This window comes from Atractosteus spatula, chromosome 16, assembly GCF_055471065.1.
Source record: "Atractosteus spatula isolate fAtrSpa1 chromosome 16, fAtrSpa1.hap1, whole genome shotgun sequence".
Classification (NCBI taxonomy): Eukaryota; Metazoa; Chordata; class Actinopteri; order Semionotiformes; family Lepisosteidae; genus Atractosteus; species Atractosteus spatula.
This window is the reverse complement of record NC_142721.1, coordinates 17,261,916-17,394,529: the sequence shown is the minus strand read 5'-3', so window position 1 is coordinate 17,394,529 and position 132,614 is coordinate 17,261,916. Positions and strand designations below refer to the sequence as shown.

The following is a 132,614-nucleotide window of genomic DNA, read 5'->3' as shown; positions in this document are numbered from 1 at the left end:
TTTTAGGTGTAGCCAATACTTTAATACTCTTTTCTGTATGTTTATCAATAGTAGGTACTGACCTAATTCGGCCCTGCACCCGTTGTTAGGTGTTTTTCTCTGCACACGGAGGATGTTTCTACAGATCTCCATGTGCAGAGTTTCTGTGGGGTGTTTGTCCCATTGAGTGTAATCCTGGTCTGAGAGGGGACCCCACACTTCACTGCCGTATAGGGCAATGGGTTGGATTACACTTTCAGATATTTGGAGCCAGATTCTTGTTGGTGGGTTGATGTTGAAGAGCCTCCTTCTTATTGCGTAGAAAGCCCTGAGTGCCTTCTCCCTCAGCGCCTTCACTGCCAGGTCAAAACTCCCAGATGAGCTGATGGTGAGACCGAGATATGTGTAGCTGGATGTGTGCTCCAATGTGTTGTTGTTGATTGTGAATTTGTACCTGTTTCCCTGAGGTCTGGCTTTCTTCTGGAAAACCATAACTCTGGTCTTGTCCAGATTGACTGTCAGCGCCCAGGTCTGACAGTACTGCTCCAGCAGTGCCAGGCTCTGCTGCAGCCCCTGTTCTGGGTCCAGATGGGCTGGCAGTCCCCAGGTCTGACAGTACTGCTCCAGCAGTGCCAGGCTCTGCTGCAGCCCCTGTTCTGGGTCCAGATGGGCTGGCAGTGCCCAGGTCTGACAGTGCTGCTCCAGCAGTGCCAGGCTCTGCTGCAGCCCCTGTTCTGTGGGAGACAGCAGGACCAGGTCATCTGCAGAGAGCAGGAGCTTGATTTCTGTGTCGTGTAGTGTGAGACCAGGAGCTGGAGACTGTTCCAACATTCCTGCTAATTCATTGATATAGATATTAAACAGTGTTGAGCTCAGGCTGCAGCCCTGTCTCACCCCATGGCCTTGGGTGAAGAACTCCTTTTGTTTGCAATTTTCACACCACAAGTGTACAAAGATTTAATTATGTCATACAGTTTACGCCCTGTGCCACTTTGGAGAAATTTAAAAAACAGTTCTTAATGCCAAACCGAGTCAAGTACTTTATTGAAATCAGTAAAGGAGGCAATTTTTTTTCCTTTTTCCAGTGTGTGACATATGTACCTCAGAATTTACAGCTCATATTAAACTACAAGGAAAGGATATTGTGAGTTGTGGATGTAATAACCAATTTTTGAGATCCCTGTTAAAAAATGATAATTTACTTGCGACTACAATATATTGGAATTCCGCATTTGGAATGCACATTGATTGGAGAAAAATTTGGATGATGCCCAATAAATATTGTATAACCAATAAAATTAAGGAGGTTTCATACAAAATAATTCATCGAATTTACCCAGTTAAAACTCTTGTTACCCAACGATTTAAAATTAATATAGATGACAAATGTGTTTTTTGTGACAATAGCCCTGAAACTATTCAGCATTTGTTTTGGTTATGTCCCAGGGTAAAAATGTTCTGGACTAAGTTGCAGAATTATATAAAAGAAGAGACGAATATTGATATTTGTTTTGTTGAAAAAGATATTATGTTAAGTTTCAGCCCCAGTGAAAACAATATAAAAATGTCTTTTGTAATAAATTTAATTATTATATTGGCACGTTATCACATACATAAAACGAAGTGGTCTGGGAGGTACCCTATGTTTGAGCATTTTGAAATGGAAGTAAAGGGGTATTTGCAGACTATTTCGAAATGCAAAAATATGAAAGTGGTGCGGACATTATTTTTATTTAATTTGTTTAATCTTTTTTCATAACTTGAATTGATGTAGTGGTATGTACCCCTGACGATATTTTTGTTTGGAATTGTTATATGTACTCTTGTTTGTATTGTAATGTTTGTTCTTTTGTTAAGCATAAATAAAAATTAAAAAAAAAAACAAACCGCAAAAAAAAACCTATGTACCTCAGAAAAACCTATCCAACATGGCGACCGTTGATCGAGCTTTGAACCGGATGTGGGTGGTGGAAGTTCTCCGGGAGGAAGTGCCCGAGTCTGTCTGCCGGAAGCGGAAGTACTTGGTGAGGAGTTCTTCCGCCTGTAAGAGCGAGGTTGCTTGGAGGCGCTGTGTCACCCGGAGGGACAGAGACGCGGGCGTGGAGAGATGTTTTCGGCAGTGACAGCAAGCAGGGTAGGAGTGGTGTAAATCACAAGCTGTGTCAACCTTTTTGTTGGTCTCCTTAAGCTTATCTGTCACTTTATACCGTACCCTGTGCCCACCGTACTTTCCGTAATCTCATTCCTCGCGCAGTTTGTTGCCTGCTGTTTAATCAGCTTGATTCCTATCCCGCTGCCTGGAGGTGTGTTGATTCCGGTACCTGCTATCGGTTCTTCCCCCAGAAGGGGGCGCTGTGTCTTGTTATGAAACTGACCTTCCTCAGTTACATCACTGTCAGTTTGAGAGTGGCTGAGTGGTTTTCTGTGAGTGTCTCTCTCTGCCTGGAGAGTCTCAGACTGCTCTGTCAGTGTCAGTGTGAGTCTGATTATAATCCCAGTTCATAACTAATCCAGCTCACAGTCCAGTCAGTCGAGCCTGGAGAGTCTGAGACTGCTCTGTCAGTGTCAGTGGAGTCTGATTATAATCCCAGTTCATAACTAATCCAGCTCACAGTCCAGTCAGTCCAGCCTGGAGAGTCTCAGACTGCTCTGTCAGTGTCAGTGTGAGTCTGATTATAATCCCAGTTAATAACTAATCCAGCTCACAGTCCAGTCAGTCCAGTCCAGCCTGGAGAGTCTCAGACTGCTCTGTCAGTGTGAGTCTGATTATAATCCCAGTTAATAACTAATCCAGCTCACAGTCCAGTCAGTCCAGTCCAGCCTGGAGAGTCTCAGACTGCTCTGTCAGTGTGAGTCTGATTATAATCCCAGTTAATAACTAATCCAGCTCACAGTCCAGTCAGTCCAGTCCAGCCTGGAGAGTCTCAGACTGCTCTGTCAGTGTGAGTCTGATTATAATCTCAGTTAATAATTAATCCAGCTCACAGTCCAGTCAGTCCAGCCTGGAGAGTCTCAGACTGCTCTGTCAGTGTGAGTCTGATTATAATCCCAGTTAATAACTAATCCAGCTCACAGTCCAGTCAGTCCAGTGCAGGTCTGATGATGTTGCCATTGCTGTGAGTGCAGGTGGTCTCCCTGCTCTCTCAGACATCATGGCGACCAGCTGGAGTGGCTTTACTGAGGGGTTACCGCGGCGATGCACCAGAGGACTCTGCCCGTGACATAATCGAGATGCCCCTCCCACCCTGGAGTTCTCGGCCCAATGAGCCCATCAGCACAAAACGCCGACGCCTTCTGTACGAGAGCCGGAAGAGAGGCATGCTGGAGAACTGCATCCTGCTGAGGTCAGTGTCACCTGTCACCCTGCTGCACTGCCGCTGATACACACCTGTCACCCTGCTGCACTGCTGCTGATACACACCTGTCACCCTGCTGCACTGCTGCTGATACACACCTGTCACCCTGCTGCACTGCCGCTGATACACACCTGTCACCCTGCTGCACTGCTGCTGATACACACCTGTCACCCTGCTGCACTGCAGCTGATACACACCTGTCACCCTGCTGCACTGCAGCTGATACACACCTGTCACCCTGCTGCACTGCCGCTGATACACACCTGTCACCCTGCTGCACTGCCGCTGATACACACCTGTCACCCTGCTGCACTGCCGCTGATACACACCTGTCACCCTGCTGCACTGCTGCTGATACACACCTGTCACCCTGCTGCACTGCTGCTGATACACACCTGTCACCCTGCTGCACTGCCGCTGATACACACCTGTCACCCTGCTGCACTGCTGCACTGCTGCACTGCTGCTGATACACACCTGTCACCCTGCTGCACTGCTGCTGATACACACCTGTCACCCTGCTGCACTGCCGCTGATACACACCTGTCACCCTGCTGCACTGCCGCTGATACACACCTGTCACCCTGCTGCACTGCCGCTGATACACACCTGTCACCCTGCTGCACTGCCGCTGATACACACCTGTCACCCTGCTGCACTGCAGCTGATACACACCTGTCACCCTGCTGCACTGCAGCTGATACACACCTGTCACCCTGCTGCACTGCCGCTGATACACACCTGTCACCCTGCTGCACTGCTGCTGATACACACCTGTCACCCTGCTGCACTGCTGCACTGCTGCTGATACACACCTGTCACCCTGCTGCACTGCCGCTGATACACACCTGTCACCCTGCTGCACTGCCGCTGATACACACCTGTCACCCTGCTGCACTGCCGCTGATACACACCTGTCACCCTGCTGCACTGCCGCTGATACACACCTGTCACCCTGCTGCACTGCAGCTGATACACACCTGTCACCCTGCTGCACTGCCGCTGATACACACCTGTCACCCTGCTGCACTGCCGCTGATACACACCTGTCACCCTGCTGCACTGCAGCTGATACACACCTGTCACCCTGCTGCACTGCAGCTGATACACACCTGTCACCCTGCTGCACTGCCGCTGATACACACCTGTCACCCTGCTGCTCTGCCGCTGATACACACCTGTCACCCTGCTGCACTGCAGCTGATACACACCTGTCACCCTGCTGCACTGCTGCTGATACACACCTGTCACCCTGCTGCACTGCTGCAGATACACACCTGTCACCCTGCTGCACTGCAGCTGATACACACCTGTCACCCTGCTGCTCTGCCGCTGATACACACCTGTCACCCTGCTGCACTGCAGCTGATACACACCTGTCACCCTGCTGCACTGCCGCTGATACACACCTGTCACCCTGCTGCACTGCCGCTGATACACACCTGTCACCCTGCTGCTCTGCCGCTGATACACACCTGTCACCCTGCTTCACTGCCGCTGATACACACCTGTCACCCTGCTTCACTGCCGCTGATACACACCTGTCACCCTGCTGCACTGCCGCTGATACACACCTGTCACCCTGCTGCACTGCCGCTGATACACACCTGTCACCCTGCTGCACTTCCGCTGATACACACCTGTCACACTGCTGCACTGCAGCTGATACACACCTGTCACCCTGCTGCACTGCCGCTGATACACACCTGTCACCCTGCTGCACTGCCGCTGATACACACCTGTCACCCTGCTGCACTGCCGCTGATACACACCTGTCACCCTGCTGCACTGCTGCTGATACACACCTGTCACCCTGCTGCACTGCTGCTGATACACACCTGTCACCCTGCTGCACTGCCGCTGATACACACCTGTCACCCTGCTGCACTGCTGCACTGCTGCACTGCTGCTGATACACACCTGTCACCCTGCTGCACTGCTGCTGATACACACCTGTCACCCTGCTGCACTGCCGCTGATACACACCTGTCACCCTGCTGCACTGCCGCTGATACACACCTGTCACCCTGCTGCACTGCCGCTGGTACACACCTGTCACCCTGCTGCACTGCAGCTGATACACACCTGTCACCCTGCTGCACTGCAGCTGATACACACCTGTCACCCTGCTGCACTGCCGCTGATACACACCTGTCACCCTGCTGCACTGCTGCTGATACACACCTGTCACCCTGCTGCACTGCTGCACTGCTGCTGATACACACCTGTCACCCTGCTGCACTGCCGCTGATACACACCTGTCACCCTGCTGCACTGCTGCTGATACACACCTGTCACCCTGCTGCACTGCCGCTGATACACACCTGTCACCCTGCTGCACTGCCGCTGATACACACCTGTCACCCTGCTGCACTGCAGCTGATACACACCTGTCACCCTGCTGCACTGCCGCTGATACACACCTGTCACCCTGCTGCACTGCCGCTGATACACACCTGTCACCCTGCTGCACTGCAGCTGATACACACCTGTCACCCTGCTGCACTGCAGCTGATACACACCTGTCACCCTGCTGCACTGCCGCTGATACACACCTGTCACCCTGCTGCTCTGCCGCTGATACACACCTGTCACCCTGCTGCACTGCAGCTGATACACACCTGTCACCCTGCTGCACTGCTGCTGATACACACCTGTCACCCTGCTGCACTGCTGCAGATACACACCTGTCACCCTGCTGCACTGCAGCTGATACACACCTGTCACCCTGCTGCTCTGCCGCTGATACACACCTGTCACCCTGCTGCACTGCAGCTGATACACACCTGTCACCCTGCTGCACTGCTGCTGATACACACCTGTCACCCTGCTGCACTGCCGCTGATACACACCTGTCACCCTGCTGCTCTGCCACTGATACACACCTGTCACCCTGCTTCACTGCTGCTGATACACACCTGTCACCCTGCTGCACTGCCGCTGATACACACCTGTCACCCTGCTGCACTGCCGCTGATATACACCTGTCACCCTGCTGCACTTCCGCTGATACACACCTGTCACACTGCTGCACTGCAGCTGATACACACCTGTCACCCTGCTGCACTGCCACTGATACACACCTGTCACCCTGCTGCACTGCTGCTGATACACACCTGTCACCCTGCTGCACTGCTGCTGATACACACCTGTCACCCTGCTGCACTGCCGCTGATACACACCTGTCACCCTGCTGCACTGCTGCTGATACACACCTGTCACCCTGCTGCACTGCTGCTGATACACACCTGTCACCCTGCTGCACTGCTGCACTGCTGCACTGCTGCTGATACACACCTGTCACCCTGCTGCACTGCCGCTGATACACACCTGTCACCCTGCTGCTCTGCCGCTGATACACACCTGTCACCCTGCTGCACTGCTGCTGATACACACCTGTCACCCTGCTGCACTGCTGCTGATACACACCTGTCACCCTGCTGCACTGCCGCTGATACACACCTGTCACCCTGCTGCTCTGCCGCTGATACACACCTGTCACCCTGCTGCTCTGCCGCTGATACACACCTGTCACCCTGCTGCACTGCCGCTGATACACACCTGTCACCCTGCTGCTCTGCCGCTGATACACACCTGTCACCCTGCTGCACTGCCGCTGATACACACCTGTCACCCTGCTGCTCTGCCGCTGATACACACCTGTCACCCTGCTGCACTGCTGCTGATACACATGTGTCACCCTGCTGCTCTGCTGCTGATACACACCTGTCACCCTGCTGCTCTGCCGCTGATACACACCTGTCACCCTGCTGCACTGCTGCTCTGCCGCTGATACACACCTGTCACCCTGCTGCACTGCCGCTGATACACACCTGTCACCCTGCTGCACTGCCGCTGATACACACCTGTCACCCTGCTGCACTGCCGCTGATATACACCTGTCACCCTGCTGCACTGCCGCTGATACACACCTGTCACCCTGCTGCACTGCTACACTGCTGCTGATACACACCTGACACCCTGCTGCACTGCTGCTGATACACACCTGTCACCCTGCTGCACTGCTGCAGATACACACCTGTCACCCTGCTGCACTGCTGCTGATACACACCTGTCACCCTGCTGCACTGCTGCTGATACACACCTGCCACCCTGCTGCACTGCCGCTGATACACACCTGTCACCCTGCTGCACTGCTGCTGATACACACCTGTCACCCTGCTGCACTGCCGCTGATACACACCTGTCACCCTGCTGCACTGCCGCTGATACACACCTGTCACCCTGCTGCACTGCCGCTGATACACACCTGTCACCCTGCTGCACTGCCGCTGATAGACACCTGTCACCCTGCTGCACTGCAGCTGATACACACCTGTCACCCTGCTGCACTGCCGCTGATACACACCTGTCACCCTGCTGCACTGCTGCTGATACACACCTGTCACCCTGCTGCACTGCTGCTGATACACACCTGTCACCCTGCTGCACTGCAGCTGATACACACCTGTCACCCTGCTGCACTGCTGCTCTGCCGCTGATACACACCTGTCACCCTGCTGCACTTCTGATGCTAATGTGCTCATGCTGTCTCTCTCTGTCTCTCTCTGTCTCTCTCTGTCTCTCGCTGTCTGTGCTGTCTGTGCTGTCTGTGCTGTCTGTGTGTCTGTGCTCTCTGTGCTCTCTGTGCTCTCTGTGCTCTGTGTGTCTGTGTGTCTGTGTGTCTGTGTGTCTGTGTCTCTGTCTCTGTGTCTCTGTGTCTCTGTGTCTCTGTGTGTCTGTGTCTCTGTGTCTCTGTGTCTCTGTGTCTCTGTGTGTCTCTGGTGCTCTTGCTGTCTGTGTCTCTGTGTCTCTGTGTCTCTGGTGCTCCTGCTGTCTGTGTCTCTGTGTCTCTGTGTCTCTGTGTCTCTGTGTCTCTGTGTCTCTGTGTCTCTGGTGCTCATGCTGTCTGTGTGTCTCTGGTGCTCATGCTGTCTGTGTGTCTCTGTGTCCCTGGTGCTCATGCTGTCTGTGTCTCTGTGTCTCTGTCCCTCAGCCTGTTTGCCAAGCAGTACCTGGAGTCCATGACAGACGTCCAGCTGCAGCAGTACGACCAGCTCATCAATGAGCCCAGCAATGACTGGGACATCTACAACTGGGCCACAGGTGAGCTGTGCCTCTCGTCTGCTTGACCACTGGTCTCTCGTCTGCTTGACCTCCCGGATGTGACTCTGGCCCGCTCTCCCTCCTCAGAGGCCCAGCCGACCCCCCCGGAGTACCAGAGCGAGGTGATGGAACTGCTGCAGGAATTCGCCAAGAACCGGAACATGGAGCCGAGACTCCAGCAGCCTGACCTGGAGTACCTGGACACTGAGGGACACTGACACACACACTGACCTAGAGTACCTGGACACTGAGGGACACTGACACACACACTGACCTGGAGTACCTGGACACTGACAGACACTGACACACACACTGACCTGGAGTACCTGGACACTGAGGGACACTGACACACACACTAACCGGGACACTGATACACACACTGACCTGGAGTACCTGGACACTGATACACACTGACCTGGACACTGATACACACACTGACCTGGAGTACCTGGACACTGATACACACTGACCTGGACACTGATACACACCGACACACACACTGACCTGGAGTACCTGGACACTGAGGGACACTGACACACACACTAACAGGGACACTGATACACACACTGACCTGGAGTACCTGGACACTGAGGGACACTGACACACACACTGAACTGGACACTGAGGGACACTGACACACACACTGACCTGGAGTACCTGGACACTGAGGGACACTGACACACACACTAACAGGGACACTGATACACACACTGACCTGGAGTACCTGGACACTGAGGGACACTGACACACACACTAACAGGGACACTGATACACACACTGACCTGGAGTACCTGGACACTGAGGGACACTGACACACACACTAACCGGGACACTGATACACACACTGACCTGGAGTACCTGGACACTGATACACTGATACACACACTGACCTGGACACTGAGGGACACTGACACACACACTGACCTGGAGTACCTGGACACTGATACACTGATACACACTGACACACACACTGACCTGGAGTACCTGGACACTGATACACTGATGCACACACTGACCTGGAGTACCTGGACACTGATACACACTGACACACACTGACACACACTGACACACAGCTGAACAGGTGTCTGATGGTGCTGATCGGCTGAGATGCACTCTGGGGGGAAGTGAGAGCAGAAGAGCTTTATTGTGCTTTCTGTCCTCCAACACAGCTGTGGGCAGGAGGGCAGGAGGGAGGGGGGCTGTTTCTCCCTGACGGAGAGTCTGTCTGTACTGGCTCAATAAAAGCTGGATGCCGAATGCCTGGTCTCACAGAGTCTTGGGCTCTGTGTGGTGAAGGGGGTCTGTTTATGGGGCTCGTGTGTGATGAGTCTGTTAAATAGAAGAATCGGGTGACATTTATGAGATGCACAGTTCAAGCCCTGCAGTCGCACAGCAGCACTGCGAGCCTCAAGCAGAGGTGATGGAGGACGAGGAGCGCTTGTCCTTGAAGTGTGAATTTTTTCTTGCAGTGTCCCAGGTACACCACTGGAGGGCGGCGCCGTGCTGCAGAGAGGTGAAGGAGTTGTGAGTGTGAGTGTGCTCAGGGCCCAGGTGATTCAGCAGAGGAACTGGACTCCAGTGTCCACCACCTCCCCCATCAGACCCATACGTCTGACTCGATGGCTGTAGCAGATGGGGAGAGCAGCTCTATCGCCCTGCAGCTCCCAGCTCACGGCCCACTGGAGCCCAGCAGGTGTGAGTCTGGCCAGTACCTGGATGGGAGACTCCTGGGAAAGCTGAGGCTGCTGCTGGAAGAGGTGTTAGTGGGGCCAGCAGGGGGCGCTCACCCAGCGGTCTGTGTGGGTCCTAATTCCCCAATACAGGACACTATCCTGTATCTCGTCCTTTGGTTGAGATGTAAAACCGAGGTCCTGACACTCTGTGGTCATTAAAAATCCCAGGGCGTCTCTCGTGAAGAGTAGGGGTGTAACGCTGGTATCCTGGTCACATTTCCCCCTGGCCTTTACCAGTCATGGCCTCCTAATAACCCCCATCTCTGAACTGGCTTCATCACTCTGCTCTCCTCCCCACTGAGAGCTGGTGTGTGTGAGAGGACTGGAGCATCATCCAGGGGGGGCTGCACACTGGTGGGGGTGGAGGGGATCCCCATTACCTGTGAAGAGCTCTGAGTGGAGTGTCCAGAAAGGCGCTATATAAGTGTAAGGAGTGATTATTACTTTGACAGCCGGGGAAGGAGAGACAGACAGCAGGACAGTGAGATCAGGCAGGCGGCTCTCGGCACAGAGCAGATGGCCCCAGTGTGGGTCCCAGCGTCACACAGCGATGTTTCTGGGCCCCACTCCCACTCCTGTCAGCCCTCCAGCCTCTCGTTAATGAATTAATTTATTAATTTTGTTTCCTCCCGCTCGCCTCAGGCACGGCGAACAGCGTGACGGCCAGCGCGCCCAGAAGCAGCTCGCGCCAGACCCACAGCTCTCCGCGCCGGGGCTATTATTAGACTCAGGGCAGTTCTTCTGTCACAACTTCAGAGCAGGAATTTTCCATCCTGTCCTGCATTCAAGGTCGGCAGTGGGGCCGAGGGCCAGAGCTGAGAGAGAGAGGGAGGGAGGCAGTGGGGCCGAGGGTCAGAGCTGAGAGAGAGGGAGGGAGGCAGTGGGGCCGAGGGTCAGAGCTGAGGGAGAGAGGGAGAGAGGGAGGCAGTGGGGCCGAGGGGCAGAGCTGAGAGAGAGAGGGAGCGAGGCAGTGGGGCTGAGGGGCAGAGCTGAGAGAGAGAGAGGGAGGCAGTGGGGCCGAGGGGCAGAGCTGAGAGAGAGAGGGAGGCAGTGGGGCCGAGGGACAGAGCTGAGAGAGAGAGGGAGCGAGGCAGTGGGGCCGAGGGGCAGAGCTGAGAGAGAGAGGGAGGGAGGCAGTGGGGCCGAGGGGCAGAGCTGAGAGAGAGAGGGAGGGAGGCAGTGGGGCCGAGGGGCAGAGCTGAGAGAGAGGGAGGGAGGCAGTGGGGCCGAGGGTCAGAGCTGAGAGAGAGAGGGAGGGAGGGAGGCAGTGGGGCCGAGGGTCAGAGCTGAGAGAGAGAGGGAGGGAGGGAGGCAGTGGGGCCGAGGGTCAGAGCTGAGAGAGAGAGGGAGAGAGGGAGGCAGTGGGGCCGAGGGGCAGAGCTGAGAGAGAGAGGGAGCGAGGCAGTGGGGCCGAGGGGGAGAGCTGAGAGAGAGAGGGAGGGAGGCAGTGGGGCCGAGGGTCAGAGCTGAGAGAGAGGGAGGGAGGGAAGGAGGCAGTGGGGCCGAGGGTCAGAGCTGAGAGAGAGGGAGGGAGGCAGTGTGGCCGAGGGTCAGAGCTGAGAGAGAGGGAGGGAGGCAGTGGGGCCGAGGGGCAGAGCTGAGAGAGAGAGAGGGAGGGAGGCAGTGTGGCCGAGGGTCAGAGCTGAGAGAGAGGGAGGGAGGCAGTGGGGCCGAGGGTCAGAGCTGAGGGAGAGAGGGAGAGAGGGAGGCAGTGGGGCCGAGGGGCAGAGCTGAGAGAGGGAGGGAGGGAGGCAGTGGGGCCGAGGGGCAGAGCTCAGAGAGAGAGGGAGGGAGGCAGTGTGGCCGAGGGTCAGAGCTGAGAGAGAGGGAGGGAGGCAGTGGGGCCGAGGGTCAGAGCTGAGAGAGAGAGGGAGGGAGGGAGGCAGTGGGGCCGAGGGGCAGAGCTGAGAGAGAGAGGGAGGGAGGCAGTGGGGCCGAGGGTCAGAGCTGAGGGAGAGAGGGAGAGAGGGAGGCAGTGGGGCCGAGGGGCAGAGCTGAGAGAGAGAGGGAGCGAGGCAGTGGGGCCGAGGGGGAGAGCTGAGAGAAAGAGGGAGGGATGCAGTGGGGCCGAGGGTCAGAGCTGAGAGAGAGAGGGAGGGAGGCAGTGTGGCCGAGGGTCAGAGCTGAGAGAGAGGGAGGGAGGCAGTGGGGCCGAGGGGCAGAGCTGAGAGAGAGAGAGAGGGAGGCAGTGGGGCCGAGGGGCAGAGCTGAGAGAGAGGGAGGGAGGCAGTGGGGCCGAGGGGCAGAGCTGAGAGAGAGGGAGGGAGGCAGTGGGGCCGAGGGGCAGAGCTGAGAGAGAGGGAGGGAGGCAGTGGGGCCGAGGGGCAGAGCTGAGAGAGAGAGGGAGGGAGGCAGTGGGGCCGAGGGGCAGAGCTGAGGGAGAGAGGGAGAGAGGGAGGCAGTGGGGCCGAGGGGCAGAGCTGAGAGAGAGAGGGAGGCAGTGTGGCCGAGGGTCAGAGCTGAGAGAGGGAGGCAGTGGGGCCGAGGGGCAGAGCTGAGAGAGAGAGAGGGAGGCAGTGGGGCCGAGGGGCAGAGCTAAGAGAGAGAGAGGGAGGCAGTGGGGCCGAGGGGCAGAGCTGAGAGAGAGAGGGAGCGAGGCAGTGGGGCCGAGGGGCAGAGCTGAGAGAGAGAGAGGGAGGCAGTGTGGCCGAGGGTCAGAGCTGAGAGAGAGGGAGGGAGGCAGTGGGGCCGAGGGTCAGAGCTGAGAGAGAGAGGGAGGGAGGGAGGCAGTGGGGCCGAGGGGCAGAGCTGAGAGAGAGAGGGAGGGAGGCAGTGGGGCCGAGGGTCAGAGCTGAGGGAGAGAGGGAGAGAGGGAGAGAGGGAGGCAGTGGGGCCGAGGGGCAGAGCTGAGAGAGAGAGGGAGCGAGGCAGTGGGGCCGAGGGTCAGAGCTGAGGGAGAGAGGGAGAGAGGGAGGGAGGCAGTGGGGCCGAGGGGCAGAGCTGAGAGAGAGAGGGAGCGAGGCAGTGGGGCCGAGGGGGAGAGCTGAGAGAGAGAGGGAGGGAGGCAGTGGGGCCGAGGGTCAGAGCTGAGAGAGAGGGAGGGAGGCAGTGGGGCCGAGGGTCAGAGCTGAGAGAGAGGGAGGGAGGCAGTGGGGCCGAGGGGCAGAGCTGAGGGAGAGAGGGAGGCAGTGGGGCCGAGGGGCAGAGCTGAGAGAGAGAGGGAGCGAGGCAGTGGGGCCGAGGGTCAGAGCTGAGGGAGAGAGGGAGAGAGGGAGCGAGGCAGTGGGGCCGAGGGTCAGAGCTGAGGGAGAGAGGGAGAGAGGGAGGGAGGCAGTGGGGCCGAGGGGCAGAGCTGAGAGAGAGAGGGAGCGAGGCAGTGGGGCCGAGGGGCAGAGCTGAGAGAGAGGGAGGCAGTGGGGCCGAGGGGCAGAGCTGAGAGAGAGGGAGGGAGGCAGTGTGGCCGAGGGTCAGAGCTGAGAGAGAGGGAGGCAGTGGGGCCGAGGGGCAGAGCTGAGAGAGAGAGGGAGCGAGGCAGTGGGGCCGAGGGTCAGAGCTGAGGGAGAGAGGGAGAGAGGGAGGGAGGCAGTGGGGCCGAGGGTCAGAGCTGAGGGAGAGAGGGAGAGAGGGAGGGAGGCAGTGGGGCCGAGGGGCAGAGCTGAGAGAGAGAGGGAGCGAGGCAGTGGGGCCGAGGGGCAGAGCTGAGAGAGAGGGAGGCAGTGGGGCCGAGGGGCAGAGCTGAGAGAGAGGGAGGGAGGCAGTGTGGCCGAGGGTCAGAGCTGAGAGAGAGGGAGGCAGTGGGGCCGAGGGGCAGAGCTGAGAGAGAGAGGGAGCGAGGCAGTGGGGCCGAGGGTCAGAGCTGAGGGAGAGAGGGAGAGAGGGAGGGAGGCAGTGGGGCCGAGGGGCAGAGCTGAGAGAGAGAGGGAGCGAGGCAGTGGGGCCGAGGGGGAAAGCTGAGAGAGAGAGGGAGGGAGGCAGAGGGGCCGAGGGTCAGAGCTGAGAGAGAGGGAGGGAGGCAGTGGGGCCGAGGGGCAGAGCTGAGAGAGAGAGAGGGAGGCAGTGGGGCCGAGGGGCAGAGCTGAGAGAGAGGGAGGGAGGCAGTGGGGCCGAGGGGGAGAGCTGAGAGAGAGAGGGAGGGAGGCAGTGGGGCCGAGGGGCAGAGCTGAGGGAGAGAGGGAGGCAGTGGGGCCGAGGGTCAGAGCTGAGAGAGAGGGAGGGAGGCAGTGGGGCCGAGGGGCAGAGCTGAGAGAGAGGGAGGCAGTGGGGCCGAGGGACAGAGCTGAGAGAGAGAGGGAGGGAGGCAGTGGGGCCGAGGGGCAGAGCTGAGGGAGAGAGGGAGGCAGTGGGGCCGAGGGTCAGAGCTGAGAGAGAGGGAGGGAGGCAGTGGGGCCGAGGGGCAGAGCTGAGAGGGAGAGAGGGAGGCAGTGGGGCCGAGGGGCAGAGCTGAGAGAGAGGGAGGGAGGCAGTGTGGCCGAGGGGCAGAGCTGAGAGAGAGGGAGGCAGTGGGGCCGAGGGGCAGAGCTGAGAGAGAGGGAGGGAGGCAGTGGGGCCGAGGGGCAGAGCTGAGAGAGAGAGAGGGAGGCAGTGGGGCCGAGGGGCAGAGCTGAGAGAGAGAGAGGGAGGCAGTGGGGCCGAGGGACAGAGCTGAGAGAGAGAGGGAGCGAGGCAGTGGGGCCGAGGGGCAGAGCTGAGAGAGAGAGAGGGAGGCAGTGTGGCCGAGGGTCAGAGCTGAGAGAGGGAGGGAGGGAGGCAGTGGGGCCGAGGGGCAGAGGGGCAGAGCTCAGAGAGGGAGGGATGATGTGGAGGACAGTGGTCAGAGCTCAGACTGTGCAGCACTATCACTCGTTAGACAGCTCTCGTTACTAAAAACAGTTTTTAATGTGGAACAAAATCAGAGCTCAGCTCTACAACCTCCAGCCTGGTGGGAACAACCAGTAAGATCACAGTCTGCTCAGCCCGAAATCAGGAGAGGCAGGAACCTGGAGCTCAGAGTCACCCCAGGCAGAGGGTCTGTGACCTCCTCTGACGCCCCACATCAGGAGAGAGCAGGGGCGCCCCTCTGACACCCCACACTGGATCAGCCTGTGGGGATCTCTCTCCGCCTGTTCTGACTGAAGCCTCAGTCTGATCTGGAGTCTCCCCTCCACCTGGGTACTGTCTGCACCCCCCCGAACCCCACTTCTCCTCACTCATGCTCTCTGTACATGGAATGTCTCAAGATTCAAAATAAATAAACCCTCGTCGGCCATCTCTCTGGAGGTCTGGGGGATCCCCTGCTGCCTGTGGTGTACCCCGAGCTCGAGATAGACACAGCGCTCGCACCCACACGCTCCGCACAGCACGCCAGCTGGGTTCCAGAGCACAGGCTGGCACTGTGGCCGAATGTGATCAGAACAACCTGGGAATGATTCTGGGCTCTAGACCACAGCTGACCGATTCTGGACTCTAGACCACAGCTGACCGATTCCAGAGCACACACAGCTGACCGATTCTGGACTCTAGACCACAGCTGACCGATTCCAGAGCACACACAGCTGACCGATTCTGGACTCTAGACCACAGCTGACCGATTCTGGAATGGACCTGGATGGTTCTAGAACACAGCTGGCAGTTCCGGACTGCTATGAACAGCTCAACACTTCAGCTGGACAGATTTCTGGGATGTTGCCGAATGATTCTAGATAAGAGCTGGCCAGATTTCTGGAATGTGGCCAAATGATTCTAGATAAGAGCTGGCCAGATTTCTGGAATGTTGCCGAATGGTTCTGGGTCAGAGCTGGACAGATTTCTGGGATGTTGCCGAATGTTTCTGGAACACAGCTGGCGTGGTTGAACGATTCTGACACACAGACGACAGGTTCTAGAATATGGCTGAATGTTTCTAGAACACAGCTGACACGTTCTAGAATGTAGCTTTAACACAGGTAATTTTTTTTGCATAACCAGACTATGCTTTTTTTTTTACAGTACAGTAGAATACAACACAAACGTGTACAGTGCTCGTAGTCGAGACGGTGGTGGGGGGGGTGTAGCAGGGGCGAGAGGGCAGTGCCTTCCTGCCTGCAAGGGGCGCTCTCGTCCTCACTCCAGCAACACTGAGACCATCCCCCCACCTTCTCTCTCACACACACACACACACAGGACAGACACACTGCGCGTGTGGAGACTGAGTCACTCCTCAGAGGGGAAGCTCTCCCATTCGGACAGAAAGACGGAGCTCCCATTGGCTGTACAGGCCCTGCCTTGACAGAAACAGACACAGCTCTTGAGCTCTGTGCTGTGTACAGAGAGCTGTACTGTGTTGTGAACAGAGAGCTGTACAGTGTTGTGTCTGTGCTGTGAACAGAGAGCTGTACTGTGTTGTGAACAGAGAGCTGTACTGTGTTGTGTCTGTGCTGTGAACAGAGAGCTGTACTGTGTTGTGAACAGAGAGCTGTACTGTGTTGTGTCTGTGCTGTGAACAGAGAGCTGTACTGTGTTGTGTCTGTGCTGTGAACAGAGAGCTGTACTGTGTTGTGTCTGTGCTGTGAACAGAGAGCTGTACTGTGTTGTCTCTGTGCTGTGAACAGAGATCTGCACTCTTTGTTGTACCTGTGTTGTAAACAGTGTTGTGTGCTGTTCTCTGTGAACAGAGTGCTATACTCTGTGCTGTACCTGCTCTGTGAACTGTGTTGTACTCTCTGCTATAGCAGAGTGGTCTACTCTTTGCTGTACGTGCCCTGTGAATATAGTTGTTCTCTGTGCTGTTGCAGAGTGCTATACTCTGCACTCTACCTGAGCTGTCAAAAGTACTCTTTGCTGTATCTGCTCTGTGACCAGTGCTGTGAGTGCTGTACTCTGTGACCAGTGATGCGCTCTGTGCTGAAGCAGAGTAACGTTCTCTGTGCAGTACCTGTTCTATGAACAGAGAGCAGTACTCTGTGCTGTACCTTATCTGTGAACAGCGTTGTGCTCTGTTCTGTAGTAGAGTGTTGTACTGTATGCTGTACCTGCTCTGTGACCACTGCCGTGCTCTGTGCTGTACCTGCTCTGTGCTGTACCTGAACAGCGTTACGATCTGTGCTGTAGTAGAGTGCTGTACCTGTTCCAGAGGGAGGGCCAGAGGGACAGAGGGACAGGATTCCCGCTGATCCAGAGGGATGGACAGAGGGACAGAGGGACAGGATTCCTGCTGTTCCAGAGGGATGGACAGAGGGACAGAGGGACAGGATTCCCGCTGTTCCAGAGGGAGGGACAGAGGGACAGGATTCCCGCTGATCCAGAGGGACAGAGGGACAGGATTCCCGCTGATCCAGAGGGAGGGACAGAGGGACAGAGGGACAGGATTCCGCTGATCCAGAGGGAGGGACAGAGGGACAGAGGGACAGGATTCCCGCTGATCCAGAGGGACAGAGGGACAGAGGGACAGGATTCCCGCTGATCCAGAGGGACAGAGGGACAGAGGGACAGGATTCCTGCTGTTCCAGAGGGACAGGATTCCCGCTGATCCAGAGGGAGGGACAGAGGGACAAGATTCCCGCTGATCCAGAGGAAGGGACAGAGGGACAAGATTTCCCCTGATCCAGAGGAAGGGACAGAGGGACAGAGGGACTGAGGGACAGAGGGACAGGATTCCCGCTGATCCAGAGGGAGGGAGTGCCTCAGTCTTCACGGACACTGCAGCACAGTTAACCGCACACATCCTCACGCAGCGGCGCGTTCCTGCCTGCGGGTCCAGCTGCCCGAGCGCCTGCAGCTCTCCCGCGCTCTCCTGCCCACACCCGGAGGGACAGTCCGGAGCCCGCGAGCTCTGCGCTAGATACCGACACGACACACACGCTGTACAGGGAGGGCATGGAACGTCCGTCCCAGCTGCGCCGGGGGCTGGGCAGGGGTCAGAGGTCACTGCCCGCGGGAGGAGCCCGCCGTCCGACACTGGAGGAGCGCAAGCGAGCGGGACAAGACGTCCCGCCGGCAGCCAGAGTTCGGATCCATGTGCCGGGAGGGCTGGTGTCTCAGCTCCCCACAGCGCCCCCTGTCTGCGGGGCTAGTCCTGAGGTCTGGGGGGCAGCTTGGCTCCTCCACGCAGTCTTTCGCCTGGTCCTGGAGAGATTTCTGGACTCATTCCTGGCTTCACTGGTCTGAACTCCCACTGCCTCCAGGCTTGCAGCAGAATTCCCAGAATTCCCAGTGCAAAGGGAATCAGTTGGGCCTCCACCCAGAGAGGAAGTGGGATGGAACTACAAGTCCCAGCTTGCCTTGCGCCAGGGCCCAGCAGTGTTCCGGCCTGTCCGCACATCTGCCTGCCTGCTTGCTCCCGGCCCCCTGCAGGAACAGCTCGGATATCAAGGCCCTTATTCAAGAAGGACAGTCGTCATCATCATCGTCATCATTATTGTTATTGTTTTCTTCATCATTGAAAGTGACAAATGAAAACTGCTGTGTACAACAAATATTTAAACAATCTGTACAGAAAGTCTTAAAAACTAAATCGCCCGTCTGCACTTTCGCTGTAGACCAGGCAGGGAAAAATAACGCCAAGCACACACACAGACCAACAGTTAAATGTAAACATAAAATTATTATTACTCTTATTGTTATTATTATTAATATTATTATTATTCAGAATAATGCTTTCTTGAACCCTGATAGGGAGGAGTCACATCGGGTTTTACCCCAGATGCTTAAAACAATTAAAGGGTTGAGCTGTGAGACTGAGGTGGAGTCTGGAATGACAGCCTGAAACACTTCCCCAGTGCTGTCCTGTGTCATTAGACTGATGCCCTCAGTGCTGTCTTGTGTCACTGGAATGATGCCCTTAGTGTTGTCCTGTATCATTAGACTGATGCCCTCAGTGTTGTCCTGTGTCACTGGACTGATGCCCTCAGTGCTGTCCCGTGTCACTGCAATGATGCCCTAAGTGTTGTCCTCTGTCACTGTACTGTTGCCCTCAGTGCTGTCCTGTGTCACTGGACTGATGCCCTCAGTGCTGTCCTGTGTCACTGGACTGATGCCCTCAGTGTTGTTCCGTGTCACTGGACTGATGCCCTCAGTGCTGTCCCGTGTCACTGCAATGATGCCCTAAGTGTTGTCCTCTGTCACTGTACTGTTGCCCTCAGTGCTGTCCTGTGTCACTGGACTGATGCCCTCAGTGTTGTTCCGTGTCACTGGACTGATGCCTTCAGTGCTGTCCTATGTCACTGGAATGATGCCCTAAGTGTTGTCCTGTATCACTGGACTGATGCCCTCAGTGCTGTCCTGTGTCACTGGACTGATGCCCTCAGTGTTGTTCCGTGTCACTGGACTGATGCCCTCAGTGCTGTCCCGTGTCACTGCAATGATGCCCTAAGTGTTGTCCTGTGTCACTGGACTGATGCCCTCAGTGTTGTTCCGTGTCACTGGACTGATGCCCTCAGTGCTGTCCCGTGTCACTGGAATGATGCCCTAAGTGTTGTCCTGTGTCACTGGACTGATGCCCTCAGTGTTGTTCCGTGTCACTGGACTGATGCCCTCAGTGCTGTCCCGTGTCACTGGACTGATGCCCTAAGTGTTGTCCTGTGTCACTAGACTGATGCCCTCAGTGCTGTCCCGTGTCACTGGACTGATGCCCTAAGTGTTGTCCTGTGTCACTGGACTGATGCCCTCAGTGCTGTCCTGTGTCACTGGACTGATGCCCTCAGTGCTGTCTTGTGTCACTAAACTGATGCCCTCAGTGCTGTCCCGTGTCACTAAACTGATGCCCTCGGTACCCCGTGTCACTGGACTGATGTCCTCAGTGCTGTCCTGGAGCTTCAGTCTGACTACCATGATGCTCTTGGCTCTGAGTGGCATCAGTCCTGTTGTGTTTCGAAGTCACAGTCTCCCCCTCCTCCCATGCTCAAAAGTGAGGGTCCCCAACACCCCCAGACCCCCATCCCCAGGCCCCAGCCAGACTCCACCCCCTCCGCTGCTGCTCACCCTTTCACACTCCCCCCTGAAATAGGACACCGTTGCATTTCGGTTAAAAAGTGCAGATACCCCCCGCGGGGCGGGAGGTGGGAGAGGGACAGCGGGGGGCCACAGGGGCAAGGGAACGGGGTGAGACCCCGAGAGTCCTGTTTCAGCGTCCCTGCCCCCCAGGTTCGTCCCCGGACAGGCCCGGGAGGGAGGCGGGCGCCAGCGTCCAACGAGGAAATCTGGCTTTTTGCTTCTCGTTTTAAAAAAAAGTTTGGAAGAGCTCTTGGATTGATGTCTTCAGTTCTTCTGTACAAGGAAAGAGGGAACCACAGAGCAGCCCATTCCTCCTCCTCCTCTCTCTGCTCCGGTCAGTGTCTTGGGTCAGCTTCCTGGGGCTGTGTCCAGGGGCTGTGTCCTGGGTCAGCGTCCTGGGGATGTGTCCTGGGTCTGGGTCAATGTCCTGGGGCTGTGTCCTGGGTCAGCGTCTTGGGTCAGCGTCCTGGGTCAGTGTCCTGGGGCTGTGTCCTGGGGCTGTGTCCTGGGTCAGCGTGCTGGGGCTGTGTCCTGGGGTTGTGTCCTGGGTCAGTGTCCTGGGTCAGTGTCCTTGGGCTGTGTCCTGGGTCAGCATCCTGGGGATGTGTCCTGGGTCTGGGTCAATGTCCTGGGGCTGTGTCCTGGGTCAGCGTCTTGGGTCAGCGTCCTGGGTCAGTGTCCAGGGGCTGTGTCCTGGGTCATCATCCTGGGGCTGTGTCCTGGGTCAGCGTGGTGGGTCAGTGTCCTTGGGCTGTGTCCTGGGTCATCATCCTGGGTCATCATCCTGGGGCTGTGTCCTGGGTCAGCGTCCTGGGTCAGCGTCTTGGGGCTGTGTCCTGGGTCAGCGTCCTGGGTCAGCGTCCTGGGGCTGTGTCCTGGGTCAGCGTCCTGGGGCTGTGTCCTGGGTCAGCGTCTTGGGGCTGTGTCCTGGGTCAGCGTCCTGGGGCTGTGTCCTGGGTCAGCGTCCTGGGGCTGTGTCCTGGGTCAGCGTCTTGGGGCTGTGTCCTGGGTCAGCGTCCTGGGTCAGCGTCCTGGGGCTGTGTCCTGGGTCAGCGTCCTGGGTCAGGCTTTGAAAACTCCCGTCTGATGGGTTTAAAGTCCCTGTCCGTGGGTCGGTCTTACTTGGTGACGGAACAGCACACACAGGACAAGGCGGCAGTCTGGTCGGGTTCGGGCGGGTCACACGGCGGGTGTGCACACAGACAGAGGTTTCGGTCCGGTCTGGTCCAGTCTCGTTGGGTTTGGGAAAGAGAGGGAGAAATGGCGTGGACACTGACAGAGCAGCAGACTGACACCAGGACGTCCCCCTTCCAAGAGAGAGGAGCAGGAGAGAGAGGAGAGGGACAGACAGCACAGGAGAGACAGGAGAGAGACACACAGGGCAGGAGAGAGAGGAGAGAGACAGACGGCGCAGGAGAGAGAAGAGAGAGACAGACAGGGCAGGAGACAGAGAAGAGAGACAGACAGCACAAGAGAGAGAAGAGAGAGAGACAGCACAGGAGAGAGGAGAGAGATACACAGGGAGGAGAGAGAGGAGAGAGACAGACAGGGGACAGAGTGACAGACAGGGCGGGGGAGAGGAGAGACAGGTCGAGACAGACAGATTGGCAGAGCAGCAGGCAGAGAAAGCAGAGAGACAGTGGGACGGAGATAGAGTCTCGTCAATGGCTACTTGTACCCGTGTCTCGCAGCCTGGCAGCGAGTCAGTCTTGTGCATAAGGAGTGGAGGGGCTGGGGGGCAGGACCGCTGGGGCAGCCGGCTCAGGCCTTGAGCTGGTGCCACTGGGCCACAGCCTGCCGGGGGCGCGCGATCATGTCCTTCCAGTGCTTGACCTCGGCCGGGCCACTCTTCCAGGACAGGTAGATCTGCAGGGAGAGAGAGCGGGAGGCAGCAGGACAGGACAGGCCGGGTCAGTCAGGCAGTCGGTCTGTCTGTCAGTGTGTCAGTGTGTCAGTCAGCGTGTTAGTCAGTGTGTCAGTCAGTGTGTCAGTGTGTCAGTGTGTCAGTCGGTCAGCCTGCCGGTCAGTGAGTGTGTCAGTCAGCGTGTCAGTCAGTGTGTCAGTGTGTCAGTGTGTCAGTCAGCGTGTTAGTCAGTGTGTCAGTCAGTGTGTCAGTGTGTCAGTCGGTCAGCCTGCCGGTCAGTGAGTGTGTCAGTCGGTCAGCGTGTCAGTGTGTCAGTCAGCGTGTCAGTCAGTGTGTCAGTGTGTCAGTGTGTCAGTCAGCGTGTTAGTCAGTGTGTCAGTCAGTGTGTCAGTGTGTCAGTGTGTCAGTCGGTCAGCCTGCCGGTCAGTGAGTGTGTCAGTCAGCGTGTCAGTCAGTGTGTCAGTGTGTCAGTGTGTCAGTCAGCGTGTTAGTCAGTGTGTCAGTCAGTGTGTCAGTGTGTCAGTCGGTCAGCCTGCCGGTCAGTGAGTGTGTCAGTCGGTCAGCGTGTCAGTCGGTCAGCTGCTCACCTTGCCGATGACGTCGTTGCGGCTGAGGCGGTCCTTGTCCATGACGGTGATGATGATGGTGGTCTCCCGCAGGCGCTCGGTTGGCACATCGAAGGGGAAGGACTCGTTGAAGATGGGATTGAGACAGCGCTTCATCACCACTGTCTTCTTCTTCTCCACGCGCTTGTCCTTGTGCATCAGCCACACCTTCACATAGGGGTCTGAGAGAGAGGACTTTCATTTTTACTTTTTGTTTTGTTTCATGTTAATTTTATTATTTTATTTGCTTTGGCAACACTGATTGTACCCAGCGGTCATGCTAATAAAGCACCTTAAATTGAACTGAATTGAATTGGATAGATAGGAGATAGGAGATAGGAGAAAGGGAGAGAGGGAGAGAGGGGAGGGGAGAGAGGAGAGAGGAGAGAGGTGAGAGAGGAGAGAGGAGAGAGGAGAGAGGGAGCGGGAGAGAGGAGAGAGGAGAGAGGGAGAGAGGAGAGAGGAGAGAGGGAGAGATTGAATTGAATTGAGAGAGGAGAGGGAGAGAGGAGAGGGAGAGAGGAGAGAGGAGAGAGGGAGAGGAGAGAGAGACACAGGGCAGGAGAGAGGAGAGAGGGAGGTGAGAGAGAAGAGAGGGAGAGGGGAGAGAGGGAGGGAGAGACGAGAGAGGAAAGAAGGGGAGAGAGGAGGGAGAGGGAGAGGAGAGAGGAGAGAGGAGAGAAGGAGAGAGGGAGAGAGGGAGAGAGGAGAGAGGGAGAGATTGAATTGAATTGAGATTGAATTGAATTGAGAGAGGAGAGGGAGAGAGGAGAGAGGAGAGAGGAGAGAGGGAGAGGAGAGAGAGACACAGGGCAGGAGAGAGGAGAGAGACACAGGGCAGGAGAGAGGAGAGAGAGAGGTGAGAGAGAAGAGAGGGAGAGGGGAGAGAGGGAGGGAGAGACGAGAGAGGGAAGAAGGGGAGAGAGGAGGGAGAGGGAGAGGAGAGGTGAGAGTGGGAGAGGGAGAGGAGAGGAGAGAGGGGTGAAGAGAGAGGAGAGAGGGGAGAGGGGAGAGGGGAGAGGGGTGAAGGGAGAGGAGAGAGGAGAGAGGGAGAGAGAGCAGGAGAGAGGGGAGAGGAGAGAGTGGAGAGGGAGGTGAGAGTGGGAGAGAGAGAGGAGAGAAGAGAGAGGGGTGAAGGGAGAGGAGAGAGGGGTGAAGGGAGAGGAGAGAGGAGAGAGGGAGATAGAGCAGGAGAGAGGGGAGAGGAGAGAGTGGAGAGGGAGGTGAGAGTGGGAGAGAGAGAGGAGAGAAGAGAGAGGGGTGAAGGGAGAGGAGAGAGGGGTGAAGGGAGAGGAGAGAGGAGAGAGGGAGAGAGAGCAGGAGAGAGGGGAGGGGGAGCAGGAGAGGACAAGCAGAGAGAAAGAGACGAGGGTTCAGAATTACTGAGTCATTAGAACAATTAAACATTAAAGACAAAGGAGAAAAATCATTTCCAAAAGAGCCGAACAATTTAAAGAGGTTTCAATACAGCAATACTCTTCCCTGAGCCACGGCCACGTGAAGGAAGACTAATTACCACTGCAATTACGCCTACTAATGAGTTTAATTACTGTATATATAAATAAACTACACTGATTAATGACGGAGAGCTATAACAGCACACCGCTGCAGTATGAGCTGCAGAGTGAGCAGGAGTGTGCAAGAGAGTGAGCCAATATCTCACACACTGGGACACACACACATAAACACAACATAAACTGGAATGCTACAGAACCCTAAACACACAATACACACTAGCCAAATATTTGACCAAGATAAGAAACAACAAAAAGAAACAGACCCTGACAAGTACAGGCTCAGTGACCACAGCCTGGCCAGAGAAACTGGACACAGGCAGACCTGGCTGCTCAGAGAGGACAGGCTGTGCTCCCACTGCCAGCGGGGAGAAATAGAGACAGAGGTGCACTTCCTACTGCACTGTGACAGACACTCTGGGATTAGAGAAACATTCTTCCCTAAATTCAGAAATCTAATCCCAGAGTTCCCACACCTGCCAGAATCACAACGGGTCCCAATCCTACTGGGAGAGGGAGGAGGGAACTCAGTTGAACTGGCAGCCCAGTATGTGATCTCCTGTCACAGCCTGAGGAACAGTGAGTCTGTCTCCCAATAATGCTCCAGCCGCCTCCAGTATATGTCAATATTTTATAATATGTCTTTGTTGTAAATGTCTGTAATATGTCTGTAGATTTTATTTTACTTTTTGTTTTGTTTAATGTAAATATCATTACTTTCATTTGCTTTGGCAACACTGATTGTACCCATCGGTCATGCTAATAAAGCACCTTGAATTGAATTGAATTGAATTGACAGACAGGGCAGGAGAGAGGAGAGAGACACAGGGCAGGAGAGAGGAGAGAGACAGACAGGGCAGGAGAGAGGAGAGAGACAGCCAGGGCAGGAGAGAGGAGAGAGAGACAGACAGGGCAGGAGAGAGAGGAGAGAGACACAGGGCAGGAGAGAGGAGAGAGAGACAGACAGGGCAGGAGAGAGAGGAGAGAGACACAGGGCAGGAGAGAGGAGAGAGAGACAGACAGGGCAGGAGAGAGACAGACAGGGCAGGAGAGAGAGAAGAGAGACACATGGCAGGAGAGAGACACACAGGGCAGGAGAGAGGAGAGAGACACACAGGGCAGGAGAGAGAGGAGAGAGACACACAGGGAGGGGAGAGGAGAGAGAGACACACGGGGCAGGAGAGAGAGGAGAGAGACACACAGGGAGGGGAGAGGAGAGAGAGACACACAGGGGCAGGAGAGAGAGGAGAGAGACAGACGGGGCAGGAGAGAGAGGAGAGAGACACAGGGCAGGAGAGAGGAGAGAGAGAGACAGACGGGGCAGGAGAGAGGAGAGAGACACACAGGGTAGGAGAGAGAGGAGAGAGACAGACGGGGCAGGAGAGAGGAGAAAGACACACAGGGAGGGGAGAGGAGAGAGAGACACACAGGGCAGGAGAGAGGAGAGAGACACACAGGGAGGGGAGAGGAGAGAGAGACACACAGGGCAGGAGAGAGAGGAGAGAGACACACAGGGCAGGAGAGAGAGGAGAGAGACGCACAGGGCAGGAGAGAGGAGAGACACACAGGGCAGGAGAGAGAGGAGGGAGACACACAGGGCAAGAGATAGAAGAGAGAGACACACAGGGCAGGAGAGAGAGGAGACACACAGGGCAGGAGAGAGGAGAGTGGGAGATGGGGCAGGAGAGAGGAGAGAGACACACAGGGCAGGAGAGAGAGGAGAGAGACAGACGGGGCAGGAGAGAGGAGAGAGACACACAGGGAGGGGAGAGGAAAGAGAGACACAGGGCAGGAGAGAGGAGAGACACATGGGGCAGGAGATCGGGGACAGTGTAAGGCAGAGTGAGTCTGTGCTGTAGACGGTACCTGAAGTCCCCCCGATGTCCATGGCTTTAAGATTGCGTGCTTTGATGATGTTCACAGTGATGGTGTTGGCTGTGGGGTTGTAGCACAGGGACAAGAGGAGTTCCCCACGGCTACCCTGAAAGGGAGAGATGCTGTGGTCACTCTCCCAGTCTCTTCGGCACTCAGTCTCCCTTCTAGTGTAATATCCCTCTTTCTTTCAGTCTCAGTCCATTTACCTTTCCCTCCCTCTCTCACAGTCACCTCCCTCCTCCTCTCTCACAGTCACCTCCCTCCTCCTCTCTCACAGTCACACCTCCCTCCTCCTCTCTCACAGTCTCCTCCCCCCTCCTGCTCTCACAGTCACCTCCCTCCTCTCTCACAGTCACACCTCCCTCCCTCTCTCACAGTCACACCTCCCTCCCTCTCTCACAGTCATCTCCCTCCTTTCTCACAGTCTCCTCCCTCCTCTTTCACAGTCACCTCCCTCCTCTTTCACAGTCACCTCCCTCCTCTCTCACAGTCACACCTCCCTCCTCTCTCACAGTCACACCTCCCTCCTCCTCTCTCACAGTCACACCTCCCTCCTCTTTCACAGTCACCTCCCTCCTCTCTCACAGTCACCTCCCTCCTCCTCTCTCACAGTCACCTCCCTCCTCCTCTCTCACAGTCACACCTCCCTCCTCCTCTCTCACAGTCTCCTCCCCCCTCCTGCTCTCACAGTCACCTCCCTCCTCTCTCACAGTCACACCTCCCTCCTCCTCTCTCACAGTCACACCTCCTTCCCTCTCTCACAGTCACCTCCCTCCTTTCTCACAGTCTCCTCCCTCCTCTTTCACAGTCACCTCCCTCCTTTCTCACAGTCACCTCCCTCCTCTTTCACAGTCACCTCCCTCCTCTCTCACAGTCACACCTCCCTCCTCTTTCACAGTCACCTCCCTCCTCCTCCTCTCACAGTCACCTCCCTCCTCCTCTCTCACAGTTACCTCCCTCCTCCTCTCTCACAGTCACACCTCCCTCCTCCTCTCTCACAGTCACACCTCCCTCCTCCTCCTCTGACAGTCACCTCCCTCCTCCTCCTCTCACAGTCACCTCCCTCCCCCTCTTTCAATATCCTCCTCCTCTCTCCCAGTGTCTCCCAGTATCTCCCAGTTCAGTTCAGTGTCCTACACTTCCATCGCTGCAAGGCTTCAGCTCCTTCCAGAAGGTCTGCATGTGGGCCAGGTCCACCTTGTTTAGCGGGATGGACACCTCACCAATTGGGTCATTCCGGCTGAACCGGTCATAGTCTAGAACCTGCAGGTACAGAGTCCGCTGGACCACCTTCTCGTAGGGGAATCCTGAGGGGAAGAGGACAGAGCGAGAGAGCCCAGGGTCAGGAGGGTCTAATGGAGCAGGAGGAGAGATGGACAGTGGGATGGACAGCGAGAGAGGAGATGGACAGTGGGATGGACAGTGAGAGGAGAGATGGACAGTGAGAAGAGAGATGGACAGTGGCTGATGGACAGCGAGAGGAGAGATGGACAGTGAGAGAGGAGATGGACAGTGGCTGATGGACAGTGAGAGGAGAGATGGACAGCGAGAGAGGAGATGGACAGTGAGAGAGGGACAGAGAGAGAGGAGATGGACAGTGAGAGAGGAGATGGACAGTGGCTGATGGACAGCGAGAGGAGAGATGGACAGTGAGAGAGGAGAGTGGCTGATGGACAGTGAGAGAGGAGATGGACAGTGGCTAATGGACAGTGAGAGAGGAGATGGACAGCGAGAGAGGAGATGGACAGTGAGAGAGGGACAGAGAGAGAGGAGATGGACAGTGGCTGATGGACAGTGAGAGAGGAGATGGACAGCGAGAGAGGAGATGGACAGTGAGAGAGGGACAGAGAGAGAGGAGATGGACAGTGGCTGATGAACAGTGAGAGGAGATGGACAGTGAGAGAGGAGATGGACAGTGGCTGATGGACAGCGAGAGGAGAGATGGACAGTGGCTGATGGACAGCGAGAGGAGATGGACAGTGAGAGAGGACAGAGACACACTCACCCTCAAACAGGAAGGTCTCGTTCCAGTGGGGGTTGAGGTTCTTCCTCTTGACCTTGGTCTCCAGCTTGTGCTTCTTGTCGGGCAGCAGGTAGATCTTCACGAAGGGGTCAGACGTGCCGCTGAAGTCCTTGGCCGGCAGCTCCTGGGCCTTCAGGATCTTCACCGTCAGGGTGGACTCCTGGAAGTTGTAGCCCACGCTGAACTGGATCCGCCCCAGCTTCTCCTGACCGGTTCCCTCATGGCCATCGTCATCCTCCGAGCCCGGGGACAGCTGGAGCAAAGCATCACACACACAGTGTCACACACACTGATGCACACACACTGATACACATACTAAATATACACACACACAGTGTCACACACACTGATACATATACTGAATATACACACACACAGTGTCACACACGCTGATACATATACTGAATATACACACACACAGTGTCACACACACTGATGCACATCCTGAATATACACACACACAGTGTCACACACACTGATGCACATCCTGAATATACACACACAGTGTCACACACACAGATACACACACACTGATACACATACTAAATATACACACACACAGTGTCACACACACACTGATACATATACTGAATATACACACACACAGTGTCACACACACTGATACACACACACACACAGTGTCACACACACTGATACACATACTAAATATACACACACACAGTGTCACACACACACTGATACATATACTGAATACACACACACACAGTGTCACACATACTGATACACACACTGATACACATCCTGAATATACACACACACAGTGTCACACACACTGATACACATACTGAATATACACACACACAGTGTCACACACACTGATACACATACTGAATATACACACACACAGTGTCACAAACACTGATACACATCCTGAATATACACACACAGTGTCACACACACACAGTGTCACACATACTGATACATACACACTGATACACATCCTGAATATACACACACACAGTGTCACACACACTGATACACATACTGAATATACACACACACTGATACACATCCTGAATATACACACACACAGTGTCACACACACTGATACACATACTGAATATACACACACACTGATACACATTCTGAATATACACACACACAGTGTCACACACACACACACTGATACCCATACTGAATATACACACACAGTGTCACACACACAGATACACATCCTGAATATACACACACACAGTGACACACACACAGTCATACACACACTGATACCCATACTGAATATACACACACACAGTGTCACACACACTGATACACATCCTGAATATATACACACACAGTGTCATACACACACACTGATACACATACTGAATATATACACACAGTGTCACAGACACTGATACACATACTGAATATACACACACAATGTCACACACACTGATACACATATTGAATGTACACACACAGTGTCATACACACACACTAATACACATACTGAATATACACACACACAGTGTCATACACACACACTGATACACATACTGAATATACACACATGATGTCATACACACACTGATACCCATACTGAATATACACACACACAGTGTCACACACACACACTGATACCCATACTGAATATACACACACAGTGTCACACACACAGTGACACACACACACAGTCATACACACACTGATACCCATACTGAATATACACACACAGTGTCACACACACTGATACACATCCTGAATATACACACACACAGTGTCACACACACACACTGATACCCATACTGAATATACACACACAGTGTCACACACACAGTGACACACACACACAGTCATACACACACTGATACCCATACTGAATATACACACACAGTGTCACACACACTGATACACATCCTGAATATTCACACACACAGTGTAACACACTCTGATACACATCCTGAATATACACACACACAATGTCACACACACTGATACCCATACTGAATATACACACACAGTGTCATACACACAAACTGATACACATACTGAATATACACACACACAGTGTCACACACACAGTGTCACACACACTGATACACATACTGAATATACACACACACAGTGTCACACACACTGATACACATCCTGAATATTCACACACACAGTGTAACACACTCTGATACACATCCTGAGTATACACACACACAGTGTAACGCACTCTGATACACATCCTGAATATACACACACACAGTGTCACACACACTGATACCCATACTGAGTATACACACACACACAGTGTCATATACACACACTGATACACACACTGAATATACACACACACAGTGTCACACACACTGATACCCATACTGAATATACACACACAGTGTCATACACACAAACTGATACACATACTGAATATACACACACACAGTGTCACACACACAGTGTCATATACACACTGATACACATACTGAATATACACACATGATGTCATACACACACTGATACTGATGCACATGCTGAATATACATACACACAGTCATACACACTGATAAACATACTGAATATACACACAGTGTCCTACACACACCGATACACATACTGAATATATACACTCATACAGTCTCATACACACACAGTGTCATACATACAGTACACACACACTGATACACACAGTGTCGTACACACACACTGATACAGACACACACAGTGTCACACACACTGATACTGATACACACACTGAATATACACATAGACAGTCATACACACACTGATACACAAACTGAATATACACAGTGTCATACATACACAAACACTAATACACACAGTGTCATACACACACAGATACACACACACACACAGTGTCAAATACACACACTGATACACACACTGAATGTACACACAGTGTTGCATACACAGTCTCACACTCTGATACACACTGATATACACATACAGTGTCACACACACACTGTCACACTCCGATACACACTGATACACACTCAAACTCTGATACACACATTGTCCGGCACTGGGGCAGGAGGTACAACGATCTGCTCCCCCATCATCACTCTGCTGCTGGGGCAGGGGGTACAGTGATCTGCTGCCCCAGTATCACTCTGCTGCTGGGGCAGGGGTACAGTGATCTGCTGCCCTCAGTACCACTCTGCTGTGGGGCAGGGGGTACAGTGATCTGCTGCCCCAGTATCACTCTGCTGTGGGGCAGGGGGTACAATGATCTGCTGCCCCAATATCACTCTGCTGTGGGGCAGGGGGTACAGTGATTTGCTGCCCCAGTCCTCTCCCCATCTCTGCAGTATCTCTTCCTGTTTGGGAAGCACTAAGCTGACTGGTGGCAGCTAAGTGTGCCCTGTGTGACCGGACACTGCTGGGACAGTATCTGACAGAGGGGGCGCCGGCTGTCCTACCATGATCATCTCGCTGGTGAGGGAGTTGGCGAGGTCCGAGACGGAGGAGTGCGCGTCTGTGCGGCGGTCCTCGTCCTGGGGCAGCTGGCCCTGCACTGGGGTGGTGTTGGACACCTTGTTCCCACTGGGCTGCCTGTGGACACACAGCACAGGGTCAGCTGGCCATCGAAGCACCTGGGCACTGCCACACACCTGAGAAGTGCCATGCACCTGGGCACTGTGCCTGAACAGTACTACACACCTGGGCACTGTGCCTGGGCAGTACCACACACCTGGGCAGTACCACACACCTAGGCACTGTGCCTGAACAGTACCACACACCTGGGCACTGTGCCTGAACAGTACCACACACCTGGGCACTATGCCTGGGCAGTACCACACACCTGGGGACTGTGCCTGAACAGTACCACACACCTGGGCACTGTGCCTGGGCAGTACCACACACCTGGGGACTGTGCCTGGGCAGTACCACACACCTGGGCACTGTGCCTGGGCAGTACCACACACCTGGGGACTGTGCCTGGGCAGTACCACACACCTGGGCACTGTGCCTGAACAGTACCACACACCTGGGCACTGTGCCTGGGCAGTACCACACACCTGGGGACTGTGCCTGGGCAGTACCACACACCTGGGCACTGTGCCTGGGCAGTACCACACACCTGGGGACTGTGCCTGGGCAGTACCACACACCTGGGCACTGTGCCTGGGCAGTACCACACACCTGGGCAGTACCACACACCTGGGCACTGTGCCTGGGCAGTACCACACACCTTGACCTGCCTACCCCCCCTCCTGTGACATGGCCCTGGCACACTGGCACAGAGCCCTCGCCCGGCAGCTACAGGAGCCACAGTGGTCTCCTGCTGGGCTGAGGTCCGTCCGGCCCAGCCTGGGGCTCGGCTCTGATGGCCTCAGGCGGACAGCAGCGCAGCAGGAGTGAGCCCGGAGAGTCGGGGAGCGAGCCAGCTGCGAGGCCGGGCTGAGGGCACAAACCTGCCCACACAGACCTGGCAGAGAGGGGGAGGGATCGGACCGGGAGCCAGACTCCCCCTTTGGCCTACTGCACCTCGTCAGAGAGAGAGGAGGGGGAGGAGAGAGGGAAGGAAACGTGAGAGAAAGAGAGAGAGAGAGAGAGAGAGAGAGGGAGGCTCTCCGGCTGACGTCAGAAGATGGGCGACTCTGTTACAGGAGACACAGCAGACTGGTAAAGGCACATCGAGAGGCAAGACAGCGATGAGAGGTTAGGCGCTGGGGGGAGGAGGAGGAGGAGGAGGAAGGCTGCACACACACGGAGTGATGGAGGCACGACGCAGAGTTAAGAGAAGGAGCTGTGGAGAGACTGAGCGAGCGTGAGGAGGTCAACAGACACCAGCACTGAGCTGGAGGAGGCTGGAAACACAAGAAGGCTGGTCAGTTCGAAGAGAGAGAGAGCACTGTAACACACACACACTGGGACACAAACACACACACACGCACACTGTGAGAGGAGGAGGCAGCTGTAAAAACAGTGATGCTGGAGAGACAGTGCAGTTGTGGGGGAGAGCGAGGAGGAAGAGGCTGGTTAGTCTCCAGGGCAGGACAGAGAGCAGGAGGAGGATGAGGAGGAAGAGGGACACGAGAGGGACGCAGAGCCTGCGGCCGCAGGGACCTGAAACACACAGCCCCCCCCCAAAAAAACAGAAGTCAAAGGTTTATCCCAGAATCGGCCCATATGGCTACAGCTACACCCCCGGCACCGGACCGGACCGGACCAGACCGGACCAGGAAGGTCCAGTGGGCTCAGAGAGGACAAACTTGGCACAAGTGAGATTCACCAGCAAGGACTCACAGGGCAGCACTCAGCACCCAGAGAGCCTGCAGAGCACAGGGGACAGGAGAGCAGGAGGACAGGAGGACAGGAGGACAGGAGGACAGGAGAGCAGGGGACAGGAGCACAGGGGACAGGAGGACAGGAGCACAGGGGACAGGAGAGCAGGAGGACAGGAGAGCAGGAGGACAGGAGAGCAGGAGACAGGAGCACAGGGGACAGGAGGACAGGAGCACAGGGGACAGGAGGACAGGGGGACAGGAGAGCAGGGAGACAGGAGAGCAGGAGGTAAGGGGGACAGGGGAAAAGGAGGACAGGAGAACAGGGGGACAGGAGGACAGGGGAACAGGGGGACGGGGGGACAGGGCCCAGGGTCTCTGACCACCTGGACATACAGTCCCACCAGCGCACTGCAGGCAGACAGGGTTCAGAAGAGGAGTGGGGTACAGGGGTCACCGAAACAGTACAGAGCTGCTCTGTCCAGAGGCTCAGGCTGTTGGGAAAGTGGAGATACATTCTGCTGCTGAATAGCACACTTGTCAGAACAAGAAAGACAGACGAGAGAGGGAGACAGACAGACGCAGCAGCAGGCAGAGACAGACAGACAGGCCAACAGGCAGGCAGACAGACAGACAGGCAGAGACAGACAGACAGACAGACAGACAGACAGACAGGCAAGCAGGCAGACAGGCAAGCGCGAATCATGAGGAGGAGGGTGATGTCCGAGACGATCTCTCTTTGACAAAACGTATCCCTTCCACAGGGACGACAAGACCCCTCGGAAGACTCAGCTGCTGTTTTATCAACCCCTTCACCAGAGGGCGCTCCAGAGCTCGAAGCTATCAAACAGCCATGACATACACCCCTTCCTCCTCACCCTGATCCGCAGACAGATCAGGAACGCGTCCCCCGAGAAGAAGGAGGTCAGGCTGTACCGTTCTGCAGGGCTGGGGTTTGTGTGGAGGAACAGCACGTGGTCTATTTCTCTTAAAGAGTTTCTGTGTTTCCTCCGTGAGGAGTGTGTGTAGAACTCAAGACCTCATTAGCAGACCTGCACACAGCACAGCCAGCTAGTGGGAGCCAGTGGTCGCCGTGCAGCCTGCACTGCCTTGCTGCAGACAGCAGGGGGCAGACTGAGGCAGTGCCAAGGCGCACAGCTCCCAGGGCCACAGTGAAACTGGGCTGCTGTCATGGTAACCGCTGTGGAAACGGAGAGCCCAGTGTGCCGAAGGGAAGCAGGGAGGAAGCAGACAAGTGGGGGAGCAAATAGCTACTGTACTTCAGACACTGCGAGACACGCAGACATGCAGAGCAGACAGGACAGATGACAGCACAGGTGAGACACAGAGCAGACAGGGCAGATGAGACACAGAGCAGACAGGACAGATGACAGTACAGGTGAGACACAGAGCAGACAGGGCAGATGACAGTAGAGCTGAAACACAGAGCAGACAGGATAGATGAGACACAGAGCAGACAGGGCAGATGACAGTACAGCTGAGACACAGAGCAGATGGGGCAGATGACAGTACAGGTGAGACACAGAGCAGACAGGGCAGATGACAGTACAGCTGAGACACAGAGCAGACAGGACAGATGAGACACAGAGCAGACAGGACAGATGACAGTACAGGTGAGACACAGAGCAGACAGGACAAATGACAGTACAGCTGAGACACAGAGCAGACAGGACAGATGACAGTACAGGTGAGAGACAGGGCAGATGACAGTACAGTTGAGACAGAGCAGACAGGGCAGATGACAGTACAGGTGAGACACAGAGCAGACAGGGCAGATGACACTACAGGTGAGAGACAGGGCAGATGACAGTACAGTTGAGACACAGAGCAGACAGGGCAGATGACAGTACAGCTGAGACACAGAGCAGACAGGATAGATGACAGTACAGCTAAGACACAGAGCAGACAGCACAGTTGAGACACAGAGCAGACAGGGCAGATGACAGTACAGGTGAGACACAGAGCAGACAGGGCAGATGACACTACAGGTGAGAGACAGGGTAGATGACAGTACAGTTGAGACACAGAGCAGACAGGGCAGATGAAAGTACAGCTGAGACACAGAGCAGACAGGATAGATGACACTACAGGTGAGAGACAGAGCAGACAGCACAGATGAGACACAGAGCAGACAGGACAGATGACAGTACAGCTGAGACAGAGCAGACAGGACAGATGAGACACAGAGCAGACAGGACAGATGACAGTACAGCTGAGACACAGAGCAGACAGGACAGATGACAGTTCAGCTGAGACACAGAGCAGACAGGGCAGATGACAGTACAGGTGAGAGACAGGGCAGATGACAGTACAGTTGAGACAGAGCAGACAGGGCAGATGACAGTACAGGTGAGACACAGAGCAGACAGGGCAGATGACACTACAGGTGAGAGACAGGGCAGATGACAGTACAGTTGAGACACAGAGCAGACAGGGCAGATGACAGTACAGCTGAGACAGAGCAGACAGGATAGATGACAGTACAGCTAAGACACAGAGCAGACAGCACAGTTGAGACACAGAGCAGACAGGGCAGATGACAGTACAGGTGAGACACAGAGCAGACAGGGCAGATGACACTACAGGTGAGAGACAGGGCAGATGACAGTACAGTTGAGACACAGAGCAGACAGGATAGATGACACTACAGGTGAGAGACAGAGCAGACAGCACAGATGAGACACAGAGCAGACAGGACAGATGACAGTACAGCTGAGACAGAGCAGACAGGACAGATGAGACACAGAGCAGACAGGACAGATGACAGTACAGCTGAGACAGAGCAGACAGGGCAGATGACAGTACAGCTGAGACACGGAGCAGACAGGATAGATGACAGTACAGGTGAGACAGCGCAGAGCAGACAGGATAGATGACAGGTACAGGTGAGATAGCGCAGAGCAGACAGGATAGATGACAGGTACAGGTGAGAGCCTCGTAGAGACACAGACGCGCAGGGCAGCAGGCAAGAGGCAGGGGCGCAGTTTCACCTTGACCTGTGATACTATCCTCATTACCTGACCACAGAGCTGCCGGCGAGCCAGGGTCCACTTCCGGGCTGGAGAGAAACTCGAGAGAGACACCCCCCCACAGACACCTCTCACTCCGAGCAGCCCAATACCCGCTACACCCCAACACCCCAGCACCTGCAGTCTGCTGGAACCCCCCTAACAGGCTCAGGGGTCCCCAAGTCCTCAGACATGCTCTGTTGAATGCTGATGGGGTAGGACCCCCACTCTGATCATGGGCAGAGACCGCTCACACGAAGTGTGAAATGACTCCTAAACACCAGCTCTCCGACAGCGGTGGGACACCCCCAGACTCTACAGTGACCCCAAAACGCAGTGTGTCACTGACCCTCTCTAACACCACAGCACGGACACCCCCAGACTCTACAGTGACCCTGAAACGCATTGTGTCACTGACCCTTTCTAACCCTACAGCACGGACACCCCCAGACTCTACAGTGACCCCGAAATGCAGTGTGTCACTGACCCTCTCTAACCCTACAGCATGGACACCCCCACTCTACAGTGACCCCAAAACGAAGTGTGTTACTGACTCTCTCTCCCCTGCAGCATGGACACCCCCAAACTCTACAGTGACCCCAAAACGCAGTGTGTCACTGACCCTCTCTAACCCTACAGCACGGACACCCCCAGACTCTACAGTGACCCCGAAATGCAGTGTGTCACTGACCCTCTCTGAGCCTACAGCGTGGACACCCCTAGACCCTACAGTGACCCCAAAATGCAGTATGTCACTGACCCTCTCTAAGCCTACAGCGCAGACACCCCCAGACTCCACAGTGACCCTGAAACGCTGTGTGTTAGTGACCCTCTCTAAGCCTACAGCGCGGACACCCCTAGACTCTACAGTGACCCCGAAACGCAGTGTGTTACTGACCCTCTCTAACCCTACAGCATGGACACCCCCACTCTACAGTGACCCCAAAACGAAGTGTGTTACTGACTCTCTCTCCCCTGCAGCACGGACACCCCCAGACTCTACAGTGACCCCAAAACGCAGTGTGTCACTGACCCTCTCTAAGCCTACAGCACGGACACCCCCAGACTCACCTCAGACAGTGACCCCTGACCTGTCTGCACTACTGAGGCCCCAGTTCCCCTGACCATCCCTGCAGACCCCCCCACTTCCACAACACAACACAACAACACGACACAACCTGGCAGAACTAACACAACCCCTGACAACACAAACATCAGAAATTAACACAACCCCTCACAACACAACCCAGCAGAACTAACACAACCCCTCACAACACAAATAAGCAGAACTAACACAACCCCTCACAACACAACCCACAGGAATTAACACGACACCTCACAACACAACCCACAGGAACTAACACAACCCCTCACAACACAACCTCCCAGAATTAGCAGAACCCCTTACAACACAACCTGGCAGAATTAACACAACCCCTCACAAGACATGTCTTACTCCCTGAACCCTTTCTGGACAGAGTTAAATTTCCACCCAGTTTTTCCAGGATTATTACAAACTGTCCAATCTTATCGGCAACTCCCAACTCAACCGTCCAATCGCATCGCCAGCTCCTAACTCAACCGTCCAATCGCATCGCCACCTCCTAACTCAACCGTCCAATCCCGTTCAGCCAATGCAGGCTCATCTCTGGACAAGAATGACACCCCAGCCGCACATGAACAACCACAACCACAACTCTCCTTTTGCCTCTGCTCCACCCAGTCTGTCTCTCTCTCTCTGCCCCACCCAGTCTGTCGCTCTGCCTCACCCAGTCTGTCTCTCTCTCTCTGCCCTGCCCAGTCTGTCGCTCTGCCTCACCCAGTCTGTCTCTCTCTCTCTGCCCTGCCCAGTCTGTCGCTCTGCCCCACCCAGTCTGTCTGTCTCTCTCTGGCCCGCCCAGTCTGTTTCTCTCTCTCTGCTCAGTCTGTCTCTCTCTTTGCTCCACCCAGTCTGTCTGTCTTTTTCTCTGCCCCACCCAGTCTGTCTCTCTCTCTCTGCCCCACTCAGTCTGTCTCTCCCTCTCTGCTCCACCCAGTCTGTCTCTCTCTCTGCTCCACCCAGTCTATCTCTCTCTCTCTGCCCCACCCAGTCTGTCTGTCTCTCTCTGCTCCACCCAGTCTGTCTCTCCCTCTCTGCCCCACCCAGTCTGTCTGTCGCTCTGCCCCACCCAGTCTGTCTGTCTCTCTGCCCAGTCTGTCTCTCCCTCTCTGCCCCACTCAGTCTGTCTGTGTCTCTCTCTGCCCCACCCAGTCTGTCTGTCTCTCTGCCCAGTCTGTCTCTCCCTCTCTGCCCCACTCTGTCTGTCTGTCTCTCTCTCTGCCCCACCCAGTCTGGTACCTCTTCTCAGGGGGGGTGTCGTGGCTTGTTGGCGCCCCCTGCAGGTCAGGGATGTTGGCGAAGTCATCCTGCTCAGAGAGACCCAGAACCAGAGAGAGAACCACCATTCTCCCTTCACTGAGAGAGAGGAGAGAGGAGAGGACAGGGGAAGAGAGAGGAGAGAGGAGAGGGAGTGGGGGAGACAGGGAGGAGAGGAGGAGAGAAAGGAGGTGAGAGGGGGAAAGACAGGAGAAAGGGTGAGGATTGCCGGAGCAGAGCAGGAGCCCCACGAAGCAGTGCTGTCATCTCAGCCCCGTCTGGCTCTCGGCTGCCTCTCAGCATTAACATTTCATTAAGCTCCATTAACGAGATCTGGACTAATTGTTTCTATTTGAGTCTCATTACATTTCTGTCTCGAGGTGATCACTCTTCCAGCTTTCTGGGTCAGCTCTCTCATCCATCACTGATCTCTCTCTCGTTCTCTCACTCTCTCATCCATCACTGATCTCTCTCTCATTCTCTCACTCTCTCATCCATTACTGATCACTCATCCTCTCATCCATCACTGATCTCTCTCTCATTCTCTCACTCTCTCATCCATTACTGATCACTCATCCTCTCATCCATTACTGATCTCTCTCTCATTCTCTCTCACTCTCTCATCCATCACTGATCTCTCTCTCCTTCTCTCACTCTCTCATCCATTACTGATCTCTCTCTCATTCTCTCACTCTCTCATCCATTACTGATCACTCATCCTCTCATCCATCACTGATCTCTCTCTCATTCTCTCACTCTCTCATCCATTACTGATTACTCTCTCTCATCCTCTCATCCATTACTGATCACTCTCTCTCACTCTCTCATCCATCACTGATCTCTCTCTCCTTCTCTCACTCTCTCATCCATTACTGATCTCTCTCTCATTCTCTCACTCTCTCATCCATTACTGATCACTCTCTCTCATCCTCTCATCTATTACTGATCACTCTCTCATCCTCTCATCCATTACTGATCTCTCTCTCATTCTCTCACTCTCTCATGCAGGACTGATCACTCTCTCTCCTCCTCTCATCCATTACTGATCACTCTCTCCTTCTCTCACTCTCTCATCCATTACTGATCACTCTCTCATTCTCTCACTCTCTCATCCATTACTGATCACTCATCCTCTCATCCATCACTGATCTCTCTCTCATTCTCTCACTCTCTCATCCATTACTGATCTCCCTCTCATTCTCTCACTCTCTCATGCAGGACTGATCACTCTCTCATCCTCTCATCCATTACTGATCTCCCTCTCATTCTCTCACTCTCTCATCCAGGACTGATCACTCTCTCAATTTCAATTTAATTCAAGGTGCTTTATTAGCATAACCGATGGGTACAGTCAGTGTTGCCAAAGCAAATAAAAATAATAAAATTAACACGAAACAAAACAAAAAATAAAAGTAAAATAAAATCTACAGACATATTACAGACATTTACAACAAAGACATATTATAAAATATTGACATATACTGTAGGCGGCTGGAGCATTATTGGGAGACAGACTCACTGTTCCTCAGGCTGGGACAGGAGATCACATACTGGGCTGCCAGTTCAACTGAGTTCCCTCCTCCCTCTCCCAGTAGGATTGGGACCCATTGTGATTCTGGCAGGTGTGGGAACTCTGGGATTAGATTTCTGAATTTAGGGAAGAATGTTTCTCTAATCCCAGAGTATCTGTCACAGTGCAGTAGGAAGTGCACCTCTGTCTCTATTTCTCCCTGCTGGCAGTGGGAGCACAGCCTGTCCTCTCTGGGCAGCCAGGTCTGCCTGTGTCCAGTTTCTCTGGCCAGGGTGTGGTCACTGAGCCTGTACTTGTCAGGGTCTGTTTCTTTTTGCTGTTTCTTATCTTGGTCAAATATTCGGCTAGTGTGTATTGTGTGTTTAGGGTTCTGTAGCATTCCAGTTTATGTTGTGTTTGTGTGTGTGTCCCAGTGTGTGAGATACTGCTGTTTGATCTGTGCTGTGATGCGGTTGAGTCTGAGTTGTGGTGCTCTAGCAGTGCTGTCCTGATGCTGGTTAGTGTCGGTGTGGCTCAGGTCAGTGAGCCTCAGGACCAGCTGGCTCAGGGGGCTCTGTTTTGGGCTCAGCTCTTGGCTCAGCAGGGCTTTGTGGTGGTAGGAATTTTGGTCGCTGTTTTTTAGGTGTAGCCAATACTTTAATACTCTTTTCTATATGTTTATCAATAGTGGGTACTGGCCTAATTTGGCCCTGCACCCGTTGTTAGGTGTTTTTCTCTGCACACGGAGGATGTTTCTACAGATCTCCATGTGCAGAGTTTCTGTGGGGTGTTTGTCCCATTGAGTGTACTCCTGGTCTGTGAGGGGACCCCACACTTCACTGCCGTATAGGGCAATGGGTTGGATTACACTTTCAAATATTTGGAGCCAGATTCTTGTTGGTGGGTTGATGTTGAAGAGCCTCCTTCTTATTGTGTAGAAAGCCCTGAGTGCCTTCACTGCCAGGTCAAAACTCCCAGATGAGCTGATGGTGAGACCGAGATATGTGTAGCTGGATGTGTCCTCCAATGTGTTGTTGTTCAGTGTGAATTTGTACCTGTTTCCCTGAGGTCTGGCTTTCTTCTGGAAAACCATAACTCTGGTCTTGTCCAGATGGGCTGGCAGTGCCCAGGTCTGACAGTGCTGCTCCAGCAGTGCCAGGTTCTGCTGCAGCCCCTGTTCTGTGGGCGACAGCAGGACCAGGTCATCTGCGTAGACCAGGAACTTGATTTCTGTGTTGTGTAGTGTGAGACCAGGAGCTGCAGACTGTTCCAACATTCCTGCTAATTTGTTGATATAGATATTGAACAGTGTTGGGCTCAGGCTGCAGCCCTGTCTCACCCCACGGCCTTGGGTGAAGAATTTGGTCCTTTTGTTTCCAATTTTCACTGCACATTTGCTCTCTGAATACATTGATTTAATTATGTTGTACACTTTGCACCCTATGCCACTTTGGAGTAGTTTATAAAACAATCTTTCATGCCAAATCGAGTCAAATGCTTTTTTGATATTGACAAAGCAGGGATTAATTTTGGTGTTTTTGGTGGACGTGTTTGTCTATCAGTGTGTGTAGGGTGTAAATGTGATCAGACATGCAGTCATCTGGTAAGAAGCCAATCTGACTCTTGCTCAGGACATTGTGTTCAGTAAGGAAGGCCAGTATTCGTGTGTTCAGGATACTGCAGAATACCTTCCCCAGGTTACTGTTCACACAGATGCCTGGTAGTTGTTGGGATCGAGTCTGTCTCCACTCTTATAGATGGGTGTGATCAGTCCTTGGTTCCAGGCCTTGGGGAAACATCCGGGAAACATCTCTCACTCTCTCATTCATTACTGATCACTCTCATTCTCTCACTCTCTCATCCAGGACTGATCACTCTCTCATTCTCTCACTCTCTCATCCAGGACTGATCACTCTCTCATTCTCTCACCTCTCTCTCATCCCTCCATCACTGGTCTCCACTCTCTCTGTGCTGTAATTTGCGATCTCTCCATCCTGTTTCTTATCTCTATCTCCTTTGCTCTCCCTCAGTCTGTCTATTTATCCTCAGATCAATGATGCTGTGGACAGACAATCAATGCAGTGTGGAGAGGAGGGAGCTGCTTAATGTCCTTCTCCTCAAAGAGCACTTCACACTGACACATACTCACACAGCACTCACACTGACACACACTCACACAGCACTCACACTGACACACACAGCACTCACACTGACACACACAGCACTCACACTGACACGCACTCACACAGCACTCACACTGACACACACAGCACTCACACTGACACGCACTCACACTGACACACACAGCACTCACACTGACACACACTCACACTGACACACACACTCACACACACAGCACTCACAGACACACACACTCACACACAGCACTCACAGACACACACACTCACACACACAGCACTCACACTGACACACTGCACTCATACTGACACACACACTAACACACACAGCACTCACACTGACACACACTCACACAGCACTCACACTGACACACACAGCACTCACACTGACACACACTCACACAGCACTCACACTGACACACAGCACTCACACTGACACACACTCACACAGCACTCACACTGACACACAGCACTCACACTGACACACTCACACAGCACTCACACTGACACACAGCACTTACACTGACACACACTCACACAGCACTCATACTGACACACAGCACTCACACTGACACACTCACACAGCACTCACACTGACACATAGCACTCACACTGACACACACAGCACTCACACTGACACACACTCACACAGCACTCACACTGACACACAGCACTCACACACACAGCACTCACAGACACACAGCACTCACACTGACACACACACTTACACTGACACACACAACACTCACACTGACACAAACACTGACACACAGCACTCACACTGACACACACAGCACTCACACTGACACACAGCACTCACACTGACACACACAGCACTCACACTGACACACACACTGACACACAGCACTCACCGACACACTGCACTCACACTGACACACACACTCACACTGACACACACAGCACTCACACACACAGCACTCACAGACACACTGCACTCACACTGACACACACAGCACTCACAGACACACACACACAGCACTCACACTGACACATTGCACTCATACTGACACACACAGCACGCACACTGACACACACAGCACTCACAATGACACACTGCACTCACACTGACACTCACACTGCACTCACACTGACACTCACAGCACTCACACTGACATGCACTCACACTGACACACACAGCACTCACACTGACACACACAGCACTCACACTGACACGCACTCACACAGCACTCACACTGACACACACAGCACTCACACTGACACGCACTCACACAGCACTCACACTGACACGCACTCACACTGACACGCACAGCACTCACACTGACACACACAGCACTCACACTGACATGCACTCACACTGACACACACAGCACTCACACTGACACGCACTCACACAGCACTCACACTGACACACACAGCACTCACACTGACACGCACTCACACTGACACACACAGCACTCACACTGACACACACTCACACTGACACACACACTCACACACACAGCACTCACAGACACACACACTCACACACAGCACTCACAGACACACACACTCACACACACAGCACTCACACTGACACACTGCACTCATACTGACACACACACTAACACACACAGCACTCACACTGACACACACTCACACAGCACTCACACTGACACACACAGCACTCACACTGACACACACTCACACAGCACTCACACTGACACACAGCACTCACACTGACACACTCACACAGCACTCACACTGACACACAGCACTCACACTGACACACTCACACAGCACTCACACTGACACACAGGACTTACACTGACACACACTCACACAGCACTCATACTGACACACAGCACTCACACTGACACACTCACACAGCACTCACACTGACACATAGCACTCACACTGACACACACAGCACTCACACTGACACGCACTCACACTGACACACACAGCACTCACACTGACACACACTCACACTGACACACACACTCACACACACAGCACTCACAGACACACACACTCACACACAGCACTCACAGACACACACACTCACACACACAGCACTCACACTGACACACTGCACTCATACTGACACACACACTAACACACACAGCACTCACACTGACACACACTCACACAGCACTCACACTGACACACACAGCACTCACACTGACACACACTCACACAGCACTCACACTGACACACAGCACTCACACTGACACACACTCACACAGCACTCACACTGACACACAGCACTCACACTGACACACTCACACAGCACTCACACTGACACACAGCACTTACACTGACACACACTCACACAGCACTCATACTGACACACAGCACTCACACTGACACACTCACACAGCACTCACACTGACACATAGCACTCACACTGACACACACAGCACTCACACTGACACACACTCACACAGCACTCACACTGACACACAGCACTCACACACACAGCACTCACAGACACACAGCACTCACACTGACACACACACTTACACTGACACACACAACACTCACACTGACACAAACACTGACACACAGCACTCACACTGACACACACAGCACTCACACTGACACACAGCACTCACACTGACACACACAGCACTCACACTGACACACACACTGACACACAGCACTCACCGACACACTGCACTCACACTGACACACACACTCACACTGACACACACAGCACTCACACACACAGCACTCACAGACACACTGCACTCACACTGACACACACAGCACTCACAGACACACACACACAGCACTCACACTGACACATTGCACTCATACTGACACACACAGCACGCACACTGACACACACAGCACTCACACTGACACACTGCACTCACACTGACACTCACACTGCACTCACACTGACACTCACAGCACTCACACTGACATGCACTCACACTGACACACACAGCACTCACACTGACACACACAGCACTCACACTGACACGCACTCACACAGCACTCACACTGACACACACAGCACTCACACTGACACGCACTCACACAGCACTCACACTGACACGCACTCACACTGACACGCACAGCACTCACACTGACACACACAGCACTCACACTGACATGCACTCACACTGACACACACAGCACTCACACTGACACACACAGCACTCACACTGACACGCACTCACACAGCACTCACACTGACACACACAGCACTCACACTGACACGCACTCACACTGACACACACAGCACTCACACTGACACACACTCACACTGACACACACACTCACACACACAGCACTCACAGACACACACACTCACACACAGCACTCACAGACACACACACTCACACACACAGCACTCACACTGACACACTGCACTCATACTGACACACACACTAACACACACAGCACTCACACTGACACACACTCACACAGCACTCACACTGACACACACAGCACTCACACTGACACACACTCACACAGCACTCACACTGACACACAGCACTCACACTGACACACTCACACAGCACTCACACTGACACACAGCACTCACACTGACACACTCACACAGCACTCACACTGACACACAGGACTTACACTGACACACACTCACACAGCACTCATACTGACACACAGCACTCACACTGACACACTCACACAGCACTCACACTGACACATAGCACTCACACTGACACACACAGCACTCACACTGACACACACTCACACAGCACTCACACTGACACACACTCACACAGCACTCACACTGACACACAGCACTCACACACACAGCACTCACAGACACACAGCACTCACACTGACACACACACTTACACTGACACACAGCACTCACACTGACACACACACTGACACACAGCACTCACCGACACACTGCACTCACACTGACACACACACTCACACACACAGCACTCACACTGACACACACACTCACACTGACACACACAGCACTCACACACACAGCACTCACAGACACACTGCACTCACACTGACACACACAGCACTCACAGACACACACACACACAGCACTCACACTGACACACTGCACTCATACTGACACACACAGCACGCACACTGACACACACAGCACTCACACTGACACACTGCACTCACACTGACACTCACACTGCACTCACACTGACACTCACACTGACACTCACACTGCACTCACACTGCACTCACACTGACACTCACACTGCACTCACACTGCACTCACACTGACACACTGCACTCACACTGACACTCACACTGCACTCACACTGCACTCACACTGCACTCACACTGACACACTGCACTCACACTGACACACTGCACTCACACTGCACTCACACTGACACACTGCACTCACACTGACACTCACACTAAATTCAGCATCAGCAGACAGGTGCAAAGAAAAAAGACTGAGGGGAACAGAGGCAGAGAGCGAGAAGAGTGACTGCACCATGTTCCAAAATCATTTCCCTTCTCACAGTACAGACATGGAGTATACAGACGCTATAGAGACAGGAGAGCTACAGTACAGAGACAGAACCACACAGACAGGAGAGCTACAGTATAGAGACAGTACCACACAGACAGGAGAGCTGCAGTACAGAGACAGAACCACACAGACAGAAGAGCAGCAGTATAGAGACAGAACCACACAGACAGGAGAGCTGCAGTATAGAGACAGAACCACACAGACAGGAGAGCTACAGTATAGAGACAGAACCACACAGACAGGAGAGCTGCAGTATAGAGACAGAACCACACAGACAGGAGAGCTGCAGTATAGAGACAGAACCACACAGACAGGAGAGCTACAGTATAGAGACAGTACCACACAGACAGGAGAGCTACAGTATAGAGACAGAACCACACAGACAGGAGAGCTGCAGTATAGAGACAGAACCACACAGATAGGAGAGCTACAGTATAGAGACAGTACCACACAGACAGGAGAGCTACAGTATAGAGACAGTACCACACAGACAGGAGAGCTACAGTATAGAGACAGTACCACACAGACAGGAGAGCTACAGTATAGAGACAGAACCACACAGACAGGAGAGCTACAGTATAGAGACAGAACCACACAGACAGGAGAGCTACAGTACAGAGACAGAACCACACAGACAGGAGAGCTACAGTATAGAGACAGAACCACACAGACAGGAGAGCTACAGTATAGAGACAGTACCACACAGACAGGAGAGCTACAGTATAGAGACAGTACCACACAGACAGGAGAGCTACAGTATAGAGACAGTACCACACAGACAGGAGAGCTACAGTATAGAGACAGAACCACACAGACAGGAGAGCTACAGTATAGAGACAGTACCACACAGACAGGAGAGCTACAGTATAGAGACAGAACCACACAGACAGGAGAGCTCCAGTACAGAGACAGTACCACACAGACAGGAGAGCTACAGTATAGAGACAGAACCACACAGACAGGAGAGCTACAGTATAGAGACAGTACCACACAGACAGGAGAGCTACAGTATAGAGACAGAACCACACAGACAGGAGAGCTACAGTATAGAGACAGTACCACACAGACAGGAGAGCTACAGTATAGAGACAGTACCACACAGACAGGAGAGGTGGGGTACAGGACAGAGACAGGTCAGATACAGGACAGAGACAGGTGGGGTACAGGACAGAGACAGGTGGGGTACAGGACAGGGACAGGTGGGGTACAGGACAGGGACAGTACTACAGGAGAGACGAGGACGAGCCCATAGCCCCAAGCACAAGCAGAAGAGAAAGTCAGAAACTCACAGGAACGACTTGACGTCCAGACCCCTGCTCCTGATCTGCCCCATCATGTGGTCCCAGCTGCCCGGGTTCGAGCGCGAGCGCCCCCCCCCTGCGCCCCGGTACCGTGAGGCTCCCCCGGGCCCCCCCCCGGCGCCCCGCACGCCCCGCGCCCCCCGCGGCCCGGCTCCGGGGTGCGGGTGCAGCTGGCCCAGGCTCTGGGAGGTGGGGGGCAGCTCGTTGAGCCCCGAGGACGAGGGCTGTGTGAGAGGCTGCTGCAGGCTCTGCTGTCTCACCAGCGTGCGCGGCCGGGGGCAGCCAGCGGGGGGCGCCGCTGCCGACGGGATGTGGTCCAGCGTGGAGGCCGTGGAGAGGGAGGGGTCCCCGAAACTGGCCAGGGGGGGGGAGGAGGAGGAGGCAGGACGGGGAGGGGGGGAGAGAAGGGGGGCGCAGAGCAGGAAGGAGGGGAGGGAGGGGGGCAGGGGGAGGCGGCGGGAGCGGAGCGGCGGGGGGCAGAGGAGGAAGGGGGGCGGGGCGGGGGGCGAGGTGGGGAGGAGGAGGAGGAGGAGGAGGAGGAGGAGAGAGAGAGAGAGCAGAGTCAGCCCCAGCAGGCAGCCCCGGTGGGCGGGCGGCTGCTGCGGGGGGCGCGGGGTGCTCGGCCGGCGCTGCCCGCGCGCCTGTGGGTGCAGGGGGGCGCCCGGCTCGCTGTGCGCCCTGTCCCGGACGTGTCTGAGCCCCATCGCGGTGCTGCCGGCGCCGGCTGTGTGTCTGAGCGAGTGTGGCCCCCCTCCTCTCCGGCTCTAAACCGGCTCCGCTCCCCCGGGGCCCGACTGCAGCCGGCTCCTCCCCCAGCCCCCCCGCTGCCCGCCTGCCTCTGGCACAGCTCTGCACAACTCGACACAGCTCTGCACAATACAACACTGCACAGCTCTGCACAGCTCGACACAGCTCTGCACAATACAACACTGCACAGCTCCGCACAGCTCTGCACAATACAACACTGCACAGCTCTGCACAGCTCTGCACAACTCGACACAGCTCTGCACAATACAACACTACACAGCTCTGCACAATACAACACTGCACAGCTCTGCACAGCTCGACACAGCTCTGCACAATACAACACTGCACAGCTCTGCACAATACAACACTGCACAGCTCCGCACAGCTCTGCACAATACAACACTGCACAGCTTTGCACAGCTCTGCACAATACAACACTGCACAGCTCCGCACAGCTCTGCACAATACAACACTGCACAGCTTTGCACAGCTCTGCACAACTCGACACAGCTCTGCACAATACAACACTGCACAGCTCTGCACAGCTCTGCACAACTCGACACAGCTCTGCACAATACAACACTGCACAGCTCTGCACAACTCGACACAGCTCTGCACAATACAACACCACACAGCTCTGCACAATACAACACTGCACAGCTCCGCACAGCTCTGCACAACTCGACACAGCTCTGCACAATACAACACTACACAGCTCTGCACAACTCGACACAGCTCTGCACAATACAACACTGCACAGCTCTGCACAATACAACACTGCACAGCTCCGCACAGCTCTGCACAACTCGACACAGCTCTGCACAATACAACACTACACAGCTCTGCACAGCTCTGCACAACTCGACACAGCTCTGCACAATACAACACTGCACAGCTCTGCACAATACAACACTGCACAGCTCTGCACAGCTCTGCACAACTCGACACAGCTCTGCACAATACAACACTACACAGCTCCGCACAGCTCTGCACAACTCGACACAGCTCTGCACAATACAACACTACACAGCTCTGCACAGCTCTGCACAACTTGACACAGCTCTGCACAATACAACACTGCACAGCTCTGCACAATACAACACTACACAGCTCTGCACAATACAACACTGCACAGCTCTGCACAGCTCTGCACAACTCGACACAGCTCTGCACAATACAACACTACACAGCTCCGCACAACTCGACACAGCTCTGCACAATACAACACTGCACAGCTCTGCACAATACAACACTGCACAGCTCTGCACAGCTCTGCACAACTCGACACAGCTCTGCACAACACTACACTATACAGCTCTGCACAACTCGACACAGACCTGCACAACACTACACAGCTCTGCACAACTCGACACAGCTCTGCTCAACACTACACAGCTGTGCACAATACAACACTACACAGCTCAGCACAACACTACACTATACAGCTCTGCACAACACTACACAGCTCTGCACAACTCGACAGCTCTGCTCAACACTATACAGCTCTGCACGACTCTACACAGCTCTGCACAATACAACACTACACAGCTCTGCACAGCTCTACACAAAAGTACACAGCTCTACACAACAGTACACAACTCTACACAGCTCTGTACAATACAACACTACACAGCTCTACACAACTCTACACAATAGTACACAACTCTGTACAGCTCTGCACAACTGTACACAGCTCTACACAATACAACTCTACACAACTCTAAACATACCCCTCTCCGTCTCCCTCTGTCCACTCCTCTCCCTCTCTCTCCCCTCCCTTTCTCTCCTCCTCTTCCTCTCTCCACTCCTCTCCCTTTCTCTCCTCCTCTTCCTCTCTCCACTCCTCTCCCTCTCTCTCCCCTCCTCTTCCTCTGCCTGTCTCGCAAACTGCTCTGCCCACTGGCACTGCTCTGCCCACTGGCACTGTCATGGGGATGGAGGGAGGGCAGGTGCCCCTCACATCACAGATATTTCAGTTTCATTTGGCAAGAGGAGGAGCAGGAGAGAGGAAGGAGACTATGCTCTCGCTGAAGATCTAAAATTACACCCAGCCCTGGAGAGCAGGGGGACCGGGAGAGGACAGGAGGAAGGACAGGGGCAGAAATGGGTCCTGAGAGAGCAAAATCACTTGATTAATCTGCTCCATTAACTCTGTCCTAATTACTAACTAATCACCCCGTAATAACGGCACAATTACTGCTCAATTACAGACTGGCTGTGACACAATTAGTGTGGCAACACTGCAGTATGTCAGTCTGAGAGTGTGGCTCTGTCACAGGTCTGAGAGAGGCGCTGAAGTGTGTCTGCATCCTGCTACAACACACTGACACACAACACACTGACACACACACCTCGTGTGTTTCCGAAACACTGACACACACACCTTGTGTGTTACCGAAACACTGACACACAACACACTGACACACCTCGTGTGTTACTGAAAAACTGACACACAACACACTGACACACACACCTCGTGTGTTGCTGACCACTGACAAACAGCACACTGAAGCACACCTCGTGAAAAACTGACACACAACACATTGACACACACACCTTGTGTGTTACTGACACACAAGACACTGACACACACCTCTTGTGTTACTGACAAACAAGACACTGACACACATACCTCGTGTGTTACTGACACACTGACACACACACCTTGCGTGTTATTGACACACTGACACACACACACCTCGTGTGTTACTGACACACTGATAGACAACACACTGACACACACACCATGTGTTACTGACACACTGACACAGAACACACTGACAGACACACACCTTGTGTGTTTTTGACACACTGACACACAGCACACTGAGGCACACACCTAGTGGTTACTGACACATTGACACACAACACACTGACACACAAATCTCGTGTGTTACTGACACACTGACACACAACACACCTCGTGTGTTACTGACACACTGATAGACAACACACTGACACACACACCATGTGTTACTAACACACTGACACAGAACACACACCTTGTGTGTTACTAACACACTGACATACAACACACTGACACACTTATCTATTGTGTTACTGACTCACAACACACTGACACACACACCTTGTGTGTTACTGGCACATTGACACACAGCACACAGACACACACCTCGTGTGTTACTGACTTACAACACACTGACACACACACCTTGTGTGTTACTGACACACTGACTCACAACACACTGACACACTCACACCATGTGTTACTGACACACTGACACACACACCTCGTGTGTTACTGACACACAACACACTGACACACACGCCTTGTGTGTTACTGACACACAACACACTGACACACACACCTCATGTGCTACTGACACAGTGACACACAACACACTGACACACTCACACCATGTGTTACTGACACACACCACACTGACACACACACCTCATGTGTTACTGACACACAACACACTGACACACACCTCATGTGTTACTGACACACACTGATACACAAATCTCATGTGTTACTGACACACTGACACACGAACACATACACCTCGTGTGTTACTGACATACTGACACACACACCTCGTGTGTTACTGACACACTGATAGACAACACACTGACACACACACCATGTGTTACTGACACACTGACACAGAACACACACACCTCATGTGTTACTGACACACTGACACACAACACACTACACACTACACACTACACACTACACACTGACACACATCTTATGTGTTACTGACACACTGACACACACACCTGGTGTGTTACTGACACACCACACACTGACACACACTTCTCGTGTGTTACCTGACACACTGACACACACACACACCTCGTGTGTTACTGACACACAATACACTGACACACACATCTTGTGTGTTACTGACACACTGACACACAACACACTGACACACACACCTCGTGTGTTACTGACACACAACACACTGACACACACACCTCATGTGTTACTGACACACTGAGACACAACACATTGACACACACATCTTGTGTGTTACTGACACACTGACACACAACACACTGACACACACACCTCGTGTGTTACTGGCACACTGACAAGCACCTTGAGTGTTACTGATACACTGACACACCAACACACACACCTTGTGTGTTACTGACACACTGACACACAAGACACTGAGACACACACCTCGTGTGTTACTGACACACTGACACACACACCTCATGTGTTACTGACACACAAGACACTGACACACAACACACTTACACACACACCTCATGTATTACTGACACACTGACACACAACAAACTGACACACACACCTTGTGTGTTACTGACACAACACACTGACACACACCTTGTGTGTTACTTACACACTGACACACAACACACTGACACACACACCTTGTGTGTTACTGACACACAACACACTGACACACACCTTGTGTGTTACTTACACACTGACACACAACACACTGACACACTCACACCATGTGTTACTGACACACTGACACACACATCTCGTGTGTTACTGACACACTGACACACACACATCTCGTGTGTACTGACACACTGACACACTGACACACACACCTCGTGTGTTACTGAGACACTGACACACTGACACACACACCTCATGTGTACTGACACACTGACACACACACCTCGTGTGTTACTGACACACTGACACACACACCTCGTGTGTACTGACACACTGACACACACACCTCGTGTGTTACTGACACACTGACACAGACCCCCTCTCACTCTGTGTGTCACTCACTTGCTGGGCCTCAGGGTGCCGGAGTGCAGGTGGCTCTGCACAGTCTGCCATCTCCCCATCTTCCCTCCGCCCGACGTCACGCTCTTCGAGCTGTCGCTGCGCCGCGGCCCCCCCTCCCCGGGGCGACCCCCCTCCCTGTCCCCCCCCAGCGCCCCCCGCTGCCCCCCCGGCACCGACCCACTGAGAGGGGGAGAGAGGGAGGGGGGCAGGGGGCAGCGAGAGAGAGAGAGAAGGAGGTCAGCAGTTTCCAGAGTCGGACAGTCAGAGCACAGACAGCACAGCACGGGGGGCAGAGCATGCTGGGAGAACAAGCCGACCAGAGGCATTCCCATGATGCTCCGAACAGCAGCAGGAAGAGGAACCGTGTCGCTGTGTAGCTGTAACGCTGGGGGTGAGAGTCGGCAGCCGGCCTGCGTGCTGGTCTTGTGTTGTGGTCTTGTTGAGGTTGTGTAGCTGGTATGTTGGTCTTGTGTTGGTTGTGTTGTGGTCATGTTGAGGTTGTGCTGGTCTTGTGTTGGTCATGTTGAGGTTGTGTTGGTCTTGTGTTGCTGTCTAGGTGAGGTTGTGTTAGTCTTGTGTTGGTTATGATGAAGGTGTGTAGTTGTGCTGGTCTTGTTTTGGTCATGTTGAGGTTGTAGAGATTGTGTGGGTCATGTTGAGGTTGTGTAGAGATTGTGTTGGTCTTGTTGAGGTTGTGTAGTTGGTGTGCTGGTCTTGTGCTTTTCATGTTGAGGTTGTGTAGTGTTGTGTTGGTCATGTTGAGGTTGTGTAGAGGTTGTGTTGGTCTTGTTGACATTGTGTAGTTGTTAAGCCAGTCTTGGTTGGTTGTGTTGAGGTTGTGTAGTTGTTGTGGTGGTCTTGTGTTGTGGTCATGTTGAGATCATGTTGGCTTCCAAAACAAATTCATATCCAAACACAAAATTTAGAGACACTACATCACCGAAACAGCCAGGTGGCCCTGAGGATAGCACACAGACTCCACACTGAGGGTAATGCAGGCTAGAATGTCTGTCTATCAGGCAGCAGTGCTAACTACCAAGCCACCATTGTACCAAATGTTGTATTGAGAAAGTTCACCCACTCATACTCAACATCCTTTCTGAGTTTCATCAGAACAGTGTGGAGAGATGCCTTGAGCCTAGTAAACTTGAAGCAGATCAGACTGCTATGCACTGGGAGTCTGACAGCACTGTCACACCTGGAGCAGATCAGACTGCTGAGCACTGGGAATCTGATTGACAGCACTGTTACACTTGGAGCGGATCGGACTGCTGTCCATTTGGAGTCTGACTGCACTGTCACACCTGGAGCAGATCAGACTGTTGTGCACTGGGAGTCTGACTGACTGCACTGTCACACCTGGAGTGGATCAGACTGCTTCACACTGGGAGTCTGACAGCACTGTCACACTTGAAGTGGATCAGACTGCTGTACAGTGGGAGTCTGACAGCACGTCACACCTGGAGTGGATCAGACTGCTGCATGCTGGGAGTCTGACAGCACAGTCACACCTGGAGTGGATCAGACTGCTGTGTGCTGGGAGTCTGACTGACTGCACTATCAGACCTGGAGTGGATCAGACTGCTGTGCACTGGGAGTCTGACTGGCTGCACTATCAGACCTGGAGTGGATCAGACTGCTGTGCACTGGGAGTCTGACTGGTTGCACTGTCACACCTGGAGTGGATCAGACTGCTGTGTGCTGGGAGTCTGACAGGACTGTCACACCTGGAGTGGATCAGACTGCTGTACAGAGGGAGTCTGACTGACTGCACTGTCACACCTGGAGTGGATCAGACTTGTACAGAGGGAGTCTGACTGACTGCACTGTCACACCTGAAGCGGATCAGACTGCTGTACAGAGGGAGTCTGACTGACTGCACTGTCACACCTGAAGTGGATCAGACTGCTGTACAGAGGGAGTATGACTGATTGCACTGTCACACCTGGAGCAGATCAGACTGCTGTACAGAGGGAGTCTGACTGCACTGTCACACCTGGAGCAGATCAGACTGCTGTACAGAGGGAGTCTGACTGCACTGTCACACCTGGAGCAGATCAGACTGCTGTACAGAGGGAGTCTGACTGCACTGTCACACCTGGAGCAGATCAGACTGCTGTACAGAGGGAGTCTGACTGCACTGTCACACCTGGAGCAGATCAGACTGCTGTACAGAGGGAGTCTGACTGCACTGTCACACCTGGAGCAGATCAGACTGCTGTACAGAGGGAGTCTGACTGACTGCACTGTCACACCTGAAGTGGATCAGACTGCTGTACAGAGGGAGTATGACTGATTGCACTGTCACACCTGGAGCAGATCAGACTGCTGTACAGAGGGAGTCTGACTGCACTGTCACACCTGGAGCAGATCAGACTGCTGTACAGAGGGAGTCTGACTGCACTGTCACACCTGAAGTGGATCAGACTGCTGTACAGAGGGAGTATGACTGATTGCACTGTCACACCTGGAGCAGATCAGACTGCTGTACAGAGGGAGTCTGACTGCACTGTCACACCTGGAGCAGATCAGACTGCTGTACAGAGGGAGTCTGACTGCACTGTCACACCTGGAGCAGATCAGACTGCTGTACAGAGGGAGTGTGCTCTGCCGGTTTCCTGCCTGCTGCCTGGCGTGTGCAAAACTACTCCTCCACCCACAGCGTTACACCAGAACCACGACATTTTCACAACAACAGGGACAACAACAGCAAGAACAGCAACAGAGAGAAATCAAACAGGAGAGGCGTCATTTTCAGGCTGGAGCACTGCCAGACCGAGAGTGAAGCGGAGCTCAGCGAGACCGACACAGTGCCACACAGCAGACCGCGCCTTGCCCACTCACAACGGGCAACCCTCTGTGGCGCACTGAGGGGGGGCGAGCGGGCGCTAATTGCTTAACGAGGGAGTTAATTGAGGGGTGACTGGTTAGTTTAGTGGCGGTGATGCAGGGTCGTGCGGGGGTGGTGTGCGTGCCGGGGAAGGGGGGGGGGGATGTGGGGGGAGGAGGGTTAACGAGGGTTGTCCGTCTCCATGGTTTTGCACCCCATGGGCTGGAGGGGAAAGGTCAGAGTTCGGGGGGGGATGGGGTCAGTGAGAAAGTGGGGTTGTGGGGACAGTGAGAGCTAGGCAGGGCTGTAGGGAAGATGGGGCAAAGTGGGGGTGCTTGGGGGTGTTTGGGGGTGTTGGGTCACAGAGGCTGTGTCCTGGTATACAGGCCCGGGTGAGGGTGTTGTGTCAGCTGTACTCTTCTGGTGTGAAGGAACTGGGGTCGTACACAGTGTCAGCAGCAGCTCGGACACAGATGGACACTGTCCACAGCGCATCTGAGTCAGAACAGCACCTGCCAGACAGACAGTAGTGCTGGAGCTGCTGGTCCTCACTGGACTGACTGGACACACTGCTGTCTCTCAGTGTACTGACTGGACACACTGCTGGGTCTCACTGGACTGACGGGACACACTGCTGTCTCTCAGTATACTGACTGGACACACTGCTGGCCCTCACTGTCCTGACTGGACACACTGCTGTGTCTCAGTGTACTGACTGGACACACTGCTGTCTCTCCATGTACTGACTGGACACACTGCTGTCTCTCAGTATACTGACTGGACACACTGCTGGCCCTCACTGTCTTGACTGGACACACTGCTGGCCCTCCCTATCCTGACTGGACACACTGCTGTCCCTCCCTGTCCTGACTGGACACACTGCTGTCCTTCCCTGTCCTGACTGGACACACTGCTGTCCCTCCCTGTCCAGACTGGACACACTGCTGTCTCTCCCTGTCCAGAGTGGACACACTGCTGTCCTTCCCTGTCCAGACTGGACATGCTGCTGGCCCTCCCTGTCCTGACTGGACACACTGCTGGCCCTCCCTGTCCTGACTGGACACGCTGCTGTCCATCACTGTCTTGACTGAACACACTGCTGTCCCTCCCTGTCCCGGCTGTGTCCTGCGGCTCCCTCAGAAGCTTCGGCGGTGCCGAGCTGCGTGTCCGTGTGGGGCTCGGTGTCTGTATGGCAGGCCAGCCTGTGCGCCACACCGGGGTCTGGGGGTGAGGGACAGCGCGGTGCCCCCCCTTCGGTACAGCCCTGCGCAGCGAGACGTCTCTTACCAGCACACCACCCAGACTCACTTGAGCGTGAGGCGCGGATCTCCGTATGGGGCATAGGGAGACATGTTAAGAACAAACTCCTTGGGGGGGTAGGAGCTCCATTTCTGCTGCACTGTGCTGTCATTGTTATTCCAAAAGTCTCTGTCTAGATCACTGCGCCAGAGAGAGAGACACGTCAGAGCAACACACCAATCACAGCGGCCCGGGGGCGGGGCCGGCCCCGCGCAGGGAGGGGCTTCAGCCAGCCGGGGGGGGTCGGCCACGGAGGTTATACAGAAAGGGGTGTGGCTTTGGGGGGTGGGCGTGGAAGGGAAGGGGGCGGGGTTGTCTAATGAGGGGCAGGAGCTTTCTTGGCCCAATACAGGGCGGAGTCTATGGGCTGGGGGAGTGGCAGGTCTGGAAAGTATGGGATTGTCCTGTGGCCGATGGGAGGGGCTTGAGCCAGGGGAGGGGCTTGCTCCAGAAGAGGGAGTGGCTGTGTCGAGGCGGGGGCGGGGTCAATGAAGCAGCCCCTCCCAGTCAGGTGGGGTGGTGACCCCCGTTTTCACAACAGGGACCAGAGAGAGAAAGAAGCAGCAGAGATAGACTGAGGAGGGGCAGAATCCCACCCCCTTGTAGCAGATCTGTGTGTCTATCTTGTGCTGGGGGTAAAAAACAATTAGAGGGGGTGTGCAGGGGTGGGGCAGCTTCTGAAGAACAGAAGAGTAAATCCCAGACACACACACAGAGCAGATCACAGCAGCGCCTGTTGAGGAAGGAGAAAGGATGGAGTGACAACACAGCAGACAGGAAACGGCCACACCAGAGGAGGAAAAGCAGTTAAACAACATGTAAACACCAGGAGAGCACCAGGCGGTTAACAGGCTGCAGCACAGAGACACCGTGACGACCAGGAGCGAGAGACAGCGAGAGAGAGAGAGAGAGGGGGAGAGAGGAAGGACAGGGCAGTGAACCGGAGGTCCAGCAGAATCCCGGGCTGAGGCAGGCCGGAGCGGGCCAGACGCGGCGCTGTGTTCGGGAGGGAAGGAGAATGAACAGATTAGAGAGGGAGGGAGGGAGAGAGGGAGAGAGGGAGAGGACGAGAGAGCCCACAGGACATCCATCCACGACACGAGAAACCAGAACCAGAACCGGGACCATGCCAACAGCACACTTGGCGCTCTGCCCTGGTTACTTCATCACCCTGGGGTGGGGTCTGAGCTGCAGCTTGTGCAACATCACAGGGTCCCTGCTGCAGCCCAGAGAGGCCAGACAGGCACCCTGCTGGTCTATAGTGACACCCTGCTGGTCATAGAGGCACCCTGCTGGTTCATAATGACACCCTGCTGGTCATAATGACACCCTGCTGGTCTATAGTGACACCCTGCTGGTCATAGATGCACCCTGATGGTTCATAATGACACCCTGCTGGTCATAATGGCACACTGCTGGTTCATAATGACACCCTGCTGGTCATAATGGCACACTGCTGGTTCATAATGGCACACTGCTGGTTCATAATGACACCCTGCTGGTGTATAATGACACACTACTGGTTCATAATGACACACTGATGGTGTATAATGACACACTACTGGTTCATAATGACACACTGATGGTGTATAATGACACACTACTCATTCATAATGACACACTGCAGGTGTATAATGACACACTGCTGGTTCATAATGACACCCTGCTGGTCATAACGACACTCTGGTGGTGTATAATGTCATCCTGCTGGTGTATAATGACACCCTGCTGGTCATAATGACACGCTGCTGGTTTATAATGACACACTACTGGTTCATAATGACACACTGATGGTGTATAATGACACACTACTCATTCATAATGACACACTGCTGGTGTATAATGACACACTGCGGGTGTATAATGACACACTGCTGGTTTATAATGACACATTGCGGGTGTATAATGACACACTGCTGGTTTATAATGACACACTGCGGGTGTATAATGACACACTGCTGGTTTATAATGACACACTACTGGTTCATAATGACACACTGCTGGTGTATAATGACACACTGCTGGTTCATAAGGACACACTGCTGGTGTATAATGACACACTGCGGGTGTATAATGACACACTACTGGTTCATAATGACACACTACTCATTCATAATGACACACTGCTGGTGTATAATGACACACTGCTGGTTCAAAATGACACACTGCTGGTCTATAATGACACACTGCTGGTTCATAATGACACACTACTCATTCATAATGACACACTGCTGGTGTATAAGGATACCCTGCTTGTTCATAATAACACACTGCTGGTCATAATGACACCCTACTGGTTTATAATGACACCCTGCTGGTGTGCTGTTGTGTACCAGTACTGCTGGTTTGTATCAGCTTACTGGTGCTGTTCAGACTGAGACTCTGACTCTGGTGCTGACTGGCCACTGGCCTGCAGGCTGGACAGGAAGGACAGGTCCTTGGCCAGTGCAGTCACTACTGATCTTCTGATGGAGATAATGGGGCACACTATTCTCCTATCACTTATGGTCTTATGAAAAGACTTCGGGGTACCATTCTTGTTTGCTCTGTGAAGTTTGGAGCAGTTGTGATAAGCTGGAGGTGCAATCTCACGTTAATGAGGTCAAGTGTCCCCAGACTTGGTGGGGGGGTCTCTCTCATTTGCCTGTATGTTTTGGGGCACCCACACCCCGTCCCCCTCTACAGCACCTACTTGATGGCTTTCTTCTCCCCACGGCCACGAGTGGAGTCTGGGGTCCCTGCTGTCTCCAAGCTGGGCTTATACCTCTTCCCCTGAGAGAGAGGAGAGAGACGAGACAGAGAGAGGGAGGAGAGAGAGAAGGAGGGGAGAGAAAGAGAGAGGAGAGAGAGGAGAGAGACGAGAGAGAGAGAGGGAGGAGAGAGAGAAGGAGGAGAGAGAGAGGAGAGAGAGGAGAGAGACGAGAGAGAGAGAGGGAGGAGAGAGAGAGAGGAGAGAGAGGAGAGAGAGGAGAGAGATGAGAGATAGAGGGAGGAGAGAGAGAAGGAGGGGAGAGAAAGAGAGAGGAGAGAGAGGAGAGAGACGAGAGAGAGAGGGAGGAGAGAGAGAAGGAGGAGAGAGAGAGGAGAGAGAGGAGAGAGACGAGAGAGAGAGGGAGGAGAGAGAGAAGGAGGAGAGAGAGAGGAGAGAGAGGAGAGAGACGAGAGAGAGAGAGGGAGGAGAGAGAGAGAGGGGAGAGAGATGAGAGATAGAGGGAGGAGAGAGAGAGAGGGAGGAGAGAGAGAAGGAGGGGAGAGAGAGAGGAGAGAGAGGAGAGAGATGAGAGAGAGAGAGGGAGAAGAGAGAGAAGGAGGGGAGAGAGAGAGGAGAGAGAGGAGAGAGACGAGAGAGAGAGAGGGAGGAGAGAGAGAAGGAGGGGAGAGAGAGGAGAGAGAGGAGAGAGACGAGAGAGAGAGAGGAGAGAGAGAAGGAGGGGAGAGGAGAGAGAGGAGAGAGAGTGGGAAGAGAGAGAGGGAGGAGAGAGAGAAGGAGGGGAGAGGAGAGAGAGGAGAGAGAGAGGGAGGAGAGAGAGGAGAGAGAGAAGAAGGGGAGGAGAGAAGTAATAAATTGAGTATTAAAGTATTGGCTACAACTAGTAACCAGATACATTCCTGGGCTCAAAGAACTGTACTACAGTGACACACTGAAGGATCTGAATCTCTTTAGTCATGAACATAAAAGATAAAAGATGAAACTGACACAAATATTCAAAATCCTAAGACACCAACAAAGTCAGGTTAGTGGACTCAGACTCAACAGTGAAACAAGAATCAAAGGACACTGGTTGAACCTACATGGCATTTAAAACTGAGAAAAAGAGTCACTTCTTTACACAAAGGCTGTGGGAGTGTGGAACAAGACTCTATGAGACAAATACATACTGACTCAAATTCAAATTCAATTAGCTTTAGTGACATGACTTATGAATTATAGTGTTCCTGAAGCAGATACAATTAACACAATTAAAGACATTTATATTGCAAACATCATCAGGTATTTACATACTGTATAACACATAGGCTTTCTTCTGGAAAACCATAACTCTGGTCTTGTCCAGATTGACTGTCAGCGCCCAGGTCTGACAGTACTGCTCCAGCAGTGCCAGGTTCTGCTGCAGCCCCTGTTCTGGGTCCAGATGGGCTGGCAGTGCCCAGGTCTGACAGTACTGCTCCAGCAGTGCCAGGCTCTGCTGCAGCCCCTGTTCTGTGGGCGACAGCAGGACCAGGTCATCTGCAGAGAGCAGGAACTTGATTTCTGTGTTGTGTAGTGTGATACCAGGAGCTGCAGACTGTTCCAACATTCCTGCTAATTCCTGCATAATAATACAGTGAGCCTGTCTCTCAATAATAATAATACAGTGTGAATTACATTACATATTATATAATGCTCCATATGTTTGTATGTAAATGTATTATGATGTGTCTGTATTGTAAATGTCTGTAGATTTTATGCTAAATGTATATGCTTATTCATTGGTCATGCCAATAAAGAATCTTGAATTGAATTGAGAAGGGAGGAGGAAGGAGAGAGAGTTGTTAAGGGAAAGGAAAAGGTTATGGCTGAGTTAGTTTAAAACACACGCGGACACACTCAGACTGACACACTGACGTCACATGCATACTGAGACAGACACAAACTCGCTGAGATACACACAAACCCACTGAGCCACACACTGACACACAAACCCACTGAGATACACACAAACCCACTGAGCCACACAGAAACTCACAGACACGCACACAAACCCACTGAGACACACATAAACCCACTGAGACACACACATAAACCCACTGACACACACACAAACTCACTGAGAAACACATGCATACTGAAAGATATTTATAGACACACTGAAGGACAATTCACACACACACTGAAAGATATTCACACATACACTTAAAAATATTCATTGACACACTGAAAGATATCCACACACACACTAACACTGAAAGATATCCACAGACACACTGAAAGATATCCACACACACATTGACACACTGAAAGATATCCACACACACACTGACACGCACTGAAAGATATCCACACACACAGACACAGTGAAAGATATCCACACACACAGACACACTGAAAGATATCCACAGACACACTGAAAGATATCCACACACACTGACACACTGAAAGATATCCACACACACTGACACGCTGAAAGATATCCACAGACACACTGACACACACTGAAAGATATCTACACACACAGACACACTAAAGGATATCCACAGACACACTGAAAGATATCCACACACACAGACACACTGACACACACTGAAAGATATCCACACACACACAGACACACTGAAAGATATCCACACACACACTGACAGACTGAAAGATATCTACAAACACACTGACACACACTGAAAGATATCCACACACACACACTGACACACACTGAAAGATATCCACACACACACTGACACACTGAAAGATATCCACACACACACTGACACGCACTGAAAGATATCCACACACACACTAACACTGAAAGATATCCACAGACACACAGACACACTGAAAGATATCCACACACACTGACACACTGAAAGATATCCACAGACACACTGACACACACTGAAAGATATCTACACACACAGACACACTAAAGGATATCCACAGACACACTGAAAGATATCCACACACACACTGACACACTGAAAGATATCCACACACAGACACACTGAAAGATATCCACACACACAGACACACTGACACACACTGAAAGATATCCACACACACACAGACACACTGAAAGATATCCACACACAGACACACTGAAAGATATCCACACACACACTGACACACTGAAAGATATCCACAGACACACTGACACACACTGAAAGATATCCACACACACATAGACACACTGAAAGATATCCACACACACACTGACACACTGAAAGATATCCACACACACACACACACTGACACACACAGAGACGCAGCAGTCAGAGAATCAGTGAGTAAAGATTTCTCAAGTGCTGTTTCTGACAGGCAGGAACAGGCATTCAGGAACAGCTCATCTATAATTTAAAACATCATAAAATCTTTAGGAACAGAGAAGGAGAGGAGGGAGAGAGAGGGAGGAGAGGAGAGTCAAACAGAGCCAGACTGTCCATTCACTGAGGACAGAGCCAGGAAACACTGTCCATTCACTGAGGACAGAGCCAGGACACACTGTCCATTCACTGGGGACAGAGCCAGGACACACTGTCCATTCAATGGGGACAGAGCCAGGAAACACTGCCCATTCACTGTGGACAGAGCCAGGACACACTGTCCATTCACTGCAGACAGAGCCAGGAAACACTGTCCATTCACTGGGGACAGAGCCAGGACACACTGTCCATTCACTGCAGACAGAGCCAGGACACACTGTCCATTCACTGGGAACAGAGCCAGGACACACCGTCCATTCACTGGAGACACAGCAGACAGAGCACTGTCCAGAGGTGCTCCTGGAGCTGTCTAGGGTGCTGATGACCGAGCCCAGCAGGTCCCCCTCTCCAGCTTCTGTCTAACTCACTGAACTTCTCAGCAGGGCTCAGCTCAGACAGTCTCGGGCTCCGCAGGGAGCTGGCAGGAGGCGAACAGCCCTGAGCCCCGACCCTTTTCTGTCACAACAGCTGTGTTTGTTTGTTCTGAATTACAGACTCTCAAGCCTCTCATCCTCTTTTCAGATTATGGAGATCTTTGGTTAATTAGCTAAGTGAGCTTAATTGGGATTGCTGAGCGACATCAGTGTGCATCGATGGCAGTGTGCGAGTGTATTTCTCTCCTTCTGCGTCAGTGTGTGTGTCTCAGTGTCTCTGTATGTATGTCAGTGTGTGTCTCAGTGTATCATTATGTATGTCAGTGTGTGTGTCTCAGTGTCTCTGTGTGTCAGTATATCAATATATGTCTCTGTGTCAGTGTGTGTCTCAGCGTGTGTGTCTCAGTGTGTCAGTGTGTGTATGTGTCAGTATATCAATATATGTCTCAGTGTCAGTGTGTGTGTCTCAGTGTCTCTGTGTGCGTCTCAGTGTCTCTGTGTTAGTCTCAGTGTGTGTATGTGTCAGTGTATCAATATATGTCTGTGTCTGTGTGTGTCACTGTGTGTATCAGTATGTCAGTGTGTGTGTCAGTGTATCAGTGTGTGTGTCTCAGTGTATCAATATGTCTCAGTGTGTCAGTGTGCGTCACTGTGCGTATCAGTACGTCAGTGTGTGTCAGTGCATCAGTAGGTGTCAGTGTGTGTATCAGTGTATCAGTGTGTGTGTCAGTGTATCAGTGTATCAATGCGTGTGTCAGTATGTGTATCAGCGTGTGTGTAAGTGAGTGTGTCTGTGTGTATCGGAGTGTGTGTCAGTGTGTTGCTGGTGATTAAGTTGTCCTCTAACGATGTGTGCAGAGAGAGGAGTGTGTTGCTTCTGCTTGACAGGTGTGTGTGATCCAGCTGACTCACACCCTAGCGACACAGCCTCTCTCTTCATCCTCTCTTACTGTCTGCAATCCATTTCTTTCTGTCTTCATCCTCCTTCCTCATCTCTTCTCATCTCATCTCATCTCTCCATCGTCTGTAAAAGTGTCTGATTGATTTTATCTCCCTCATTAATACATTTAGTTCATCAGACTCATCTCTCTCCTTTCAATTATAATTAATAATTAATAACATTCCTCACATTTATATAGCACTTTTCTGGACACTCCACTCAGAGCTCTTCACAGGTAATGGGGATCCCCTCCACCCCCACCAGTGTGCAGTCCCACCTGGATGATGCTCCAGTCCCCTCACACACACCAGCTCTCAGTGGGGAGGAGAGCAGAGTGATGAAGCCAGTTCAGAGAGGGGGGTTATTAGGAGGCCATGACTGGTAAAGGTCAGGGGGAAATTTGGCCAGGACGCCGGGGTAACACCCCTTCTCTCTCGAGAGACGCCCTGGGACTTTTAATGACCACAGAGAGTCAGGACCTCAGCTTTATGTCTCATCTGAAGGACGGCGCCTTTTTACAGTATAGTGTCCCTGTCACTATACTGGGGCATTAGGACCCACACAGACCTCAGGGTGAGCGCCTCCTACTGGCCCCACTAACACCTCTTCCAGCAGCAGCCTCAGCTTTCCCAGGAGTCTCCCATCCAGGTACTGACCAGGCTCACACCTGCTGGGCTTCAGGGTGATAGAGCTGCTGGCACAGTTCAACAGACTCCCCTCTCCCTCCTCCTCTCTCTCTCCTTCCAGTTCAACAGACTCCTCTCTCCCTCCTCTCTCTCCTTCCAGTTCAACAGACTCCTCTCTCCCTCCTCTCTCTCCCTCCTTCCAGTTCAACAGACTCCTCTCTCCCTCCTCTCTCTCCATCCTTCCAGTTCAACAGACTCCTCTCTCCCTCCTCTCTATCTCTCCTTCCAGTTCATCAGACTCCTGTCTCCCTCTCGGACAGAGTCCGACTATCTTGAGATAACATTACTTAATTGCAGTCCAATCCTTTATCAAATCGTTGGATCAAAAGATTAAAAGTTAAACAGTCCGTAGCAAACAGTACCTTCAAAGATATTTACCATGCGTATACTATGTATTTACTGTGGTTTACCTCATTCTTCACCATGCTTTACCAACCATCTTATTATAGTGATTTCACCATGCTTTTACCATGCTGAACCAAGTGTCTGACGTGTCCTACTATCATTGTGCTGTGTCACAGTCACTGTATCATACTTTTTCACGCTGTCATTGTGTTGTTACACTGTTTCTGTGTTCCTGTGTACAGTGTCTGTGTATCAGTGTACAGTACAGTCTGTGTGCCAGTGTGCAGTACAGTATCTGTGTATCAGTGTACAGTACAGTCTGTGTGCCAGTGTTCAGTACAGTGTGTGTGTGTACAGTACAGTTTCTGTGTGCCGGTGTGAAGTATAGTATTTGTGTATCAGTGTACAGTACAGTCTGTGTGCCAGTGTGCAGTACAGTGTCTGTGTATCAGTGTACAGTACAGTCTGTGTGCCAGTGTGCAGTTTCTGTGTGCCAGTGTGAAGTACAGTATTTATGTATCAGTGTACAGTACAGTCTGTGTGCAAATGTAGTTTCTGTGTGCCAGTGTGTAGTACAGTGTCTGTGTATCAGTGTATACTATAGTCTGTGTGCCAGTGTGCAGTACAGTGTGTGTGTGTACAAGTGTACAGTTTCTGTGTGCCAGTGTGAAGTATAGTATCTGTGTAACAGTGTACAGTACAGTCTGTGTGCCAGTGTGCAGTACAGTGTCTGTGTATCAGTGTATACTATAGTCTGTGTGCCAGTGTGCAGTACAGTATTTGTGTATCAGTGTACAGTACAGTCTGTGTGCCAGTGTGTAGTACAGTGTCTGTGTATCAGTGTATACTATAGTCTGTGTGCCAGTGTGCAGTACAGTATCTGTGTATCAGTGTACAGTACAGTCTGTGTGCCAGTGTGTAGTACAGTGTCTGTGTATCAGTGTACAGTACAGTCTGTGTGCCAGTGTGTAGTACAGTGTCTGTATCAGTGTATACTATAGTCTGTGTGCCAGTGTACAGTACAGTTTCTGTGTGCCGGTGTGAAGTATAGTATTTGTATATCAGTTTACAGTACAGTCTGTGTGCCAGTGTGCAGTACAGTGTCCGTGTATCAGTGTATACTATACAGTAGTCTGTGTGCCAGTGTACAGTACAGTGTATGTGCAAGTGTAGTTTCTGTGTGCCAGTGTGTAGTACATTGTCTATGTGCCTGTGTACAGTACAGTGTGTGTGCAAGTGTAGTTTCTGTGTGCCAGTGTGTAGTACATTGTCTATGTGCCTGTGTACAGTACAGTGTGTGTGCAAGTGTAGTTTCTGTGTGCCAGTGTGTAGTACAGTGTCTGTGTGCCAGTGTGCAGGACAGTATCGCCGTGCCAGTGTGTAGTACAGTGTCGGTGTGCAAGTGTGCAGTACAGTATCGGTGTGGCAGTGTACACTACAGTGTCTCTGTGCCAGTGTGCAGTACAGTGTCGGTGTGCCAGTGTACAGTGTTTATGTGCCAGTGTGCAGTACAATGTCTGTGTGCAGTACAGTGTCTGTGTGCCAGTGTACAGTGTTTATGTGCCAGTGTGCAGTACATTGTCTGTGTGCCTGTGTACAGTGCAGTGTTGGTGTGCCCATGTACAGTGTCGGTGTGCCAGTGTGCAGTATAGTACCAGTGTGCCAGTGTGCAGGACATTGTCGGTGTGCCAGTGTGCAGGACAGTATCGCTGTGCCAGTGTGCAGTACAGTATCGGTGTCTGTGTGCCAGTGTTCAGTGTTTATGTGCCAGTGTGCAGTACATTGTCTGTGTGCCTGTGTACAGTGCAGTGTTGGTGTGCCCATGTACAGTGTTGGTGTGCCAGTGTACAGTACAGTGTCGGTGTTCCAGTGTGCAGGACAGTATCGCTGTGCCAGTGTGCAGTACAGTGTCGGTGTGCCAGTGTGCAGTACAGTGTCGGTGTTCCAGTGTGCAGGACAGTATCGCTGTGCCAGTGTGCAGTACAGTATCAGTAGGACAGTGTCAGTGTGCCAGTGTACAGTAAAGTATCGGTGTGCCAGTGTGCAGTACAGTATCGGTGTGCTAGTGTAGGACAGTGTCAGTGTGCCAGTGTACAGTAAAGTATCGGTGTGCCAGTGTACAGTACAGTATCGGTGTGCCAGTGTAGGACAGTGTTGGTGTGCTAGTGTAGGACAGTGTCAGTGTGCCAGTGTACAGTACAGTATCGGTGTGCCAATGTAGGACAGTGTCAGTGTGCCAGTGTACAGTAAAGTATCGGTGTGCCAGTGTACAGTACAGTATCGGTGTGCCAGCGTAGGACAGTGTCGGTGTGCCAGTGTACAGTACAGTATCGCTGTGCCAGTGTGCAGTACAGTATCAGTAGGACAGTGTCAGTGTACCAATGTGCAGGACAGTGTTGGTGTGCCAGTGTACAGTACAGTATCGGTGTGCCAGTGTACAGTACAGTGTCGGTGTGCCCAGGCCTCAGTGTTCAGTCACAGGGTTGAGTGCCCATGCTGGCTGTGGTCATGCTTTCTCTTTCCCATGCATCTCCCAGGGACCGGCCTGGATTCCCATGCTGGCACAGTGCACTGCCATGCTGATCTCTACTGATACCGTGGTAAAACATGGTGAACCTTTAAAAGGGATTTACGGTCTTGCTGTCCCTCTGAGGGTCCCGACGACTCCTGAAACAGTCCACAAACACGGTCACAGTCCCAGAGTCCCCCAGGCGCTGATAATTACTCGGGAGAGGAGAGAGCAGGGCTCCTGTCCACAGGCAGGCAGGACCCCTGTGGAAGAGGCTCCAGTCTCTGCTGGTATGACTATTACAGCTGGTGCTGTGTTCACCCTACTGCTCCCGTTACTCTCCCGTTACTCTCCTGTTAGTCTCCCTCCTAGGAGTTTTAGAGCTCCCATTACTGCTCCCCTTACTGTCAGAGCTCCCATTACTGCGAGCTCCTATTACTGCTCCCCTTACTGTCAGAGCTCCCATTACTATGAGCTCCTATTACTGCTCCCATTACTGTGAGCTCCTATTACTGCTCCCATTACTGTGAGCTCCTATTATTGTGAGCTCCTATTACTACTCCCATTACTGTGAGCTCCTATTACTGCTCCCATTACTGTGAGCTCCTATTACTGTGAGCTCCCATTACTGTGGGCTCCTATTACTGCTCCCATTACTTTGAGCTCCTATTACTGTGAGCTCCTATTACTGCTCCCCTTACTGTCAGAGCTCCTATTACTGCTCCCATTACTGTGAGCTCCTATTACTGTTAGCTCCTATTACTGCTCCCATTACTGTGAGCTCCTATTACTGCCCCCCTTACTGTGAGCTCCTATTACTGTGAGCTCCTATTACTGCTCCCATTACTGTGAGCTCCTATTACAGCTCCCATTACTGTGAGCTCCTATTACTGTGAGCTCCTATTACAGCTCCTATTACTGCTCCCATTACTGTGAGCTCCTATTACTGCTCCCATTACTGTGAGCTCCTATTACTGTTAGCTCCTATTACTGCTCCCATTACTGTGAGCTCCTATTACTGCTCCTATTACTGTGAGCTCCTATTACTGCTCCCATTACTGTGAGCTCCTATTACTGCTCCCCTTACTGTGAGCTCCTATTACTGTGAGCTCCTATTACTGCTCCCATTACTGTGAGCTCCTATTACTGCTCCCCTTACTGTGAGCTCCTATTACTGTGAGCTCCTATTACTGCTCCCATTACTGTGAGCTCCTATTACAGCTCCCATTACTGTGAGCTCCTATTACTGTGAGCTCCTATTACAGCTCCTATTACTGCTCCCATTACTGTGAGCTCCTATTACTGCTCCCATTACTGTCAGAGCTCCTATTACCGTGAGCTCCTATTACTGTGAGCTCCTATTACTGCGAGCTCCTATTACTGCTCCCATTACTGTCAGAGCTCCTATTACTGTGAGCTCCTATTACTGTCAGAGCTCCTATTACCGTGAGCTCCTATTACTGTGAGCTCCTATTACTGTTAGAGCTCCTATTACCGTGAGCTCCTATTACAGCTCCCACTACTGTGTGAGCGCCTATTATTACAATTATAAAATCTTATCAATGATAATAATTCCTTACACTTATATAGCACTTTTCTGGACACTCCACTCAGAGCTCTTCACAGGTAATGGGGATCCCCTCCACCCCCACCAGTGTGCAGCCCCCCCTGGATGATGCTCCAGTCCCCTCACACACACCAGCTCTCAGTGGGGAGGAGAGCAGAGTGATGGAGCCAGTTCAGAGAGGGGGGTTATTAGGAGGCCATGACTGGTAAAGGCCAGGGGGAAATTAGGCCAGGACACCGGGGTAACACCCCTACTCTCTCGAGAGACGCCCTGGGATTATTAATGACCACAGAGAGTCAGGACCTCAGTTTTACGTCTCATCTGAAGGACTGAAGTGTCCCCGTCACTATACTGGGGCATTAGGACCACCCCTGCTGGCCCCACTCACACCTCTTCCAGCAGCAGCCTCAGCTTTCCCAGAAGTCTCCCATCCAGGTACTGACCAGGCTCACACTGCTGGGCTGCGGTGGACTGCCAGCTGGGAGCTGCAGGGTGATAGAGCTGCTGGATAAATAGCTAAAAGCTATTACTGCTCCCATTACTGTCCTCCTCCTCCTCCCAGTGTTCCCAGAGCTCCTGTGCTGCACAGAGCTGGGGCTGTGGAGGCTTTGTGAAGGTGTGGCGCTGCTCCTCTCACTCACCAGCTTGCGTTGGCACCAGCTGCAGATCCCACACAGGGCTACCAGCCAAACAGCGCACACTGTGACCGCTAGGGAGACCAGGAGCACACTGAGAGACACGGAGCCTGGAGACAGAGGTACAGAAACAGTGTTAGAGCACAGAAACACCGTTAGAGCACAGACACGCCGTTAGAGCACAGACACGCCGTTAGAGTAGAGACACGCCGTTAGAGCACTGACACGTCGTTAGAACACTGACACGCCGTTAGAACACAGACACGCCGTTAGAGCACTGACACGACGTTAGAGCACAGACACGCCGTTAGAACACAGACACGACGTTAGGGCACAGACACGCCGTTAGAGCACAGACACGCCGTTAGAGCACAGACACGCCGTTAGAGCACTGACACGCCGTTAGAGCAGAGACACGCCGTTAGAGCACAGACACGCCGTTAGAACACTGACAAGCCGTTAGAACACAGACACTCGTTAGAGCAGAGACACGCCGTTAGAACACAGACATGCCGTTAGAGCACAGACACGCCGTTAGAGCACTGACACGCCGTTAGAGCAGAGACACGCCGTTAGAGCACAGACACGCCGTTAGAGCACTGACACGCCGTTAGAACACAGACACGACGTTAGAGCACTGACACGCCGTTAGAGTAGAGACACGCCGTTAGAGCAGAGACACGTCGTTAGAGCACAGACACGCCGTTAGAGTAGAGACACGACGTTAGAACACTGACACGCCGTTAGAACACAGACACGACGTTAGAACACTGACACGCCGTTAGAGCACAGACACGCCGTTAGAGCACAGACACGCCGTTAGAGCACAGACACTCGTTAGAGCAGAGACACGTCGTTAGAGCACACACACGCCGTTAGAGTAGAGACACGCCGCTAGAGCAGAGACACTCGTTAGAGCAGAGACACTCGTTAGAGCACTGACACGCCGTTAGAGCACAGACACGCCGTTAGAGCACAGACACGCCGTTAGAGTAGAGACACGCCGCTAGAGCACAGACACTCGTTAGAGCAGAGACACGCCGTTAGAGCACAGACACGCCGTTAGAGCACAGACACGCCGTTAGAACACTGACACGCCGTTAGAGCACAGACACGCCGTTAGAGCACAGACACGCCGTTAGAGCACAGACACGCCGTTAGAGCACAGACACGCCGTTAGAGCAGAGACACGCCGTTAGAGCACAGACACGTCGTTAGAGCACTGACACGTCGTTAGAACACAGACACGCCGTTAGAGCAGAGACACGCCGTTAGAGCAGAGACACGTCGTTAGAACACAGACACGCCGTTAGAGTAGAGACACGCCGTTAGAGCACTGACACGCCGTTAGAGCACGGACACACCGTTAGAACACTGACACGCCGTTAGAGCACAGACACACCGTTAGAGCACAGACACGCCGTTAGAGTAGAGACACGCCGTTAGAACACAGACACGCCGTTAGAGTAGAGACACGCCGTTAGAGCACAGACACGCCGTTAGAACACAGACACGCCGTTAGAGCACAGACACGCCGTTAGAACACTGACACGCCGTTAGAGCACAGACACGCCGTTAGAACACAGACACGCCGTTAGAACACTGACACGCCGTTAGAGCACAGACACGCCGTTAGAACACTGACACGCCGTTAGAGCAGAGACACGCCGTTAGAACACAGACACGGCGTTAGAGCACAGACACGCCGTTAGAACACTGACACGTTGTAGAGCACTGACACGCCGTTAGAGCACAGACACGCCGTTAGAGCACTGACACGCCGTTAGAGCACAGACACGCCGTTAGAGCACTGACACGCCGTTAGAGCACTGACACGCCGTTAGAGCACAGACACGCCGTTAGAGCACAGACACGCCGTTAGAGTAGAGACACGCCGTTAGAACACAGACACGCCGTTAGAGTAGAGACACGCCGTTAGAGCACAGACACGCCGTTAGAACACAGACACGCCGTTAGAGCACAGACACGCCGTTAGAACACTGACACGCCGTTAGAGCACAGACACGCCGTTAGAACAAAGACAGGCCGTTAGAACACTGACACGCCGTTAGAGCACTGACACGCCGTTAGAGCAGAGACACGCCGTTAGAACACAGACACGCCGTTAGAACACTGACACGCCGTTAGAGCACTGACACGCCGTTAGAGCACAGACACGCCGTTAGAGCACTGACACGCCGTTAGAGCACTGACACGCCGTTAGAGCACAGACACGCCGTTAGAACACAGACACGCCGTTAGAGCACTGACACGCCGTTAGAGCACAGACACGCCGTTAGAGCACAGACACGCCGTTAGAGCACAGACACGCCGTTAGAGCACAGACACGCCGTTAGAGCACAGACACGCCGTTAGAGTAGAGACACGCCGTTAGAACACAGACACGCCGTTAGAGCAGAGACACGCCGTTAGAGCACAGACACGCCGTTAGAGTAGAGACACGCCGTTAGAACACAGACACGCCGTTAGAGCAGAGACACGCCGTTAGAGCACAGACACGCCGTTAGAGCACAGACACGCCGTTAGAGCACAGACACTCGTTAGAGCAGAGACACGTCGTTAGAACACTGACACGCCGTTAGAGCACAGACACGCCGTTAGAACACTGACACGACGTTAGAGTAGAGACACGCCGTTAGAGCACAGACACGCCGTTAGAGCACAGACACGCCGTTAGAACACAGACACGCCGTTAGAGCAGAGACACGTCGTTAGAGCACAGACACGCCGTTAGAGTAGAGACACGCCGTTAGAACACAGACATGCCGTTAGAGCACAGACACGCCGTTAGAGTAGAGACACGCCGTTAGAACACTGACACGCCGTTAGAGCACAGACACGCCGTTAGAGCACAGACACGCCGTTAGAGCAGAGACACGCCGTTAGAACACTGACACGCCGTTAGAGCACAGACACGCCGTTAGAACACTGACACGCCGTTAGAGTAGAGACACGCCGTTAGAGCAGAGACACGCCGTTAGAACACTGACACGCCGTTAGAGCAGAGACACGCCGTTAGAACACTGACACGCCGTTAGAGCAGAGACACGTCGTTAGAGCACAGACACGCCGTTAGAGCACTGACACGCCGTTAGAGCAGAGACACGTCGTTAGAGCAGAGACACGCCGTTAGAACACTGACACGCCGTTAGAGCACAGACACGTCGTTAGAGCACAGACACGCCGTTAGAACACTGACACGCCGTTAGAACACTGACACGCCGTTAGAGCACAGACACGTCGTTAGAGCACAGACACGCCGTTAGAGCACACACACGCCGTTAGAGCACAGACACGCCGTTAGAACACTGACACGACGTTAGAACACTGACACGCCGTTAGAGCACAGACACGTCGTTAGAGCACAGACACGCCGTTAGAGCACAGACACGCCATTAGAGCACAGACACGCCGTTAGAGCACAGACACGTCGTTAGAGCACAGACACGCCGTTAGAGCACAGACACGCCGTTAGAGTAGAGACACGCCGTTAGAGCACAGACACTCGTTAGAGCACAGACACGCCGTTAGAACACTGACACGACGTTAGAACACAGACACGCCGTTAGAGCACAGACACGCCGTTAGAGTAGAGACACGCCATTAGAGCACACACACGCCGTTAGAGCACTGACACGCCGTTAGAGCAGAGACACGTCGTTAGAGCACAGACACGCCGTTAGAACACAGACACGCCGTTAGAACACACACATGCCGTTAGAGCAGAGACACGTCGTTAGAGCACAGACACGCCGTTAGAGTAGAGACACGCCGTTAGAACACAGACACGCCGTTAGAGCACTGACACGCCGTTAGAGTAGAGACACGACGTTAGAGTAGAGACACGCCGTTAGAACACAGACACGACGTTAGAACACAGACACGCCGTTAGAGCACAGACACGCCGCTAGAGCACAGACACGCCGTTAGAGTAGAGACACGCCGTTAGAGCACAGACACGCCGTTAGAACACAGACACGCCGTTAGAGTAGAGACACGCCGCTAGAGCACAGACACTCGTTAGAGCAGAGACACGCCGCTAGAGCACAGACACGCCGTTAGAACACAGACACGCCGTTAGAGCACAGACACGCCGTTAGAGCACAGACACGCCGTTAGAGTAGAGACACGCCGCTAGAGCACAGACACTCGTTAGAGCAGAGACACGCCGTTAGAGCACAGACACGCCGTTAGAGCAGAGACACGCCATTAGAACACAGACACGCCGTTAGAGCAGAGACACGCCGTTAGAGCACAGACACGTCGTTAGAGCAGAGACACTCGTTAGAGCACAGACACGCCGTTAGAGTAGAGACACGCCGTTAGAGTAGAGACACGCCGCTAGAGCACAGACACTCGTTAGAGCAGAGACACTCGTTAGAGCACAGACACTCGTTAGAGCACAGACACGCCGTTAGAGTAGAGACACGCCGTTAGAGTAGAGACACGCCGTTAGAGCAGAGACACGCCGTTAGAGCACTGACACGTCGTTAGAGCACAGACACGCCGTTAGAGCACAGACACGCCGTTAGAGCACAGACACGTCGTTAGAGCACTGACACGCCGTTAGAGCACTGACACGCCGTTAGAGTAGAGACACGCCGTTAGAGTAGAGACACGCCGTTAGAGCAGAGACACGTCGTTAGAGCACAGACACGCCGCTAGAGCACAGACACGCCGTTAGAGTAGAGACACGCCGTTAGAGCACAGACACGCCTTAGAGCACAGACACGCCGTTAGAGCACTGACACGCCGTTAGAGTAGAGACACGCCGTTAGAGCACAGACACGCCGTTAGAGTAGAGACACGCCGTTAGAGCACAGACACGCCTTAGAGCACAGACACGCCGTTAGAGCACTGACACGTCGTTAGAGCACTGACACGCCGTTAGAGTAGAGACACGCCGTTAGAGCACAGACACGCCTTAGAGCACAGACACGCCGTTAGAGCACTGACACGTCGTTAGAGCACAGACACGCCGTTAGAGCACTGACACGCCGTTAGAGCAGAGACACGTCGTTAGAGCACAGACACGCCGTTAGAGTAGAGACACGCCGTTAGAGCACAGACACGCCGTTAGAACACTGACACGCCGTTAGAGCACAGACACGCCGTTAGAGCACAGACACGCCGTTAGAGTAGAGACACGCCGTTAGAGCACAGACACGCCTTAGAGCACAGACACGCCGTTAGAGCACTGACACGCCGTTAGAACACAGACACGCCGTTAGAACACAGACACGCCGTTAGAGCAGAGACACGTCGTTAGAGCACAGACACGCCGTTAGAGTAGAGACACGCCGTTAGAGTAGAGACACGTCGTTAGAGCACAGACACGCCGTTAGAACACAGACACGCCGTTAGAACACAGACACGCCGTTAGAGCACAGACACGCCGTTAGAGCACTGACACGCCGTTAGAGTAGAGACACGCCGTTAGAGCAGAGACATGTCGTTAGAGCACAGACACGCCGTTAGAGTAGAGACACGACGTTAGAACACTGACACGCCGTTAGAACACAGACACGCCGTTAGAGCACTGACACGCCGTTAGAGCAGAGACACGCCGTTAGAACACAGACACGCCGTTAGAGCACTGACACGCCGTCAGAGCAGAGACACGCCGTTAGAACACAGACACGCCGTTAGAGCACTGACACGCCGTTAGAGCACTGACACGCCGTTAGAGCACAGACACGCCGTTAGAGCACTGACACGCCGTTAGAGCACAGACACGCCGTTAGAGCACAGACACGCCGGTAGAGCACAGACACGCCGTTAGAGTAGAGACACGCCGTTAGAACACAGACACGCCGTTAGAGCACAGACACGCCGTTAGAGCACAGACACGCCGTTAGAGCACAGACACGCCGTTAGAGTAGAGACACGCCGTTAGAGCACAGACACGCCGTTAGAGCACAGACACTCGTTAGAGCACAGACACGCCGTTAGAGCACTGACACGCCGTTAGAGCAGAGACACGTCATTAGAACACTGACACGCCGTTAGAGCACAGACACGCCGTTAGAACACTGACACGACGTTAGAGTAGAGACACGCCGTTAGAGCACAGACACGCCTTTAGAGCAGAGACACGTCGTTAGAGCACAGACACGCCGTTAGAGTAGAGACACGCCGTTAGAACACAGACACGCCGTTAGAGTAGAGACACGCCGTTAGAACACTGACACGCCGTTAGAGCACTGACACGCCGTTAGAGCACAGACACGCCGTTAGAGCACAGACACGCCGTTAGAACACTGACACGCCATTAGAGCACAGACACGCCGTTAGAACACTGACACGCCGTTAGAGTAGAGACACGCCGTTAGAGCAGAGACACGCCGTTAGAACACTGACACGCCGTTAGAGCAGAGACACGCCGTTAGAACACTGACACGCCGTTAGAGCAGAGACACGTCGTTAGAGCACAGACACGCCGTTAGAGCAGAGACACGTCGTTAGAGCAGAGACACGCCGTTAGAACACTGACACGCCGTTAGAGCACAGACACGTCGTTAGAGCACAGACACGCCGTTAGAGTAGAGACACGCCGTTAGAACACTGACACGCCGTTAGAGCACTGACACGCCGTTAGAGCACAGACACGCCGTTAGAGCACAGACACGCCGTTAGAGCACACACACGCCGTTAGAACACTGACACGACGTTAGAACACTGACACGCCGTTAGAGCACAGACACGTCGTTAGAGCACAGACACGCCGTTAGAGCACAGACACGCCGTTAGAGCACAGACACGCCGTTAGAGCACAGACACGCCGTTAGAGTAGAGACACGCCGTTAGAGCACAGACACTCGTTAGAGCACAGACACGCCGTTAGAACACTGACACGCCGTTAGAACACAGACACGCCGTTAGAGCACAGACACGCCGTTAGAGTAGAGACACGCCATTAGAGCACACACACGCCGTTAGAGCACTGACACGCCGTTAGAGCAGAGACACGTCGTTAGAGCACAGACACGCCGTTAGAACACAGACACGCCGTTAGAGCACACACACGCCGTTAGAGCAGAGACACGTCGTTAGAGCACAGACACGCCGTTAGAGTAGAGACACGCCGTTAGAGCACAGACACGCCGTTAGAACACTGACACGCCGTTAGAGCACAGACACGCCGTTAGAGCACAGACACGCCGTTAGAGTAGAGACACGCCGTTAGAGCACAGACACGCCTTAGAGCACAGACACGCCGTTAGAGCACTGACACGCCGTTAGAACACAGACACGCCGTTAGAGCACTGACACGCCGTTAGAACACAGACACGCCGTTAGAGTAGAGACACGTCGTTAGAGCACAGACACGCCGTTAGAACACAGACACGCCGTTAGAACACAGACACGCCGTTAGAGCACAGACACGCCGTTAGAGCACTGACACGCCGTTAGAGTAGAGACACGCCGTTAGAGCAGAGACATGTCGTTAGAGCACAGACACGCCGTTAGAGTAGAGACACGACGTTAGAACACTGACACGCCGTTAGAACACAGACACGCCGTTAGAGCACTGACACGCCGTTAGAGCAGAGACACGCCGTTAGAACACAGACACGCCGTTAGAGCACTGACACGCCGTCAGAGCAGAGACACGCCGTTAGAACACAGACACGCCGTTAGAGCACTGACACGCCGTTAGAGCACTGACACGCCGTTAGAGCACAGACACGCCGTTAGAGCACTGACACGCCGTTAGAGCACAGACACGCCGTTAGAGCACAGACACGCCGGTAGAGCACAGACACGCCGTTAGAGTAGAGACACGCCGTTAGAACACAGACACGCCGTTAGAGCACAGACACGCCGTTAGAGCACAGACACGCCGTTAGAGCACAGACACGCCGTTAGAGCACAGACACGCCGTTAGAGTAGAGACACGCCGTTAGAGCACAGACACGCCGTTAGAGCACAGACACTCGTTAGAGCACAGACACGCCGTTAGAGCACTGACACGCCGTTAGAGCAGAGACACGTCATTAGAACACTGACACGCCGTTAGAGCACAGACACGCCGTTAGAACACTGACACGACGTTAGAGTAGAGACACGCCGTTAGAGCACAGACACGCCTTTAGAGCAGAGACACGTCGTTAGAGCACAGACACGCCGTTAGAGTAGAGACACGCCGTTAGAACACAGACACGCCGTTAGAGTAGAGACACGCCGTTAGAACACTGACACGCCGTTAGAGCACTGACACGCCGTTAGAGCACAGACACGCCGTTAGAGCACAGACACGCCGTTAGAACACTGACACGCCATTAGAGCACAGACACGCCGTTAGAACACTGACACGCCGTTAGAGTAGAGACACGCCGTTAGAGCAGAGACACGCCGTTAGAACACTGACACGCCGTTAGAGCAGAGACACGCCGTTAGAACACTGACACGCCGTTAGAGCAGAGACACGTCGTTAGAGCACAGACACGCCGTTAGAGCAGAGACACGTCGTTAGAGCAGAGACACGCCGTTAGAACACTGACACGCCGTTAGAGCACAGACACGTCGTTAGAGCACAGACACGCCGTTAGAGTAGAGACACGCCGTTAGAACACTGACACGCCGTTAGAGCACTGACACGCCGTTAGAGCACAGACACGCCGTTAGAGCACAGACACGCCGTTAGAGCACACACACGCCGTTAGAACACTGACACGACGTTAGAACACTGACACGCCGTTAGAGCACAGACACGTCGTTAGAGCACAGACACGCCGTTAGAGCACAGACACGCCGTTAGAGCACAGACACGCCGTTAGAGCACAGACACGCCGTTAGAGTAGAGACACGCCGTTAGAGCACAGACACTCGTTAGAGCACAGACACGCCGTTAGAACACTGACACGCCGTTAGAACACAGACACGCCGTTAGAGCACAGACACGCCGTTAGAGTAGAGACACGCCATTAGAGCACACACACGCCGTTAGAGCACTGACACGCCGTTAGAGCAGAGACACGTCGTTAGAGCACAGACATGCCGTTAGAACACAGACACGCCGTTAGAGCACACACACGCCGTTAGAGCAGAGACACGTCGTTAGAGCACAGACACGCCGTTAGAGCACTGACACGCCGTTAGAACACTGACACGCCGTTAGAGTAGAGACACGCCGTTAGAACACAGACACGCCGTTAGAGCACTGACACGCCGTTAGAGTAGAGACACGACGTTAGAGTAGAGACACGCCGTTAGAACACAGACACGACGTTAGAACACAGACACGCCGTTAGAGCACAGACACGCCGCTAGAGCACAGACACGCCGTTAGAGTAGAGACACGCCGTTAGAGCACAGACACGCCGTTAGAACACAGACACGCCGTTAGAGTAGAGACACGCCGCTAGAGCACAGACACTCGTTAGAGCAGAGACACGTCGTTAGAGCACAGACACGCCGTTAGAGCACAGACACGCCGTTAGAGTAGAGACACGTCGTTAGAGCACAGACACGCCGTTAGAACACAGACACGCCGTTAGAACACAGACACGCCGTTAGAGCACAGACACGCCGTTAGAGCACTGACACGCCGTTAGAGTAGAGACACGCCGTTAGAGCAGAGACACGTCGTTAGAGCACAGACACGCCGTTAGAGTAGAGACACGACGTTAGAACACTGACACGCCGTTAGAACACAGACACGCCGTTAGAACACAGACACTCGTTAGAGCACACACACGCCGTTAGAGTAGAGACACGCCGTTAGAGCAGAGACACGTCGTTAGAGCACAGACACGCCGTTAGAGTAGAGACACGACGTTAGAACACTGACACGCCGTTAGAGCACTGACACGCCGTTAGAGTAGAGACACGCCGTTAGAGCAGAGACACGTCGTTAGAGCACAGACACGCCGTTAGAGTAGAGACACGACGTTAGAACACTGACACGCCGTTAGAGCACAGACACGCCGTTAGAGCACAGACACTCGTTAGAGCACACACACGCCGTTAGAGTAGAGACACGCCGTTAGAGCAGAGACACTCGTTAGAGCACTGACACGCCGTTAGAGCACAGACACGCCGTTAGAACACAGACACGCCGTTAGAGCAGAGACACGCCGTTAGAGTAGAGACACTCGTTAGAGCACTGACACGCCGTTAGAGCACAGACACGCCGTTAGAGCACAGACACGCCGCTAGAGCACAGACACGCCGCTAGAGTAGAGACACGCCGTTAGAGCACAGACACGCCGCTAGAGCAGAGACACTCGTTAGAGCACAGACACGCCGTTAGAGCACAGACACTCGTTAGAGCAGAGACACGCCGTTAGAGCACAGACACGCCGTTAGAGTAGAGACACGCCGTTAGAACACAGACACGCCGTTAGAGTAGAGACACGCCGTTAGAGCACAGACACGCCGTTAGAGTAGAGACATGCCGTTAGAGCACAGACACTCGTTAGAGCACAGACACTCGTTAGAGCACAGACACGCCGTTAGAACACTGACACGCCGTTAGAACACAGACACGCCGTTAGAGCACAGACACGCCGTTAGAGTAGAGACACGCCATTAGAGCACACACACGCCGTTAGAGCACTGACACGCCGTTAGAGCAGAGACACGTCGTTAGAGCACAGACACGCCGTTAGAACACAGACACGCCGTTAGAGCACACACACGCCGTTAGAGCAGAGACACGTCGTTAGAGCACAGACACGCCGTTAGAGCACTGACACGCCGTTAGAACACTGACACGCCGTTAGAGTAGAGACACGCCGTTAGAGCACAGACACTCGTTAGAGCACAGACACTCGTTAGAGCACAGACACGCCGTTAGAACACTGACACGCCGTTAGAACACAGACACGCCGTTAGAGCACAGACACGCTGTTAGAGTAGAGACACGCCATTAGAGCACAGACACGCCGTTAGAGCACTGACACGCCGTTAGAGCAGAGACACGTCGTTAGAGCACAGACACGCCGTTAGAACACAGACACGCCGTTAGAGCACACACACGCCGTTAGAGCAGAGACACGTCGTTAGAGCACAGACACGCCGTTAGAGCACTGACACGCCGTTAGAACACTGACACGCCGTTAGAGTAGAGACACGCCGTTAGAACACAGACACGCCGTTAGAGCACTGACACGCCGTTAGAGTAGAGACACGACGTTAGAGTAGAGACACGCCGTTAGAACACAGACACGACGTTAGAACACAGACACGCCGTTAGAGCACAGACACGCCGCTAGAGCACAGACACGCCGTTAGAGTAGAGACACGCCGTTAGAGCACAGACACGCCGTTAGAACACAGACACGCCGTTAGAGTAGAGACACGCCGCTAGAGCACAGACACTCGTTAGAGCAGAGACACGCCGCTAGAGCACAGACACGCCGTTAGAACACAGACACGCCGTTAGAGCACAGACACTCGTTAGAGCAGAGACACGCCGTTAGAGCACAGACACTCGTTAGAGCACTGACACGCCGTTAGAGTAGAGACACGCCGTTAGAGCACAGACACGCCGTTAGAGCACAGACACGCCGTTAGAACACAGACACGCCGTTAGAGCAGAGACACGCCGTTAGAGCACAGACACGCCGTTAGAGCAGAGACACTCGTTAGAGCACAGACACGCCGTTAGAGTAGAGACACGCCTTTAGAGCACAGACATGCCGTTAGAGTAGAGACACGCCGCTAGAGCACAGACACTCGTTAGAGCAGAGACACGCCGTTAGAGCACAGACACTCGTTAGAGCACTGACACGCCGTTAGAGTAGAGACACGCCGTTAGAGCACAGACACGCCGTTAGAACACAGACACGCCGTTAGAGCAGAGACACGCCGTTAGAGCACAGACACGCCGTTAGAGCAGAGACACTCGTTAGAGCACAGACACGCCGTTAGAGTAGAGACACGCCTTTAGAGCACAGACATGCCGTTAGAGTAGAGACACGCCGCTAGAGCACAGACACTCGTTAGAGCAGAGACACTCGTTAGAGCACAGACACTCGTTAGAGCACTGACACGCCGTTAGAGTAGAGACACGCCGTTAGAGCACTGACACGCCGTTAGAGCAGAGACACGCCTTAGAGCACAGACACGCCGTTAGAGCACTGACACGTCGTTAGAGCACTGACACGCCGTTAGAGTAGAGACACGCCGTTAGAGCACAGACACGCCTTGGAGCACAGACACGCCGTTAGAGCACTGACACGTCGTTAGAGCAGAGACACGCCGTTAGAGCACTGACACGCCGTTAGAGCACTGACATGCCGTTAGAGTAGAGACACGCCGTTAGAGCACAGACACGCCGTTAGAGTAGAGACACGCCGTTAGAGCACAGACACGCCGTTAGAACACTGACACGCCGTTAGAGCACAGACACGCCGTTAGAGCACAGACACGCCGTTAGAGTAGAGACACGCCGTTAGAGCACTGACACGCCGTTAGAACACAGACACGCCGTTAGAGCACTGACACGCCGTTAGAACACAGACACGCCGTTAGAGCAGAGACACGTCGTTAGAGCACAGACACGCCGTTAGAGCACAGACACGCCGTTAGAGCAGAGACACGTCGTTAGAGCACAGACACGCCGTTAGAACACAGACACGCCGTTAGAACACAGACACGCCGTTAGAGCACAGACACGCCGTTAGAGCACTGACACGCCGTTAGAGTAGAGACACGCCGTTAGAGCAGAGACACGTCGTTAGAGCACAGACACGCCGTTAGAGTAGAGACACGCCGTTAGAGCACAGGCACTCGTTAGAGCACAGACACTCGTTAGAGCACAGACACGCCGTTAGAACACTGACACGCCGTTAGAACACAGACACGCCGTTAGAGCACAGACACGCCGTTAGAGCAGAGACACGTCGTTAGAGCACAGACACGCCGTTAGAACACAGACACGCCGTTAGAGCACACACACGCCGTTAGAGCAGAGACACGTCGTTAGAGCACAGACACGCCGTTAGAGCACTGACACGCCGTTAGAACACTGACACGCCGTTAGAGTAGAGACACGCCGTTAGAACACAGACACGCCGTTAGAGCACTGACACGCCGTTAGAGTAGAGACACGACGTTAGAGTAGAGACACGCCGTTAGAACACAGACACGACGTTAGAACACAGACACGCCGTTAGAGCACAGACACGCCGCTAGAGCACAGACACGCCGTTAGAGTAGAGACACGCCGTTAGAGCACAGACACGCCGTTAGAGTAGAGACATGCCGTTAGAGCACAGACACTCGTTAGAGCACAGACACTCGTTAGAGCACAGACACGCCGTTAGAACACTGACACGCCGTTAGAACACAGACACGCCGTTAGAGCACAGACACGCCGTTAGAGTAGAGACACGCCATTAGAGCACACACACGCCGTTAGAGCACTGACACGCCGTTAGAGCAGAGACACGTCGTTAGAGCACAGACACGCCGTTAGAACACAGACACGCCGTTAGAGCACACACACGCCGTTAGAGCAGAGACACGTCGTTAGAGCACAGACACGCCGTTAGAGCACTGACACGCCGTTAGAACACTGACACGCCGTTAGAGTAGAGACACGCCGTTAGAGCACAGACACTCGTTAGAGCACAGACACTCGTTAGAGCACAGACACGCCGTTAGAACACTGACACGCCGTTAGAACACAGACACGCCGTTAGAGCACAGACACGCCGTTAGAGTAGAGACACGCCATTAGAGCACAGACACGCCGTTAGAGCACTGACACGCCGTTAGAGCAGAGACACGTCGTTAGAGCACAGACACGCCGTTAGAACACAGACACGCCGTTAGAGCACACACACGCCGTTAGAGCAGAGACACGTCGTTAGAGCACAGACACGCCGTTAGAGCACTGACACGCCGTTAGAACACTGACACGCCGTTAGAGTAGAGACACGCCGTTAGAACACAGACACGCCGTTAGAGCACTGACACGCCGTTAGAGTAGAGACACGACGTTAGAGTAGAGACACGCCGTTAGAACACAGACACGACGTTAGAACACAGACACGCCGTTAGAGCACAGACACGCCGCTAGAGCACAGACACGCCGTTAGAGTAGAGACACGCCGTTAGAGCACAGACACGCCGTTAGAACACAGACACGCCGTTAGAGTAGAGACACGCCGCTAGAGCACAGACACTCGTTAGAGCAGAGACACGCCGCTAGAGCACAGACACGCCGTTAGAACACAGACACGCCGTTAGAGCACAGACACGCCGTTAGAGTAGAGACACGCCGCTAGAGCACAGACACTCGTTAGAGCAGAGACACGCCGTAAGAGCACAGACACTCGTTAGAGCACTGACACGCCGTTAGAGTAGAGACACGCCGTTAGAGCACAGACACGCCGTTAGAGCACAGACACGCCGTTAGAACACAGACACGCCGTTAGAGCAGAGACACGCCGCTAGAGCACAGACACGCCGTTAGAGCAGAGACACTCGTTAGAGCACAGACACGCCGTTAGAGTAGAGACACGCCTTTAGAGCACAGACATGCCGTTAGAGTAGAGACACGCCGCTAGAGCACAGACACTCGTTAGAGCAGAGACACTCGTTAGAGCACAGACACTCGTTAGAGCACTGACACGCCGTTAGAGTAGAGACACGCCGTTAGAGCACTGACACGCCGTTAGAGCAGAGACACGCCTTAGAGCACAGACACGCCGTTAGAGCACTGACACGTCGTTAGAGCACTGACACGCCGTTAGAGTAGAGACACGCCGTTAGAGCACAGACACGCCTTAGAGCACAGACACGCCGTTAGAGCACTGACACGTCGTTAGAGCAGAGACACGCCGTTAGAGCACTGACACGCCGTTAGAGCACTGACATGCCGTTAGAGTAGAGACACGCCGTTAGAGCACAGACACGCCGTTAGAGTAGAGACACGCCGTTAGAGCACAGACACGCCGTTAGAACACTGACACGCCGTTAGAGCACAGACACGCCGTTAGAGCACAGACACGCCGTTAGAGTAGAGACACGCCGTTAGAGCACTGACACGCCGTTAGAACACAGACACGCCGTTAGAGCACTGACACGCCGTTAGAACACAGACACGCCGTTAGAGCAGAGACACGTCGTTAGAGCACAGACACGCCGTTAGAGCACAGACACGCCGTTAGAGTAGAGACACGTCGTTAGAGCACAGACACGCCGTTAGAACACAGACACGCCGTTAGAACACAGACACGCCGTTAGAGCACAGACACGCCGTTAGAGCACTGACACGCCGTTAGAGTAGAGACACGCCGTTAGAGCAGAGACACGTCGTTAGAGCACAGACACGCCGTTAGAGTAGAGACACGCCGTTAGAGCACAGGCACTCGTTAGAGCACAGACACTCGTTAGAGCACAGACACGCCGTTAGAACACTGACACGCCGTTAGAACACAGACACGCCGTTAGAGCACAGACACGCCGTTAGAGCAGAGACACGTCGTTAGAGCACAGACACGCCGTTAGAACACAGACACGCCGTTAGAGCACACACACGCCGTTAGAGCAGAGACACGTCGTTAGAGCACAGACACGCCGTTAGAACACTGACACGCCGTTAGAGTAGAGACACGCCGTTAGAACACAGACACGCCGTTAGAGCACTGACACGCCGTTAGAGTAGAGACACGCCGTTAGAACACAGACACGACGTTAGAACACAGACACGCCGTTAGAGCACAGACACGCCGCTAGAGCACAGACACGCCGTTAGAGTAGAGACACGCCGTTAGAGCACAGACACGCCGTTAGAACACAGACACGCCGTTAGAGTAGAGATACGCCGCTAGAGCACAGACACTCGTTAGAGCAGAGACACGCCGCTAGAGCACAGACACGCCGTTAGAACACAGACACGCCGTTAGAACACAGACACGCCGTTAGAGCACAGACACGCCGTTAGAGTAGAGACACGCCGCTAGAGCACAGACACTCGTTAGAGCAGAGACACGCCGTTAGAGCACAGACACTCGTTAGAGCACTGACACGCCGTTAGAGTAGAGACACGCCGTTAGAGCACAGACACGCCGTTAGAGCACAGACACGCCGTTAGAGCAGAGACACGCCGTTAGAGCACAGACACGCCGTTAGAGCAGAGACACTCGTTAGAGCACAGACACGCCGTTAGAGTAGAGACACGCCTTTAGAGCACAGACATGCCGTTAGAGTAGAGACACGCCGCTAGAGCACAGACACTCGTTAGAGCAGAGACACTCGTTAGAGCACAGACACTCGTTAGAGCACTGACACGCCGTTAGAGTAGAGACACGCCGTTAGAGCACAGACACGCCGTTAGAGCACTGACACGCCGTTAGAGCAGAGACACGCCTTAGAGCACAGACACGCCGTTAGAGCACTGACACGTCGTTAGAGCACTGACACGCCGTTAGAGTAGAGACACGCCGTTAGAGCACAGACACGCCTTAGAGCACAGACACGCCGTTAGAGCACTGACACGTCGTTAGAGCAGAGACACGCCGTTAGAGCACTGACACGCCGTTAGAGCACTGACATGCCGTTAGAGTAGAGACACGCCGTTAGAGCACAGACACGCCGTTAGAGTAGAGACACGCCGTTAGAGCACAGACACGCCGTTAGAACACTGACACGCCGTTAGAGCACAGACACGCCGTTAGAGCACAGACACGCCGTTAGAGTAGAGACACGCCGTTAGAGCACTGACACGCCGTTAGAACACAGACACGCCGTTAGAGCACTGACACGCCGTTAGAGCACAGACACGCCGTTAGAGCAGAGACACGTCGTTAGAGCACAGACACGCCGTTAGAGCACAGACACGCCGTTAGAGTAGAGACACGTCGTTAGAGCACAGACACGCCGTTAGAACACAGACACGCCGTTAGAGTAGAGACACGACGTTAGAACACTGACACGCCGTTAGAACACAGACACGCCGTTAGAACACAGACACGCCGTTAGAGCACAGACACGCCGTTAGAGCACAGACACGCCGTTAGAGCAGACACTCGTTAGAGCACACACACGCCGTTAGAGTAGAGACACGCCGTTAGAGCAGAGACACTCGTTAGAGCACTGACACGCCGTTAGAGCACAGACACGCCGTTAGAACACAGACACGCCGTTAGAGCACAGACACGCCGTTAGAGTAGAGACACTCGTTAGAGCACTGACACGCCGTTAGAGCACAGACACGCCGTTAGAGCACAGACACGCCGCTAGAGCACAGACACGCCGCTAGAGTAGAGACACGCCGTTAGAGCACAGACACGCCGCTAGAGCAGAGACACTCGTTAGAGCACAGACACTCGTTAGAGCAGAGACACGCCGTTAGAGCACAGACACGCCGTTAGAGTAGAGACACGCCGTTAGAACACAGACACGCCGTTAGAGTAGAGACACGCCGTTAGAGCACAGACACGCCGTTAGAGTACAGACACGCCGCTAGAGCAGAGACACTCGTTAGAGCACAGACACGCCGTTAGAGCACAGACACTCGTTAGAGCAGAGACACGCCGTTAGAGCACAGACACGCCGTTAGAGTAGAGACACGCCGTTAGAGCACAGACACTCGTTAGAGCAGAGACACGCCGTTAGAGTAGAGACACGCCGTTAGAGTAGAGACACGCCGTTAGAGTAGAGACACGCCGTTAGAGCACAGACACTCGTTAGAGCAGAGACACGTCGTTAGAGCAGAGACTTTATGTTTATGTTTATAAAGTGAAAGAAAACCTTATACTAAAAGATTTAGTTTAGAAATGTCTAGATTTTATATTTTTACCAATTCCCCTGGGAGCTGAAACTCTGCATTTGTCAAAGAGAATTTCTTCACTAATCCCCATTATACTTAATTAGTTCTAATTAGTGTGTAATTAGTACAAACTGCCTCTTTCATGTTTTCCATCCTGTTCCACTCCTCCCCACCTCCACCTCTCCATCTTTCCACACCCTCTCTCTCAAACACACACTCCCCTCTCTCTCTCTGAAACACACACACACCCCTCTCTCTGAAACACATACACACCCCTTTCTGAAATACACACACTCCTCTCTCTGAAACACACACGATTCAGTTCAATTCAAGGTGCTTTATTGGCATGATCGATGGGTACAATCAGTGTTTCCAAAACCAAGCAAGTACAGTTAACATAAAACAAAAACTCTACAGACATTTACAGTAAAGACACAATCATAAAATATTTACATATAGACATATGGAGCATTATTGGGAGACAGACTCACTGTTCCTCCAGCTGTGACAGGAGATCACATACTGTATTATTATTGAGAGACAGGCTCACCGTTCCTCAGGCTGTGACAGGAGATCACACACTGTATTATTATTATTGAGAGACAGGCTCACTGTCTGTTCCTCAGGCTGTGACAGGAGATCACACACTGTATTATTATTATTGAGAGACAGGCTCACTGTTCCTCAGGCTGGGATAGGAGATCACACACTGTATTATTATTATTGAGAGACAGGCTCACTGTTCCTCAGGCTGGGATAGGAGATCACACACTGTATTATTATTATTGAGAGACAGGCTCACTGTCTGTTCCTCAGGCTGTGACAGATCACACACTGTATTATTATTATTGAGAGACAGGCTCACTGTTCCTCAGGCTGGGACAGGAGATCACACACTGTATTATTATTATTGAGAGACAGGCTCACTGTCTGTTCCTCAGGCTGGGACAGGAGATCACACACTGTATTATTATTATTGAGAGACAGGCTCACTGTTCCTCAGGCTGGGACTGGAGATCACATACTGGGCTGCCAGTTCAACTGAGTTCTCTCCTCCCTCTCCCAGTAGGATTCAGACCTGGTGTGATTCTAGCAGGTGCGGGAACACACACCCTCTCTCTCTGAAACACACACACACACACACACACACACACACACACACACACTCTGAAACACACTGTAAAACTCCCACACTCTCACTGCGACACTCCCACACTCTCACTGCGACACTCCCACTGTGACAGAAGACCCACTGCTCCCACACTCAGCCAGCGGCAGACCCTGGCCTTCAGCTCTGTAGTGAGCTGTGCAATGGACAGGGGCGGAGCTGTGCGATGGACAGGGGCGGGGCTGTGCGATGGACAGGGGCGGGGGGCGGAGCTGTGAGATGGACAGGTGCAGGGGGCGGAGCTGTGAGATGGACAGGGGTGGGGCTGCGCGATGGACAGGGGCATGGGGCGGGGCTGTGAGATGGACAGGGGCAGGGGATGGAGCTGTGAGATGGACAGGGGCGGAGCTGTGCGATGGACAGGTTCAGGGGTGGGGCTGTGCGATGGACAGGTTCAGGGGTGGGGCTGTGCGATGGACAGGTGCAGGGGGCGGGGCTGTGCGATGGACAGGAGCAGGGGGCGGGGCTGTGAGATGGACAGGGGTGGGGCTGCGCGATGGACAGGGGCATGGGGCGGGGCTGTGAGATGGACAGGGGCAGGGGATGGAGCTGTGAGATGGACAGAGGCGGAGCTGTGAGATGGACAGGTTCAGGGGTGGGGCTGTGCGATGGACAGGTGCAGGGGGCGGGGCTGTGCGATGGACAGGAGCAGGGGGCGGAGCTGTGAGATGGACAGGTGCGGGGAGCGGAGCTGTGAGATAGACAGGGGCAGAGCTGCGTGATGGACAGGGGCGGGGCTGTGAGATGGACAGGGGCAGAGCTGCGTGATGGACAGGGGCGGAGCTGTGAGATGGACAGGTTCAGGGGTGGGGCTGTGCGATGGACAGGTGCAGGGGGCGGGGCTGTGCGATGGACAGGAGCAGGGGGCGGAGCTGTGAGATGGACAGGTGCGGGGAGCGGAGCTGTGAGATAGACAGGGGCAGGGCTGCGTGATGGACAGGGGCGGGGCTGTGAGATGGACAGGGGCAGAGCTGCGTGATGGACAGGGGCGGGGCTGTGAGATGGACAGGGGCAGAGCTGCGTGATGGACAGGGGCGGGGCTGTGAGATGGACAGGGGCAGAGCTGCGTGATGGACAGGGGCGGGGCTGTGAGATGGACAGGGGCAGAGCTGCGTGATGGACAGGGGCGGGGCTGTGAGATGGACAGGGGCAGAGCTGCGTGATGGACAGGGGCGGGGCTGTGAGATGGACAGGGGCAGAGCTGCGTGATGGACAGGGGCAGAGCTGCGTGATGGACAGGGGGAGAGGATGGATGAGCCGTTTCTCCTACAGCAGTTTTTGAGCAGCAACCAATCATGATCAGTTCAAGGACAGCATGACCTGTATGTACCTACAGTACACATGACGTCTGGAAAATGACAGAGCCTCTCTCTCCCTCTGCCCCCCTCTCTCTCATGATAGTCATAATAATAATAACTTACACACTGTCCCTCTCTCTCCCTCGCTCTGCTTCTCTGCTCCTGTTTCCTGTGTCCAGTCTCTGTGTCCAGGCTGTGGTCACTGAGCCTGTCCTCTCTGGGCAGCCAGGTCTGCCTGTGTCCAGTCTCTCTGGCCAGGCTGTGGTCACTGAGCCTGTCCTCTCTGGGCAGCCAGGTCTGCCTGTGTCCAGTCTCTGTGTCCAGGCTGTGGTCACTGAGCCTGTCCTCTCTGGGCAGCCAGGTCTGCCTGTGTCCAGTCTCTCTGGCCAGGCTGTGGTCACTGAGCCTGTCGTCTCTGGGCAGCCAGGTCTGCCTGTGTCCAGTCTCTCTGTCCAGGCTGTGGTCACTGAGCCTGTCCTCTCTGGACAGCCAGGTCTGCCTGTGTCCAGTCTCTCTGGCCAGGCTGTGGTCACTGAGCCTGTCCTCTCTGGGCAGCCAGGTCTGCCTGTGTCCAGTCTCTCTGGCCAGGCTGTGGTCACTGAGCCTGTCCTCTCTGGACAGCCAGGTCTGCCTGTGTCCAGTCTCTCTGGCCAGGCTGTGGTCACTGAGCCTGTCCTCTCTGGGCAGCCAGGTCTGCCTGTGTCCAGTCTCTCTGTCCAGGCTGTGGTCACTGAGCATGTCTTCTCTGGACAGCCAGGTCTGCCTGTGTCCAGTCTCTATGGCCAGGCTGTGGTCACTGAGCCTGTCCTCTCTGGGCAGCCAGGTCTGCCTGTGTCCAGTCTCTCTGTCCAGGCTGTGGTCACTGAGCCTGTCGTCTCTGGGCAGCCAGGTCTGCCTGTGTCCAGTCTCTCTGTCCAGGCTGTGGTCACTGAGCCTGTCCTCTCTGGGCAGCCAGGTCTGCCTGTGTCCAGTCTCTCTGTCCAGGCTGTGGTCACTGAGCCTGTCCTCTCTGGGCAGCCAGGTCTGCCTGTGTCCAGTCTCTCTGGCCAGGCTGTGGTCACTGAGCCTGTCCTCTCTGGACAGCCAGGTCTGCCTGTGTCCAGTCTCTCTGGCCAGGCTGTGGTCACTGAGCCTGTCCTCTCTGGGCAGCCAGGTCTGCCTGTGTCCAGTCTCTCTGTCCAGGCTGTGGTCACTGAGCCTGTCCTCTCTGGGCAGCCAGGTCTGCCTGTGTCCAGTCTCTCTGTCCAGGCTGTGGTCACTGAGCCTGTCCTCTCTGGGCAGCCAGGTCTGCCTGTGTCCAGTCTCTCTGTCCAGGCTGTGGTCACTGAGCCTGTCCTCTCTGGGCAGCCAGGTCTGCCGTTGTCCAGTCTCTCTGTCCAGGCTGTGGTCACTGAGCCTGTCCTCTCTGGACAGCCAGGTCTGCCTGTGTCCAGTCTCTCTGGCCAGGCTGTGGTCACTGAGCCTGTCCTCTCTGAGCAGCCAGGTCTGCCTGTGTCCAGTCTCTCTGGCCAGGCTGTGGTCACTGAGCCTGTCCTCTCTGGACAGCCAGGTCTGCCTGTGTCCAGTCTCTCTGGCCAGGCTGTGGTCACTGAGCCTGTCCTCTCTGGGCAGCCAGGTCTGCCTGTGTCCAGTCTCTCTGTCCAGGCTGTGGTCACTGAGCCTGTCCTCTCTGGACAGCCAGGTCTGCCTGTGTCCAGTCTCTCTGTCCAGGCTGTGGTCACTGAGCCTGTCCTCTCTGGGCAGCCAGGTCTGCCTGTGTCCAGTCTCTCTGTCCAGGCTGTGGTCACTGAGCCTGTCCTCTTACGTGTGTCTGAGTGACAAGGCTGCAAGAGCCGGAGTGGATCGGACAGCTGTGGAGGTGGATCAGGGCTGTGCTGTGCTGTGTGTGTCCCTCTCCTCTCAGTGCTGACGCACAGTCACGATGCTCGAGCAGCATCAGAGAGTGTGAATTCTCTCATCACACTCTCACTGCTAAATATAGACCCCAGCACCCCTGCGCACTGCACTGCCTGCTGTACAGCGCCTGGGCACCAGGGCAACAAGACAGCAGGGGAGCAGGGCACCAGGGCAACAAGACAGCAGGACAGCAGGGCACCAGGGCAACAAGACAGCAGGACAGCAGGACAGCAGGACAGGAGGACAGGAGAGAGGAACAGGACAGCAGGGGAGCAGGGCAACAAGACAGCAGGACAGCAGGGCACCAGGGCAACAAGACAGCAGGGCACCAGGGCAACAAGACAGCAGGACAGCAGGGCACCAGGGCAACAAGACAGCAGGGCACCAGGGCAACAAGACAGCAGGACAGCAGGGCAACAAGACAGCAGGGCACCAGGGCAACAAGACAGCAGGACAGCAGGGCACCAGGGCAACAAGACAGCAGGGCACCAGGGCAACAAGACAGCAGGGGAGCAGGGCAGCAGGGCACCAGGGCAACAAGACAGCAGGGCACCGGGGCAACAAGACAGCAGGGCACCAGGGCAACAAGACAGCAGGGCACCAGGGCAACAAGACAGCAGGACAGCAGGGCACCAGGGCAACAAGACAGCAGGGCACCAGGGCAACAAGACAGCAGGACAGCAGGGCACCAGGGCAACAAGACAGCAGGGCACCAGGGCAACAAGACAGCAGGACAGCAGGGCACCAGGGCAACAAGACAGCAGGGCACCAGGGCAACAAGACAGCAGGGCACCAGGGCAACAAGACAGCAGGACAGCAGGGCACCAGGGCAACAAGACAGCAGGACAGCAGGGCACCAGGGCAACAAGACAGCAGGGCACCAGGGCAACAAGACAGCAGGACAGCAGGGCACCAGGGCAACAAGACAGCAGGGCACCAGGGCAACAAGACAGCAGGACAGCAGGGCACCAGGGCAACAAGACAGCAGGACAGAAGGGCACCGGGGCAACAAGACAGCAGGACAGCAGGGCACCAGGGCAACAAGACAGCAGGACAGCAGGGCACCAGGGCACCAGGGCACCGGGGCAACAAGACAGCAGGACAGAAGGGCACCAGGGCAACAAGACAGCAGGACAGAAGGGCACCGGGGCAACAAGACAGCAGGACAGCAGGGCACCAGGGCACCAGGGCACCGGGGCAACAAGACAGCAGGACAGAAGGGCACCGGGGCAACAAGACAGCAGGGCACCAGGGCAACAAGACAGCAGGACAGCAGGGCACCAGGGCAACAAGACAGCAGGACAGCAGGGCACCAGGGCAACAAGACAGCAGGGCACCAGGGCAACAAGACAGCAGGACAGCAGGGCACCAGGGCAACAAGACAGCAGGGCACCAGGGCAACAAGACAGCAGGACAGCAGGGCACCAGGGCAACAAGACAGCAGGACAGAAGGGCAACAAGACAGCAGGACAGCAGGGCACCAGGGCAACAAGACAGCAGGACAGCAGGGCACCAGGGCAACAAGACAGCAGGGCACCAGGGCAACAAGACAGCAGGGCACCAGGGCAACAAGACAGCAGGACAGCAGGGCACCAGGGCAACAAGACAGCAGGGCACCAGGGCAACAAGACAGCAGGACAGCAGGGCACCAGGGCAACAAGACAGCAGGACAGCAGGACAGGAGGACAGGAGGACAGGAGAGAGGAACAGGACAGCAGGGGAGCAGGGCAGCAGGGCACCAGGGCAACAAGACAGCAGGGCACCAGGGCAACAAGACAGCAGGACAGCAGGGCACCAGGGCAACAAGACAGCAGGACAGCAGGGCACCAGGGCAACAAGACAGCAGGGCAGCAGGGCACCAGGGCAACAAGACAGCAGGACAGCAGGACAGCAGGACAGCAGGGCAACAAGAAAGCAGGACAGTGGGACAAGAGAGAGGAACAGGACAGGAGGACAGTGGGACACCAGGACAAGACAGGAGGACAGCGGGACAGGACAGGAGGACAGTGGGACACCAGGACAGGAGAGGAGGACAGCAAGAACGCCTGGCTCAGTCCCGGGGAGAGCAGCACACTGGCACGGCCCCCATCAGAGCTCCAGGCTGGCTCTGATCCTTATTAATGCTCTGGCTTTTACAGGCAGGTGAGAAAGGATCACAGAAACAGAGAGAGAGACATTTGCCCAGCTGGCCTCCCAGGGCTGGTGGCACCGAGACCGTTCCACTACTCTCCCACTCTCCGCCCTCCTCCAGCACCGGCCCTGAGTCGGAGTGGGAGCGAGGTTCGGAGAGAGGGACAGCCTGAGGCACAGACAGCAGCTCTCCTCTCCTCTCCTTTTACACCAATCGCCTCTTTCACTGCAATAATCTGGAGGAGACAGCTCAGGGCTTGACGAGGCAGGGTGAGGGGGAGAGAGAGGAGAGAGGAGAGATGGGAGGAGGGAGAGAGAGGAAGGGAGAGGAGGAGAGAGGGCGATGACAGGAACACAGAGGGAAAGAGGAGTTAGGGAACAAGAATGATACAATCACTCCTGCTGGATTCAGGCTCAGATTCCAAAGGACTTTACTGGGACACAGGTACCCCTGGGGTTCAACCTGTCAAACCCTTGAGCGTCACACAGTGAGGATCGGCACACAGGTACCCCTGGGGTTCAACCTGTCAAACCCTTGAGCGTCACACAGTGAGGATCAGCACACAGGTACCCCTGGGGTTCACCCTGTCACAGCCTGAGGGACACACAGTGAGGATCGGCACACAGGTACCCCTGGGGTTCACCCTGTCACAGCCTGAGGGACACACAGTGAGGATCGGCACACAGGTACCCCTGGGGTTCAACCTGTCAAACCCTTGAGCGTCACACAGTGAGGATCGGCACACAGGTACCCCTGGGGTTCAACCTGTCAAACCCTTGAGCGTCACACAGTGAGGATCGGCACACAGGTACCCCTGGGGTTCACCCTGTCACAGCCTGAGGGACACACAGTGAGGATCGGCACATAGGTACCCCTGGGGTTCACCCTGTCAAACCCTTGAGCGTCACACAGTGAGGATCGACACACAGGTACCCCTGGGGTTCACCCTGTCAAACCCTTGAGCGTCACACAGTGAGGATCGGCACACAGGTACCCCTGGGGTACACCCTGTCACAGCCTGAGGGACACACAGTGAGGATCGGCATACAGGTACCCCTGGGATTCACCCTGTCACAGCCTGAGGGACACAGACAGGATCAGCACATGGGTACCCCCGGGGTTCACCCTGTCACAGCCTGAGGGACACATGGACAGGATCGTGGGTCTCTCTCCCACTTTCCGGATGTATTGAGCACCAGACTGGTGAAATTGGATACCAGATACAGATACACACACACACGGGCACAATGATACACACATGGGCACATGCACACGGGCACACACACACACGGGCACGATGATACACACATGGGCACATGCACACGGGCACACACACACACGGGCACGATGATACACACATGGGCACATGCACACGGGCACACACATAGGCACAATGATAGATACACACATGGGCGCACACACACACGGGCACGATGACACACACATGGGCACACACACACACAGGCAGGGGCACATGGGCACAAACACACACACAGGCACAATGACACACACAGGCATGGCCCGATGACACACACATGGGCACAAACACACACACCGGCATGATAAGATACACACAGACACACGGGCACAATAAGACAGAGACAGCATGAGCACCAGAGCCACTACAAGCACACAGTACTCACACTGTTACACTACAAGCACACAGCACTCACACTGTTACACTACAGCCACACTGTTACACTACAAGCACACAGCACTCACACTGTTACACTACAGCCACACTGTTACACTACAAGCACAAAGCACTCACACTGTTATGCTATGACAGCTACTGAGACAGTACAGTCCTCAGCTCCGTCTCTCTGTACAGTGACAGTGCAGTCCTCAGCTCCGTCTCTCTGTACAGTGACAGTGCAGTCCTCAGCTCCGTCTCTCTCTACAGTGACAGTACAGTCCTCGGCTCCGTCTCTCTGTACAGTGACAGTGCAGTCCTCGGCTCCGTCTCTCTGTACAGTGACAGTGCAGTCCTCGGCTCCGTCTCTCTGTACAGTGACAGTGTAGTCCTCAGCTCCGTCTCTCTGTACAGTGACAGGACTGTCCTCAGCTCCGTCTCTCTCTACAGTGACAGGACTGTCCTCAGCTCCGTCTCTCTCTACAGTGACAGTGCAGTCCTCAGCTCCGTCTCTCTGTACAGTGACAGGACTGTCCTCAGCTCCGTCTCTCTGTACAGTGACAGTGCAGTCCTCAGCTCCGTCTCTCTGTACAGTAACAGTACAGTCCTCAGCTCCATCTCTCTCTACAGTGACAGTGCAGTCCTCAGCTCCGTCTCTCTGTACAGTGACAGGACTGTCCTCAGCTCCATCTCTCTGTACAGTGACAGGACTGTCCTCAGCTCCGTCTCTCTGTACAGTGACAGTGCAGTCCTCAGCTCCATCTCTCTGTACAGTGACAGTGTAGTCCTCAGCTCCGTCTCTCTGTACAGTGACAGGACTGTCCTCAGCTCCGTCTCTCTGTACAGTGACAGTGCAGTCCTCGGCTCCGTCTCTCTGTACAGTGACAGGACTGTCCTCAGCTCCGTCTCTCTGTACAGTGACAGGACTGTCCTCAGCTCCGTCTCTCTCTACAGTGACAGTGCAGTCCTCAGCTCCGTCTCTCTGTACAGTGACAGGACTGTCCTCAGCTCCGTCTCTCTGTACAGTGACAGTGCAGTCCTCAGCTCCGTCTCTCTGTACAGTGACAGGACTGTCCTCAGCTCCGTCTCTCTGTACAGTGACAGTGCAGTCCTCAGCTCCGTCTCTCTGTACAGTGACAGTGCAGTCCTCAGCTCCGTCTCTCTCTACAGTGACAGTGCAGTCCTCAGCTCCGTCTCTCTGTACAGTGACAGGACTGTCCTCAGCTCCGTCTCTCTGTACAGTGACAGGACTGTCCTCAGCTCCGTCTCTCTGTACAGTGACAGTGCAGTCCTCAGCTCCATCTCTCTGTACAGTGACAGTGTAGTCCTCAGCTCCGTCTCTCTGTACAGTGACAGGACTGTCCTCAGCTCCGTCTCTCTGTACAGTGACAGGACTGTCCTCAGCTCCGTCTCTCTGTACAGTGACAGTGCAGTCCTCAGCTCCGTCTCTCTGTACAGTGACAGGACTGTCCTCAGCTCCGTCTCTCTGTACAGTGACAGGACTGTCCTCAGCTCCGTCTCTCTCTACAGTGACAGTGCAGTCCTCAGCTCCGTCTCTCTGTACAGTGACAGGACTGTCCTCAGCTCCGTCTCTCTGTACAGTGACAGGACTGTCCTCAGCTCCATCTCTCTCTACAGTGACAGTGCAGTCCTCAGCTCCGTCTCTCTGTACAGTGACAGGACTGTCCTCAGCTCCGTCTCTCTGTACAGTGACAGTGCAGTCCTCAGCTCTGATACCCTCTAGAATCTCCCACTGTAGTCTTCTCAGTACAGTCCCTGTGAGCTGTTGCTGAGCCACTCAGATTCTCTGATATTCTCAGTACAGAGACTGATGACATATGGCTACACATAGACTCCCATGAATTATTCAGCACACTGATTTATAAATACGCTGAAGCTGTCTCTCTCTGTTTAGCCCCCTCGTCGTGTGTCTGTTTACCCCATCCTCCCTATCTGTGTCACCTCTCCTCCCAATGTGCTCCTCACATCTCTCCCTCTCCTCGCACTCTGCTCCTCACAGCTCAGCGTGGTCTTCCTGACTCTGCTCCCCTCTCTCTGTCCCTAAATTTTCCCCTCTCCCTTCGGAACCCTCTCTCTCCTGTCCTCGCCCTCGGCCTGCAGCAGAGAGACAGCAGCACAGTGAGCAACTAACTGCTGTGGAACCAGAGAGTGACTCTCGCACACCAGGACACACACAGTCTGACACTGATCAACACCTGGCACTCTGATACACTCAGATACAGTGACATACACACACACTGGCTCTCTCACACACTCAGACACAGTGACATACACACACACTGGCACTCTGACACACTCGGACACAGTGACGTACACACACACTGGCACTCTGACACACTCGGACACAGTGACGTACACACACACTGGCACTCTGACACACTCGGACACAGTGACGTACACACACTGGCACTCTGACACACTCGGACACAGTGACGTACACACACTGGCACTCTGACAAACATGCACAGAGTGATATACACACACTGGCACTCTGACACAGATACAGTGATATACAGTACACACACTGGCACTCTGACACACTCAGATACAGTGACATACACACACTGGCTCTCTGACACACTCAGACACAGTGACATACACACACACTGGCACTCTGACACACTCGGACACAGTGACATACACACACACTGGCACTCTGACACACTCGGACACAGTGACGTACACACACACTGGCACTCTGACACACTCGGACACAGTGACGTACACACACTGGCACTCTGACACACTCGGACACAGTGACGTACACACACTGGCACTCTGACAAACATGCACAGAGTGATATACACACACTGGCACTCTGAAATAGATACAGTGATATACACTACACACACTGGCACTCTGACACACTCAGATACAGTGACATACACACACTGGCTCTCTGACACACTCGGACACAGTGACGTACACACACTGGCACTCTGACACACTCGGACACAGTGACTTACACACACTGGTTCTCTGACACTCGGACACAGTGATATATACACACACTGACACTGACAAACTTGCACAGAGTGATACACAGACACTGGCACTCTGACACACTCAGACACAGTGATATACACACACTGGCACTCTGACACACTCAGACAGTGATATACACACACTGGCACCCTGACACACTCAGACACAGTGATATACACACACTGGCACTCTGACAAACTTGCACAGAGTGATATACACACACTGGCACTCTGACACACTCAGTGAAATATACACACTATGGCACTCTGACACACTCAGACACAGTGATATACACACACCGGCACTCTGACACCCAGACACAGTGATATACACACACCAGCACTCTGACACACTCAGACACAGTGATATACACCCACTGGCACTCTGACACACTCAGACACAGTGATATACACCCACTGGCACTCTGACACACTCAGACACAGTGATATACACCCACTGGCACTCTGACAAACTTGCACAGAGTGATATACACACACTGGCACTCTGACAAACTTGCACAGAGTGATATACACACACTGGCACTCTGACACACTCTGACAGTTATATACACACACTGGCACTCTGACAAACTTGCACAGATATACACACACTGGCACTCGGACACACTCTGACAGTGATATACACACACTGGCACTCTGACACACTCTGACACAGTGATATACACACACTGGCACTCTGACAAACTTGCACAGATATACACACATTGGCATTCGGACACACTCTGACACAGTGATATACACACACTGGCACTCTGACACACTCAGACACAGTGATATACACACACTGGCACTCTGACAAACTTGCACAGAGTGATATACACACACTGGCACTCTGACACACTCAGTGAAATATACACACTATGGCACTCTGACACACTCAGACACAGTGATATACACACACCGGCACTCTGACACCCAGACACAGTGATATACACACACTGGCTCTCTGACAAACTTGCACAGATATACACACACTGGCACTCGGACACACTCTGACACAGTGATATACACACACTGGCTCTCTGACACACTCAGACACAGTGATATACACACACCGGCACTCTGACACACTCAGACACAGTGATATATACACACCGGCACTCTGACACACTCAGACACAGTGATATACACACACCGGCACTCTGACACACTCAGACACAGTGATATACACACACCGGCACTCTGACACCCAGACACAGTGATATACACACACTGGCTCTCTGACAAACTTGCACAGATATACACACACTGGCACTCGGACACACTTTGACACAGTGATATACACACACTAGCACTCTGACAAACTTGCACAGAATGATATACAGACACTGGCACTCTGACACACTCAAACACAGTGATATATACACACTGTCACTCTGACACACTCAGATACAGTGACATACACACACACTGGCACACTGACACATTCGCACACAGTGATAAACACACTTTGACACTCCGATACACTCTGACAGTGATATACACACACTGGCACTCTGACACATTCAGACACAGTGACGTACACACACCGGCACTCTGACACACCCAGACACAGTGATATACACACTGACACTCTGACAAACTTGCACAGATATACACACACTGGCACTCGGACACACTCTGACACAGTGATATACACACACTAGCACTCTGACAAACTCAGACACAGTGATATACACACACTGGCACTCTGACACACTCAGACACAGTGATATACACACTGACACTCTGACAAACTTGCACAGAGTGATATACACACACTGGCACTCTGACACACTCAGACACAGTGATATACACACACTGGCACTCTGACACACTCAGACGCAGTGATATACACACACTGGCTCTCTGACACACTCAGACACAGTGATATACACACACTGGCACTCTGACACACTCAGACAGTGATATACACACACTGGCTCTCTGACACACTCAGACACAGTGATATACACACACTGGCACTCTGACACACTCAGACACAGTGATATACACACACACTGAGAGACACACACTGGTACACAGACACTAGCACACACACACAGTTCCTGGGGTTTGGTGTTTGCTGTAGAAGGTGTGTTCAGACAGCCCAGGATGTTTGCCAGCGTCACACAGTTACATCCTGAAAGCAGCTTCTAGGATAGAGCAAACACATGGACACCTATTCTTCAAGCAGCACAGCGATCACTAGTCATCCTCACCGTCAGAAACATTCTTCATCACTGCAGCTTTAAGTCCTGGTGTGTGTCAGAGTGTGTACCAGTGAGTGGCAGTACATCAGTGTGTCAGAGTGTGTACCAGTGAGTGTCAGTACATCAGTGTGTCAGAGTGTGTATCAGTGAGTGTGTCAGTACATCAGTGTGTGTCAGTGTACCAGTGAGTGTATCAGTACATCAGTGTGTACAGTATATCAGTGAGTGTGTCAGTACATCAGTGTGTCAGAGTATGTACCAGTGAGTACAGTATGTCAGTTGATCAGTGTGTCAGAGTGTGTCAGTGAGTGTGTCAGTACATCAGTGTGTGTCAAAGTGTGTACCAATGAGTATGTCAGTCGATCAGTGTGTCAGAGTGTGTATCAGTGAGAGTGTTAGTACATCAGTGTGTCAGAGTGTGTACCAGTGAGTGTGTCAGTGTCAGTATACTGTATCAGTGTCTGTCAGTGCAGTGTGTAACAGTGTACAGTGTGTCTGTACATTGCATCAGTCAGTGTGTGTGCTGTATTGTATATCTGTGTGGAGCGTGTGTGTGTGTCACTGTGTGCACGCTGTGTGTGTGAGCAGTGTGCCTGTCAGTACAGTGCATCTGTCAGTGTGTGTGTGCACAGTGCCTGTCAGTGTGTGTGTGCAGTGTGAGTGCATACGTGTGGAGTGTGTGTCCACTGTGCACTGTGTGTGGTCAGCGTGCACTGTGCAGTATGCGTGGGCAGTGTGTAGTGTGCAGTGTGCAGTATGCAGTATGCAGTATGTGTGCGCAGTGTGCAGTATGTGCGCAGAGTTTGTGTGTTAAGTGCGCAGTGTAGTCTGTGGGTGCAGATTGTGTGCAGTGTGCAGAATGTATGTGCAGTGCGCAGTGTGTAGTCTGTGTGCGCAGTGTGTAGTATGTGCAATGCACAGTGTGTAGTATGCGTGTGCAGAGCGTGTGCAGTGTGTAGTATGTGTGCGCAGTGTATAGTCTGTGTACAGTGTGTGTTCCTAGTGTGTAGTATGCGTGCGCCGTGTGCTGTATGTGTGCACAGTGTGCAGTATGTGCGCGGAGTTTGTGTGTTCAGTGCGCAGTGTAGTCTGTGTGTGCAGATTGTCTGCAGTGTGTAGTCTGTGTGTGCAGAGTGTGTGCACTGTGCAGAATGTATGTGCAGTGCGCAGTGTGTAGTCTGTGTGCACAGTATGTGTAAGCAGTGTGTAGTATGTGTGGTGCGCAGTCTGTGTGCAGTGTGTAGTATGTGTGGTGTGCAGTCTGTGTGCAGTGTGTAGTATGTGTGCGCAGTGTGCAGTGTGCGCCGTGTGCTGTATGTGTGCGCCATGTGCGCTGTGTGCAGTATGTGTGCGCCATGTGCAGTATGTGTGTGCAGTGTGTAGTATGTGCAGTGCAGTGTGTAGTATGTGTGAGCAGTGTGCGCAGTGTGCAGTATGCACTGTGTGCAGTATGTGTGCGCAGTGTGCGCTGTGCAGTATGTGTGCACAGTGTGCAGTATGTGTGAGCAGTGTGCAGTAGGTGTGAATAGTGTGCAGTGTGTAGTACAGTATGTGCAGTGTGCAGGTGTGCGCAGTGTGCAGTATGTGTGAGCAGTGTGTAGTGTGCAGTAGGTGTGCGCAGTGTGCAGTAGGTGTGCGCAGTGTATAGTGTGTAGTATGTGCAGTGTGCAGTAGGTGTGCGCAGTGTGCATGTGCAGTAGGTGTGCACAGTGTGCAGTAGGTGTGCGCAGTGTGCAGTGTGTAGTATGTGCAGTGTGCAGTAGGTGTGAGCAGTGTGCAGTGTGCAGTAGGTGTGAGCAGTGTGCAGTGTGTAGTATGTGCAGTGTGCAGTAGGTGTGCGCAGTGTGGACACAAGCTGGCAGGGGAAGGGACTCCAGTCACAGCTGTGATGACAGAGATTTCCAGGTCCTGACACTGGATGAGCTCCTGAGAGAAACAAGCCACGATCAGAACCATAGTCCAGTCAGGGCCCAGCCAGTCCTGTCTGGTCCAACTGACCCCAACCACATCCACACCACTCACACGTTCACCAGGTTGCTCATGAAGGGTGCTGTACAAGGAACCAGACCTCCTCGGTCTTGAAAGCAGGAGATCAAGAGGAAGCTTGACTCCAGTCAGCACGGGGAGGAGATCCGAGGAGGAGCAGACTGGATTAACCCACAGAACTGTTTCACGCTTGCCTAGGACAGAACCCAGAAGCTTTACTGTATACAGAGAGCTGTCAGTGCCTGGAATAGGACAGGTGCCTTAGGCCAAATTTCTATTTTATTTAAAGAAATGTCTGGATGAAATTTTAAGTGAGCTCTGCTACTGAACTGCCTAACCAGCAAGATGGGTTAAAGAGCCTTTCGCCTGCCTCTCTAGACCGAAACTGGACTGACTTGGTCCCTGAAAACAGTGCCCTGACAGCCTGCAGGCCTGGCCACCTCGCCCTCTCTCCTTCAGTCACTCTTGCTCTCCTCCTGGCCTCCACTTCCTCTCTCTCCGAAGCTCAGACTCACACACAGCTCTCTGGAGACGCACTGAGAATCCAGCTCAGCCTTGCCAGAAGGAAAAAATTCTGTTTCATCTCCTCTTGTTTGAAGAAAGAGCTGAAACAGAGAATGAGAGCAGTCGGTCTGCTAGTCTTCTTCCCTGCCTGACTGTGAGTCTGTTTGAGCTTGCTGGTCTCTAAGTCTGTCTCTGACTCTGTCCTCCTGTCTGTGACCCTGTCTCCGACTCTGCCCTCCTGTCTCTGACTCTGCCCTCCTGTCTCTGACTCTGCCCTCCTGTCTGTGAATCTGTCTCTGACTCTGTCCTCCTGTCTCTGACTCTGCCCTCCTGTCTCTGAGTCTGTCTCTGACTCTGTCCTCCTGTCTCTGAGTCTGTCTCTGACTGTCCTTCTGTCTGTGAGTCTGTCTCTGACTCTGTCCTCCTGTCTGTGAGTCTGTCCTCCTGCCTTTGACTCGGCCCTCCTGTCTGATGATGTTATTCAGCTTTTCTCTCTAGTATTCAGTACCAGAGGTCAGGGACATACTATTCCCTTGCAATTCTAGAATACAGCCCGCTCCTACCCACGAGTTACCCTGGTAATCTCCTCTGTGCCTTTTCTCCGGCTGTAATCCGATTAGGAGTAACAAGGCGCCTATTTCACCTCCTCCTGTGAGGATTACAGCACACAACAGGAGAGAAACAAACCAAGGTGAGAAAGCTTCAGAAAGCATGAAACATAATAGTAATACCTAATTACCCTTTCACTCAGCTCAGATCTATAACCTCACATTACCACAGAGAGCTGTAGATACTGTAGACACTCAGTCCAGCTCCTCTGTAACTTCACACTAACACTCCCTCATCAGAGCTGTAGATACTGTAGAGACACTCAGTCTGGCTCATCTGTAACTTCACACTAACACTCCCTCATCAGAGCTGTAGATACTGTAGAGACACTCAGTCCAGCTCCTCTGTAACTTCACACTAACACTCCCTCATCAGAGCTGTAGATACTGTAGACACTCAGTCCAGCTCATCTGTAACTTCACACTAACACTCCCTCATCAGAGCTGTAGATACTGTAGACACTCAGTCCAGCTCCTCTGTAACTTCACACTAACACTCCCTCATCAGAGCTGTAGATACTGTAGACACTCAGTCCAGCTCCTCTGTAACTTCACACTAACACTCCTTCATCAGAGCTGGAGATACTGTAGACACTCAGTCCAGCTCATCTGTAACTTCACACTAACACTCCCTCATCAGAGCTGTAGATACTGTAGAGACACTCAGTCCAGCTCCTCTGTAACTTCACACTAACACTCCCTCATCAGAGCTGTAGATACTGTAGACACTCAGTCCAGCTCCTCTGTAACTTCACACTAACACTCCCTCATCAGAGCTGGAGATACTGTAGAGACACTCAGTCCAGCTCATCTGTAACTTCACACTAACACTCCCTCAGCAGAGCTGTAGATACTGTAGACACTCAGTCCAGCTCCTCTGTAACTTCACACTAACACTCCCTCATCAGAGCTGTAGATACTGTAGACACTCAGTCCAGCTCCTCTGTAACTTCACACTAACATTGCCTCATCAGAGCTGTAGATACTGTAGAGACACTCAGTCCAGCTCATCTGTAACTTCACACTAACACTCCCTCATCAGAGCTGGAGATACTGTAGACACTCAGTCCAGCTCCTCTGTAACTTCACACTAACACTCCCTCAGCAGAGCTGTAGATACTGTAGACACTCAGTCCAGCTCCTCTGTAACTTCACACTAACACTCCCTCATCAGAGCTGTAGATACTGTAGACACTCAGTCCAGCTCCTCTGTAACTTCACACTAACACTCCCTCATCAGAGCTGTAGATACTGTAGACACTCAGTCCAGCTCCTCTGTAACTTCACACTAACACTCCCTCATCAGAGCTGTAGATACTGTAGACACTCAGTCCAGCTCATCTGTAACTTCACACTAACACTCCCTCATCAGAGCTGTAGATACTGTAGAGACACTCAGTCCAGCTCCTCTGTAACTTCACACTAACACTCCCTCATCAGAGCTGGAGATACTGTAGAGACACTCAGTCCAGCTCCTCTGTAACTTCACACTAACACTCCCTCATCAGAGCTGGAGATACTGTAGAGACACTCAGTCCAGCTCCTTTGTAACTTCACACTAACACTCCCTCATCAGAGCTGGAGATACTGTAGAGACACTCAGTCCAGCTCCTCTGTAACTTCACACTAACACTTCCTCATCAGAGCTGTAGATACTGTAGACACTCAGTCCAGCTCATCTGTAACTTCACACTAACACTCCCTCATCAGAGCTGTAGATACTGTAGACACTCAGTCCAGCTCCTCTGTAACTTCACACTAACACTCCCTCATCAGAGCTGGAGATACTGTAGAGACACTCAGTCCAGCTCCTCTGTAACTTCACACTAACACTCCCTCAGCAGAGCTGGAGATACTGTAGACACACTTAGATGCTCAGATATCCTGCACCAGTACAGCTACGCTCAAAGTCTCTGCAGCATTTCTGGGAGAGAAAGCTTTGTTTAAACTGCAGTCTTTCGAAACACCTGTGAATAGTCAGAGTTTATTGACAGAAGGCTAACAAGGGGGGAGTACATGAACTCTCACTGCCCACAGGGAAAGCTTGTTCACACCTATAGCAATGAGTGAGACTGCAGTCTCTCATTCTCTCATCTGTCATCTTCACAAGAACAGGGAACTGAAGTTCTTCCGGCTCTATACATTCTGTACTGTATCTCCTCCCACTCTCCCTTGCTCTCACACTTCAAGGCAATTCAAAGAGCTTTATTCTCATGACCGAAGAATTACAGTGTTGCCAAAGCAGTAACAATGAGAAACATTCAGGACGCTAACATATTATTATGTGATTGTCAGAGGCTCCCTCTCTGTTCCGCGTGTTGTGACAGGAGATTACACTGGGCTGCAGCTCTGGTGAGTTCCCTCCTACAGTAGGATTGGGAGCTGTTGTGATTCTGGCAGGTGTGGGAATTCTGGGATGAAATCTGTTTAAGGGAAGAATGTTTGTCTAATGTGAGAGTATTTCTCACAGTGCTGTGGTCACCGAGCCTGTCCTCTCTGGGCAGCCAGGTCTGCCTGTGTCCAGTCTCTGTGTCCAGGCTGTGGTCACCGAGCCTGTCCTCTCTGGGCAGCCAGGTCTGCCTGTGTCCAGTCTCTCTGTCCAGGCTGTGGTCACCGAGCCTGTCCTCTCTGGGCAGCCAGGTCTGCCTGTGTCCAGTCTCTCTGTCCAGGCTGTGGTCACCGAGCCTGTCCTCTCTGGGCAGCCAGGTCTGCCTGTGTCCAGTCTCTGTGTCCAGGCTGTGGTCACTGAGCCTGTCCTCTCTGGGCAGCCAGGTCTGCCTGTGTCCAGTCTCTCTGGCCAGGCTGTGGTCACTGAGCCTGTCCTCTCTGGGCAGCCAGGTCTGCCTGTGTCCAGTCTCTCTGGCCAGGCTGTGGTCACTGAGCCTGTCCTCTCTGAGCAGCCAGGTCTGCCTGTGTCCAGTCTCTCTGGCCAGGCTGTGGTCACTGAGCCTGTCCTCTCTGGGCAGCCAGGTCTGCCTGTGTCCAGTCTCTCTGGCCAGGCTGTGGTCACTGAGCCTGTCCTCTCTGAGCAGCCAGGTCTGCCTGTGTCCAGTCTCTCTGTCCAGGCTGTGGTCACTGAGCCTGTCCTCTCTGGGCAGCCAGGTCTGCCTGTGTCCAGTCTCTCTGGCCAGGCTGTGGTCACTGAGCCTGTCCTCTCTGGGCAGCCAGGTCTGCCTGTGTCCAGTCTCTATGTCCAGGCTGTGGTCACTGAGCCTGTCCTCTCTGGGCAGCCAGGTCTGCCTGTGTCCAGGCTGTGGTCACTGAGCCTGTCCTCTCTGGCCAGGCTGTATATTGTGGTGTTTTTGCACGGCTGTGCTGCATTAAGGCCAGAGCCAGGAGCTCTCCTCTGTCTGCCGAGCCCTGAGTCCAGCCCTCACCCTCTCCTCTTCAGGAGGCTGACGGAAGCCGGAATGTGGGACAGACGGCTCTCTGCCGCTCAGGCTCCCTCGCTATTCTGTTTGCAGCTTCTATTGTTCTTTACTCATCCAGAAGAGATTTGTGTTTTATTCCTCCCTCGACAGAGTCAGTGTGAAGCAGCTGTGCTACACTGAGCAGAGAGAGGGAGAGAGGGAGAGGCAGGGAGAGGCAGGGAGAGGCAGGGAGAGGCAGTTCTGTCACTCATAGAACAGGGGCTGCAGCAGAGCCTGGCACTGCTGGAGCAGCACTGTCAGACCTGGGCACTGCCAGCCCATCAGGACAAGACCAGAGTTATGGTTTTCCAGAAGAAAGCCAGACCTCAGGGAAACAGGTACAAATTCACACTCAATAACAACACATTGGAGCACACATCTGGGAGTTTTGACCTGGCAGTGAAGGCACTCAGGGCTTTCTACACAAGAAGGAGGCTCTTCAACATCAACCCACCAACAAGAATCTGGCTCCAAATATCTGAAAGTGTAATCCAACCCATTGCCCTATACGGCAGTGAAGTGTGGGGTCCCCTCACAGACCAGGAGTACACTCAATGGGACAAACACCCCACAGAAACTCTGCACATGGAGATCTGTAGAAACATCCTCAGTGTGCAGAGAAAAACACCTGACAACGGGTGCAGGGCCAAATTAGGCCAGTACCCACTATTGATAAACATATAGAAAAGAGTATTAAAGTATTGGCTACACCTAAAAAACAGCGACCAAAATTCCTACCACCACAAAGCCCTGCTGAGCCAAGAGCTGAGCCCAAAACAGAGCCCCCTGAGCCAGCTGGTCCTGAGGCTCACTGACCTGAGCCACACCGACACTAACCAGCATCAGGACAGCACTGCTAGAGCACCACAACTCAGACTCAACCACATCACAGCACAGATCAAACAGCAATATCTCACACATTGGGACACACACACACAAACACAACATAAACTGGAATGCTACAGAACCCTAAACAGACAATACACACTAGCCAAATATCTGACCAAGATAAGAAACAGCAAAAAGAAACAGACCCTGAGGAAGTACAGGCTCAGTGACCACAGCCTGGCCAGAGAAACTGGACACAGGCAGACCTGGCTGCCCAGAGAGGACAGGCTGTGCTCCCACTGCCAGCGGGGAGAAATAGAGACAGAGCTGCACTTCCTACTGCACTGTGACAGACACTCTGGGATTAGAGAAACATTCTTCCCTAAATTCAGAAATCTAATCCCAGAGTTCCCACACCTGCCAGAATCACAACGGGTCCCAATCCTACTGGGAGAGGGAGGAGGGAACTCAGTTGAACTGGCAGCCCAGTATGTGATCTCCTGTCCCAGCCTGAGCAACAGTGAGTCTGTCTCCCAATAATGCTCCATCTGTCTACAGTATATGCCAATATTTTATAATATGTCTTTGTTGTAAATGTCTGTAATATGTCTGTAGATTTTATTTTACTTTTATTTTTGTTTTGTTTCGTGTTAATTTTATTATTTTTTATTTGCTTTGGCAACACTGATTGTACCCATCAGTGGTACAGAGAGGGAGAGAGAGGGGGAGAGGCAGGGAGAGGCAGGGAAGGATAAAGAATGGAGAAAGAGGGTGTCCAGGAGGAGGGAAAGGAGGGAGAGAGGGAGAGAGAACAGGGCAGCAGTCTGCTCTGTCAGCAGGGCTCAGTGTTCAGAGACTCATCCACGTCTGAAAGAATCACTTTGTCTCCTGCTCCTCCCATCTTCCCTTCTCCTCTCGGCTCTGTCAACCCCCCAGCCTCCCTCTCTCCTTCCCCAGTCCCTCTCTCCTTCCCCAGTCCCTCTCTCCCTCTCTCCTTCCCAGTCCCTCTCTCCTTCCCCAGTCCCTCTCTCCTTCCCCAGTCCCTCTCTCCCTCTCTCCTTCCCCATTCCCTCTCTCCTTCCCCAGTCCCTCTCTCCCTCTCTCCTTCCCAGTCCCTCTCTCCTTCCCCAGTCCCTCTCTCCCTCTCTCCTTCCCCAGTCCCTCTCTCCCTCTCTCCTTCCCCAGTCCCTCTCTCCTTCCCCAGTCCCTGTCTCTCCCCCTCTCCTTCCCCAGTCCCTCTCTCCTTCCCCAGTCCCTGTCTCTCCCCCTCTCCTTCCCCAGTCCCTGTCTCTCCCTCTCTCCCCCTCTCCTTCCCCAGTCCCTGTCTCTCCCTCTCTCCCTCCCCAGTCCCTCTCTCTCCCTCTCTCCCCCTCTCTCCTTCCCCAGTCCGTCTCTCCCTCTCTCCTTCCCCAGTCCCTGTCTCTCCCCCTCTCCTTCCCTAGTCCCTGTCTCTCCCTCTCTCCCCCTCTCCTTCCCCAGTCCCTGTCTCTCCCTCTCTCCCCCTCTCTCCTTCCCCAGACCCTCTCTCTCCCTCTCTCCTTCCCCAGTCCCTGTCTCTCCCTCTCTCCTTCCCCAGTCCCTGTCTCTCCCTCTCTCCTTCCCCAGTCCCTCTCTCCCTCTCTCCCCCTCTCTCCTTCCCCAGTCCCTCTCTCCCTCTCTCCCCCTCTCTCCTTCCCCAGTCCCTCTCTCCCTCTCTCCCCCTCTCTCCTTCCCCAGTCCCTCTCTCCCTCTCTCCCCCTCTCTCCTTCCCCAGTCCCTCTCTCCCTCTCTCCCCCTCTCTCCTTCCCCAGTCCCTCTCTCCCCCTCTCTCCTTCCCCAGTCCCTCTCTCCCTGTCTCTCCCTCTCTCCTTCCCCAGTCCCTCTCTCTCTCTCCCTCTCTCCTTCCCCAGTCCCTCTCTCCTTCCCCAGTCCCTCTCTCTCCCTCTCTCCTTCCCCAGTCCCTGTCTCTCCCTCTCTCCTTCCCCAGTCCCTCTCTCCCTCTCTCCTTCCCCAGTCCCTCTCTCCCTGTCTCTCCCTCTCTCCTTCCCCAGTCCCTCTCTCCTTCCCCAGTCCCTCTCTCCCCCTCTCTCCTTCCCCAGTCCCTCTCTCCCTCTCTCTCCCTCTCTCCTTCCCCAGTCCCTGTCTCCTTCCCCAGTCCCTCTCTCCTTCCCCAGTCCCTCTCTCCCCCTCTCTCCTTCCCCAGTCCCTCTCTCCCTCTCTCCCTCTCTCCTTCCCCAGTCCCTCTCCCCCTCTCTCTCCCTCTCTCTCCCTCTCTCCTTCCCCAGTCCCTGTCTCTCCCTCTCTCCTTCCCCAGTCCCTCTCTTCTTCCCCAGTCCCTTCTCTCCCTCTCTCCTTCCCCAGTCCCTCTCTCTCTCTCCCTCTCCTTCCCCAGTCCCTCTCTCCCTCTCTCTCCCTCTCTCCTTCCCCAGTCCCTCTCTCTCCCTCTCTCCTTCCCCAGTCCTTCTCTCTCCCTGTCTCTCCTTCCCCAGTCCCTCTCTCCTTCCCCAGTCCGTCTCTCCCTCTCTCCTTCCCCAGTCCCTCTCTCCTTCCCCAGTCCCTCTCCCCCTGTCTCTCCCTCTCTCCTTCCCCAGTCCCTCTCTCCTTCCCCAGTCCCTGTCTCTCCCTCTCTCCTTCCCCAATCCGTCTCTCCCTCTCTCCTTCCCAGTCGCTCTCTCCTTCCCCAGTCCGTCTCTCCCTCTCTCCTTCCCCAGTCCCTGTCTCTCCCTCTCTCCTTCCCAGTCGCTCTCTCCTTCCCCAGTCCGTCTCTCCCTCTCTCCTTCCCCAGTCCCTGTCTCTCCCTCTCTCCTTCCCAGTCGCTCTCTCCTTCCCCAGTCCGTCTCTCCCTCTCTCCTTCCCCAGTCCCTCTCTCCCTCTCTCCTTCCCAGTCCCTCTCTCCTTCCCCAGTCCCTCTCTCTCCGTCTCTCCTTCCCCAGTCCCTCTCTCCTTCCCCAGTCCCTCTCTCTCCGTCTCTCCTTCCCCAGTCCCTCTCTCCTTCCCCAGTCCCTCTCTCTCCGTCTCTCCTTCCCCAGTCCCTCTCTCCTTCCCCAGTCCCTCTCTCTCCGTCTCTCCTTCCCCAGTCCCTCTCTCCTTCCCCAGTCCCTCTCTCCCTCTCTCCTTCCCAGTCCCTCTCTCCTTCCCCAGTCCCTCTCTCCTTCCCAGTCCCTCTCTCCTTCCCCAGTCCCCGTCTCTCCCTCTCCTTCCCCAGTCCCTGTCTCTCTCTCTCTCCTTCCCCAGTCCCTCTCTCCCTGTCTCTCCCTCTCTCCTTCCCCAGTCCCTCTCTCTCCCTGTCTCTCCCTGTCTCCTTCCCCAGTCCCTCTCTCTCCCTGTCTCCTTCCCCAGTCCCTCTCTCTCCCTGTCTCTCCTTCCCCAGTCCCTGTCTCCTTCCCCAGTCCCTCTCTCCTTCCCCAGTCCCTGTCTCCTTCCCCAGTCCCTCTCTCCTTCCCCAGTCCCTCTCTCTCCCTCTCTCCTTCCCCAGTCCCTCTCTCTCCCTCTCTCCCTCTCTCCTTCCCCAGTCCCTCTCTCTCCCTCTCTCCTTCCCCAGTCCCTCTCTCTCCCTGTCTCTCCTTCCCCAGTCCCTGTCTCCTTCCCCAGTCCCTCTCTCCTTCCCCAGTCCCTGTCTCTCCCTCTCTCCTTCCCCAGTCCCTCTCTCCCTCTCTCCCCCTCTCTCCTTCCCCAGTCCCTCTCTCCCCCTCTCTCCTTCCCCAGTCCCTCTCTCCCCCTCTCTCCTTCCCCAGTCCCTGTCTCCTTCCCCAGTCCCTGTCTCTCCCTCTCTCCTTCCCCAGTCCCTCTCTCCTTCCCCAGTCCCTGTCTCTCCCTCTCTCCTTCCCCAGTCCCTCTCTCCTTCCCCAGTCCCTGTTGCTCTCCCCCGTGCCTGTGCCTGCTCTCTATCCCTCCGTCAGTGCCAGCAGCCCCCTGCACGGATTCTCCTCCACCTGACCTTGACAAGCAGACTCCCGTCTCTCTCTCCTCCCACTCTCCTCTCCGCTGCTGGCGGACCTGAGAGAGCAGGAGAGGAGGGAGAGGAAGGGAGTCAGCGATGAGCAGCAGGCTATTTCCAGCGAGGGAGAGCGAGCCAGCGAGCCGGCGAGCTGGAGTGAGAGTGCCCAGGGCATGAATTACTCTGTGTGTGTGTGTGTGTGTGTGTGTGTGTGTGTGTTTAATCACATCACTCATCTCTGACAGCACAGCACTGATGCCTTCAACCTGCACTGGGACTGTAGCTCCTATTGTAACAGGAGTCCTTTTACAGTAGGAATTACAGTCCCAGTGCAGCAGGACAGTCCTGTTACAGTAGGAGCTACAGTCCCAGTGCAGTAGGACAGTCCTGTTACAGTAGGAGCTACAGTCCCAGTGCAGCAGGACAGTCCTGTTACAGTAGGAGCTACAGTCCCAGTGCAGTAGAACAGTCCTGTTACAATAGGAGCTACAGTCCCAGTGCAGTAGGACAGTCCTGTTACAGTAGGAGCTACAGTCCCAGTGCAGTAGGACAGTCCTGTTACAGTAGGAGCTACAGTCCCAGTGCAGTAGAACAGTCCTGTTACAGTAGGAGCTACAGTCCCAGTACAGTAGAACAGTCCTGTTACAATAGGAGCTACAGTCCCAGTGCAGTAGAACAGTCCTGTTACAGTAGGAGCTACAGTCCCAGTGCAGTAGGACAGTCCTGTTACAGTAGGAGCTACAGTCCCAGTGCAGTAGGACAGTCCTTTTACAGTAGGAGCTACAGTCCCAGTGCAGTAGGACAGTCCTGTTACAGTAGGAGCTACAGTCCCAGTGCAGTAGGACAGTCCTGTTACAATAGGAGCTACAGTCCCAGTGCAGTAGGACAGTCCTGTTACAGTAGGAGCTACAGTCCCAGTGCAGTAGAACAGTCCTGTTACAGTAGGAGCTACAGTCCCAGTGCAGTAGGACAGTCCTGTTACAGTAGGAGCTACAGTCCCAGTGCAGTAGAACAGTCCTGTTACAGTAGGGGCTACAGTCCCAGTACAGTAGAACAGTCCTGTTACAGTAGGAGCTACAGTCCCAGTGCAGTAGGACAGTCCTGTTACAATAGGAGCTACAGTCCCATCAAGCTCCAGGACCTGGGACTGAACACCTCTCTCTGTAACTGGATCCTGGACTTCTTGACAGAACGTCCGCAGGTGGTGAGGGTGGGCACCAACATATCCTCTACCCTGACTCAAAACACTGGAGCCCCCCAAGGCTGCGTGCTTAGTCCTGTCCTCTACTCCTTATTTACCCATGACTGTGTCACCAGGCATCACTCAAACTCCATCATCAAGTTTGCGGACGATACAACAGTCATTGGCCTGATCACAGATGGTGAAGAGTCTGCATACAGGGAGGAGGTTGAAACCCTGGCAGCATGGTGCCAGGAGAACAGCCTCTCTCTGAACATCAGTAAGACAAAGGAGATGATTGTGGGCTATAGGAAACACCAGGGAGGAGACCACACACCTATTTACATCAATGGGACTGCAGTGGAGAGGGTCAGCAGTTTTAAGTTCCTGGTAGTTAACATCTCAGAGGACTTAACCTGGACCCAGCACACCAATAGCGTGGACAAGACAGCACGGCAGCGCCTGTTCTTCCTCCGCAGGCTAAAGAAGTTCAGCATGCCGTCACATATCCAGGCCAGGCTCTACAGGTGCACTATTGAGAGCATCCTGACTGGCTGCATCACTGCCTGGTCTGGGAGTTGCTCCGCCCGGGGTCGCAGAGCACTGCAGAGGGTGGTGAAGTCAGCGCAGCTCATCACCGGCTGTGAGCTACCAAGCATCCAGGAGATCTACTCAGCTAGATGTCTGAAGAAGGCCAGGTCCATTCTCAAGGACCCCAGTCATCCCAGTCACAAACTGTTTTCCCTCCTACCGTCCGGTAAACGGTACCGAAGCATTCGGTCCAAGTCCAACAGATCACGGAACAGCTTCTACCTCCAGGCAATAAGACTGCTAACTAGCCAACCTGCAGCTCCTTCAGCAAATCACCTGTAACGGCTACATGGACACACAGTTCTCACTGTACTGTGCGTACTGCACTACCTGGACAGAATGTACTGCAGACACCCTGGACACATCGCAGCTCTGTTCCTATTGAGTTTTTTCTGAGTTTCTCTCACTTGTAGAAAAGACATTTCACTGCCAGCAACCACTGCTGCACACTGTACAGTTGTGCATTTGATAAATAAACTTTGATTGATTGATTGATTGATTGATTGATTGTCCTACTGTACTGGGACTGTAGCCCCTACTGTAACAGGACTGTCCTACTGTACTGGGACTGTAGCCCCTACTGTAACAGGACTGTCCTACTGCACTGGGACTGTGGCTCCTATTGTAACAGGACTGTCCTGCTGCACTGGGACTGTAGCCCCTACTGTAACAGGACTGTCCTACTGCACTGGGACTGTAGCCCCTACTGTAACAGGACTGTCCTACTGCACTGGGACTGTAGCCCCTATTGTAAGAGGACTGTCCTGCTGCACTGGGACTGTAGCCCCTACTGTAACAGGACTGTCCTACTGCACTGGGACTGTAGCCCCTACTGTAACAGGACTGTCCTACTGCACTGGGACTGTAGCCCCTATTGTAACAGGACTGTTCTACTGCACTGGGACTGTAGCCCCTACTGTAACAGGACTGTCCTACTGCACTGGGACTGTAGCCCCTACTGTAACAGGACTGTCATGCTGCACTGGGACTGTAGCCCCTACTGTAACAGGACTGTCCTACTGCACTGGGACTGTAGCCCCTACTGTAACAGGACTGTCCTACTGCACTGGGACTGTAGCTCCTACTGTAACAGGACTGTCCTACTGCACTGGGACTGTAGCTCCTACTGTAACAGGACTGTCCCACTGCACTGGGACTGTAGCTCCTACTGTAACAGGACTGTCCTACTGCACTGGGACTGTAGCCCCTACTGTAACAGGACTGTCCTACTGCACTGGGACTGTAGCCCCTACTGTAACAGGACTGTTCTACTGCACTGGGACTGTAGCCCCTACTGTAACAGGACTGTCCTACTGCACTGGGACTGTAGCCCCTACTGTAACAGGACTGTCCTACTGCACTGTTACTATATTCCACAGGGGATCCATGAATGACTGGGCTCTGCTGTCCCAAAGCCAGACTCGGCCCGCCCCCGTGTGCAGCTGTCGGTGTGGAGCGAGCCGGTACCGGGCAGCGGGCCGACGGGCCGACGGGCCGACGGGCCGACGGGCCGGACAGAGACCGAGCTGTTCGGACAGTCACACGCAGAGGGCAGGAGACAGACGGGGCTGGGAAGGATCAGCCAGCAGCAAGACATTCAGCTGCAAAACTTTCTTTTTAATCCGATTGATCGTAATGGAATAAAACGGGACTTTTTAACATGTTTATTCAATTATGTCTAAGTGCTTCTGGTGACACAGCCTTCCAGTTCTGAATTATTTATTTATTGGTATTTCTTGAGCCTTGTCTCTGTTTCTCTGTTCCTCTGTCACCTGTTCTCTTCTCACAATACTCTTCCTCTCCCTCCCCTCCTGCCCCACTCCTCCCCCTCACTAACCCCCTCCTGCCCCTCTCCCTCCCCCTCACTAACCCCCTCCTGCCCCTCTCCCTCCCCCTCACTAACCCCCTCCTGCCCCTCTCCCTCCCTTCACTGCCCCTCTCCTGCCCCCCTCCCTCCCCTCTGAGTGAGGGGCGGGGGGGCAGAAGGGGGCAGTGAGGGGGGGAAGTGGCAGGAGAGGGATAGGAGAGGGCAGTGAGGGGGATGGTGGGGCAGGAGGGGGTTAGTGTGAGGGGCAGGAGTGGGGCAGGAGAGGGTTACTGAAGGGCAGGAGTGGGGCCCCCCTGTCCCCCAATCACTTTCACAACAGCAGCATGTGCTTCTCTGGAGCAGGAGTGAAGACTAATCGCTTACTGCCTCGCTCCCTCTCTGCCTCTCTGCCTCGCTCCCTCTCTGCCTCGCTCCCTCTCTGCCTCTCTGCCTCTCTGCCTCTCTGCCTCAGTGCCTCAGTGCCTCAGTGCCTCTCTGCCTCTCTGCCTCTCTGCCTCTCTGCCTCGCTCACTCCCTCAGTGCCTCTCTGCCTCGCTCCCTCTCTGCCTCTCTGCCTCACTCACTACCTCAGTGCCTCTCTGCCTCGCTCCCTCTCTGCCTCTCTGCCTCGCTCACTCCCTCAGTGCCTCTCTGCCTCACTCCCTCTCTGCCTCGCTCCCTCTCTGCCTCAGTGCCTCAGTGCCTCTCTGCCTCGCTCACTCCCTCAGTGCCTCTCTGCCTCGCTCCCTCTCTGCCTCTCTGCCTCGCTCACTCCCTCAGTGCCTCTCTGCCTCGCTCCCTCTCTGCCTCTCTGCCTCGCTCACTCCCTCAGTGCCTCTCTGCCTCGCTCCCTCTCTGCCTCTCTGCCTCGCTCACTCCCTCAGTGCCTCTCTGCCTCACTCCCTCTCTGCCTCGCTCCCTCTCTGCCTTGCTCACTCCCTCAGTGCCTCTCTGCCTCTCTGCCTCACTCACTCCCTCAGTGCCTCTCTGCCTCTCTGCCTCACTCACTCCCTCAGTGCCTCTCTGCCTCGCTCCCTCTCTGCCTCGCTCACTCCCTCTCTGCCTCTCTGCCTCAGTGCCTCAGTGCCTCAGTGCCTCGCTCACTCCCTCAGTGCCTCTCTGCCTCGCTCCCTCTCTGCCTCTCTGCCTCGCTCACTCCCTCAGTGCCTCTCTGCCTCGCTCCCTCTCTGCCTCTCTGCCTCTCTGCCTCGCTCACTCCCTCAGTGCCTCTCTGCCTCGCTCCCTCTCTGCCTCTCTGCCTCGCTCACTCCCTCAGTGCCTCTCTGCCTCGCTCCCTCTCTGCCTCGCTGCCTCGCCTCTTCCGCTCTCCTCGTCTCAATGATCTCCCAGCTCCCATGCTCAACAACAAGCACATCTCACAGTCACAGGGAGACACAGGGAGAAACATTAGAGCAGTCACAGGGAGACACAGGGGCAGGGGGAGAAGACACAGGGAGACACTGGAGAGCAGTCACAGGGAGACACGGGGGCAGGAGGAGGAGACACGGGGAGACACTGGAGAGCAGTCACAGGGAGACACAGGGGCGGGGGGAGGAGACACAGGGGCAGGGGAGGAGACGCAGGGAGACACAGGAGAGCAGTCACTGGGAGACACAGGGGCAGGGGAGGAGACACAGGGAGACACAGGAAAGCAGTCACAGGGAGACACAGGGGCGGGGGGGGGAGACACAGGGAGAAACAGGAGCAGACACTGGGAGACACGGGGGCGGGAGGAGGAGACACAGGGAGACACAGGAGAGCAGACACTGGGAGACACGGGGGTGGGAGGAGGAGACACTGGGAGACACAGGAGAGCAGTCACAGGGAGACACAGGGGCAGGAGGAGGAGACACTGGGAGACACAGGAGAGCAGACACTGGGAGACACGGGGGTGGGAGGAGGAGACACTGGGAGACACAGGAGAACAGTCACGGGGAGACACGGGGGCAGGAGGAGGAGACACTGGGAGACACAGGAGAGCAGACACTGGGAGACACAGGGGCGGGAGGAGGAGATACTGGGAGACACAGGAGAACAGTCACAGGGAGACACAGGGGCAGGAGGAGGAGACACTGGGAGACACAGGAGAGCAGACACTGGGAGACACAGGGGCGGGAGGAGGAGACACTGGGAGACACAGGAGAACAGTCACAGGGAGACATAGGGGCAGGGGGAGGAGACACAGGGAGACAGGAGTTAGGAGCAGGTTAGACAGGAGCAGGGGAGAGTGGGGTGGGAAAGGAGACAGGAGAAGGGGGACACAGGGAGAAGTTTAGAAACACGAGGTTTGCCAGAGCTCGACAGCCGAGCAGATCCACGCCCTTACCCTAACCCCACGCCACGGCGCGTCCCTCCAGGAAAACACGGGCACGCAAAGCACGCCTCCGCCGAGCTCCAGTCACGCCGCGGAGGCACCGCGCAGCGAAGCGCCCGGAGAGGCGCGACCTTGCCAGCCCGGAGCCCGGAGAGCCCGGAGACCCCGGAGAGCCGAGCTCTGTGCACAACAGGTAGCCGCGCCGGCGCACTGAGCCCTGAGTCCACGAGACTCTGAAGGACGGACAGAGGGGCACGAGGACACCGTGATCGCCGAAGATGTGAGCTGCAAAATGTCCCGGGAACAGAGGACGATGGGGTCACTACTGTCCGTGTCGGCGCGGACAGACGATGGGGTCACTACTGTCCGTGTCGGCGCGGACAGACGATGGGGTCACTACTGTCCGTGTCGGTGCGTGAGCGGAGACTGTACGCGCTTTCATCAGGATACAGGTGGCGGTGACAATTAATCACAAAGCACCCAACTCTTACAAATACACGCACTGCCTGCTGTCACACCTGCATACACGGCGACACAACACGCACTGCCTTGTTTTCACACCTGCACACACAGCGACACAACACGCTCTGCCTGGTATCACACAGCTACACAACACGCGCTGCCTACCCGCTCGCAGCTACACAACACGCACTGCCTGCTTTCACACCTGCACACACAGCGACACAACACGCGCTGCCTGGTATCACACGGCTACACAAACACGCGCTGCCTACCCGCTCGCAGCTACACAACACGCGCCTGCCGAAGTCACGCACCGCCACACAAGACGCGCTGGCCGCTGCCCTACCTCTGCCGCCGAGCTCCTCCGTGTTCAGATGCATGACTCCCGGCTGTCCGTGCTGCTCGGGCTGTGGCGCGGCTCTCGCTGGCTGCGGGCAGGGAGCCGCTCTCGGCTTCGCCCCGGGTCCCACCTCCCCTCCGCTGCTCGCCGCCCTGGGCTCCGGCTGCGGCTCCGGTCGAGCGCTGGTTCCAGCAGCGACGGGACTCGCTCACTGCCTGCCGTCGTGCGCCTGAGCGCTCGCTGTGGAGTCAATAAAACCGATCATCATCATCATCATCGTTATCATCATCAGTGGAAACGGATCCCCCTCTCCCTCTCTCTCTCTCTCTCCCCCACACCTCTCTCTCGCGCTCCCTCCCCTCCGTGTGTGTGTGTGTGCGTGCGTGTCGTGGAAAGAGACGTTAAGGCAGAAGGAAGGAGGGACGTCAGGGGCAGAGACGGGCGTGTGTGTGTGTGTGTTTGAGCGCCGAGAGCGGAGGAGAGGACAACATCAGATCGCACAGCGGCGCTCACGTCAGCGCAGCCGGCAGGAGCCGCACGCGTGTGCGCGCCACAGGTCTCCGGCTTCCCTGCCCACGGGGCCGGAGCCGCGGCAGGTGCGTGGACATGGTGGCGGGGGCGGGGGCTGGCAGGTGTCTCCCTCCTGTCGGCGGCAGCAGCAGCAGCAGCAGCAGCAGCGCACACGAGTAATTAAGAGCGAACTCGCCCCCCGGCGCCCGGGAGAGACGCGCCGCCCCAGCGGCTGACGGGCGCCCCCAGCGGCGCAGAGCGGCGGCGCACGGCTGTGGGCTGGCGCAGGCGCAGGACGCGCGGGCTGGCTCCTGGCGCCCTATCGCACGGGCAGGCAGATGGAAGAGAAGCGCGGATCTCTCAGCTGAGAGAATTACAAGCCCTAAGGAGACAAGAGCGAGCTGTATGCACTGTACCCCACTATACTGCACAGTATTGCACTGTACCCCACTATATTGCACAGTACTGTGCTGCACCCCACTATACTGCACAGTATTGCACTGTACCCCACTATGCTGCACAGTATTACACTGTACCCCACTATACTGCACAGTACTATGCTGTATTTCAAACACTACCCAGTATTACACTATTAAATGTTGTGCTGTGCTGAAGCTCGCTTTACCACGCTGTACTACAGTATCTGTCATACCACCAGTATGCAGATAAATGGTCTATATATACCCCACCTCCTCTGCTCCTTTGAAAAGCTGATTCCAATTGATTTTGTGACCTACTTACAGACACACACTGCCTGTCTCACTCCCCCTCACTCTCTTCATCTCTCTCCCTCCTGCTCCCATATTCACATTCAAAGACTTTCCAAATTCAAAGAGATTCCGAGTTGCCAAAACAGTAGTGAGTAATTCTCACAGTGCAGAAGAAAGTGCATCTGTGTCTCTGTTTCTCCCCGCTGGCAGTGGGAGCACAGCCTGTCCTTTCTGGGCAGCCAGGTCTGCCTGTGTCCAGTCTCTCTGGCCAGGCTGTGGTCACTGAGCCTGTCCTTTCTGGGCAGCCAGGTCTGCCTGTGTCCAGTCTCTCTGGCCAGGCTGTGGTCACTGAGCCTGTCCTCTCTGGGCAGCCAGGTCTGCCTGTGTCCAGTCTCTGTGTCCAGGCTGTGGTCACTGAGCCTGTCCTCTCTGGGCAGCCAGGTCTGCCTGTGTCCAGTCTCTCTGGCCAGGCTGAGGTCACTGAGCCTGTCCTCTCTGGGCAGCCAGGTCTGCCTGTGTCCAGTCTCTCTGTCCAGCTGTGGTCACTGAGCCTGTCCTGTCTGGGCAGCCAGGTCTGCCTGTGTCCAGCCTCTCTGTCCAGGCTGTGGTCACTGAGCATGTCTTCTCTGGACAGCCAGGTCTGCCTGTGTCCAGTCTCTATGGCCAGGCTGTGGTCACTGAGCCTGTCCTCTCTGGACAGCCAGGTCTGCCTGTGTCCAGTCTCTATGTCCAGGCTGTGGTCACTGAGCCTGTCCTCTCTGGGCAGCCAGGTTTGCCTGTGTCCAGTCTCTCTGGCCAGGCTGTGGTCTGTCAGGGTCTGTTTGTCTTTGCTGTCTCTCACCTGGTCAGATACTTGGCCAGTGTGTGTTGTGTTTCTAGTAATCTAGTAGTGTTGTGCTGTTGTGTGGGTGGCAGTACACTGCTGTTGTGTTGTTGTGTGGGTGTCAGGTGGCAGCTCTGTGTAGGTTGTGTTTTTCCTGTCTCCATGCTTTGTTGTGCTGTTGTGCAGGTGGCAGAACAGTATAGGTTGTGTATCTCCTGTCTCCTTGTTTTGTTGTTGTGCTATTGTGTTGTTGTGCGGGTGGCAGGTGGCAGGTTGTGTCTCTCCTGTCTCCATGCTGTGTTGTGTTGTTGTGCTGTTGTGCGGCTGGCAGGTGGCAGGTTGTGTCTCTCCTTGCTCTCGCCTGGCTGGTGGGAAACGCTGCTAATTTTAGCTCGGCTGGGTGGTGAGCAGAGCCGCGCTCCTTCACAAGCAGCAGAAGTAGGACAGCGGAGGGGGGTGTGAGCAGAGGGGGCGCTGAGGCTCAGCGAGATCTGAGATCGCTAACACACCAGCGGGCGACGCGCGGGAGCAGCTCTCCCTGCACACCGAGCCACACGGCTGGGCAGCTTGTTCCACACTCCCACCACCCTGTGTGTAAAGAAGTGCTGCCTCCTGTTCTCCGTTTTAAAACCTCTTCCCTGAAGATCCTGAAGAGATCCACTGGGTTGACTTTGTGACTTTGTGACTTTGATATTTGAACCAGGTCTATTTGCAGTTTCCTCTGTTCAAGACTAAAGATAAGATCACTTTATCAGCCCTATACAATTTCCTGCATGAGGAATGTGTCTTGTCACATACCCCAGCCTGCTCTCCATGAGACACACAGACAGGGAGAGAAGCTGGGGGTCAGAGTGCAGGGTCAGCCATTGTACAGCGCCCCTGGAGCAGTTGGGGTGAAGGGCCTTGCTCAGGGGCCCAACAGAGTAGGATTCTTCTGCCGGCTGTGGGATTTGAACCAGCAACCTTCCAGGTACAGGCGCAGATCCTGAGCCACAGTACCACCACACCGAGACTCAGTTTCCTCAGCCTGTTGGTGTGAGACACTCCCTTCAGACTAAAGAGACTCAGTTCCTCCAGCCTGTTGGTGTGAGACACTCCCTTCAGACTGAAGAGACTCAGTTCCTCCGGCCCGTCGGTGTGGGACAGTCCTTTGAGCCCAGGGGTGTATGAGCTCCTCTCTAACTCCAGAGCAGTGACTTTGTGCAACATGGTGACTGAAACTGTCCTCAGGCTTCTGAGATCCTGCTAGATCATTGTACAGTTTTTAACACCTCAGCCCCTGCGTCTGGTCCACCAGCTCCAGCTGTGTGCCCTCACTCTGCTGGTCTGTAAACGGTGTGTTGGCAGGAGCCCCAGGCCTGCCTCTCTAGTCCCCTCCTGCAGCTCAGCGGTTCTGTCTGTGTCTGTGGTCGACTTCCACTCAGCACCCCCACCAGTGTGAAGCCCCCCCTGGATGATACTCCAGTCCCCTCACACACACCAGCTCTCAGTGGGGAGGAGAGCAGAGTGATGAAGCCAGTTCAGAGATGGGGATTATTAGGAGGTCATGTCTCCTGTACTGGGGAATTAGGACCCACACAGACCGCTGGGTGAGCGCCCTCTGCTGGCCCCACTAACACCTCTTCCAGCAGCAGCCTCAGCTTTCCCAGGAGTCTCCCCTCCAGGTACTGGCCAGGCTCACACCTGCTGGGCTGAGATGCGGGGTGATAGAGCTGCTGGCTACCAGCTAAAACAGCAGCTTCTCCTGATTGACTGATCCCCCTGAACGAAACCAGGAGTACCACAGACTCACACTCTGAGCTCCTGAGTGGAAAGACAGGTCTGCCCTTCAGATTCACGAACCTCGTCCCCAGACTTGGCCCGGGAGACCCGGAGAGATGCTCTGTCCCCCGGGGGAGAGTGACTCACGGAGCCCAGCACCTGATCCACGCCGGCGCCCAGGCGCTCCTGCCTGAATCCTCCAGCCCCGTGCACCTGTCTGGCCAGGTGTGCTCACTGTGGGGTCACCTGAGGCCAGGAGCTGTCCCGCGGCGCAGCACTGCCCCCTGCTGGACAGCCCCCAGGCCTCTCTCCTGCTGGAGGGATGGGGGAGGCCAGTGTCCGCCTGGCCAGGGAGGGATGGACAGAGGGGCGTTAACGGTCAGCACTGTTGACCGGCGGTCTCTTCCCCATCAGGCTTATTTTACCCTGAGAGCTGCAGGACTCACACAGACAGCAGGGTGAGATGCGGCTGACCTGGGACTCATGAGTCCGAACCCTGCGGGCGACCCGGCTGTGACTGGACAGAACCCTGCCGGTGATGGTGACCCAGTTCTGACCAGACAGAACCCTGCGGGTGATGGTGGCCCGGTTCCGACCAGACAGAACCCCATGAGTGACCCAGTTCTGACCAGACTGAACCCTGCGGGTGATGGTGGCCCAGTTCTGACCAGACAGAACCCCATGAGTGACCCAGTTCTGACCAGACAGAACCCTGCGGGTGATGGTGGCCCGGTTCTGACCAGACAGAACCCCATGAGTGACCCAGTTCTGACCAGACAGAACCCTGCGGGTGATGGTGGCCCAGTTCTGACCAGACAGAACCCTGCGGGTGACCCAGTTCTGACCAGACAGAACCCTGCGGGTGATGGTGGCCCAGTTCTGACCAGACAGAACCCCATGAGTGACCCAGTTCTGACCAGACAGAACCCTGCGGGTGATGGTGGCCCGGTTCTGACCAGACAGAACCCCATGAGTGACCCAGTTCTGACCAGACAGAACCCTGCGGGTGATGGTGGCCCGGTTCTGAGGGAGGGATGGACAGAGGGGCGTTAACGGTCAGCACTGTTGACCGGCGGTCTCTTCCCCATCAGGCTTATTTTACCCTGAGAGCTGCAGGACTCACACAGACAGCAGGGTGAGATGCGGCTGACCTGGGACTCATGAGTCCGAACCCTGCGGGCGACCCGGCTGTGACTGGACAGAACCCTGCCGGTGATGGTGACCCAGTTCTGACCAGACAGAACCCTGCGGGTGATGGTGGCCCGGTTCCGACCAGACAGAACCCCATGAGTGACCCAGTTCTGACCAGACTGAACCCTGCGGGTGATGGTGGCCCGGTTCTGACCAGACAGAACCCCATGAGTGACCCAGTTCTGACCAGACAGAACCCTGCGGGTGATGGTGGCCCGGTTCTGACCAGACAGAACCCCGTGGGTGACCCAGTTCTGACCAGACAGAACCCTGCGGGTGATGGTGGCCCGGTTCTGACCAGACAGAACCCCGTGGGTGACCCAGTTCTGACCAGACAGAACCCTGCGGGTGATGGTGGCCCGGTTCTGACCAGACAGAACCCCATGAGTGATCCAGTTCTGACCAGACAGAACCCTGCGGGTGATGGTGGCCCGGTTCTGACCAGACAGAACCCTGTGGGTGACCCAGTTCTGACCAGACAGAACCCTGCGGGTGATGGTGGCCCGGTTCTGACCAGACAGAACCCTGTGGGTGACCCAGTTCTGACCAGACAGAACCCCGCTGGTGATGGTGACCCGGTTCTGGGGGACGAGCTCGGCTGTGAACCCTAACGTCTGCTCATTCGGGGCGCTGCTGTGCTCTGGTGGGGACAGTGACCCCGCAGGGCCTATGAGCCCCGGACCTCAGTCTTTCCCGGGGATGCTTCTGACTGGTACTGGTTCTGTGTGCCAACACAGCCACAGCCTCAGGCCCCTGAGGCACACGGTGCGTTGGCGCCCTCTGCTGCTCGGCGCTGGTACTCACGCCCTGCCCTGCCCTCTGGAGTAAAGCTCGTTCGATCGGCTACGTTTACACAGATAGCGCCGGGAATCTAGCAGTAGAAAAAACCGCTCTCGTTTTGCTAGTGACACGGAACTGTGGTGAAGGCACATTTTACCGCGGCTGAAGAAATAGCGAAGTCAGGGAGACCGTTCTGTGAGGGCGATTTTCTGAACCGGGGCCTGTTAGAGGTCAGGGAAGAAGTGTATCCACAGACGGGGTCTGCTCTTGCAAACACGCGTGGACGAGATTGCTCACGATCGATCGTTTCAGAGCAAGCGGTGGAATTTATTGCATATTCACTTGTCGTTCAGGTTTTTATGCCCAGATTAGACTTTCTTCCATCAAAGAAAAGCTTTGGCAGGGCAACACTAGGCTAACAGTTTGTGATGTAGACCTTATCCGTTTTTGACTTTGTTTTTATTTCAATTCATGGATTTATTTCAATTCATTTTGTGCAATATAGTTACCTTGCCAGGAACGACCTAAAATGTTTGATCTTATTTTTATCTTGAATACATTTTCGTTTATGAATACTGAAGCGATATTTCGTTTGTATAGGCTACATTCACTTGCATATGTGGAAAAAAATTATAATAAAACTCGAATCCGTATTTATCTCTGCAGGTGTGGCCCGTGACATGATTAAATGTTGTTAGTTTGGCCCCCTTAAAATGAGTTTGACACCCCTGATCTAAACTGTGACAAGACCGAAGCCATGCGTATTGGCCGTCATCAGCTTTGTAAAGCTGGTGCTGTAGCCCTCTCTGTGGACGGTACTGTACTCGAGCTTCAGTCTAAACTGAAACACTTGGGGGTGATATTTGAATGTGCAACATATTGTCAAAACATCTTTCTTTCACCTCAGAAACAGCACTAGCCTATGTCCTATGTTATCACCAACTGTGGCTGAAAAGCTGATCAACACATTTGTGTTCTCCCAAATCAATTACTCTAATGCTCTACTCGCTGGGGTATCTAAATCCACATTGAACAAACTGCAGTCTGTCCAAAACTCAGCAGCCGGAATCCTGACCGGGTCTGGTGCAAGTGTTCACATTACTCCTGTCCTGGAGTCCCTGCACTGGCTTCCTGTCGAATTGTGTCGACCTCATGATCCTCCTGCTCACCTATAAGGCTCTGCATGGCACAAGACGTCTCAGTACCTGTCTGAGCTACTGTCGTCCTACTCCCCACCTCGCAACCTTCGCTCCTCTGATTCTGGTCTCCTATCAGTCCCCCAAGCCCGTCTACACTCTGTGGGTGACGGAGCTTCTCCTGCTGCACCCCAGAGCTCTGGATCTCTCTCCCCAAGGATATCAGAGAGTCTCCTTCTCTAAACTCCTTCAAACCTCAAACCTTCTCCTGTAGAAGAGCCTTTACGTCTGGTTCTGCTCTGTATCCCTCTGCTCCTGCTGGATTCAGTACATCCATCTGCTGTCTCCTCTCACTCTGTATCCTCAGTGTGCACAACTTGTGGATTTTTGTATTGCTGGTGTTGTCGTTCTATATAGCACTTTTTAGAAACCACCTTTAAAGGCGCTATATAAAATACAGTTTATTATGATAGAGGTTGTTAGTGCGATGAGTGCGTCCGTACAGTGTATTAATATAGTTAGAACGAGTACTGTGTTAGAATTGTTTGTTAGTGTGAGTAGTGTATTTGGATAGTTAATGTGTCAGTGAGTCCAGTGTGTTAGTACAGTTAGTGTGTGTAGTGTGCACTATGCTAGTATGGATACTGTATTTTGTGTATCAGTTTGATCAGTGTGTTAGTATGGATGGTGTATTGGGTTGTGTCAATGTGGTCAGTGTGTTAGTATGGATGGTGTATTGGGTGTGTCAGTGTGGTCAGTGTGTTAGTATGGATGGTGTATTGAGTGTGTCAGTGTGGTCAGTGTGTTAGTATGGATGGTGTATTGTGTGTGTCAGTTGAACAGTGTGTTAATATGGATGGTGTATTGGGTGTGTCAGTATGGTCAGTGTGTTAGTATGGATGGTGTATTGTGTGTGTCAGTGTGTTAGTATGGATGGTGTATTGGGTGTGTCAGTATGGTCAGTGTGTTAGTATGGATGGTGTAGTGTGTGTGTCAGTGTGTTAGTATGGATGGTGTATTGGGTGTGTCAATGTGGTCAGTGTGTTAGTATCGATGGTGTATTGGGTGTGTCAGTTTGATCAGTGTGTTAGTATGGATGGTGTATTGTGTGTGTCAGTTTGATCAGTGTGTTAGTATGGATGGTGTATTGGGTGTGTCAATGTGGTCAGTGTGTTAGTATGGATGGTGTACTGTGTGTGTCAGTGTGGTCAGTGTGTTAGTATGGATGGTGTATTGTGTGTGTCAGTTTGATCAGTGTGTTAGTATGGATGGTGTATTGGGTTGTGTCAATGTGGTCAGTGTGTTAGTATGGATGGTGTATTGGGTGTGTCAATGTGGTCAGTGTGTTAGTATGGATGGTGTATTGTGTGTGTCAGTGTGGTCAGTGTGTTAGTATGGATGGTGTATTGGGTGTGTCAGTTTGATCAGTGTGTTAGTATGGATGGTGTATTGAGTGTGTCAGTGTGGTCAGTGTGTTAGTATGGATGGTGTATTGTGTGTGTCAGTATGATCAGTGTGTTAGTATGGATGGTGTATTGTGTGTGTCAGTATGATCAGTGTGTTAGTATGGGTGGTGTATTGTGTGTGTCAGTGTGGTCAGTGTGTTAGTATGGATGGTGTATTGGGTGTGTCAGTATGGTCAGTGTGTTAGTATGGATGGTGTAGTGTGTGTGTCAGTGTGTTAGTATGGATGGTGTATTGGGTGTGTCAATGTGGTCAGTGTGTTAGTATCGATGGTGTATTGGGTGTGTCAGTTTGATCAGTGTGTTAGTATGGATGGTGTATTGTGTGTGTCAGTGTGGTCAGTGTGTTAGTATGGATGGTGTATTGGGTGTGTCAGTTTGATCAGTGTGTTAGTATGGATGGTGTATTGGGTTGTGTCAATGTGGTCAGTGTGTTAGTATGGATGGTGTATTGGGTGTGTCAATGTGGTCAGTGTGTTAGTATGGATGGTGTATTGTGTGTGTCAGTGTGGTCAGTGTGTTAGTATGGATGGTGTATTGGGTGTGTCAGTTTGATCAGTGTGTTAGTATGGATGGTGTATTGAGTGTGTCAGTGTGGTCAGTGTGTTAGTATGGATGGTGTATTGTGTGTGTCAGTATGATCAGTGTGTTAGTATGGATGGTGTATTGTGTGTGTCAGTGTGGTCAGTGTGTTAGTATTGATGGTGTATTGGGTGTGTCAGTATGGTCAGTGTGTTAGTATGGATGGTGTATTGTGTGTGTCAGTGTGTTAGTATGGATGGTGTATTGGGTGTGTCAGTGTGGTCAGTGTGTTAGTATGGGTGGTGTATTGTGTGTCAGTGTGGTCAGTGTGTTAGTATGGATGGTGTATTGTGTGTGTCAGTGTGGTCAGTTTGTTAGTATGGATGGTGTATTGGGTGTGTCAGTTTGATCAGTGTGTTAGTATGGATGGTGTATTGTGTGTGTCAGTTTGATCAGTGTGTTAGTATGGATGGTGTATTGGGTGTGTCAGTATGGTCAGTGTGTTAGTATGGATGGTGTATTGGGTGTGTCAGTGTGGTCAGTGTGTTAGTATGGATGGTGTATTGGGTGTGTCAGTTTGATCAGTGTGTTAGTATGGATGGTGTATTGAGTGTGTCAGTGTGGTCAGTGTGTTAGTATGGGTGGTGTATTGTGTGTCAGTATGATCAGTGTGTTAGTATGGATGGTGTATTGTGTGTGTCAGTGTGGTCAGTGTGTTAGTATGGATGGTGTATTGTGTGTGTCAGTGTGTTAGTATGGATGGTGTATTGGGTGAGTCAGTGTGGTCAGTGTGTTAGTATGGATGGTGTATTGTGTGTGTCAGTGTGGTCAGTGTGTTAGTATTGATGGTGTATTGGGTGTGTCAGTGTGGTCAGTGTGTTAGTATGGATGGTGTATTGGGTGTGTCAGTATGGTCAGTGTGTTAGTATGGTTTTTGTATTGTGTGTGTCAGTATGGTCAGTGTGTTAGTATGGATGGTGTATTGTGTGTCAGTGTGGTCAGTGTATTAGTTTTGATGGTGTACTGTGTGTGTCAGTATGGTCAGTGTGTAAGTATGGATGGTGTATTGTGTGTGTCAGTGTGGTCAGTGTGTTAGTATGGATGGTGTATTGTGTGTGTAAGTTTGATCAGTGTGTTAGTATGGATGGTGTATTGTGTGTGTCAGTGTGGTCAGTGTGTTAGTATGGGAGGTGTATTGTGTGTCAGTGTGGTCAGTGTGTTAGTATTGATGGTGTATTGGGTGTGTCAGTATGGTCAGTGTGTTAGTATGAATGGTGTATTGTGTGTGTCAGTATGATCAGTGTGTTAGTATGGATGGTGTATTGTGTGTGTCAGTGTGGTCAGTGTGTTAGTATGGATGGTGTATTGTATGTGTCAGTGTGGTCAGTGTGTTAGTATGGATGGTGTATTGTATGTGTCAGTGTGGTCAGTGTGTTAGTATGGATGGTGTATTGGGTGTGTCAGTGTGGTCAGTGTGTTAGTATGGATGGTGTATTGTATGTGTCAGTGTGGTCAGTGTGTTAGTATGGATGGTGTATTGGGTGTGTCAGTATGATCAGTGTGTTAGTATGGATGGTGTATTGGGTGTGTCAGTATGGTCAGTGTGTTAGTATGGATGGTGTATTGGGTGTGTCAGTGTGGTCAGTGTGTTAGTATGGATGGTGTATTGGGTGTGTCAGTTTGATCAGTGTGTTAGTATGGATGGTGTATTGGGTGTGTCAGTGTGGTCAGTGTGTTAGTATTGATGGTGTATTGTGTGTGTCAGTATGATCAGTGCGTTAGTATGGATGGTGTATTGTGTGTGTCAGTGTGGTCAGTGTGTTAGGATGGATGGTGTATTGTGTGTGTCAGTATGATCAGTGTGTTAGTATGGATGGTGTATTGGGTGTGTCAGTGTGGTCAGTGTGTTAGTATGGATGGTGTATTGTGTGTGTCAGTGTGGTCAGTGTGTTAATATGGATGGTGTATTGTGTGTGTCAGTATGATCAGTGTGTTAGTATGGATGGTGTATTGTGTGTGTCAGTATGATCAGTGTGTTAGTATTGATGGTGTATTGGGTGTGTCAGTGTGGTCAGTGTGTTAGTATGGATGGTGTATTGTGTGTCAGTATGGTCAGTGTGTTAGTATTGATGGTGTACTGTGTGTGTCAGTATGGTCAGTGTGTTAGTATGGATGGTGTATTGGGTGTGTCAGTATGATCAGTGTGTTAGTATGGATGGTGTATTGTGTGTGTCAGTGTGGTCAGTGTGTTAGTATGGATGGTGTATTGTGTGTGTCAGTGTGATCAGTGTGTTAGTATGGATGGTGTATTGGGTGTGTCAGTGTGGTCAGTGTGTTAGTATTGATGATGTATTGGGTGTGTCAGTATGATCAGTGTGTTAGTATGGATGGTGTATTGTGTGTGTCAGTGTGGTCAGTGTGTTAGTATGGATGGTGTATTGTGTGTGTCAGTGTGATCAGTGTGTTAGTATGGATGGTGTATTGGGTGTGTCAGTGTGGTCAGTGTGTTAGTATGGATGGTGTATTGTGTGTGTCAGTGTGGTCAGTGTGTTAGTATGGATGGTGTATTGTGTGTGTCAGTGTGGTCAGTGTGTTAGTATGGATGGTGTATTGTGTGTGTCAGTATGATCAGTGTGTTAGTATGGATGGTGTATTGTGTGTGTCAGTATGATCAGTGTGTTAGTATTGATGGTGTATTGGGTGTGTCAGTGTGGTCAGTGTGTTAGTATGGATGGTGTATTGTGTGTCAGTATGGTCAGTGTTTTAGTATTGATGGTGTACTGTGTGTGTCAGTGTGGTCAGTGTGTTAGTATGGATGGTGCATTGGGTGTGTCAGTTTGATCAGTGTGTTAGTATGGATGGTGTATTGGGTGTGTCAGTGTGGTCAGTGTGTTAGTATGGATGGTGTATTGGGTGTGTCAGTATGGTCAGTGTGTTAGTATTGATGGTGTATTGTGTGTGTCAGTATGGTCAGTGTGTTAGTATTGATGGTGTATTGGGTGTGTCAGTATGATCAGTGTGTTAGTATGGATGGTGTATTGGGTGTGTCAGTATGATCAGTGTGTTAGTATGGATGGTGTATTGTGTGTGTCAGTATGATCAGTGTGTTAGTATGGATGGTGTATTGTGTGTGTCAGTATGATCAGTGTGTTAGTATTGATGGTGTATTGGGTGTGTCAGTGTGGTCAGTGTGTTAGTATGGATGGTGTATTGTGTGTCAGTATGGTCAGTGTGTTAGTATTGATGGTGTACTGTGTGTGTCAGTGTGGTCAGTGTGTTAGTATGGATGGTGTATTGGGTGTTTCAGTGTGGTCAGTCTGTTAGTATGGATGGTGTATTGTGTGTGTCAGTGTGGTCAGTGTGTTAGTATGGATGGTGTATTGGGTGTGTCAGTATGGTCAGTGTGTTAGTATTGATGGTGTATTGGGTGTGTCAGTGTGGTCAGTGTGTTAGTATGGATGGTGTATTGTGTGTGTCAGTGTGGTCTGTGTGTTAGTATGGATGGTGTATTGTGTGTGTCAGTATGATCAGTGTGTTAGTATGGATGGTGTATTGGGTGTGTCAGTGTGGTCAGTGTGTTAGTATGGATGGTGTATTGTGTGTGTCAGTGTGGTCAGTGTGTTAGTATGGATGGTGTATTGTGTGTGTCAGTGTGGTCAGTGTGTTAGTATGGATGGTGTATTGTGTGTGTCAGTATGATCAGTGTGTTAGTATGGATGGTGTATTGTGTGTGTCAGTATGATCAGTGTGTTAGTATTGATGGTGTATTGGGTGTGTCAGTGTGGTCAGTGTGTTAGTATGGATGGTGTATTGTGTGTCAGTATGGTCAGTGTGTTAGTATTGATGGTGTACTGTGTGTGTCAGTGTGGTCAGTGTGTTAGTATGGATGGTG

At 53.6% G+C, this 132,614-nt stretch overlaps 2 protein-coding genes across 3 annotated transcripts; one reads left to right on the top strand and one right to left on the bottom strand.

Annotated features, from left to right (window-relative positions):
• The first annotated feature begins 1,992 nt into the window (after window positions 1-1,992).
• Window positions 1,993-9,698, top strand: sdhaf2 (succinate dehydrogenase complex assembly factor 2). 2 transcript variants are annotated; one of them, XM_088935255.1, is made up of 4 exons: window positions 1,993-2,113; window positions 3,106-3,323; window positions 8,332-8,441; window positions 8,529-9,698. In XM_088935255.1, exons 1-4 carry the CDS (start codon window positions 2,087-2,089, stop codon window positions 8,657-8,659), a joined length of 486 nt encoding a protein of 161 aa, XP_088791381.1. In that variant the 5' UTR covers window positions 1,993-2,086; the 3' UTR covers window positions 8,660-9,698. The 2 variants fall into 2 exon arrangements, with proteins under 2 accessions (XP_088791381.1, XP_088791383.1); XM_088935257.1 differs by having other exon boundaries at window positions 2,016-2,113; window positions 3,127-3,323.
• Window positions 9,699-21,820: 12,122 nt separating this feature from the next.
• On the bottom strand, window positions 21,821-126,786 carry LOC148819706 (uncharacterized). Its single transcript, XM_088935222.1, has 19 exons — window positions 126,771-126,786; window positions 124,782-125,461; window positions 124,105-124,653; window positions 123,877-123,973; window positions 120,340-120,655; window positions 119,833-120,008; window positions 70,794-70,897; window positions 68,693-68,743; window positions 60,253-60,332; window positions 57,570-57,701; window positions 53,432-53,611; window positions 47,920-48,285; window positions 38,506-38,622; window positions 31,330-31,462; window positions 27,923-28,193; window positions 27,055-27,224; window positions 25,909-26,023; window positions 22,511-22,710; window positions 21,821-21,925 (listed from the first exon to the last, which is right to left on the bottom strand). Exons 1-19 carry the CDS (start codon window positions 126,784-126,786, stop codon window positions 21,821-21,823), a joined length of 3,858 nt encoding a protein of 1,285 aa, XP_088791348.1.
• Between the last annotated feature and the right edge of the window lie 5,828 nt (window positions 126,787-132,614).

Bases quoted from the DNA above. Each gene is read 5' to 3' on its own strand.
- sdhaf2 (XM_088935255.1), top strand. From the start codon at position 2,087: ATGTTTTCGGCAGTGACAGCAAGCAGG. The intron at 3,324-8,331 runs GTCAGTGTCACC...TCTGTCCCTCAG, and splicing joins GAGAACTGCATCCTGCTGAG to CCTGTTTGCCAAGCAGTACC. The intron at 8,442-8,528 runs GTGAGCTGTGCC...CTCCCTCCTCAG, and splicing joins CATCTACAACTGGGCCACAG to AGGCCCAGCCGACCCCCCCG.
- LOC148819706 (XM_088935222.1), bottom strand. The intron at 123,974-124,104 runs GTCAGCCGCATC...CTCCCTGGCCAG, and splicing joins TTCGGACTCATGAGTCCCAG to GCGGACACTGGCCTCCCCCA. The intron at 22,711-25,908 runs GTACCGTCTACA...CCTCTCTCTCAG, and splicing joins GGACATCGGGGGGACTTCAG to ACCCCTATGTGAAGGTGTGG.